The sequence below is a fragment of the Polyodon spathula genome, chromosome 23, assembly GCF_017654505.1.
Source record: "Polyodon spathula isolate WHYD16114869_AA chromosome 23, ASM1765450v1, whole genome shotgun sequence".
Taxonomy (NCBI): Eukaryota; Metazoa; Chordata; class Actinopteri; order Acipenseriformes; family Polyodontidae; genus Polyodon; species Polyodon spathula.
In genome coordinates this window covers 24,231,437-24,375,615 of record NC_054556.1, presented here as the reverse complement: position 1 = coordinate 24,375,615, position 144,179 = coordinate 24,231,437, and the positions used below count along the sequence as shown (strand labels likewise).

General features: G+C 37.9%; 7 protein-coding genes across 10 annotated transcripts in view; 3 read left to right on the top strand and 4 right to left on the bottom strand.

The window, feature by feature from the left end:
- Positions 1 to 15,632: 15,632 nt before the first annotated feature.
- Positions 15,633 to 19,674, top strand: LOC121298286 (TLD domain-containing protein 2-like). Its single transcript, XM_041225329.1, has 6 exons — positions 15,633 to 15,762; positions 17,219 to 17,431; positions 17,651 to 17,803; positions 17,883 to 17,977; positions 18,297 to 18,371; positions 18,820 to 19,674. The coding sequence occupies exons 1-6, from the start codon at positions 15,733 to 15,735 to the stop codon at positions 18,953 to 18,955; spliced, it is 702 nt and encodes a 233-aa protein (XP_041081263.1). The 5' UTR covers positions 15,633 to 15,732; the 3' UTR covers positions 18,956 to 19,674.
- A 2,436-nt stretch (positions 19,675 to 22,110) lies between these two features.
- On the bottom strand, positions 22,111 to 24,894 carry LOC121298300 (potassium channel subfamily K member 15-like). Its single transcript, XM_041225352.1, has 2 exons — positions 24,258 to 24,894; positions 22,111 to 23,089 (listed from the first exon to the last, which is right to left on the bottom strand). The coding sequence occupies exons 1-2, from the start codon at positions 24,538 to 24,540 to the stop codon at positions 22,185 to 22,187; spliced, it is 1,188 nt and encodes a 395-aa protein (XP_041081286.1). The 5' UTR covers positions 24,541 to 24,894; the 3' UTR covers positions 22,111 to 22,184.
- A 20,637-nt stretch (positions 24,895 to 45,531) lies between these two features.
- On the top strand, positions 45,532 to 51,265 carry LOC121297745 (opioid growth factor receptor-like protein 1). Its single transcript, XM_041224218.1, has 7 exons — positions 45,532 to 45,834; positions 46,874 to 46,945; positions 47,102 to 47,186; positions 47,733 to 47,811; positions 47,985 to 48,051; positions 49,089 to 49,237; positions 49,592 to 51,265. The coding sequence occupies exons 1-7, from the start codon at positions 45,691 to 45,693 to the stop codon at positions 50,880 to 50,882; spliced, it is 1,887 nt and encodes a 628-aa protein (XP_041080152.1). The 5' UTR covers positions 45,532 to 45,690; the 3' UTR covers positions 50,883 to 51,265.
- A 984-nt stretch (positions 51,266 to 52,249) lies between these two features.
- LOC121298305 (collagen alpha-3(IX) chain-like) lies at positions 52,250 to 80,239 on the top strand. The gene is made up of 32 exons (XM_041225358.1): positions 52,250 to 52,501; positions 54,200 to 54,268; positions 56,383 to 56,418; positions 57,297 to 57,368; positions 58,306 to 58,359; positions 60,452 to 60,487; positions 60,884 to 60,907; positions 61,191 to 61,244; positions 61,643 to 61,696; positions 63,639 to 63,680; positions 65,141 to 65,197; positions 65,612 to 65,665; positions 65,779 to 65,832; positions 66,286 to 66,339; positions 66,763 to 66,816; positions 67,370 to 67,423; positions 67,893 to 67,946; positions 68,308 to 68,361; positions 68,495 to 68,548; positions 69,967 to 70,011; positions 70,156 to 70,209; positions 71,266 to 71,319; positions 72,850 to 72,903; positions 73,245 to 73,316; positions 74,604 to 74,639; positions 75,163 to 75,207; positions 75,655 to 75,687; positions 77,172 to 77,318; positions 77,859 to 77,913; positions 78,372 to 78,554; positions 78,789 to 78,866; positions 79,045 to 80,239. The coding sequence occupies exons 1-32, from the start codon at positions 52,436 to 52,438 to the stop codon at positions 79,227 to 79,229; spliced, it is 2,037 nt and encodes a 678-aa protein (XP_041081292.1). The 5' UTR covers positions 52,250 to 52,435; the 3' UTR covers positions 79,230 to 80,239.
- A 1,040-nt stretch (positions 80,240 to 81,279) lies between these two features.
- Positions 81,280 to 85,369, bottom strand: LOC121298450 (transcription factor-like 5 protein). Its single transcript, XM_041225572.1, has 6 exons — positions 84,663 to 85,369; positions 83,888 to 84,074; positions 83,528 to 83,690; positions 82,445 to 82,733; positions 82,149 to 82,290; positions 81,280 to 81,407 (listed from the first exon to the last, which is right to left on the bottom strand). Exons 1-6 carry the CDS (start codon positions 85,367 to 85,369, stop codon positions 81,285 to 81,287), a joined length of 1,611 nt encoding a protein of 536 aa, XP_041081506.1. The 3' UTR covers positions 81,280 to 81,284.
- Positions 85,370 to 87,066: 1,697 nt separating this feature from the next.
- LOC121297750 (death-inducer obliterator 1-like) lies at positions 87,067 to 120,707 on the bottom strand. 2 transcript variants are annotated; one of them, XM_041224223.1, is made up of 18 exons: positions 120,617 to 120,707; positions 113,555 to 113,733; positions 110,825 to 110,938; positions 108,806 to 109,574; positions 108,295 to 108,453; positions 107,771 to 108,086; positions 107,153 to 107,359; positions 105,915 to 106,116; positions 99,075 to 99,561; positions 98,554 to 98,713; positions 97,998 to 98,114; positions 97,588 to 97,698; positions 97,126 to 97,258; positions 96,439 to 97,000; positions 96,169 to 96,322; positions 95,824 to 95,913; positions 95,374 to 95,569; positions 87,067 to 91,983 (listed from the first exon to the last, which is right to left on the bottom strand). In XM_041224223.1, the coding sequence occupies exons 3-18, from the start codon at positions 110,913 to 110,915 to the stop codon at positions 88,316 to 88,318; spliced, it is 7,422 nt and encodes a 2,473-aa protein (XP_041080157.1). In that variant the 5' UTR covers positions 110,916 to 110,938; positions 113,555 to 113,733; positions 120,617 to 120,707; the 3' UTR covers positions 87,067 to 88,315. The 2 variants fall into 2 exon arrangements, with proteins under 2 accessions (XP_041080157.1, XP_041080158.1); XM_041224224.1 differs by lacking the exon at positions 108,295 to 108,453.
- Positions 120,708 to 123,433: 2,726 nt separating this feature from the next.
- LOC121298040 (protein kinase C-binding protein 1-like) overlaps positions 123,434 to 144,179 on the bottom strand; it is a 22,089-nt gene continuing 1,343 nt past the window's right edge. Inside the window, exons 2-24 of one of the 3 annotated variants that reach the window (XM_041224778.1) lie at positions 142,846 to 143,073; positions 138,200 to 138,270; positions 137,604 to 137,758; positions 136,229 to 136,447; positions 135,633 to 135,746; positions 134,371 to 134,433; positions 134,113 to 134,205; positions 133,832 to 133,919; positions 133,657 to 133,712; positions 133,485 to 133,562; positions 133,208 to 133,323; positions 132,593 to 133,083; positions 131,935 to 132,063; positions 131,452 to 131,604; positions 130,772 to 131,275; positions 129,847 to 130,356; positions 129,192 to 129,382; positions 128,991 to 129,071; positions 128,532 to 128,610; positions 127,932 to 128,171; positions 126,911 to 127,068; positions 125,772 to 125,861; positions 123,434 to 124,815 (exon numbers count right to left, since the gene is read on the bottom strand). In XM_041224778.1, the coding sequence (XP_041080712.1) occupies positions 124,714 to 124,815; positions 125,772 to 125,861; positions 126,911 to 127,068; positions 127,932 to 128,171; positions 128,532 to 128,610; positions 128,991 to 129,071; positions 129,192 to 129,382; positions 129,847 to 130,356; positions 130,772 to 131,275; positions 131,452 to 131,604; positions 131,935 to 132,063; positions 132,593 to 133,083; positions 133,208 to 133,323; positions 133,485 to 133,562; positions 133,657 to 133,712; positions 133,832 to 133,919; positions 134,113 to 134,205; positions 134,371 to 134,433; positions 135,633 to 135,746; positions 136,229 to 136,447; positions 137,604 to 137,758; positions 138,200 to 138,270; positions 142,846 to 142,859 (3,795 nt within the window). In that variant the 5' untranslated portion in view covers positions 142,860 to 143,073 and the 3' untranslated portion in view covers positions 123,434 to 124,713. Of the gene's footprint in view, positions 124,816 to 125,771; positions 125,862 to 126,910; positions 127,069 to 127,931; positions 128,172 to 128,531; positions 128,611 to 128,990; positions 129,072 to 129,191; positions 129,383 to 129,846; positions 130,357 to 130,771; positions 131,276 to 131,451; positions 131,605 to 131,934; positions 132,064 to 132,592; positions 133,084 to 133,207; positions 133,324 to 133,484; positions 133,563 to 133,656; positions 133,713 to 133,831; positions 133,920 to 134,112; positions 134,206 to 134,370; positions 134,434 to 135,632; positions 135,747 to 136,228; positions 136,448 to 137,603; positions 137,759 to 138,199; positions 138,271 to 140,550; positions 140,840 to 142,845; positions 143,074 to 144,179 lie in introns of those variants that run through there. The other 2 variants (XM_041224780.1, XM_041224781.1) reach the window with 2 other exon arrangements.

Here is a 144,179-nt window from a genome sequence, read left to right as displayed (position 1 = left end):
TCTACCCATCTGTGAAGATGAGTGTTGTCTTATGCAAATAACGGCAAAGAATGATTAGCAGTAAATGACATGCCTTTTCAAAGTGATCATGATTTCCTCTAATTCCGTAGCTCAGTGGTGTTTCATACATCGTGTTCTATGACCCATTACATTATCGCTAGATCAGAAATTACCTGTTTTAATGATGCTATGTGTTTTAATTTGCCTTTACATGCATTTCCAATTACTCACAGTAATCACAATTGCTTACAGTAAATGTTCACATTTAATGAACAGGATCCCAGGGTTCGGAGAGCGGCAGCTTCTGAAATAATTGTTTTCAACGTTGTTCTCTCCCCAGTATATATGTGTGTGTGTGTGTATATATATATATATATATATATATATATATATATATATATATATATATATATATATATATATATATATATATATATATATATATATATATATATATATTTTAACACAGTTGTTTTTATTTAAAAAAGCACATTCGGCAGTTTAGAATGCTAAACCTCCTGATGTTAACAAAACCTCTGCACCCCATTAAAACATTTCTAAGCTCAACAGCACAAAACGTGGAATTGCTGTTGTAACGATTAAATGAGGTAGAAATGATCTGAACAGAAAACCTTCTGGGGTGTAAAGCATTACAACACTGAGCAGAGTCATTTCTAAAAGCAAAACAAAAGAGAATGCCCTAATATTATTTAAATGTGCCTCTCCCGTTTGAATGTTGAAAATCCAATACATCATTTAGTAAGTCTTGATCATAACCACTGCAATGAGGCAGAGTCGTTTGGAAGGTAAAATAAATTAACTCATAGAAGTCACCTGATTACAGTGATATATACCTCCCTATAAAGGCCAGTCTAGAAACCAACAAAATGTGGCCTGAACCACAGTCTTACAACTCAAGTACTCTTCTATTATACTGATTTGAACAGGATCAACTACTAAAGAATTTACAACAAAAAGTTAAAACTTTATGGCTAAAATCACTTTCCCTTTAACTATATCTGCATGTACCTGTACTTTTAATGGTATAGTGCCATCTGGTGACTGAATATTGTAATTCATTTGAGTGTGCTTCTTGAATGTGAATGTGGATGAACCCTATGACTGCAAAATTAGTTGCTGCTAATGGTCTTTGTGTGAAAAGATTATTATTATTTTTTTTAAGTGTCTGTTAAAATCACAGCTTGCTCAATGTATTCCATTCTCATGCGGCAGTGCTTTACACATTATAAAAAAAATAAAAATCTAAATTGTCCTCATGGCAACTTCCATCAACTTTCTCGAAGACAGGTAATTGCCAGAATCATTATCCACTCTTCTTTATTCATCCTGTTTAAAATGGCTCTGAAGAACAGTGCCTCAAAGCTAAACAATGACACGCTTTCTGTTTTAAATTCCACTGCACGGTAGCAGTAGGACTGTGCCATAAACCAAGCTGGCTGTAATAGAAGAGAAACTAAACACGACCCTGCATTATTCTACACAGAATAAATGTCACTTCCACATTTAGATAGATTAAAGAAAACTTGAACACTATCCAGGTGTCATCTTTTTTATTGTTTTCTTTGAGTTGAAAAACGGAATAATTCCCTTTTTCATATTTTCAACTACAGCCGCTCTTTATGTGGTCCTTTTCTCATGAAAAAAGAAAGATATAAAGAAAAAATGTATTTATTATCTCTGGTGTGAATGGTTTAGGTTTAATGAATTGTATTTCTAACAGCAAGGTTTATCTTTCCCATTCAAATTCTGGCACAGCTGCAGTTTTAAAATAGGATTACTAATATATGGTTTCTCAAAGATCCATTTTAAAAGAGCTCAAAACAATATTATATACCTACAAATCATATCAAAGAGTACTAGCAGACAATATTCAAGCAAAAAAGCATGTGCTTTTGTAAACTGTACTTACCTGTAATTCAAAAGTTAAAGTACAAAATTTAAAGCTGCGGGATAATTTTTGGAGGTCTGTTTCCTAAATACCTGCTATAGAATGCAGAGGATGCTGGCAGTCCAGTTTGTTTAGTCACAACTGTAATTTTAGCTATAGGGACACAAGCGATCCTCCCTGTCACACACTCAAGCTCTGTTATTGCTCAGAATAATGACAGCAAGTAAACTTTACTGCTATAAACATATAAGGTAAAGTTCTTAAGTGTGTGAATAGATCATATATATATATATATATATATATATATATATATATATATATATATATATATATATATATATATATACACACACACACACACACACACACACACACACACACACACACACACATATATTGCAATGATCAGGCACAGCGTTGTCTGTAAAAAATACAGAACACTGTTCTTGTCACCTTTAAGATGTTCTCGGGTGTATATCTTTGACTAAACCTACTAATATTTAAAAAAAAACTAAAGTTTATATTCCTTTTTTTGTTACGAGGCATGTGTAATGTGCACCTGACTACTACTTTGCAATTGGCTGTTAAAACTGATATTATAAGTGTACCATGTGCTGTAACTGTATTGGTTAAAATGATCTGGAAAGTTACATGGAGGAAGGTGAGGCAGACATGTGAGGCACTGAAATGAGGCAGAGCAGCTCACACATGTGTTCAAATATCTTTTGCTCTAATAAAGAAAACGTTTATTTTTGTAAACGCCTCTCGACTGTTCTGTTCTTTGGATACCACAAATGTAGCACTAATTGTCACATAAGGTAACATTACCTAGTCCAGGATTAGTGCAAATAGGGGTCTATGAAACCAGCCACTGATATATTTGACCAAAACTCAGGTTGGTAACGTTGTATTTTCTTGGGGAAAATGGAATTTATTTAAAACACATGTCATCTTGCAATCTCATATAAAAGCAACTTTTCCTAAAGGCGTCCTCCTACCCCCTGCTCCTAAAAAGAACAGAGGGCAACTGGATCTCACAAAACCAGTTCAGCAGTTCAGGACAAAACACCAATCACAAAATAATTAGATTTAAACTATTTATTGAAGAAATGCGAGGTATGCGATATATGTGGAAGAAATAACAATACATGTCTTCCGTAGATATGTTAATTTGGCATCAAACCTAACTTGGTTTGAGGACTCAGGCCTGGCCGCAAAGATGAGGCAGAGACCCCCAGTAGGAGATGAATCTAATTTTAAGAGGTGGAGATGGGGAAGGTGGATTATGAATGCCTCAAAAGGCATATGAGGGGTAAGTGGAGAGGGTATTAATAATGCTTGCAGGAATTAATTGCTGACGTGTAAATTGAGCAAATCAATTGGTGACGTGGAGATTGGTTCATGCCCCCATCCTCCCAAGCTTTCTTACTAATTACAGTCTCAAAGAAAAAGCAAGCTGTGTCCTAATTTAATTTACTTTCCCATACCCTCAAACCACTGGCTTTTGCCAAGTAGCAACCCCATAATGATGACCAGGAGCAATATCGATACATTAATAAATTAGTTAGATCGTTTGTGACAGCCACGCTCCAAGCCCCTTAGATTTCTTTTTATTTATTTTTTTTTATTTTGTCCCCCCTGCCCCCAACGCAAAATATTTGTACTCTGTTCAGGATATCTGCATCAAAAAATAAAACAAGTATGTAAATAAATAAATCATTCCATATTGTGAAAGCGTAGTAGAGCAGTGAAAAGCAACAGATCTCGCAGAGAAGCTGACTTCAGCAGTACAGCGTGTCTGCTGAGGTTACCTCAATCACACAACAAACTCTTCCATAAAAACTCTCTCTCCTTCCAGCCTGTTAACGCTCCTCGAGAGAAAATGAAACAGTTCAGAAGACCAGATGGTATGCCTTAGCCTTCATCGGTTTTGCAGGGAAGATTGATAAGTAGTGCTTGAAGTGTAAATGCAAGGTGCCACGTGCCTACAGACTGTGGTTCTGCTGGTCCGAGTCTTGTGTATCGATTCTTGCATAGACAAGACGCATCTTAAAAACATATTTTAAAAAAAAAATACAGGAGAGACTGCTTAGCAATAGCATTACCCTTTAAAACGACTAACCTACTGCAGTCAAGAAGACCTATTTCCTATTTATATTGTAATTCTCAACTGCCCCATCTCAGGTGAAGCTTTTTCCAGCATTCTGGCTGCATAAAAATAGAATTATTCTTTTACAAAGCTTTAAAGTGCCTCCCAAGTAAGGGATTTCACTCCATTGTGCTATTCATTCACGAAACAAATGCACCCCCTGGCTTCAAATTATTCTGAATACCTCAAAGAATGGATATCATCTTCTCGAGCTTTCTTTTGATTTAATTATGTTATGGGGCTGAACAATTCACCATGTTGTTTACAGTGCTTCCTGTTGTATTTTAAACCACATTACGGTTTCATTTTAAAACAGCACTCATGTTCTTATAAAGTTCCAGCATACAAGTGATTATTAATTAGGAGCAAATGCTTTCATTATCTTTGGGACCGAGCCTAGTCCTGCTGTCTCTTTATTGTTCTGCTGGTAGATAATATGCTTTCTTACACAGTGTATCTGGTTTGTTTGAATCAGTGGGTTCATGGTTAGATTACTACATATACTGTCTTTCACAGTGGACCACTATCACAAAGCTCTTTACAAAATAAAAGACTAGGGTGTGTGAGCTATGCATCAGCTGCAGAGTCGCTCACAACGTCTCACCTGAAAGACGGAGCACAAGGAGGTTAAGAGACTTGCTCACGGTCACACAACGTGTCAGTGGCTGAGCTGGGATTTGAACCTCCTGGTTACAAGCCAGTTTCTTTAACCATTGGACCACACAGCCTCCTATCATGCATTGCTATGTGCATTGATATTTTTTAAGTGATTGTGTACTGCTACAGATTTTGAATGTGCCTTTTCTCAGTCCTTGAAGGACACAGTGTACATCTCAGTTAACATGCACAAGCTCAGATACAATTGCATTTCTATGTCTGCTGTGTTTTTATTGTTTCTGCATTGCTAGTGCAGTGTCTTTAAAATCCAATGAATATGAACAGTTAACACGAACCGTGCTGTTCAAAGAGATTTCATGCTAAGCTGGATCATACATTTGCAATAAGCACCAAAGGATTCAATCTGTTGTATGACATTTTAGAAGCAACTAGCAGCATAACTGAATGTTTTGTAGTTTTTGATATAAATAATTCCTAAGCCTAAGTGGTATGACTGGGACTGACAGAAGAATCACTAAACTAAACCTTAGTCTGAAGCGATTTTTTAAAACATATTATTAAATCTTTTAATGGGGTAAAACTCATTGACATTCAGGTGTTTTGTTTTTCTCTCTTACTGTAAGGTTTTAGTGACAATGACAAATGAAGGCTGGGAAAATTACAAATGACATAACTGAGAAAACCGAGTGAATTTAATAAGGAGTGCATTGGTCAAGAACCCATCTTGGTCACATTTTAGCTTAAGAATCCCTTTAAAAATACCTCACTGATTATTAGAAATATGTTTTGATCGATTACAGTACCAACAAAACTATACAACAGATTTTTTTTTTTTCTTTCAATAGCATTTTAAATGACACTTGAAAGCAGAAAGCTTTGTGCTAGAATAAAGGTTTCTTAGCTACTGTTCTTACTGGACTGTGTTGCTATGGCTTGTTATTATTAGTAACTGCCTAAAAACATGTATAAAGAGATTATTATTATTATTATTATTATTATTATTATTATTATTATTATTATTATTATTATTATTATTATTATTTATTCATGGGCATCAATTAAACTGGTGGTTTTAGTTTATTCAGTGTTATTCATAGGGAATACAGTAGTATATATACACACATAACATATCCATAGCACTGTTGCTATAGTTACAACAAACCTAGAAAAGAACAAACACATTAGCTTACCGTCCTTAGGATATTTGAAGTCCACGAGTTAAAAACACACAGCACACAGACATAATATTTGTTATCGTTTTTCATTCAAAATAAAGGAGGGAAAAAAAAAACACACTTCAAAAGACCACCCATAATCTTGAATATTAAACCCTAATTAAGTCTTCAGAAGTCTGTTACTTGTTTTATAACATTATAGTTTGATTTTACTTTCACTGAGACAGTTGCAAATTGCATGTACTGCTTTTGGTTAAATATAAATAAATAAATAAAAATACCTTCACAAAGCTGGCCCAATGTGGATAAAAATTCTAGTGTTATAATTATTTGTCAAGAGGTCAAGAATTGCTTGTGTTTATCCTAAATTATATTTAACAGCGTCAAACTGTAAGAGTCTAACCTCATTTAAATCAAGTTGGTTGCCTCTCTGCATATCATGAATATACAAAATGTGCTCCAGGTCTCAAAGCACACCAATGGGGAGTGCTGATTTAGATTTCTAAATGGTTGATCAACTTGGGTATTCAGAATTGAATCCTTCGTCTCTAATGAAGCACCTCGTGTTAAGCACAGATACTGCAGATCTCACATGTTCTGCTTCTTCCAGTCAGCGTGTCAACAGGCCCTGGATGAAGTCTCCTAGGTTCCAGCTGACAAAGCCATTACTAAGGTCATGCATTCTATTAGATTTGCTCACTCGTTTGCGATGAAAAATCAGCTTGAATGATTTATTTTATGGATTTAAATATATATTTTACTCTTTTTTTTTATCTAGCACTTAATTGTGGTGGACTGGAAAGATCGATTTTTGAATGCCAGGAAGATGCCAGAAATACTTACAATTTCCATTTCATCATCATCCTTAGATAAGAAACCTCTTTACACGACAATGGCTGGATCAGATTCCTCTGTGCTGTTTAGACAAAAGAATCGATGAACGTTTTGCAAGTCATCTTTTGTATTTCTCACCACCTTCAGTCTGACGTGGAATTTGAGAGTTTACAAACTATTCCCTCCTCAAGATTTGAGACGGAAATGTGGTCTGGAGAATTGAGAACAATAATTCCAGCTCAATATCTTGATAATATCTAGAGTCACGAGTAGTACAAAGAATATCGGTTACCTTTTGATGCAGGAGGTGCCCCTCAGGTCAAGAACAGAGATTTAACAAATATCAACCTTAAACATTTCAGACACCTATGACAGAACAGCTTTTCTTTGTTCAGAGTAAATAAATAAATAAATAAATAAATAACCCTTTTCAAGCTACTTCTCAAACAGCATTTTCTTTTTCCCCCAGACCAAAGCTTTCAAGATAAAACAGTATGGCTTTAAAACATGTGTACTCTTACAAATGCACCCATGATAAAAGCATAGTATAGTGAAGCAAAGCAAAAGTAAGTAAGTTCAAATATGTATTAATATGATAAGTGCATAGTACAGTTTACACAGCAGAACTGCAGATAGATGATAGTATCACACTGGTCCTTGACAAACTTCTGTAATACTTTTAAAAACAAACCGGTTTAAAAGTTCAAATGACTAGTTATATGGTTGACTTTTTATATTTTCAAGAAAAACAGGTAGGTAAAAATGTGGCTTTAATTTAAGCCTGTTTTAGGAACACCATACACTGATGTCAGCAATGAAACATAGAATTGGAACCTCTATTATGAAACCAATGGGCAGGACCCTGTTAATGTTAAGATTAAAACATAATTAATTCAACCCAGTATGTAATCTTTAGATCAGTATAAGGTTTAATTAAAGTTTCAAACCATAACCTCTGAAGTGACTGCCTGTCCTAGAACAAGAAGTGAAAGTGCTTGGAGAAGATGCAATGCTTTTGTTACAGCTGGTCAATACCTTCCTTGTGGTTTAAGCTTAATTATTGGTTATCATCCTAGAACTATGTCAGGCTGGTTTTCAAAAGAATCACTTCTTTATTACTCATGGGTTGCCAGCTCCCCAAGTCCATTTCATTCTCAAAATAACATCCCAGTGTTTCAAAACAAACCCCAGTTTACATCGTTTAAAACAGATGAGCAGTATCAGAGGGAGAAGCTAAGGGAGTGGGGGATACATAAATCAGTACTTGACAAATAAAGATGCTTTTAAGATATCTGTAAATAGACCTTCATGTTTCATGGCGTGTAGTTTCAGCTAGTTTTCTTTCATTTTTTTGTCTGTCGGAATTGTGTGTCTGTGTGCATCTCATGCTCTGACATAGATAAAGTCGGTATATTTCTAGGTCAACTGTATTCTTTTAACACATTTAGATTAAAGTTCTTATAGTAACTTGTGAAATATCCTTTACCCAACACAATGCAGACAATGCAAAATGAGACTTTAGAATTTACAAATTATATAGCTTTATAGTCAGTATTGTGGTGGATTTACTGGTACATAGAGGGCAGAATGAGATCCAGGGCAATATCAAATTATGTTAAGGTCAGTCGGGCAACACTGAGTAATATAATATAATATGCCTGGCCACTTTATTAGGACATGTACCTAACATGAGGTTGGGCAAGCGTTTGGCTTGATCTCAACATTGACACAACATGGCAAAGACTTCACAAGGTGCTGGAAGGTGTCTAGATGTGAATCCATTCAGTCGTTACTATTTCACTCAATTGGTACAGAGAGATCATGATGACAAATGCATTGTTCAATCAGACTTCAATCCGGGCATTGTGATGGCCATGGGAGGTGTCTTTGTCATGGTCTGGTAGGGTGGATGGGTGCATTACCATCTTGAAAGTAGCTGTTCTGGTAATAGTACTGCATGGCTGAGTGGACTTGATCTGCAACAATGTTTAACACCATTCATTTGACCATCCAGCGTAATCAAAAGGATATACCATGCATAACTGAACTCTCACTCACCCTTGATAAACACACACGCGCATTCTCTTCTGGAGACAGCATGCAAGGCGTCGGTACTGTTTCTTAATTATCTTCTGGGCTAAACTCGACATGTGTATTCAGTTTTATTGTCAGCACACCAGATCACAGTAAGCCAACTCATTTAGCACAGGCTTATAATCAACCCCCTGATTGTACAGTACACATGGCCACTTGTACTGAGATGTTGTTTAATCCAGCTGGTTAAATGCAAATTTGTCCAGAGCCACAAGGATCCAAGCCAGCATCAGAGCCCTTATTATAGTTTGAACACTTGTTAAAAGCCGTGTTTCGTGAACTCATTCTCTTACAGTGGGTTCCACTAAAACTGATCCAATAGCAATACCAAGGCAGGTTATAGGTTTTTAAAAAATGAAGTTATAAGATTTACAAAACCCAACATAAATGGGGAATTATTGGCAAAGCTGGCATTTGGTACAGACCTCTCAATAATTTGCTCAGAATATTATTGTTGTTGTTTTTGTAGGTCGATGAATATATGGAATGTGGATTTTTTTTTTCAGCAGCATTGTAGATTTGGCATCCATCCACTAGAGGGAAGCCTTTGTGTTGTATAGTTTCCTATTGAGTAGTAGACTTTAATTCATAACAAGGCTTCTAGAACAACTGTAAACAAATTACATTTCCAGTTTCCAAGCTGTTGAGAAGGATTATTCTGGTTTGGTAACCAGGCCCACCCTACATCACGAACACAGCTAATGGTGGTCTTGTCTAAATAATACTGAACTATTTTTATCTCTTACGAATTAAGTAGTTATTTACTGGATAGAACACATTTTACAATACATACAGTGCATTACAAACTGGGTAATTAACAAAGCTGTCGGACGGGAGCGATAAGTAAAATGTGCACTTTCATTGTATGTTATAAACAGCTTTAAAATGTGATTCTTTCTCATATATATATATATATATATATATATATATATATATATATATATATATATATATATATATATATATATATACATTCGAAAGTAAAACTACTGTAGATGTGTGTTTAAATAAATATAACCAAAGTTGTTTGCAGGTCATTTAGATTAATGCCAAGTAAGAAAGGTTGAGTTGTAAACTGCATTAAAGCAATCGAGCAGCTATTATGCATGTTGTACATTAGAAATCATTGTTTTTGTTGCAAGTTAATTGTGCATTGAATCCTGCTAAGCTGCCTTTTAGTTTAGTCTAGTACTAAAATCACATCAAGCAGTCACAGGCCACAGATCCTTAATGACTTGAGAACTAAATATGGTCATTAATGAAGGCAACAGTATAAGAAAGCCCTTTATCACAGCATTACCCATTTTGTAATTTCTCATGACTCTCGTGTTGCTGCTAAAAGAAAGCATCTCTTTCAATAAAAATGTTCAAAGTACTGCCAGTACTGTTTAACCACGTTTCCACTCCTGCTTGCTCCAACGCCTTTCAAATGGGCAGAACTCTAGCGCCATCTGCTGGCTATTTGTTGTCATTACGAAAGAAATAAGAGAAGAAACTTGATCAATTAAACCACAATGACTTTCTTAATGTCATTACTCAAGGACATACAAAGAGTACAGTACTTTGTTGAAGGTGTGTAGGCTTTGCACATCAACAATTGTTGTATGAGAAAACATTAACAAATCTTGCAAATGTACAGCATCTACTTCCCAGGCCTATGAAAAATATATAATATGCAGTATGAATCAACCCATTATTACAGCAACAGAGCAGCCTAAATGTTATAGCTTCCCTTGGCTTTCTGCGGATAGAGACTGCTGTTATTGCCAAGTAAAGCACGTCTTCAAATAAAAAATAAATCTGAAAGAGAAGATCCATCCATATTTTACAGCAAGGCATCACTAGCACGCTTCAAGGCCGTGTTTTATAATGAGGCCATACATGTAAATCCTCAAGTCAGGTGCATATACTATACAAACCTTGATTAGCTCATTGTATTCCTAAAACCTGGTGGAGCACTTCAATGCAAATGTAAGGGCTGTTGTTTTGTTTTTTTTATCCCACTGCAAAGACCCATATACTAATTTTTGAAAAACTACAAATTGAATTTCAGTTCAACTAAGTTGTTTCTTAATATTTTTTGTAATATTAGCAGACGGGCATGGAAGCTCTCCCAGACCACTCCAAAGTTTCTTCGGTTTTAACTTGCAGTTTTAAGCAAGTGCAAAGGCCAAGGGTAATCACTTTGGTGCCACTGTATTTGCACAGTGACAGAAAGGGTCACTTCAACAGGGAGGATATCAGACGTGGGGTGCGTGATCATCCATAACTTTAAACACTCAATCAAAAAAAGATTGTATTCAAATGAAAAGGAAGTAAGCAAACCGTAGCTTGCATTTAGCAAACCGTATCCAAGCTGGGGAAAGGTTTGAGACTTTCACTGGAGAATGTAGCACACAGCTATGGCCCTCAGTTTTCCATTACCTACAATTTTCAGATGGAGACATATTTTTAAAAATGATTTAACATCATGTAATCAAAAGAAATTACAAAATGATATTGCAAAAATCTACTGGAAACCATAACAGCAGTACGTTATTTCATGTTAGGTTTCGAAATGTCAATTTTTTTCCATCAATATTAAATTTAATTGTTGTTATGTATGTGGAAAACTACAAAGCGGTGTGAAATATGTTAGCATAACATCATTCACCAGGTTTCACTCAACTTTATGATCAAAATTAGTTAATTCTATAGGGCGATGCATAACTTTTGGCCACAGCTGTGATATACAGTAAATGTATGAGAACCTTTTTAAGCGTGCCAGAACAAAAACATTGTTACACATACATTGTAATAGAGTATATGCTCCCCCTTTATACTGTGCATGGGGTTCAACAAAGAAGCTAAAATCCATTAAGCATTTCCTCATGGGGAAAATGTTTTAACGAAATGCCTCCAGATACTATAATAGACACCTACATGCAGTCACTGATTGGACTGCATTTGAAGAAGCTAATCAGCTGTGCTAAAATGCCAGTTTTTAATGATGTTGTAACTCAAACACCCATTAAGGTTTGGAAGGCTAAAACCTTATGTGTGATCATTTTACCATTAAGTACCAATCGATGTGAATTAGTGCAAGGATTAGGGCTGAATGAGAGTTTGTGTGGAGCACTCGGAGGTACTCATTAGATCCCCTTCATGCGTGCACTCAAATGGCAAATGCAATCCGTGTGTAATTTGTAGTGCTTACCGCTGTCTTTCAGCGGAAGGGAGGCGGTCATTACTGTACAGCACTTACTCCCCTTAAGCCATTGGCCAAGGTCAAACTGTAATGGGAAGGTCACTGTTTGCTTTCAAGGTTCCAGAATGCTTCATCTGAACACATCCACCCACCACTGGGTCACAGAGGTCTGGCAGCCCATAACATCATTTGTGACACGCAGTTACACGAAAATCATTGGGTCCACAAAGACTGCGAGGAAATAAACCTGACATTACATAATTACCACGCCAAGGCTGAAAGACTGAGTTTAACAGAAGTGAACATAATGCTATGACCTGTCAACGAAGCAAAAAGTGAAAAACACAGTTTAAGAAATATATTATTATTGCTGTTGCTTTTTGTTATTATTATTATTATTATTATTATTATTATTATTATTATTATTATTATTATTATTATTAATAAAGTATAAATGCCAGTCTCATTCAGCAATATTAATGACAGTCTGTGTCTGTGTCAGGGGATGCTGAACAGAGAAAGAGATATGCTGTTATATTGTAGGTTGTATGGGTTAATATAGTAGAGAATCCTGGTTCTTCATCACCCCTTAAGAAAGGATGACTCCCTGGGTGTTTTAAACAGTGATTTGAATGTGTTGAACATATTGTCTGACTTTACAGAGGACAATGCAGGCTTAAAAAATGCAGTCTTAGCACTGAGCTCAGCACGTCTCCATTCGACAGCAGGCTGTTTCTTCTTCTTTCTGTTGGAATCATCAGCATTAATGACGGTGATAACAGCTTAAATCCACATTGTATTGGAGAGTGCCAGATTTAGGGGTGCTGAGTTATAGAAAATGAAATGCATATTTAAATAATCTATTTGCCTGCAGCTTCATGGTTTATAACGCTGAGCCACACTGCCTTAAATCTACAGACTGGTACCCAACAGAAAAGGCTTAGAAATATAAAGTGTGTAACCTACAAAAGCAAGAAATAATTTGTGCTGCTCCACATTGGCAATACATATTGTGGTCTAAATGGTTGCGTATGGGAGATATTATTAATACCGTTTAACAAAACTGAAAGTGTCCGAGAACATATTTAACAAACAGCACAGGCTCATGCGTGCCGAATCGCTGGAATGTTGAGGACAAAGAATAAGAAAGCAATACTAAATAAGATGCATATACAGCTCTGAAAAAAATTAAGAGACCACTGCAAAATTATCAGTTTCTCTGGTTTTACTATTTATACGTATGTGTTTGGGTAAAATGAACATTTTTGTTTTATTCAATAAACCACTGGCAACATTTTTCCCAAATTCCAAATAAAAATATTGTCATTTAGAGCATTTATTTGCAGAAAATGACAACTGGTCAAAATAACAAAAAAGATGCATTGTTGTCAGACCTCGGATAATGCAAAGAAAATAAGTTCAGATTCATTTTTAAACACAATACTAATGTTTTAACTTAGGAAGAATTCAGAAATCAATATTTGGTGGAATAAATCTGATTTTCAAGCACAGCTTTCATGCGTCTTGTCATGCTCTCCACCAGTCTTTTACATTGATGTTGGGTGACTTTATGCCACTCCTGGCGCAAAAATTCAAGCAGCTCAGCTTTGTTTGATGGCTTGTGACCATCCATCTTCCTCTTGATCACATTCCAGCCTTGCTGAAGCACCCCCAGATGAGTCCAATTTTCAGCTTTGCCCAACACCTGGTCATCTAATGGTTAGACGGAGACCTGGAGAGGCCTACAAGCCGCAGTGTCTCGCACCCACTGTGAAATGTGGTGGAGGATCGGTGATGATCTGGGGGTGCTTCAGCAAGGCTGGAATCGGGCAGCTTTGGCATGAATCAAGCCAAGTACAAGGTTGTCCTGGAAGAAAACCTGCTATGTTATAACAGAATAGGCTAGATTTGTAACAATCAAATTCAATATGCACTTAGGACTACAGAATGCTCTATAAACACAAGGAGACATCTGAAATCATTCAACAGTTCAGGCAGTGTAATTGCAAAATGCTACACAGCAATGGGAACAAATGGCAGTGCCATATAAATAGGGGGGAAAAGTTACACTCGAATAGTTTGTTGTTTTCATTTGGTCCGCCTGCGGTTGACCAGTTATCCAAGGGGGAGGCACAATTAGTTTCCACTGAATGATCGCACACAGCTATCAAGTGTAAGGTGATTCTTACAGACTCTGCTGCAATACCACTGCTGAATGGGTTTCAGTTGAACACTTTTGATTTATTTGCGAGATGTATTTAGAGGTGCAGACTAGCGCCACGTTATGCTTTCAGCGGTTTTTCTGAAGCCCTGCATGTGGAGAGTGATTGGATTACTGGTGAACAGTAAAGGGGCTCTCTTGTTCCAGTCTCTCCGCTGTTCCCAAGCCCACATGCCCTCAGATGAAAAGACAGAACCGCCTGGCTTCTCTTCCTCACAGAACCCTCTTTTTTCAAATTGAACACAAAGCATGTGTTTGTTGGGCAGCAATTGAAATGCATTCCAAGACGCTAGCAGTTCTGTTTCACTAACCCATTGCCACAGCAAAAAAGCATATGTATCAATAAAAAATAAATCAAAACACTAGATTACCTAATCACCACACAATACATGGTAAAAAAAATTATGAAGTTTGAGAAAAATGAGCATGTCTTAGATTAGCAGTACGTATGTAGCATTTACATGCACCACTATTTTAATAATAATCGATTTATATACGTAGTCTAATTATCATAAGTACATAGAACATAAACTAACCCACAAAACCTAAACTAATTAACATGTATTAATTAATTAAACCTCCATCCAAACCACAAAGCAGATGACCACATTATACCTGTTAAACCAGGGTGTAGAATACTCTCTCCCTGGGAAATGCACATGATACAAGTTAAATGTTTTATTGGTTTTATAAATGCTTGATTAACATTAATTCGATTTAGCGTGTTTCGGCCCACGTACCAGTGCATGTGTAAATTGGACGGACCAGCCCTCAACGACCCATGAGAGAACGTTTGTTTGTTTGTTTGTTTGTTTGTTTGCAACGGTTTGTGTTCTGCAGTAGAATGCGTTGTTTCGCGATACCTAAATAGATTTTGCTTTGGAATCTACAGCACTACAAGTCTGCCTGAAAAGACTTCTGCATGATACCCCTCTGCTGGTATGCAACGGTGATATACTGAATTTGCTTTTGGGGTTTAAATTACTGTAAGATTTATTAGGAGCTACTTATTTATTTATTTACTTATTTATTTATTTTTTTACAGCTGTCAAATGTACCATGACAAGAATTGTATTCGTGGAAGCAGTTGAACTTTTACTGCATTTTTACTTGTAGGAGCCTAACAACAAGCCCAAAATCAATCACACACTCTTGCTGTTTATTGGGCTACTAACCTGTTTTTGGTTAAGAAGGTGTTTATCTGGTGAAACCCGTGCTCGGCTTCTTCAAGCAGTCGCAGGTAGATAATTCAATACCCCTCTGTCCTTAACCAACCAACCTGCATGACAGACAGACAGACAGACAGACAGCAGCGCCTGACAAGGCAGAGTAAATGTCGACTCAGGCCAGGCCCAGTAGCCGCATACAAGCGTTGTACGGAGGGAAGGGGGCGCTGATTACCCGTAGTGTTTATGTGGGTGTGTTTATTAACAAGACCTCGCACACAGGGGGGCACCGCTGGGACAGCAGTGTTGGCGGCGAGAAGTCAATTTTCTTTTCTATACAATCCAGAAAATACTATATTTCTTCGGTAACAAAGAAAAGATGCTCAGAGCGATGCATTACTCCCCGTTGGTGAGTACCATAAACTTGTTTTAAGTTTCAAACAAAATTATTTATTATCATTATTATTAATTATTATTAGTAGTAGTATTATTAGTATAGTATTAATAATAATAATAATAATAATAATAATAATAATAATAATAATAATAATAATAATAATAATAAATCTAGATATACATACAGGTATGCTGTTGCTGACAGATTGCATTAATTATGACAATTGTAAATATATTGTCTTGCCTATTCTATATAATTCAACGTAATGTAATAGTACTGCCAGTCCTGTCTGAAGCTATGGGTGCAGCTCTACTGCAGATATTCTACTCTGTCTTGGACAGGATTTCAACACTTCTGTGTTCTCCAAAGATACCTTAGACTTTAAAAAAAAAAAAAAAAAAAATACTGTAGCATTGCTTTCCTCGGCAAGCATTAAAAAATGTTACTTTTTTTTGTTTACGGGTGTTTCTTTCCATCCCATAACCTGTAATACAATTTAAATGACTTGGCAGAATTGTCCTGTTTTTAAAATGTGTTTTTTTTGTTTTGTTTTTTTTTGAGGGAGGGGGGAGGTTTTAAAGGGTCATTGAGACATTTGTACAATTGTCATTGAAACGGCACACTGTATGCACAAGCCTTCTCCCATATATAATTAATTTTTGAGCACATATTGTTTGGACTGGATTGCATTCTTTATCGCCTGTACAGTAAATATCCCTAAAGAGATCTATTGTTCAAACAACAGATTTCAACTGCACATATTATCTATTGACTTCCAATGCAGAATGACAGGGTGGCACATTTTGTTCTTCATTTAATCTCCCAAAAATGAGTCTATGCAACATGAGTCTCCTACCAGATAAGATAACATTTGTATGTGCTTCGCAAGCATTCAATTAATATGAGAATTGCAGCATCTGCACTGAACAAATATATAATGCTTCATCTCATGTGATTTGGTTGTAATGAAAACTGATGCTGTTCTTTTAAAGTTGCAGTTGATTACACCACCAGCACTGAAAACAGAAACACACTTCTGTTTACTAAACACTGGTTACACACCTGTCCATGTTATGTCTATTTAAACAATAGCATGAGGTGAAGTGTGGTGGCAATATGCATACTGTATACATTTTGGAGAACACCTGATCTTTCTGAATTTGTCTGTGGTGTTGTAGACTATACAACTCCTTTAATATTTGCATTTATGGTTCAGTAAATTAAATTAGTGAAATTTCTATTATCCATCAAACTAGATCGTTTTGATTACAGATGAGGGGCCCTATTCACAAAACTGAAAGGACTGTTTTAAGGGTTTTTGTATTTAATTTTTTGTGTGTGTTCAGGGTTTTCTGATGAGTGTTTTATAAACATTTAAAGCTACACTAAAAATGGAAATTCAAACCTGCTCTAAAACAGGCGTTTTTAAAAAATGGAAATGGCAAAAATCTAGTGTGCTTTAATTCAGGTCAACCACCTCAGTGTTGCCCCAGTGTCTGAAGAGGATGAGGATGATAAAGAATGTGAAACCTGTAGGTCAACGGGAGCCGGTGAGAACTCTTCTGATAGCAGCCTCGGTGCTGAGAACATGTCCCGACCCCCAGGCATCAGCAACGAGGATTTCTGTGAGCCGATACTAACCGAGGAGAGCAAGGTGCTGCCAGGGAAGCAGATTAAACAGGTACGTGCGAGGCATGAGCTCTGGAACAAGCTGCTGGCACTAGCCTGCTTTAGACTAACAAGACTGCTTATCTGCTGGCAGGTTTAGCAGCAAATGTATTCAGAAACAGCCACCCTGGAAATGTAAGCTTGTGGGTATACAGTACCCAGAATTGTTATATTTCTATACTTTGTTCTGATCAGATTTTAAAACCGTGTGCACCATACAATTTTCTGCCAGATCTCCATGCACTTTCCTCCAAGACTCGCAGCATGCACTTGGACCCTGGCGTACAGCACTATGAATCATGGAACCAGCCTGAGGACCCTGTACAGATCCATGCATGGGCTGGATTGCTCCACATTTATAGTCATTAAAGGTACCGATGACCAGGTAATCTGCAGCATTATTATCGCTGTAAAAGAAAGTTAACCTGAGTTAATCATGATATCAAGCTCTGCTTCTGTCCTAGGTGTTTGTTGCCTTATGTTCCAGTCCATTGAGGGTCAGTGACTGTTTCTATGGCACGGGGGAGACTTTACTTTTCTCTCTCTCGCCAGAACTTCAGGGTGGTGATCGTGATTATTATTGTATTATAAGTTGTTTTTCCCAGTGTAACCACCTTGCACTATTTATTTCTAATGGTTCTCATTTATAATGTTAATTCCAAATGTTTGACATTGCTTCCAAGTGCATAATACTAATCTGGAATTTCAAATTACACCATAGCAGCCATGTCCTGCTGTAAAGTGTGATATAGACAGTAACAGCAGACTATGTCCTCTGCTATTAAGATAATAATGAATTTTGTCATGTAAGAGTCCCCAAAGCCATCTATCATCATGTGTTATAAAGTAAAGATTATTAATCCCATAAATTCTTGTCGGGTATTTAAATGGACAAGTGAAAACTCCTTCTTTGCCAAAGGGAATCTAGAATCGTTTGCTTTTGGGCGAGGGAGGTAGGTATTCATTTATATTTTCATTGTGTGCTCTGTTGTCTTTTTAATTATACACAAACAGTAAAAGCTGGGTTGTGCTGTAACCTGCTTGCGTTGATGTCAATTGGGAGTAGAAAGCCTCTTTTTTTATGTTTGCAGTCTTTCTGAGCTTATTGCAACTACTGTAATTAGACAAAATGTCTTTAGTGTAGTAAGAGCCAGCGCCATCTAGTGAATAACTACTGTGAATCAAAACTTCCTTTTTGTATTGCTTGACCTGCCCACCGTCTGTATCAAAAAGTAAACAAAACCCACTATTCGATTAGTTGCAGTAAGAAACAGCACTGTGGCTTGTAGCTGCTACCATTAGGTTTATATGCAATGTAATACCAATCTTAGCATATCTTCGTACAGGGCAGATTTTGAACAATGGGTCTGTATGCTAGAGCTTGTCTGTCTTTTCCTACAGGGGTCTTTTTGGATTATGGCTGGATGGAGACATCTATCATGGAAGAAGCCATGCATGTGATACTTTTAACAATGACATTTTGTCTAAAACAGAAGATTTCTTTGTGCACGTCTTGGAAGTCTGGGCTCTTAAGTGACGAAGTGTGATACAACAGAAACGGAGTCACAGGATCAGTTTTGTTCCATGGAAGCCAGCACTGAATACAACGCTTACTGTACTTGCAGAGAGGTAAAAGCAGGATTTGAAATTGTGACAATTCCACGAGAAGACGGTGCAACAGGTGTTATTGTACTTTTTATAAACAGTAACACAGTATGAGCCAAAATACGTACAATAAGTTTCTGATCTAAAGTTATATGCTTCACTGAAGAGGGGAAGACAGCAATACAATAACCGCACAACCACTTATTCAATGCTGTAACACTCTCCATGCAAATTGCCATTCAAAGGGCTTGTTCAAGAACGGTAGCAATCAACCTTGCAAATTCAATGCTTATAAGCGAATGTGGCAGAAAAGAAGTTCTTTGCAGCTTGTGTTTTTCTGGTTATTCTTATGGTAATATAAAAATGCAATTTGTTCAATTGGAATTGATTTACAATTGAAATGCAGGGCATTATTGGCTTTAATGTGCAAAAAATTTGCTTGCAGTTTTGCTTTATAAATTGCTCTACATAGCTTGGGCCTCCTAAGCTGTCTAATAGTGTGCTTAATAATTATAGATCACTGCCATAGAGGGCTGCATGGAAAGCTGTTGAGCACCACTAGCACTGTAAATGATTAACAGATTTCTGTTTTTATCAAAGAGCAGTAGAACCTGTCTTTCGTGCTCAAAAATAAACACATTAAATATTTTACCTGGATCTTTGTGTCTATTTTACTTGTGTCTTGTTTGTTTTATATAGAAAACGTTTGTTATTTTAGAAAATCGCTTACTAGGAGGAACTTCTGTAATGCCCACAATGTGTTCAAGGTCAGAAAGTGCCAGTATTTAAAGATCTATACAATTAGACTTCACGGTGGAACCGAATATTCACTTAAAGAATCTGAAAGCAGGGACAGCTTTGTTTCTAATACCAAAAGACCAAGCAATCCTTTATTGTGGCATTTTTAAGTGTTGGGGAAATTGCAAAAAACACTATCACCACTAGAGGGAGCTCATGCTGTAAAAATACATCATTATCACATACATTATTAAAAGAAGAGGTGTCCCACAATCCCCCTCTGTGCAGTGCTAAGAGGTTATAAAGGACCTCTTACCATTGCACATAGCTCAGTAAGCACAACAGAAATGACAGTAAGAAAGTGGTGTATTTTTGCACATGGTAATACAACAAGCACCAACAATATCTCCTGAATGGTACTCTGGCTTACTAGTGTTAATTTCCACCTCGCGTAGAGTCCAGCTATTTTTTTATACTGTATCTCAACAGGCTAAGGATGTTTGTGGTGCCTACAGACCGCTACAGCCTGTTAGACACAGAAATGGAATAAAATATAAATAAACAAACCAATAGTATAGCACTTCCCTGCCATTTACAAATGTATTGATTAGTGCAACCAGTTTGAAATATTGAGTTAGGTGATGGCGCCAAGAGACTAGCATATTAAAGCTGCTATAACGAATTAAGCGTGTTCCTTCTTGCGTCTTCTATACCCACAACAGATGGTGTGCAATTCAAATTTACCGTTTAAAATTCTATCGCTTTATCAGTTTACCATTTATATGTAAAGAAATATTTTTATTGGACATCAGTTGTGTTCTGGAAAAAAAAATAATTATTCTGTATATAATTAGTTTTATATTATAATGTTTAATACGTGTATAACCGTCCAGCAAGTATTGGGAGAATATTGGAGCATGGGGGTATATTAATTGTGTGTATATGAAGATGGCGGCCCTCACATTCTGTAATATAAAAAACCTGCATTTCTCTGTTAATGGATCGGTTTTAGTTACAATGGGCAAGACAGCCGTTCTGACAGACTTTGACAGCGCGAGGACAGTTTGCCATTGTGTAGAACAGACTACAGCAGACGCTTACGGAATAGCACGCTGACAGTGTTATGGCAGGTGTTTCGTAACATATCTTGGGCATTGAGAAGTGCTTTGAGTTTTACAAGGTTGTTCCCCTGCTGGCAGGTAAAGGACGGCTGGCAGGAATATTAATCTTCCAAAGTGTTTCGCTGCTTTGTTCTATATTTAGCTTCTTTAATTGGCTACTGACTGAAAACAAGTGGTTTACTGTTTTTTTTTTTTTTTTTTTCATGTATTGAATTATTTCAAAATAAGAGTCTGCATAACACTGCAAATTCGTTGCATTGCTCATGTATTCCACTTGTCATTCTGAGTACATGGTGTGATAGATATTGGAACACAGGCAAAGCTGCTGTTGTAACACACCAGTGCAGATATGCAGTAAAAATGTTAAACTACAGGTACATTTATCTTCGATTGCAGTCTACTGTATGGTTTTGTACAGTTAAACTGCAGTCTGAAGTATGGCTGTTGGACTTTTAAACCATTAACCATTATACTGGATTTCGATCTGCTGCTTGTGTATGAAAAGAATGTCATTACTAGGTTTCTATTGATAACCATATCATGCAGTTTAAAGTAGACTAAAAGGAGAGGTGTTTGCATATAGTACAGGGTGGCAGAGCAGGGTGGTGCTAAACTGGATCTGGAGCCCTCATACGGAGGTGCCTCATTTCAGCTGTGGCTAGCTAGTTTACCATGTTCATAACGTTCAATATGCAATGCAGTGCCTTCAAAAGCAATGAGCTTCAATCTAAAATATTTCATGAGAAATATGGTACATTTAGATGTCTTACAAATAAAAAGTACTGTATTCACATTCCCTATCAAAATTTATTGTAAATGTACAATTCTACAAACAGTATATTTTTGTAGTTGTTGTTGTTTTTGTTTTTTTTTCACAATAAAGGTTGCATTCCATTTATAACGACAAATTGAAAGAACAGGAAGTCTTTAAAAAAAGAAACAAAAAACAGCATGCTTCACATAATTGATTGCACAATCCTAATCAACACAAGGGTAGAGGCTGCAGTTGTGTTTGTTGTAATTGTGAATTATACTGGTTGTTTGAAGAGAACCAGCGCTGCCTGTTACATACTGTCACGACATGATCCTGTCAAGTGTCATGCACAAGCATACAGTATATACAGTTAGGAAAAACCAATGAAGTTAAGAATAAGCAATATATATATATATATATATATATATATATATATATATATATATGATTCACACACTGTTCTTCAAGGTTCTGGTTATGCCTTACAATTTGACATTATAAAAAATGTTATCAAATGTGTACAAATGCTGTGCTCAGGTCTTTCTAATCTATACAGACTTTCTTCTGGTTCTCAGGTACTCCCTCACGCTGCAGCGGCTGGGGGACAGTCTGCTTCCCGGGGAGGACAAGGCTGTGTTGTCTCGTGTACTCAGAGAAATGCCATCGACCTTGTACGAAATGGAGTTGAAGTACACTGAGCTGTGCTCATGGTGTGATGGGGCAGGGCTGTCGCAGTTTTGAGAGCGGTAACACATGCAGGACCACAACGAGCCGATCCGGGGCTCGGCTTTGGAAGGATGCTGCCTCTGCATGTCTTCCTGGTCATCCATGGCCAGCGGGATTAGGTTGGTGCGGCTCGTCCCTTCTTCCATGGGCAAGAAGAGTGTGCTTTGGCTCCTGCCGTCTTCCCCCATGCTGAGGGTGATCATGCCCCGCTCTCTTTTCACTGACGCCCGCTCCTCTGCATCCCTCCTCTCGTCTTCCGAGTTCATGGTCAGAAAACGGAGAACCACCAAGTTCAGGAAGGCCCCGATGACAGTCAGCCCCACTAGGATGTACATGAAGCTGAAAGCCACGTAGGGTGTCTTTTCCTGGAGGTCTTCTTTCTTCTGAAGGGCCACAAAGTCCCCGAAGCCGATGGTGGTGAGGGTGATGAAGCAGTAGTAATAGGCGTGGAAGAAGGTCCACCCTTCGAAGTGAGAGAACGCGGCTGCTCCAATGCACAGGGTGCCGATGCAGGACAGAAAGCCAACCAGCACCATGTTCTCCATGGACACCTCTTTCTTTCTCATGCCGAGGCACTCTTTGATTTTCCACAGCAAGTATCGAACAAAAGTGTTCATTCTTTCACCCAGACTCTGGAACATGACCAGGGTTAGAGGGATGCCCAGGACCGCATAGAACATGCAGAACACTTTCCCAGCATCCGTGCCAGGTGCAGCATGACCATAACCTTAAAAACAGAAACAACAAAACACAGTGTAATCCTTGCAATTCCTGTATAGAACCAGAGCCTTCAAAAGCTAAAAACTAAATATTTTCACTACAGGGAAAAAAGGATCAATTTGACCAATATAATATACCCATTCTCCCCCTTCTTCTCCCATACTTTTCTCTACAGTTGCTTAAGATAAATAGGAATATCTATCTATCTCTCTCTATCTATCTATCTATAGAGAGAGAGAGATAGATAGATAGATAGATAGATAGATAGATAGATAGATAGATGTTCAGTGTGCAAATGTGTATGTTTAAATTATATCTCTAAAATGAAAAAAGGTGGCCAAATCTTAAAACTACTAAAAAAAAACAAATATTGGAAGACCATTTTTTCCCCAATGTTAGTAATATTTCAGCGAGTTTGTTATGCCCTGCTAGTGCTCTATAAACCTTATGAAAAGCTAATGAATTGCAGACATTAGAAATAAATCAAGGCATAATTTTTGAAGTGTGGCGAGATACATATTGACGTTTTACACTGCAACAGTAATATCTTAGCTTATCGAAACAATTAGCCAAGAAACAACACATATGCACACAACATAAATTAACTACTACAAACTTAAGATGATATGGTTGAAAAAGGTGAACATTATTGTATATAAAACAGGTATTCTAACAATGTCAGTCCCATTAGATTGCAAAGCTGAACCAACAACTGATCATTATAAAGAAGCAAAGCTACACAACTAAATGGATGTTTCAAAATGAAAATGTACAATTACATTTAATCAACAACCTGTTGTGTCAATATACTGCATAATAAACGTGTGACTAATAATATACTTCTGAGTGGTTTCATAACTCAAAGTTTCTTAATGTTAAATTATGTGAACTGTAAAAATTAACGTGGGTTAAAACATTAATGAATTGTGGTCTTATAAAATAATGATTCCGTTGAATTGCAAGTGTGTTTGTGAAGGTGTTTTTTGTTTTGTTTGTTTTAACTTTGCATTCTTAATATTCAGTTGTATGATATTGTATTGTATCTAAAAATATTATTATTATTATTATTATTATTATTATTATTATTATTATTATTATTATTATTATTGTTGTTGTTGTTGTTGTTATTGTTATTAAATAAATAAATAAATGTATTAATTAATAGAAGTACTTACCTATAGTGGTGATAACTGTAATTGCAAAGTAAAATGAGCCAGCGAATTTCCATTGCCTCCCAGCTCGATGGGGTTCAGTTTGTAAAACCACTCTCTCGATCTCTCGATAATCTTCGTCTGTGAATCGGTACCTCTTCTTCATCTCGTTGCGTTTCTGCTCCAGGATCCTTTTCCTCGCGCTCTCGGATTCAGATTCCAGGGCATCGAACACAGCTGCCCCCACGAGCAGGTATGAAAACATACAAAGGATCAAAGAGAGCGTTCTCACATTCTGCTTCTTCATCTTCAGAATGTGAGAAACTGGACTCAGAGAGAGGAGGATGCGAGGGTGTCGAAATAACTGGTGCAGTGCTCCGTATCACTGCTCTACCGTGACAAGACGACGAAACTTAATGGCAATATTCGAGTGACACAGTTTAATATGCTGCACGTATTTCGGTATTTTTTAACGTGCTATTTCCTTCGAAGCGATGGTGTTTATCTTCTTTCTGCACTAGACTGCCCAGATGCAGCTGCTAAATTATGTTTTAAAACTCATTGATCAATTGCAAATACATACAGTACAAAGTAACACCTTCCCTGGATGTATCGCATTTATTTAAAATCGATTTATTACTTCTTCAAACAATAGGCTGTTCGTTGCGTATACGAATGCATACATATAAACAGACTTACATGCATGGGTACTTGTGTGCATACATGCATTCATTTCATGCCATTTCCCCAGCATCATCAGGGCATTACCTATTACAGGAAGTAGTAGCGGCTACTTGCCAGGTCGATGAATGACAGAAGACGAACGGTACAAACCTACACTGTCAATATCCCATTTTGGTGGTGCGAGGAAGACGTTTTATAACAACCTGGGGTTGAAACCAATAAATTATTATAGCTTGAACAAAATTAATGACTGTGTGTCGATCTCTCTAGCTGCTCGCTGTGTGTTTGTGAAAGGTGCTGGCCGTGGTCCTGAAAGTGTTCATACGCGCACCACCAAACCTTTTAAAGTATCATAGCTTTTTTGTAGCATAGGTTTATCCACACACACGCGCGGTCTTCTGGATATTTGACATATACTCCGCTGCTGTGGTCATGTAACACTTATTTATGTCATGGTGATGCACAAGGAAAGGTAGTTATGTTATAAAATTAACACTGTAGGTTGTTTGAATTTGTCAGGACGCAGGCGTGTTCAGCGTTCTCCTCAGTTCTGTTATTACAATTATATAATGCTAGTAAGACGTAATAAACCGTTAACAATTGACTAGAAATCTGCAAATATATATATATATATATATATATATATATATATATATATATATATATATATATATATATAGATAGATAGATAGATAGATAGATAGATAGATAGATAGATAGATAGATAGATAGATTACAGAGTGTAAAATGATCTGGGCTTCTCATTGTGGAAAGGTCTTAATTTTTCCCATCTCCATCACAGAACTAAGTAAATCATTTCATCATTCCTCACAGGTCTGATTAGGTATCTAATGAAACACAGTACAAGCAGTATGCAATTCTGAAAAAGAACCACTCTTTGAAATCTCTCATTAAATATTGCATTGTTAAATAATGACCTGGGACCTATTTCCGAGCAGTGTCGGTGGGGATGAATCTTTAACATCTTACTCTGTGGATTTCTGAGAAAACTTCAATCTAATGCTGCTCATCTGAAAAGAAATGATTGTGGAGGGAGGAAATATATGTATAATGTCTTAATCCTGCAATCTAAGAACCCTTGATGAATAACTTTATATACCAGAGCTAAAAAAAAAATAGTTCTGAGAATCAAAAAGGTATTGCATGATAACAAAACAGAAGTCATTCAAATATTTTCAGATCTGCCTTTGCAACATGTTCCTGTGTTATTCATCAGTTATGTATCAGTTGTTATCCAGGTATCTGTTCTGAGGTAGTTTGTGTTCTGTGTTTATTTACAGCACTGCAGCTGCGGTTTATCCTTCTCAAGAACTCATGCCCTCAGTTCTACTTTTACTGTTCATTCCATCACATTGAAAGACCTTACCTTGCTTATCAAATGGGGTGGCATTGTTCAAGCAATGCAGAGTTTAATATCTGAGTTTTGCTTTTTTCATTGCATAGGTTTGCTCCTTGATTGTGCTTCTTCTTTGTGAATTCGACACGACTAAACAAGCGTTTAAGCATAAACATTACGACTTGAGAATATAGCAATCAGTCAGACTACCACATGGGGGGTGGCACCCTTCAAACCTGTAGTTCTTTTAGCCTTGCATTGAATTGCACTGTATAAACATACCCATGAAGATAAAATGGTGTCATAATTCCCACAAGAACCATTGTAGTTATAAACAAAACTCCAGCATTTGTTTCGGGAAACATTTGGAAACAGCTGTCATTCTCATATTTCCAATGAAACACTCAGGACTAGAAATGCCACAAACAGGAAAAGGGTGAAAGAAACAGTTTGAGATATGGAACTAAATAAATAGGTTTTAAACAATCTAGCTTCAAATCAGAAGGGTTCAGGGTGGCAATAGACCAGTTTACGAGGCCAGATTATGACCAGAATCAAATTTTCATTGCAAAATTCTACAGCCACTTGTCTTGGCAATTGTCTGCAGCGTTAATGTAATGAATCTGCACTAGATGAGTATCCAAGAAAAACGCCAGAAAATACTGCAGATCAACCACAAACCATTGCTGGCATTGCCTGAGGCTGTGTCCTACTACAGAGCTGATATGTGGTTCTTTTGAAGAATTCAGGAAGCTGTGGAGTGTTGCCGGAGTGTTGTTGCTATGGAAACATAAGTAGCTGAAGAAGTTTGAGCTCATCAGCATGTTGGTTCCCTTCAGCTCATAGTGTAAAAACATCACTTCATGATTAATAAGCCTTGCTTAATGTAACTTAGAAAGGTCAGCCTGCAGTCGAGGGTATAGCTGAGTAGAGCTGTCCTATTCCAGTCTGCTAACTGGATGTTTCTGTTTGCAGATTGCATGATGTTTATGCTTTCTCTTCATTTGTTCTGCTATCTTATCATTTAATTCCTGCCCGTGTACTGTCGCTACCATTTATCAGATTGTAAACTTTCAATCTGTACTCTGCTCTGACCAGAGTCTGTGAAAATCAATTATACCCCAGCTTCAGATTTTAGTCTGGATGAGGGCCAAGTGCGCAGCGGAATATCTTGCATCAATTTTCCACAAAAACATAAGGGGGGAGTTCAAAAATAGACTGAAAAAAATTTGTCTGTCGCAATAGTCTGTCAGTGGTAGTCAGAGATCAAAGTGCAATGTACTGAAACAGGTTCCGTGCGCAATGGAATAGCACAGCCTCCAGCTATAATGTTTGTTTTGCAGCTCTTTAAATGTCATAAGGATCAATAACCCGGTGGCACACTGAGTTTTCTGTTGAATAATCATCCTTGGAAAGAGAGAGTTTGGCTAATAAAGCACTCAATGGTTTAATGCTTGCTCTCCATTACTGAGAAGTGTTTCTTGTTGCTAGCCAGCACTTCATTGGTGGCAAGAGGTGGAGCAGCATTTGACTTCCCAGCAATCAGACCAAGCCAGCTGTACCTGCTGCTTGTCTGTTTGCCAAGTTGTCCACTTTTTCAACTGTCCAACACATGTTATCAGGTGGCAGATTGTTGGACAACATCTCTCTCAACTAGTACCATAGTTAAACTACATCTTTACCTAGCTGTGAAGACTTGTACAGCAAAAGAATACCAACTGATACTCTTTGTTTTCACCCTCATAACCTGAAAGGTCTGATCACTTTCAACAGTCAGATTTCAGCGCAAGACATGATTCGTCTCAGGGGCGTACTTTTCTTTGTACATGTGAAGAGCCTGACAATGCTGTGTCTTGATTGATGTAAAGTAAATGTTAAGTGATTGCGGAGTATTTGATTATAATTAGTTTGCATGATTTGACCACGAGAGCCCAATGAAAATTACAGGTGTGTTAGCTCGTTTGGTGGCTATTCTATTGTGTACAAAGGAAGGTGTCTAGAAGATAAAACATTGAACTACGAGAGTCTCAATTATGTTTACAGTCAATAATAAGGCTGGCTTAATGTAGCTTGAAAAGGCCAGTGTTCTCTATGCAGCCTCCAATCAAGGGTACAGCAATCAAGGCTATCTGCAGTCAGTATGTGAACTTACTTTGTCAGTATGGCACTTATAGGCCATAATTAAGCAATAATGACTGTATTTCTATACTGTACATTACCTATACCTTAATAACATAGCTATTACTATTAACTGGTGAAATGTTTAGGGTTTTTTTATTTATAGAGAGGAAACAAACTTTACACTGAGAGATGCACAGATTGAATTTAGTACTTTTCTTCAAGGCTAGCAAAATATGAACAGAAGTAACAGCCCAACTAATGGCTGGCAGCCCCTTTGAAATCAGTTCCATGAAATTGAACCTATGGGTTATCTGCAAGCTTCAGACACTTTAATGAGTCTGAGTTTGCCTTTGTTGTTGTTTCCTAAAGCTTTGCCAAAAGCTCTTATTGTAATTTTTCTAGACTGGTGGTCTAAACTACAGGACAAGAAAAACATTAAACAGAACTACACCATGTTAGCTGCATTCATTGCATTCCCCATTTGAACTATCTAGACTATGGCATCTGTGTGCATTTACTAATGGGGTGTTTTGTGTGTAATACCCCTAAGGGAAAATGAAAAGTGAACTGGAAGCATGGGTATTACAGTGTTGTATTTTTCATATATTTAGGCTGGAATAGGTAACAATTATCAATCTTTCTTTTTGGTGGAAGGGGGTGTAAGGCATACACTCAAAGCACCATGCTAACAGGAAAGTTGAATTAAATGGTTTTTTTTTTCTATAAGTATGCATGTGGACGACAGACCAAAGAACGGTATACATTTTTATCCTGCTTTAAAGTATGAAAAGCAGAATCAAAAGCTCGTCAGTGCAAGAAATGGGGGACCAGTAATAATGCTGCTCATTCTGGCTATTTCACCAAATACTTGACAAGTGGTGGCATAACATATTGCAGTCAGCACTTAATTACATGACATCAAGTGCCTGGCATGGAATCTGTGTTCAATCCCTTCAGAACCAGAGCCAGTGCCAGGGAAGCACTTGCACATGCATGAAGCAGCAGAATCACGATTCATACTGAATCAGAAGTAGATGGGAAGGATTAAAAGGTTTAAATGATCTGCAGCTACCTAATAACCATAATATGTAAGTACAGTTTCCACCACAACCTCTTTACAGTTACCGTACAGTTAGATGGGCGATTTAGTTAAATGTTAGACGTTACATTACAGTATTATTCTAAACTCATCTTCACCCTCACATTATCCATAAACACAAGTGCAAGTTCTGCACAACACCTGCCTCTACAGAAAAATACCCACTCATTGAGCTCAAGAGATCTCTTTCATTGGAGCAGATTGGACACTAGAGCAAGATCTTAGCAAATTAGGCCCTTACGAGCATTCCGGTCCTCTGAGATCCAGGCACATTTGACATAGAAGAGTTCCCAGTGCAAGATATGACTGCAGTGGTCTGTTCTGAGTCACTGCTTGTAATTATTATCCTGATATAAAGTGCAGGGCTGTGCATCACACAGGAAAGCAAGGGAGACTTTCAGAGTTAGAGTTTGGCTCCAGTCCCATTCTCATCTTTTTCAGATTGACCTGAAATATGTTTCAATGAACTGTAGCATATTATAGTGTTGGTTAACTTAATATCATATTATAAACTTCAACAGTGGGAGAGAGAAGCTGAGGCAGAAGGAGAAAATTGGTGGCCAGCTAACATTTTGGCTACTCTCCAGATATTCCATGTTCATTGGCAGAGACAAGTATATATGTATATGTGTGTGTGTGTGTGTGTGTGTGTGTGTGTGTGTGTGTGTGTGTGTGTGTGTGTGTGTATATATATATATATATATATATATATATATATATATATATATATATATATATATATATATATATATATATATATAAAGAGCAGGGCTTACTTAGTCTTTAAAGACAAAAATGTCTTTTGAGATATCACGGTTCACAGCTAAAGAAAAAGCTTTATTTGAAGGTCATACTCCACTACAAAGAGACCAGTCTCCTTTTATCCAGAAATGAAACATGGATACTGACAAATACCATTCATACTGTGCATAGCATCGCAGAGTCATGACCTGGATAGGCTTTCAGCAACATGTAGCTTTTCAACTGCAAGAAAAGCATCCCATTCCAACCAAATTTCTGCTCATCGAGGTTGCAAGGGGTACATGTAGCTAGAACACATCAAGGACTTAGGCCTGTGACATGAGAACCATTGATGAGGCTGTATACACTGTACTACTATAGAACAGAATAGAAGAGAATGGAACAGAATGGAACAGAATAGAATATAATGGAACAGGATAGAATAGAATGGAACAGAATATAATATAATGGAACAGAATAGAATATAATGGAACAGGATAGAATTGAATGGAACAGAATACAATAGAATGAAACAGAATACAATATAATGGAAGATAATAAAATAGAATAAAATAAAATAGAATAGAATAGAATACTGGACAATATAGATTATATAAATAGCATCACTGACATGTATTCTATAATAAAAAATGTACCTCCCTGTGCCAAGTCAGTTTCAGTCACAATAGGCAAGACAGCTGACCAAATTTATAGCACAGCTATGGACACAAGTTTTGCATCACCAAGGATTTTAGGATTGAGACATCATTTTCAACAAAATAAAAACCTATATAAATATAATTTAGATATTGTATTTAGTATTATACTATCAAAAAAACTACAAAATAATATTGCAAAAGTCTACTGGAAGCCATAATAGTAGCACAGTAATTCATGTTAAATTTTGAAATATCACATTTTGTCAGTTTTTCATTAAGTATAAGGAAAACTACAAAGTGGTATGTAATTCCATAAATTAATGTAACATTATTCAGCAGGTTTCATTAGACTTTATGGATCAAAAGGTATTAATTCTATAGGGTGATGCTAAACTTTTGTCCCTAGCTGTAGGTGATCGGATGGCAGGTGCAATACTTACTGGTCTTTCATAAGGATCAACTAATGATAACTCAACTCTCAAAATATATTGTTCTAGAAAAATGTAAACAGCTTACATCGAACAAAATCTGTTGAGAATGCCCAGATGGTGTCCGAACGCCCCCATTGGCAACTTAACGGCATTAGGGTTTCTAATCTTTTGTCCAGTAACCTGTAGCTTCCAGCATGTTATTATAACACATGGGAGCAAGAGGAACAGGGATCCATTCTGAGAAAGTAATATAACAGAACTATACAACATGTATTGCAGCTGTCCGTCTGTGCTTTATATAAAGCACCTGACAGTAACAATGAAAGTAATACTTCTAAACTAATCAGACTCATCAGTGTTTTTACTCCCAGATAATTACACACTAATTCAGACCAACATGCTCCTTTTAATGTCTTTCCTTTTCATCTCTGGGGCCTTTGATTCCTGGCGAAGCAGAAAGTGATTGAATATTATCCTGATCTGACTGCTGATAGAAATGCAGCCCGCCTGGGTAAAAATAAAAGCTTGAATGCTGTGAAGAACCACTCATTTTCACACACAGCAATGACAGTACCAGTGTTAAGAATGTGTTTATTGTACTACCCATCCTTGTAAAACACAACTGCATGTGCTTGTGGCCTGAGTCAGTTGAACCCAGGCTTCCAGAGGTTTCTGACTTGACCCGCTGTGCCACTTGCTTTTCCCCTAACAGTTTAAACGGGCTGTTCTATTTGCTGGGTTTGATCTAGAAATGTAAACCCTAGAAATGCTGACCTGGTGAAGCGCTCTCATTCCTGTTTGGGATTTGTTATATATCTTGGCTGGGGGCCCAGAGGACCTGTGGGCTCCTACGGGCAGGGAAAAGAAATTCAGCCATCTCTCTAGCGACCCCTTCTGGTTGAGTGCTGCCAGAGAGCAGACAGGTTGGGCTCTTATACCCAGGGTTCAGCTCTTTGTTGGTTTTCTGGGGTGGAAAGAGGTTTGGGAGGAGAGGGCATTGATCTACAGGCCTGATCGATACAGTAAGTGGGACGCAGCAGTGAGGGGCCTTTCAAATTCATAAAAGATTATCCAAAAATAAAAACAGAAATGGGTGGATGGCGTGTGGGACAAGATAGCAAACTAATGTGTGTGTGAGCAGTAAAGCAATACCCTGTTTTGAGGAGGATGCCTTTTAGGTAATTCTCAATCCGCTTTTACTTCATACTAATCATAAATGCTGCAAAGTAATGTAGAAATAAGCATGTTAAAAAGTCAACCAAAGACAAAACAATAAGAGTCATGATATTATTATTTTTTATTATTATTATTTTAGCCAGACAATCTCACCTGGCTGTCTACACTGTCTTATCATTACGGCTCCAACTAAAACATTCTATGAGCCATAATTCAAACTTTGTGAGGAACATTTGTTCTTCCTGGAAGACAAGAACGGACTACTGTTGAGGGCTGGCTCTTCATAAACCAAATGAATCAATCATAAAAGGTCTGGCTGAACACATTTTGGTGCCCAAATGGCAGATAAATGTGTCAATGAATCACAGCACTGGAGCTTTCCCTGTAGAGCTCCTAAACTGAGCTGGGATTTACCGTCGTGGCTGCCAATGCCTAGACAATATATCTGGGGTATTATATAAGGGAAGAAGTGCTGGAGTGAGTAAAAAGATTAGTGTGCTGGGTTAATGCATGGGATTTTGGATCAGTGTGTGTGTGTGTGTGTGTGTGTGTGTGTGTGTGTGTGTGTGTGTGTGTGTGTGTGTGTGTGTGTGTGTGTGTGAGTTTACTGCAATCTCTCCTTATCATAAAAGCCTAGCAAAATGTAGTAAAACACAGTCAAAATCATTCATGTTTAGCAGACTTTGAGTTGAATATAGAATCAATTTTAAAATGTTCTATTCCAACTTCTCTATTCCAAGTTGCTGGTCCATGGAGAAGTCCACATACTGGAAATAATCCTGATTTGATCTGATAAAAAGAAAACTGCTGCCCACTGGAAACTGCAGCATGGCAGATGCAAATCAGTGTTTCTATAATAATAATGTCACAACTCTTTCCTCCTTGTTGACTTAACTGTGCTCCACGCCTACACTGAACGGGCAATTAGGTAAGATCCGTTCCCTCGTAGCTACAGCTGAAGGTCAAAGATATTTATTGACACAAAAGAAACAGAGCTGTGCCCAGTTTTCTGTATTTAATTCAAGAAATTAGGATAATTTGGTAGCTATCAGTTTGCATAAGATTCAGATCAGAGCACACCGAAGGTGGCCTGGCAGGGAAAATAAGTTGTTCTTCTGAACACTGTTCTGTAGTATTTCAAGGGAGGTCATATAAAAGCTGATTTTAAAATGTTCAGCAAGCTGTTTGAAGATGTCTTCATGATAACCCTTTCATTTAATTTCCGCTCACCATTAAACCAATTAAGCACTGTAAATTGCTAGAATTATTTGAATAAACCTCCTTTCTGTTTCAACACGTACAGTATTTGTAGGAGGCAAAAAAAGATCAGGAGTTCCCACAAGTTGGTGCTGTGAAACAAAGGAAAGAACTCTGATTGGCTGACACATTTTACATCATGCTGAGTCACTATCGGCATGAGATGGGACGTTGGTGTGGTTCAGTTGTGCGGACCATGTGGAAGATTTCTGGGGGTGCGCTTGGTTGACAACATTTTGTTTGGTTGTTTGCATTGTGTTGGATTCTGTCTCCTCTGGTACAGTATAGCTGTGGTTGAAAAAACCACTGCAGTGTGAAAATAAGTATTTGCCAATAATTGTTTACCTTACAGAATATAAGTGTTGTTTTATTTCTCCACTGCAGTTGCAGTCAGCATATTATGGGCCAAGAGATAGCCGCTCGGTGCTGTCATGGCAACAAGATTTTTTTTTTTTCCCCCAGCAGTAAATGACATGACCTTTAAGTCAGAAGCAGTGATACAAAAAAAAAAAAAAAAACCTGCAACAGAAAAAAATATTTTTTTTCTGATAGTTAATAAGGGTGTGAGGGGAGAATATGATTAATCAGCACCATTTACTGCACTGTTGTATATTGCTGGCAATACCACAGAAAACATGACCCAAAGTAGACCATCACTCAGGCACCAGCTTGTGTTGCCTATATCTGTGCCAGGCAACCAGAACTGAACTGAACTGCTAAACTCAGGAGACACCACCCTAACAAACAGTGGCTAAAGTGAGTGATTGCGATAAATAAATACAGCTCTGAATAATTGCCATCTTCAAAAAGAAACAGAGCAGTAGATACTAAAAATTAGATCAATACTGCTATAAAAAAAGTATTTTTCTTACATTACATTTGATGGTATTTAAACCTGAAGCAGTTCAGAAGAAATCATGAAAGCAGGGTCCAGTTTAATGACTGAAGTGGCACTCAGGAATTTTTTTTTTGCAAACTCGCTTGTGGCCATAGAAATCGTGACACTTTAATTCATGATTCACTTTCTATTTCAACTTCAATGAATTACCGTTCATCAGCGCCCCGTTCCCGTCGGCAGAGACCCTTGAATAATGCTACCCCTGGCAGCCTCTCTCAGCTATCTAACAAGAAAAAGGGCTCTATTTTTATCATTTTATTCTTCCACCACACTTAATAATGTTGACTGTGCAATTTTGTTCACATTTATGTGGGAGCAGTAAGCCTCTGCTATCAATACCTGCTCTATGGCTGTTTATTAATATCAGCTAGAAGCTAGAAATCACTGTTGTTAAAAAAAAACATCTAAAAAGCCTGGTAGATATATTGCCAGTGTGAAAGAAATGGAAAAGGAAAGCACAAGGACTGTCATGTGTCATTGAGTCCTTATAATAAGCTTCTACAGTCAGAGAGATGGATGTAGCCACACAGCCTATTTACAGAGACTAGTTTTGCATCACCCTATAGAATGAGCTTATTCTGCTTCATAAAGGGGAATGAAACCTGCTGAATAATGTTACGTTAATATATTGAATCACATACCGCTCTGTAATTTTCCATATACTTAATGAAAAAACTGACAACATTTTTCATGGACATTTCGAAATGTAACATGAAATACCTTACTGCTATTATGGCTTCCAGTATCATTATGCGATATTATTTTGTGGTTTCTTTGATTACATGATGTGAAATAAAAGATCTAAATTATGTTCATATATATATATATATATATATATATATATATATATATATATATATATATATATATATATATATATATATATATTTATTTATTTATTTGTAATTATGTCTCAATCCTAAAATTTGATGTGATGTAAAACTTCTGGCCACAGCTGTAGCAGACGAAGTTGGAGGGTGACATTTATAACTGTTTGCAGTACACAAGCTGGAACTGGTGTAGACATTTTTACAGATTGACAAGCATGGAGAATAAACAGCGCCACTGAGGGGAGAATCACAGGCCTTAAACAGCAGCTGTGTTTGACACGGGTCTGGCTAACTAGCAAGAAGCAGGAGTGCATGACATTACACTTCATTCAAGGAGGTGCAAAAAATACATCTTTAACTATATTGAGTCCTCTATCATTTCTGGATTTGTTTAATTGCAAAAGGAAATAATAATAAACCTAAATAATTTGGGATTTCAAGGTAGATTTTTTTGCATTCTTTTTTCAGTAAGATGAGGATTATTAATTAATTTTATATCATTACTCTTTACATTTACATGGTGAATGTCAAAATAATTCTGTTTGAATGCACAAATTAAAGATATCTTGTATGAATACCTTTAATTTCTTAATGACCTTTAACAGTGAACATTATAGAATCAAATATCACAGTGATTGCAATGACTCTATAAACTCTTTTAGCTAAAGCCGGTTGACTTATTTACAAACAGCATAAACACACATAAAACTGTTCACTTCTAAGTTGACCACTGAGGCCAAACTCCATCTCATAGTACAGGACTTCAACTGTCTCACAATGAAATTGGTCAAATGTGATTGAAGACATTTATCAAATGCTTACAAACCTCTGCTGAGTGCTCAGCTGGGTTGTTCAAGCGTGTAAAAGATTATATATCTAGTCTGGTCAAGGAACGGCACAAAAGCAAACTAATCATAAACTACATTTTAAATTGCATCGATGAAAGTTTGATGTTAAACTGCATTTGAAATGTAACTACTGCATCATGCTATGCTGTTCCCTGTGCAATGTAGTTATAATGCGGTTCATTTTCACTCTTCCTCAGAGCGGCAGGAGCAATCTGACACCTTTCTTACATCGCCCCTTGAACATTGGACTCCCCTATGCTTCTGTGCCTAACCCCCACTTTCATGGAAGGTTCTCAGCTCAATATTGTGTTTCCAAATACTCTGCTGTGGGAGCATTATTATTTTTTTCTTAATTACTAAATTATCTACTGTGGCTTCAATGTACATTTTTCGGCAATTACTTTTTTCTTTTTTTTTTAGTTCTATTAATATAAGGAATCTTTATTAACCAAAAGCAATTCATGATTCATTCAACATTTGTTTTTAATTGCCTACAAAAAAACAAATCCCATACAAGATACTTCTAATTAAAAAAAAAACCTACTTCTAATACTTCACTCTTTAGCTGGGGGCGTTTGTTGAAGCACAGCACACATAACTAATTCTGTGTCTCTTGAGATGCTTTTAAGAAATCCCTGGTCTTTCATTTATATAAGGAAATCTACATGTTATTCTCATATTTTTTCCCATTTTGTCTTGAAACTCTCAATTCAATATTTTCTGGCTACTCTATTAAAGTTATTATTTTAATACACACACACACACACACACACAAACACACACACAAAAACCACATACATATAGCAGGCATCTGAGAGCATCTGTCACTGCATTAAATCTGACTTGGACAATGCTGAATTTATAGCTCTGAATCTTCTCAGTTGAGTCCACTGGCTCTCTAAAACCACAAGGTGATACGATAGACAGTCCCGTCCATAAGCCACAGGTTAATCCCATGCTGAAAATCTTGAAATGTAAAGCACAACATTATTTCACTGTTCCTGTTACCAGCAGCCATTGAATTGTGTCTATGTTTGCTGCATTATAGAAACAGTGCTCTATAATCTTCTGAATATCATTCAATTGATGTGTGCTTTTATTACTCTGCTTCAGGAAAGTATGAAATCTAATAAAAACCCACTGCTTTTACTGAGGCATCAATTCACTATATAAATATTACATTATTAGTATGGCATTTGGAGTTTTTTTTTTGTTTTTTTTTTATTGACTGGGAAATATTAATTATCAAACAGCATTATTGTCATTGACACAATGGGCCCTAAATGATGCTGCAAAAACACTTTCTGTTATAGAAACGATTTTTTCTTCTCCCCTTCAATGACATGTATTTTCATATAGCATGTGTTCTTTAAATCAGGATATTCACTTAAACGAAGCAAGGTTTCCAACTTAATAAGTGCACAAATACCAGAGCAGTGGATCTGGGACACGGTTTCAAGTGTGGGTCATAAGTAATTTTATTAATTATAAAAAAAATACAATATTTGAAAGAAAAGTCATATTGTGCGTTAACAGAGTGAAGCTTGAACTGTGCTTACTTTGAACGACATGTTTTATATATATAGAATATATGAGCAAGCTCTGCAATTGATCCGAAGGCATTCTTTTACAATGTAAAATCCTGTCTCTTGTTGTTGCCGCCATGTGAAGGTTGCAAGTATACCCAGTTAAGACAGGTAACAATAGCGGTCAGAATATTTCCATTTCCTGTCCTTTCAATCAGGTCTTGGGCTGAACAATGCAAACCAACTAGCCACTACGACATCATTCTCCCTCCCTATGAATGACTCTCTCAGTATAATCATGTTCCCAACAGGCAAGACAAAAACGAATAAGATTAAAAAAAAAAAAAAAAACATATATTATTTTATATAATAGATGCATCCATCGCATTTTCTTTATAAAGGTGCCTCAGATAAAAAATAATTTCGGCTGTCATTCTGTAGAATAAATAAACATCCCCATTCTGAACATTACTGAACTGTAAATAGATATAGAACTGTATTTATTTGAAATGTTTTACAGCCAGTAGTCCTCTGTGGGGAACAATCTCATTAGGTTGTTGACGGCAGCAGAAATATGTTTATTAATAAGTGGTTTACTAATCCGTCTGCAATGGACTTGTTTACTCATTAAAGTCACATGAAATTAAATGAATGTGTACTGTGCTCGTTGTTTTACGTTGTTCTGGAAGTTCACAATGACATCATAGCACAACCTTTACAGAATACATCGGATCCAATTATGCTGCATGACGTGGAGCACATTGTGTCTTCATAACCACGGTTAACCTTTGCAGTGTTAAGAGTCGGACCCCTGCTATTTTAAAGCTATCATATCATATATCAATGTGGCTCCTAAGTAAGGATTCTTTCTCATATGCAATGTCCTTGCGTCATCTACGCAAAATACTGCATAATAAACTGGAGTTCAGCAAAAGATCCAGTAGGTTATGGCAGAATGTCAGATTAAAGCAAGCGGGTTAAACGCAAGAAGCCACTTCCTTAGGCAAGACAGAGTGAATTAACACGCACTGCACTGATGGCTTCAAATTGTGTGATAATAGACACAATACGGGTGCTGCATGTAACCTAATCATGTGTTAGGGGTTACTTTTATTTCATATATTATTAAATATTATCATTGTCCTCAGCTGGATTAATAAAGAGTTAAAGAGAGTAATAAGATGCCTGTATGCCACTGGTTAGATGACTAAATTCTGTATTTAAATGTATAAAAGAAAACAGTGTGACTATACAAAGAATGAAAGCATAAGCAAATGCACACGCACAGTTTATACAGACAGGGTTAATTAGGTTGGAGCATTAGCAGTACAAAGTATGCTTTTCCTCCAGCAGCACTTTAGAAGCTGAAGGCAGAAAACAGTATGTGAAATTGTCAGTGTGCTTTGTTCTCACTCATCTCTGAATTAAATTATGCCCCAGATTGGTGTTGTGGCTAGTTCTATGAGTCATACAATAATTTGATGTAAAAAATAAAAAACAAACCTCCTATTATGCATTTTTGTAAGACAATAGCCAAGTCAACGACGAAATAAATGTAAATGAGACATGATTTTGCACAGTAGGAAAAATATAATTATATTGCAAATTTATTTATCTTTTTTTTATTTTTTTTTGCGGTATATATAGAGCATCTTGCAAAAAATGTTACCCGTCAGCCAAGTTTAAAAAGAACCTGATAGCTGTTTATATATAAAAAGAATGGTACATATGTGTGTGTGTGTGTGTGTGTGTGTGTGTGTGTATATATATATATATATATATATATATATATATATATATATATATATATAGATAGATAGATAGATAGATAGATAGATATATATATATAGATAGATATATATAGATATATATATATATATATATATCTATATATATGTCAATTATGTATATACATGTTTGTACGTCACCTGGAACATTATCAGTGGTTCACTTATTCAGTCATTATAGGGTGGGGAAGGTGGGGTAGAATCCATAAAGACACTATAGTTTAATAGAAAGTGGTTTTGCAGACACAAATATAAAATGGTACCTAATTGTTGCTACATAAAATATGGTAACATTAATAAGATTCATTTTTATAAGGATTTCCTTCAGCTGTTGCAAGTCCAGGCTAAAACGATTATTCTTTATTTATTTATTTATTTTTAAATGAATTTTTTTTTTTTTTTTTTTTTGCACTGCTGCCAAATGTGGAACACAAATCACTAAAGCATTAATCCTTTTCTGTCACCCTGAAATAATAAATGCATGCCATTTGTACCCATCTTGTTAATGTATAAACATTTGACCAATCCATCTATTTCATTAATGCATTTAAAAAACATGAGCGTGACATGATGTAATTATTTATAAAAAGTAGATGTTAAAACTTCATACTGATTTGAACTCAGCTCATGCCAAGATAAGCACAAACTAAGATGTAGCTTTACAGTAAACTAATGTGATCCATCTGCATCTCCATCCATTTGCATTTCTTTCCATCTGATGATATAGATATCCTTCTGCTTGGTGTTGATGGCTGAGGTGTAATGTTGGCTCCCGGGATCAGCTTATTTTGCCTTCCAAGCGCATCAGCACACACAACGGCTGTGATGCTGGCTCCAGGGATCAACTATAGTGCAGCACATCAGCATGATAAACGTCTGGATTGAGCTAAGTAGGGTACATCTCTGGGGTCTTAAAGTGGGCACCTTCCATCCTCTGTGTTTTGTCGACTAGCCCACAACACCTCAAAAGGGCTTGACAGTGATTCTGGCATCCCAGCATCACCCCTCTCCGCCCCCCACTCAACTTAGCCTAGCTTACTTACCCGTACTTCAGCATTGCTTTCTTCGGATTGTGCTTCAGATCCCCAGCCAGAATATTTTCATCTCAACTATAGTCAGTTGCTGCTCCTTTTTCAGAAGTTCTTCACTATGCAACGCAGCTCTTGGCCACTGAACCCGACATCTCTGAGAACTGCTGGCAACTTATTGGTAAACCGCCCTTGGCTAAGACCCACCTTACATCCTGTCAAAATGTGCCTTAAAGTTGCAGGTGATGAACACAAAGGACATGAGGGATCCTCACCCACCCAGAGGTTTAGGTTCTGTGATGATGGGAGAACATCATATATTGATCTGATGAGGAAACTGATCCTGCTCTGTTCCACTGTCCATAGGTCTTGCGTTGTAAATAAAAGGCACAATAAAGCATATTGAACAACTGTAACATGTGAGTGGGCCAAGTCAACATTTGTTTTTTTAATCACTGTGGCTAAATTCTAGTCAAATGGATATTATCATTCTGAAATGTATCTTCAGAAATTTGGATTTCTTTCCAATTAGAAAATATATATATATATGTTGATTCAGGCAGCGGCGAAATTACAGGCATTAATCATCGGATCTGAAACCACTGAACTCCACATCTTCGTCATCTGAACCTTCACCATTGATGATGGAAGCAACTGCCTCAATCATTAATGCAGACAGCAACTACTTCCAGGCAGTTTTTTTCTATTCACGGGAGCTGCGATATTTCCCCTCAGACATTATTTGCGCATGCTTATTAAAAAGAGGAAATTAATGGTGAAAATGTTACTTTCAGCTAAAACCTGGCGATCGTTCAAACCGGGGCGTTGATTCAGCAGAATCCGGTGTAACAGTTAAATCCCAGCTGTGACAGTAAAATCAGCCCTTATTGCACAGGGCTTGAACATCTCTCCGTTTCCATGGTAACTAAGATTAAAATAGAACTTCAAATCCAGAGAAAGGAGGGGGGTAATTTAAGATCACACTGGAACATGCCGGATCTGATTTACTGATAACCTTTTTAAAGCTGCAGTTACACTTACAGAAACAGACCTGTCGCCTAGAGGTGTGTCAGGGGCTTCGGACAGGTTAGAATCAGAGACACAGAAATGCTGGGTCCTGCTTTTTTTTAATGGTATTTAAGCAGCATGGACGTTTCCCACCGGCTCTAATGTGTCTTGCGTAACTTGGTCATTTTCTTGATCACATCTTGATCAAGGAGCTTCAAATAACTTTATTTTTGTATCTGCGGCAAAGTACTATAAGCTGACTTCAGGAATTGCTTGTCAGTTCTAGTTGCCTTCTATAGACAAATCTAACATAGACTAGAGCAGACAAAGTGTTTTCTAGAAGAGCCAGAGCCATCTAGCGATTATCTGTTTATTGCATCTTGCTGCAAAGCTGGCAATATGCACAGCTGATGGTACTCTGGCTTCCTAATATAAACACTGTTTGTGTGATCTAGCAGTATAAGATATGGACGGCAAACAGAACACAAGAGCAGCTACAGGACCCATTGAATTCAAGCCATGTGACAGTTTGACCATTCAGCATTGCCAGCACCACTTACTCTCTGTCTGTAAAGTTGTAGAGCTCTCTACTCTAGGCGGGGCTGTAAGGGTTAAAAGGTCACATTGTCACATGACTTTGAATGGATTGCATATATCACAGCAATAGCAAGGGAAATGTAAACAAAAATTTAAAAAAAAAACAATTAAAACGACATTACAACCACCAGGAGCCTGTATTTTATTTTTAAAGCCAATTATCTTCAAGTATTAAATAACATTGTAGCCGTGACGAGTTTAATTGGGTAAACTTTTTTTTTTTTTTTAAAACAATTACAGTGCACAGAACTTGCCTATGGAGTTTACAGCGTGCTGTTATTTTAAGAAATCATTATCTTGTCATGCCTGACCACCCATTTTCTCAGTAGGTTTAATTGATGCCTTGTTTTTCCCTTTCTAAAGCAACTGGAAATGTTTGATCTCTTTTAAAAGGCTATCAAAAAAAGAGGAGTTCTTGTATAATTTTGGTTCAAAAGTCCACCCTACTTTTGCATCAATAGATTTGAACCCTTTGCTGCCCAGTGTCCAATATATTTGACATTGAGAAAATTGGCATTAAACGGGTATGGAAACATACCCTGGGCAGTAACGAGTTCATTTTAAACATGCTGGTGTTACCAATCTATCTAGTTGCAAGTCGAATCTAAGACAAAAGGGTTAAACACTATCACTGGGTGTTAAGATAATCTGTGGATACAAAGTGCTATTTTATTGAATGTTACTCACTTTGGTGAAATGACACTGACAAGAAAAAAGGAAGACTATCAGGAACCATTACCAGTCGAAAGTGCGCGTTTGAATGAATGCTATACCGCTCCCAAAGCCATGCAATTAGCTGCAATAAGTAATGGTGATGATTCTGTTGCTTTGCTGTTTTCAAAGCAATCAACAAGGAGCTGGCTGATCATTGTTAACAAGCCTCTTTGACAAGCTGCCCGCTTCACTGACTCAATCTGGAAGATCGTACACAATATGGCTTTTTCTTAATGCTTGTAACAACCTACATGGGTCACCTTTCTATTTTAATACCAACTGGGTTTTCAGCGAAAGAACACCAATTAAAAATAGACTGTCTCTGCAAGCTGCAGTTTAATTATCTTCCTTACGTCTAATTTTCTTCTTGTTACTGATTTGCAGAGGTCCATTGCTCTGTCACACCAACCGTCAAATGCATAGGGGAAAAAATTATAATCGCTGTTCATGTTTAAATCACATATTCAAGTTTTATAGTCCAATGACTTTTTGGTGTTCCATGTATTATTTTGTAAAGGTGTCTGATCACACTGTACAAAGATAAAGAGGCAACACTGCTAGCTCTGTCTTGAGAACGGCTTATCCACTTGAAAAGAAATTTGGAAGGAAGTAAACAGGAGAACCAAGTAACCAGTAACAACTGACAGGAGCCATAATTAAAAGAGGAATGACTGTGGTTTGGAGATATTTCAAAATGAGGTTGGACAGAACTGTTGGAGTGTATGGAGTGTTTAAGACTGTGACACACAATGCTCTGCACACCCCATCATTCTAGATGCAGAACGCTGGCTCATACAGCCAGCAGCCAAGGGAGATAGAGTCCTGTACCAGCATTCTCATTTCTGATAACACCAGTGGCTAGCACTTTGTACCAAGATCCTTTCAATTACACTGACACAAAACCCAATTTGTTGTGATACTTGAGAATCTAAACGATCTGTGAGTCCACTACCATGGGAAGCACTACTTGAACACAGTCCCTTGCGGTCTTCTTTGGGAGAAGGGCTTGGAAAGCGTAATGGCAAATACTGCTTAGTGCACCGTTCATGTATTATTTGCACTGAGAAATATGGATACTTCCCATTAAAAGGAATTTGCTTTCCTACATTTTCCCAGAATTGAGCCATTTGTCTGCATTTCTTGCTCCTGCAGCTCTGCAGCAGTGTCTCCCACTAGGGGGCACTGATTCTCACCACCTCACACTGGGGGTGTCTCACTGCTGGATAATAATAATAATAATAATAATAATAATAATAATAATAATAATAATAATAATTGTGATACCTGACACAATTATATTTGATATCTAACAGTTGACCCACTATAATGCCCACTAAATACCCGCCCTTGGTTTCATAATCAGTTATAAACAGACACAGCACGATAAAGATAATCTTGCGCAATGATTTAATCCCAATCCAGTTCTGAAGAGATGGAAAAAGAAAGCATACTAGTGTATAATACTCCCCTTCTGTGAATCTACAACAGAAAGATACCGCAACTGACGCTTGTAGTTCCACCGAAGGATGTGCTGGAAATTCCACGTGCCCTGCTTGTTTAAATGTGTTAGTATTCAGCAGTGGCGTCACAATTATTAAAATACATATAGAGTAAAACTCACTCATAAAAATAATTAGGAAATTCAATACCTTACATTTATTCTGCCCTGCATGACCAATTTAGTCATGTTTGTTACATGCAAAAGTATTTTTACATTTTAAACGTCTTTAAAAGTATTACAGGAAGGGGGCCTTTTAGACTGCTGCACAACACTGTGGAAGCAATCACGTATGAAAATTACATAGTATAATGCATTTGCATGAAACAAACAGTAACATGTTGCAAATGTATACAGGGTAGCATTATTTATGTATAAACATTACTGGGAAGACAATGCAGGGCAAAAGATTTCTGGCATACTTATTGTTTTGCTATTGTCCACGCTGTGGTGGGTTCTCATAAAATTGAATTAAGAATCATGCGAGACCTATTACTGGTTGCATAAGTACTGTAATAGATGTGGCCATTTCACACTGGATTGAGGCAGAGTCTGGCTGCTGTTTGCTGACATCAATTTTATGAACGAGACATTATCCTGCGCAGAATTGCAACTTGTGAATCCTAATAAAAAGCATCACATACTGCATTTATATGAGTCACCTAAAATAATGTGAAGTCTACAATACTTTCTTTTCTTTTAACCCTACATTACACTCTATGATTTTTTATTTTATTTTTATTATTAATTAATGTATGCATTATTTTGTGCCTACTTAATTTCGCTATACAATATCAATAACCCTTACGAATTAAGATCCTAGGGTCTCTGTACCGTATGGAACTGTACTTTTAAGTATTGTTCGATTTAAGTAAATACATTAATTTAATTAAAATATTATTACATTTATGAAAATTTAACCAGACGTAATAATGCAAGTGCTTAAACTACAGCGCCGGTTGTTACGGACAAATGAACTGGAAACAGGCGGTTTGGTTGCGGCCACCGCTTGAGAGCTCTTTGCGAATGGAACTTTCGCTTTCTGCTCTGTTGAAGCCGGGTGCTCGTTCCTTCCTGTTTGGAACAAGGCTGTCAAAAATTGCGTCGGCTGTGTTATTTTTTTTTCCCCCAAGTTGATGTATTTGTCTATGTGCATGTACAGTGCTTACCTTCAGTGTCTCTTAATTTTCGCTTAGTTATGCCTTCTGAAGACGATTTGGATTGTGCGTATGATTCGACCTGGGAGTCACTGAGTGAGGAGGAGGACGATTCATCTGATTATGGAGATCAGTGTGGCGCTACGGGTAGACCCCAGAAATATTTTTGGAACTACAAATGCGCTGTATGACATTTTTATTTCACAATTCTACAGCAATATCAATAGGCGTAACGTACCAGTGGTTATCTCATGTACCAAAACAGTGTGTGTTTTACATTCCGATAGCAGGCCTAGTGCTTTAGTTTTGCAGTGCTGAATAACAGGGGTTAGTATTTCATAATTTTGTCTGACAAAAAAAAAAATGCAATGCGATTCATATGGAATCTTCAGCAAACGTTTTTACCCTGATGTAGTACCGCAATATGCTATTAAAACTATCGGAGCGTTATTTGAAATTAAATACAGTACTGTGGCACTAGCATACCTCTGGACAGTAAAACATTTGGTCTGTTTATACTACGTTATTTTCTCGAATAGTAAGTTTCCAGGTACACAGTTTAATAAATAAAAGTGCATAGTCATCATCGAATTAATAGTGTACCTTTAAATTCACTGAGGAACATTTGTTTGGAGCTTTGTGATTTGTGGGGGACTCTTTCGAGAGCCAAGCATTGAGAGGAATCCCTTTGACCTACAGCTCGGCCAACAGTTTGGCATCACCTAGAATTTTAGGACTGAGATGTCATTTAAAAAAATAAATAAAACTGTGGACATAATTTAGCTCTTTTCTTTAACATGTAATCAAATAAACTACAAAATTATATTGTAAAAGTCTACCGGAAGCCATAATAGTAGTACAGTATTTCATGTTGGATTTAGAAATGTCACATTTTTACATTAGTCAGTTTTTCGTTCAGTACAATATATGGAAAACTACATAGCACTATGTAGTTTAATAAGTTACCATAACATTATTCAGCAGTGTTCATTCGACTTTATGAAGCAAAATGTGTTTATTCTATAGGGTGATGCAAAACCTTGAGCCATAGCTTTGTACATAAAAGGGTAATTAACAAAACCCATTCTCTTTTACTTTCTTTAGTTTTACTCCAGTGAAAACCACAAAAAACAAATGTTTTCAATGCAAACACACATTGACAAAATGCTTTTCTGTTCGATTGAGAGGTTTTAGTTTGACTTCTGTTTTTATGTTGTTTTGCAGAGCTTCGGGTTCCAATCTACGCGAAATCTGCGTGCTGCTAAAGACATGCAGGTTTATCGGCACGGATATCCAGTAAGTATTGTGTCTGTGATTTAATTTTAAACTTTATCTCATTAAAATAGGCAGTGCATTATTCTGTTTCACAAGGATGGAACAGAGACCTGTGGAATTTGATTTTAATTCAAGTTTGTTTGTTTTTTGTTTTTTTCACCTGTCTTTGTCCAACAGAATCTGCAAGAAAATGAAGCGAATACAAATAAGGAAATGTGTAATTTGTTGTTTTACCAGAATACATTTCCTTCTGAGCCTGACGGTAAGTGATAATCGCGTACAGACTAGCAACAACTGTGCATATGTGATTACAGTGAGTTCTCAATGGAAAATCTAATTCAGAATGTTTTATGTGCAAAGCAGTGCTGACAAACAATGAGCATTTAAGACCTGGACCCCAAACCGTTCTTACTTCAAGGAACTCTTTGCGTAGTTGGACTTGAGAGCCAAGGATTGAGAGGAATCCCTTTGACCTACAGCTTGGCCAAAAGTTTAGCATCACAGGGAATTTTAGGATTGAGACATAATAGTAGCACAGTAGTATTTCACGTTATGTTTAAAAATGTCACAGTTTTGAATTTGTCAGTTTTTCTTTAAGTATATGGGAAAACTACAAAGCGGTACGTAATTCAATATGTTAACATAACATTATTCAGGAGGTTTCATTCAGCTTTAATAGTGCAGTATGTCAGTATTTTATAGGGTGAATGTTAGTCATGTATTATTATTATTATTATGATGATGATGATTATTATTATTATTATGAACATTATTTTCATGGAAACTCTTATTATGTTTGCTTGTCTAGGGGTAACGATAGAGGAATTTCACTCTGATTGGAAGACAAACTATAGAAAACTGGAAAGAATTCACTCCTACATTCAGTGGTAAGAAGATTTCTTCAAAGTAGGGATGAGCATTGCAGCATGGCAAAGCACAGACAACTGGGGGCAGTAATCAGTAAGTGAGGTAAAGAGTTTGGTAAAACTACGGTAAAGCACAGTAATTGAAGGGGAAACAGTTCCGCTGTGTCTTAATATTTAATCATTCATGCTTTTAGGTTGTTTCCTTTGCGGGAGCCAGGAATGAACTACAGGGCCTATGAACTCACCAAGAAGGAAATGAAGGTTTGTGAACAAATGAAAACCCACAGGAGGTTCAGCACGCATGAGCTGAGACAGATAGTGTCCATGTTTCTATCAAGCTGTGAGGCGAGAGTGTATTAAATGGAATGTCCAGACAGTAATTTATGTGTACAGAAAGAAAATAATTTATTTTTATTTTCTATACACAACAAAAGGATTAAATAACAAACAAAAAACAAAATGGTGTGAGGGAAGGAGTGCAGGGGTGGAATCCAAAACAAACTGTGATGACTCGTCTTTAATTTGTCTTCGTGGTGACCCATACATAAACAAAAAAAAAAGACAAAAGAAATGTTAGTGTTTCAAAAATCCCGCTGCACAAAACCAGACTCTCCCTCCACCCGTTACTCCTCCTACTTTACTTTCGGACCAACCCCGAACACAGTAGGACGTTCCCTTTAGTATGTAATGTCCCGCCTCTGTAGTCAGTGGAACACCAATCCCCAGCTGACACGTGTCCTTCTCCTTCACTTGACTCCAGTGGCTGGAAGTTACATACTCGTACTTCCGCCCCTCACCAAGGTGCCGCCCCTCAAAAGATGACTTTTGCCATGGTCACGAGATCTTGGTAAGGGAAGTCCCGAGTTGGTTTGATGCCATCTACTGTCAGGAGGCTGAATCACAGACCGAAAACCCTTTGACTCATCACACAAGCCTTTTGAAATCAGTGTGTCAGACACGTTTAAAAGGGCAGTATACCATAGTGGTACAGTATGATTGTAAGACAGACACTGATTTGTGTAGTGATGCACTTCGTAATCACCAGCTATTCAGGAAATCTAAACTCAAGCTGGGGCTGCTGATACATTTGTAACTTTTTTTTTTTTTTTTTTGTAAATGTTTTCCAAATTTAGAATATACGCCGTTGTACAACATGTTCATGTTCCCTGATATCTGGTCCGCTGACATACAGCAAAAAGTTCTCAAAGCTGCATTCAAGAGCTGCAATAAGTAGATACAGAGACTGACACAATCCCCTCCTTCTCATGCTGGCTGTGTGCAATGTCATGATTTCTCAGGCATTTCAGCAATGTGAGGAAGCAAAACGGAGGCTAGTCGAGTCGTACAAACTCATGCTGGGGTTCTATGGTATAGAGCTGGTGGATGAGGGGACTGGAGAAGTGAGACGAGCAAACAACTGGGAGGACAGATTCAGCAACCTGAACCGGTCAGTGCTGACAGCCTCTAATTCAGTGCAGAAATGCATTATCTTTGAACATCACCGCTTGCTCACCTAGCTCAGATACAAGCATAGATGTGACTCCTTAAGCGTTTGTGTCTGACTCAAACAGCTGTCCAAACGTCCAAATGCAAGACGTTCTCGAGAAGGCTGTCGTCAAATACATCAGCCTCTGCTGTACTCACAGTATTAATTCCTTGCCTTCACTTATCAAGCTATAAATAAATGAAGTAGTTACATGTCTTTTATATCCTGCAAGGACCAAGTGAAAATGTATACACAGAATACTCTTATACAAGTTTATTTTTACTAAATCTCTGCCTTTTGTCTTTGTTAATGCAGAAACATGCACAATAACCTCCGCATATCACGCATCCTCAAGTGCCTGGGAGAGCTTGGGTTTGAACACTACCAGGCCCCACTCGTGAAGTTTTTCCTGACTGAGACCCTGGTGAACAAGGAACTGGGCAGCGTCAAGCGCAGTGCTCTGGACTACTTCCTGTTCTCAATCAGAGACAAAAAGAAACGCAGGGAACTGATTGAATATGCCTACCATCACTATGAATCCAAGGAACCGTTCGTTTGGTGTCCACGGAAAATTCAGAAGCGATTCAAAACACGAAACGCGCCTGGGGAGAAAAGTAAGGAGAAAGGCAGCGGTGGCAGTCTTTCCACATGCAAAGTTAATCAGTGTGAAGCAGCTCGTCCGGTGCTAGAAAAGAGAAAAGAAACGCAGCAAGATGCAGAGCCAGAGAAAGAGAAGAAAGATGAAACCACAGAAGACCTGGCAGAGAGAGTAGACCCAGAAAGGAAAGGCAAAGGCAGCTCTCTTGAAGAGGGGTCATCGATTGATAATGAGCTTGATAACCCACAAAGATGCCAAGATAATAATGTACAGCCAGCCAAGGGTACGAGTCATGCTTCCGTGAAAGGGGACGGCAACAGCAAGGAATTCAAAGATGAAGGACTCGACGAGGACAGCAGAAGAAGCAATTTAAAGCCAAATGAATATTCAGCAAATTCAGGGTTACCAGAGGCAGGTAATAATGGGGAGACATTTACAGATGATACTGGCTTGAAAAATAGCGAGCCAGTTGATCAGGCAGATATAACTGATAACCAGGGAACTGGAACAGGAAGTTCTGACATGCTTGAAACGACAGCACCCAAAGACAATGAGAGCGGTGTGCAAACGGATGCTTGTGTAAGCGAAGGAACCAATGAAGATCCAGATTGTGAGCAAAAGAGCTCTGAGACTGTGGAGAGCAACTGTGATGATACCCAAGAAAGCACAGGAAGTGTGTCGCAGGCTCAGCTGAGTGAGGATCAGACAGCAAGAATGAATGAATTACCAAATCAGACTGCCAACCCTGGCAACGAGGACATGGCTGAACAAGAAGAGCTGGTTGAAGACACGAACGCAGAAGTCCAGGGCTCACACACGCACATAGGACAGAGCATTGGTTGCACAAGTGAAGATGTTGAGATGAGCCATGGTGACGATGGTGCTACCAATGGAAAGGTTGAAACTCCAAGCCCAATGGAATCTCAGTCCATCGCAATAAACAATGAAGGACCTGCTGAAGACTCCGACTTGGAATGTGAAATGTTTCAAACTGGATTACCAAATTAATGTTGTTTGAATGTATAGTGCACAGTTTGATTGGCTGCTTCTCCTGTTTCAGTCTAAATTAGTGCACTGTATTATATGTATATTCTGTTACAGTTTAAACATTGTATATGCTTTTGAACAGTGTGTTTGTGGCTGTCAGGATTCACACTGAGACCAGTGGGAATTTCAGAAATTAAATCCTAGAGCTGCCTTTCTGTGGTGGTTTTGGGAACAATATGTTTGAAATATTGAACAACCATCTCATTTAATAAGTTCAAGATAAACAGTTTGGTTTTAAAGTTATGGGTGTCAGCGTAAAAGGTTTTAAATGAAAATAAAATAAAACAAAATTTAAGGGGTACTGTGTTAGCAAAAATTAGTAATACCTCCATTACAATATTTTTTCAGTTGAAATTGAAAAACTCAAATGAAACAAAAAATAAGAATATATTTTTCATGTTTTGAAAACGTTTTTGTTATTACTTTTATGACATTCTTATTTTTATCATTTGATGGAGATTCCTTAAAATAAAAAAAGTTGTGAATTTGCTTAGATTGTGTGTGTATGTGTGCGTGCGTGCATGTGTATGTGTCAGTGTGTGCGTGCATGCGTGTGTTTTATTTTTGTAGTTGAATAAGTTACTTGCTATTACTAGTAGTAGTTTGGAAAGCAAGGTACTGTCGTTAATTGATTAAGCACATAATCACAATAATAATAATAATAATAATAATAATAATAATAATAATAATAGTAATAATAATAATAAGGCAGTAAGGTTTGCTGTGCCTACATTATTCATTTACCAAGCTTGATTCTACCCTTGGTTTGCCCTGCTTGCTTGTGCATTGTCAAGCTGTCATTGTGTTTGTACTGTACAATGCCTGTTCTGCTATTTACAACAGTATGATTTTTTATACCACAGTAAAGTTGACAACATTGGGCATGTTTTCTGTACATTTGTTTATAACAAGAAATAAATTCAAGTTGGTTCTTTGGTGATTGGATATACCCTATTGACACCCTCGTCATGTGAAGATTGTTCGTGAGTTCACAGAGACATACCGTTTCCAGAGATGTACTGCCACTTTATAGAGATTCTGGAATCCTTAAAAGAACCCTGTAAATATTACGCAGGTATGCTTTTTATCAACCCAATTCATTCATATTCATTTTATGATTCAGTGGGTAAAATATTGCGCCACTCCCATTTCGACTCTTGTTGGTCCTGGTTTTCCAGGCGCAGTTCTATTCGGTAGTCAGAAGTACGGATTGTGTTAGCCAGAGGCTGAATATCTTTGTGCCCTTCAGAAAGTTCAGCCCACTTTGAGAGTCCCCCTTCTGTCCCAGTGCTCTGCCCCCACTCCCTCCCCTCTTTCTGGGTCTGGCTTGAGCTCAGCCCCTTCAGCTGGAGACTCGGGTTTATCTGGATCCAAAGTAAACGCATTCAGGCGGTCTGAGCTGCAAGGTGACGGAACTGTCCGTCTAAAACCGGGAGGAGAGAGAGAGAGAGCGAGAAGGAAAGAAAGGGAGAGCCGTTTTTTAAGTTAAAATCAGTGCTGAGAGGACAGGAGCCATGGCTACTTTCTCGGCTCTAGGGCTGCTCTTTCTTTGTCAGATGTTGACCCCTTCGTTAGCTCAGGTAAGTGCTGGATAGCCACACAGGGTCTAAATGGAGACTTGCACCCTAAGCGCACCAGACGCAATATACTCCTGACAACTTTTTTGAAGGACATTGTGAATTTGTCGGTCATTAATGTCTTGATTTTTTTTTTTTTTTTTTTTGCCTAAAGAGAATGTATTTGGGAAAGACTTGATTTTTAACGTATTTCGTTTCTTGATGGAATGCAACGTTTTTTCAGCATAAAGAAAGCTGCGTCTGTTCAGCTTGCCACAAAGCGATGTTTGGCACAAGTTACGCTTTTGAAACTCACCAAGGTGTTTAGCAAGCGTATAGCAGTCAAATTATGGGACTGGATTAAAGTTTTTGGTGATACGGCTTACGTGTGTAGCAACGCTTTATACCTTTAAGTGGTGGACTCCAGCAGCAGCGAGCTCCATTGTAATTGCTGTCCTTGTCGTTTTCTAAATAAACTGAGAAACTACAGGATGGGTAGTCTTATCCAAGTTCTCATTTACGTATATCTATCTATCTATCTATCTATCTATCTATCTATCTATCTATCTATCTATCTATCTATCTATCTATCTATATATATATATATATATATATATATATATATATATATATATATATATGTGTGTGTGTGTGTGTGTGTGTGTGTGTGTGTGTGTGTGTGTGTGTGTGTGTATATATATATATATATATATATATATATATATATATATAATGATATATATCTATATATTAGCTATATATATATATATTTATAGTAAAGAACATGCAAAGCCTATACAGACAGGTCTTTGTAATGGTACACCTTTTTTATATACTATTCTAACATTCGAAGTGAAGGAATGTTTTGCATCCACGTTCAGGACTCTGGAACGCACCTCTCCTGGAGAGACCAGTAGCCACGCTACAATAACACCTTTGTTCATTCAGCTTGACGGCTGGGTAGTTTAAACCCATAGTGATCACAGAAGCTCCATTTTCCTATGCCTTGTTTGTTTTATACTTTCTGTCTCCTCGGCAATGTTATTTAAAGTGCCTGTATATAGACCTCTTTACTGTTGATTTTCACATAATGGTTGCAAATTCTGCACTGCGAGATATTTACATTCTACTATTAACCAAATACTACTTTATGTAATATTTGGTTTATGTTGTAATATCCGTTGTTAACAGGCAGTAAAATTGCTCAGCTTGTTGGACTTTTCGTGAAAATCTCCGTGTCGCCTTTTATTTTGCGTTAGGGCAACACACAAGTATTAAACACTGCAGAATATGGTGTGTTTTTATGCTACTAATGCTGCTGTATAAAGTTTGGTTTTATATTAATAATGGTGTTTGGTATATATTGTGCTGCTATATTTTATTATATTATATTAAAACAAATGTAGTTTGTCGATTTAGTTAAATTAAGTAGCTTGCTATTACTAACAAGCGTTAATTTTAGTCGCCTATGAGCGATGATGGCAATTAACAGCAATACAGTGTGTAGCTATGCAATTTAAAGATTATACAACACGTTGTATCCTAACATAATAACAAAGTAAAGGCTACGTTAGCCATACACAGGCTTCTCGACGCGCTTACCAATCTGTATGGGTATCAATTAAAATAACCATTTTTAGATTGATTCAGTTCTAATCAGAATATCCCGATCGATGTGAAGCACGTCACTGATTGTATCGGTTCTGTATTTATCTGCCACAGGCACCCGGCCCTCGAGGACCCGTCGGCCTGCCAGGACCACCGGGACCCCCGGGGAAGGATGGCATTGATGTGAGTGTTCAGTGTGTGAGAGAGAAGGAGCGCGTCACTGGCTCGGCTTGAGAAGGAGGAGGGGGGTGGAGAGACGAGGGTACTAGCGTATTTATTATTACTATAGCGGTTACTAGTCCCGACTCCTCAGTGCTTCTGTTTCATTATGGATATTATTAGTACTGTTACCTAATTACAAAATATAAAAAGCACAGTTCGCATATTACCTAGTATTGTATTATTATTATTATTATTATTATTATTATTATTATTATTATTATTATTTATTATTATTATTATTATTTAATTAGTCATTGGCATGTGACCTAGTATTTCCTTCCTGTACTTTTATCCATAATTTCTGCATCTCGGCTTATTGCTGAATCCTTATCTCATAGCCCTCACAAAGCCTCAGTGGTAATAATACACATATAGAATATAGAGCTTATACTGTTATATCAACTGACTGGCCAATAAAAGGGTGCTATGCAAATAGAGTCCAGCTTCCACTTCCAAGCCTCATTTTGTGTCACCTGTATTAGTTCAACATCTGTATATTCTTTTAGGCGTACAGACAAAATATATCATACAGTACAATGCAATGCAATCTGATCCAATACAATCCAATACAATGCAATAAAATATAAGATTGCTTTATATAGTGCCTTTCATATTGGAATTATATTGTGTTAATGTATAGAACTGTGAAATATACTGGACAAGGCAGTTGCTGCTTTTCATATGTTTATGGATATTGTTTATTATGGACGGTTGTGTCTTCTTCAGGCTATACAAATCTATTTACATCTATGTATCTATTTAATAAGGTGTCACAAATAATCATATTGATTTTGATATGTTTTGGGGTACTTGCATTATGATACCATCACCCGTATGTGCTGCATTACAGGACTGGGACAGGACTGTTAATATGTAGCATCATCCTTTGCAATGCTGTCCCGGAGGGGGGACACATATACAGTGCATCATTAACAGCAGGCTGTTATAGTAAAGTAGAAGGACTCTTTTATCAGAATGTGTTAAACACGTGGTATTTCAGCTCTAAAATGTAAAAATCACTATACACATTTCAACTTGCATTTTTTATATCCAATAACTAATTATCACAGAAAAAAATGGTTTACCAAATTATTATTATTATTATTATTATTATTATTATTATTATTATTATTATTATTATTATTATTATTATTGTATTGCAAAGGACAGTAGAATCATTTTGGTCAATTTCATATTTGCTTAAACATTTAGTTTGGAATGAAAGGTCAAGTAACCATTGCACAGTAGGGAGACTCATCAGGCTGTCTGAGAGTATTATTGCAACATGACCTCCACAGAAGTTATTTGTCTTTGTTTTTTAAATAAGTCGGGAAATCTGCTCCCATTCTCGATCCATTAGGCAACTGAGCAGTTTGTCACAGGCTGTTGCTTAGGCACTGCCCAGGAAAATGGGTGACAAGTTACGAACCAATGCCCGCCTGCACCAGAAAGGAATATCCACTAGAAACTGTCTTCAGGGCATTAGATGATTCAAGGGCATTTGCCAAGCACTCCCACCTTTCACTTCCTGAGTTCTACACCTCTCCAACATCAACCCACCCTGACTATAATCCAACCCCAACCCTAATCTTAACCAACCCCAGCCCTAAAACCTAACCCTATCCAGATCCCTGACCCTAACCCTAACCTGTTAGCATCATCTGATGCCCTGAAGACAGTGTTTCTAGTGGATCATCTGCTGCCCGACCCACACACACTATATTGAAACCCAAAAGTCTGTTCAGACAATCAGCATGGAGAGTCGTATATGCAAATAGCATAAGGCAGTATTTAAGACCCCACCCTCCGCTAGCACTCCGAATTCCTGAGTTTTGGCCTGGCTGTTTGTCTTGACTCAGTAGATCATTGTGTTAGAGGGTATACTCCCCCCTACTGATCTGCCCCATTAGAACAAGTGGATGAAACTAAAATATCTGCTGTCTAGTCAAATGCCTGTCCTGTTGTAACAATTGCATTTTCAATTCTAAATACAGTGCAGGTAACACTTACAGTCAAGACTATTGCATTGCTCTTTCTAATTTATTTATTCATTCATTTATTTGCTTCTTTTACAGGGAAAACCTGGTCCTCCTGGTCTCCCTGGCCCAGCAGTAAGTATTTTAAAAAGTGTTCACTTAAAAGATAGGTTTTCCAGTGTAACCTGTTGTGTTTCTGGATTGACATTGACCTAGCTGTTGTTTAGGGTCAGGGTTCAGAACTCCTTTGCTTCCATAGAGGCTGTCAACCCCTAGAAATGCTCTGTTATCATTTTCTTCTGATCTCAAAATACTCAAAATCAAACCAAACAGACTCCCGACAGGATCACTTGTTGATAATTTATGGGTTTGTTATTGATGCTAGACAAATTGTTGGCATCTAAATGTTTTCCGTGTAGATTTTCAAGACTAAAGCAGTTCTAATATCAGTATTTTAAAACAAATTTAAAAACCCATGACTTTATTGCTTTGAATAGGGCCCTGTGTCGTAAACACCACCAGCAGCAAGGTTTGTCATATTTTAGCGCTTGCATGTTGACCTTACCAAAATGTCTGCCAGGAATGCTGCTTTTCCCCTGGCAGCCATTGTGGTGTGGTCCAATTAAAATGCAAATGCAAACAATCAGAAGCTTGTGTGATTATTTTGAAGGGTTGTTGCCCCATGTTTTAAAAATAAAATCTCTTAATTTGTATTAATTTGTATCTTACGATTTTATGGGGTGTGTGGACAAACTACAGTGAAAAAAGCAGACGCTGCTGTTTAGCAACCTTGTGTGTGTTCAAGTTTGGAATACTTTGATTTACCTCCGAGAGGCTGTATCATGATTTTTCTTGTCAGCCCCTAAACCTTTGAAAGCACCCACCTGTTGACTGAGAAAAAAGAAACTATATGTACAGTTGCAAAAATATCAGTCCCTTACAGTATTCTACAAATCAGTAAGATTAGTGATGACTGTACGTGTGAACAGATGTGATTCTGTGATGTGTTTTAGGGACCTAAAGGAAAAGCCAGTACTGCAGGAGGAGCAGGACAGCCTGGGTTACCTGGTCTTCCAGGCGTCGACGTGAGTACTCCACTTTTTTGGGGTTTAATTCTGCTGCTGCTGTCAGTACAGCTGGGTTGCAACTGAGACTTGCAACAAGCACTGTGCATTATCAACAGGCCCTTTAGCATTTGTTAGATATGACAACCAGTATACTATCTGTGTCCTGCATGTGTAGAACATTAATTTGTCCATCGGATGGCCCTGTATGCTATGCAAAAAAAAAAAAAAAAAAAAAAAAGATAAAAGATAAATAAAAACATGTTAAAAGGTCAGTGGTTTTAGCTACAATTCTAATATTTTGTCATGTAGCAAATGTGTGTTTGGTTTTAAAAAAAAAAAAAAACTAAAACATTACTGAACACATCTTTCGACACTAGGGGATTGCTAAAAATAAATTTTAATCAAACCATTCAGCTCCATTTGTATCTTAATAACCTTAAAAACAGGTGTTATGTGTAAACACTTGAGTAATGGGGAGTGGCATGACTGGGAGCAATCCTAATGTATTCTTTTAAGAGAGCTCCCTGTCAAGCTATGTGTTTCTATAGACCAGTGAACCCATGGTGCACCAGATAGAGGTTTTCATATTTATTAAAGCAGCACTGTGTGTCGCCAGTCTTTAATATGAAGATATATTCTCCACTTTCTTTGTGCATGAAAATCGTTGCAGATGTCAACATGTTCAACCTGAACAGACATGTGCATCACAAAGAAATACAGCTAGGCTATAGGAATTCAACATCCCAATTATACATCTAATGATGGAGGTTATAGTTTAAATATATTCTAAAGATAAACAAATCCCTACATTTATTAAGGATTCATGTACATGATCCATTCCAGAATATGTGACTGCTGAAGTTATTAAAACATAATCGAATGTGTTTGCTGTAAACTTCAGAGGTGTTTCTTTTCCTCCAGATGGTTGATGTCTGCTCTCTCTCTCTCTCTGTAGGGTTTAACAGGCCAGGATGGCATTGCAGGTAAAGACGGACCCCCTGGACCCAGGGTAAGTACTTTCACATAAAGCTAGAGCCATCATTAACAGACAAGCCCATCACCATGACCTGCATCCATTGTATACACAGGAAGAACTGACATGCAGACAGGTGAGCAGATTCCTCCAATTACCCCCAGGTTCTGACAGGCAACTAGAAGGAATGTCCCAACCAAGTTGCACAATTAAATAAACTTTTTGAAGCTTTAAATTCCATAATCAGTGGATTAGCAGTTCCCCAGATAAATGTACAAATGTTAGTGTGACACACATGCAGGTTGTCAGACTGATAGACAGGCAGTCTCCATACACCCCCATATTGTGAGAAGTAATTATCCACAAGGAATCCACGGAAGTTACTAATGGTGATATAAATGCATTTGAAAGGTAATTTATTGCTGTAATGTATCATAGATGAGTGTTTGAAACAAACCCGCTATTAGATTTTAAAGCCCTGGGGCAATCTATGAGGTTTATAACTATAGATATTAACATTAATAAGTTTCTCTTCTTAAAAATTATGCTTTGCAAAAAAAATAGATAAGTCTGTCTTGTGAATGGAGTTACAACACAGGAACTTGTATAACATTTATTTGACATGTTTAATTAAGAAGGTTGTGACAAAAGAATGGTTAGCAGTCAGAGAACTCCTTCACCACATGTTAGGTGCTGGTATGTTTGTGCAGGACTATCAGGACGGATTTGTCAAGCTGCCGTTAGCTCTTAGCTGGATTCTTTTTTAATGAGGGCCACTTTCAATTGCATTTGCCTTCATAAAGTGAAGGGCTTCTTAAGCCTGTCTGGAATGTGCAGGCTTACTGCTAAAGTCTGGAAATCTCACAGTTTTAACACTTTTGCTTTAAGACAGATGTTCATTCCACAATGCAAACGCCTTCTCTTATTATCGTTACTTTAGAATTGTTTTTTTGTATAGGTAAGAATTGAATGGAACAAAACTTTTTCTGAACTGCACTGTACCGTGATCCCTTGTTATTTCAGGTTTCTAGTCATGGCTGCTAGACCATGTTGACACGATGCATGTACATGGACTATACTACTGTATGTAAGGGCCATTGGGAATTTTGGTTGATTCCATTCTCTGTCCGCTGAAGGTAGTTTAACAAGTGTGCATTTGATTTGTGGTGATATTGTAATACGGCCAGTAGATGGATATAGAGAGCCCTGTTCACAAAATTATAAGGGTTTTAAGGGATGTTTTTAAGGCCTGTTTTAATGACTGAGGTTAACAGTCCTTTGAAAACTGCAAATAACTCTCTAAACTTCATTGTAGCAGTTTTAAAAAGTTGTGTGAATTGCAAAACTGATTTAAGTAATCATAATGGGCTTTACAAAAAAAATCCTTAATATAACATTCTTTCAAACTGTCCTTAAAGTTTTGTGCATTTTTTTAACCCTTTCTTTTCTGGATACCTGTTATACAACTGTACAAACAGAGACGAGATTAAAACAATTACCCTTTTATCATAAAATACCACCTATACCAAAGTAGGGTTAACCCTTACTGTATTCTAATAATACAGATAGGTACAATGTATTTCTCCTGGGAAATTCAAGTTGTTTAAAACATGAAATGAGGAAAGATTGTTAAGAAACAATCTGTTTTCACTATTTTAAAAGGGCTGTTCCACACCGAAATCATTTTTATTGTTGATCTAAACTATTAAGATCTGCCACTGTTCAAATCCTTAAACTAGACCCCAGTGTCTTTCCAGTGCCTTTTCTTTGAACTCTTGGGTCATTCTTTAAAAGGAGCACTGATGACCCGATACATGGGTGTTAACACATTGAGGAATTTCTCATGAGCCCCCCCCCCCCCCCCCCTCCCCCCCCCCCCCCCCCCCCCCCCCCGAGAAAAAACAACAAGCTTTTGTTGTACAGAGCCCTGCAGTTCGCTGTCACTATCACTGCTGCCGTGCTGTCCACACCAGAGCGGTTTTCACAAGCAAATGAAAGAGGACCATGTGGACTGAGTGATCCATTTCAGTGACACCAATAATAACCTGTGTACCCTTCACCTTTATTAGTAGCTTTTATTTGTATTTACTTATTGGTACTAATGCTGTGCTCTCTGTTTCTTTCAAAGGGAGAAGAAGGACCTGCAGGGCCCGGAGGACCACCTGTAAGCATTATTATTATTATTATTATTATTATTATTATTATTATTATTAGTAGTAGTAGTAGTAGTAGTAGTAGTAGTAGTAGTAGTAGTACTAGTAGTAGTAGTTATAGTAGTAGTATTGTATTATTGTATCATTGTGTGGGTCACATTATAGCTGTCATTAACTACCGAATTTGCTTTTCACTTAAAAATCTGTTGTCCTCTGTTGGACACATCTGTTTGGAGTTGATTGGTTCTAAGGTTTAATTTGGTTTAAATGTCCAGTGAAGGATAGCACACATGTGTCTAGGACGGAACTCGCTGTCAACAAACACATGCCTGAAGCACTCCGGTACTTAATGTCAGAGTGTATAAAAAACGAAATCGGAATTAAAGCTGACATTTCCTTTTTGACAGGGAAGGGGGAGACCAGGACCTCCAGTGAGTTGTTTTTGTTTCTTGGGTTTTTTTTTGCATGCCAGCAGTTGAATTTATTTTCAGGTCTATACGATGTTATGATTCTGTATTTGTTTTTTTTGCTGATTCTCTAAACTTATGCTATTGAGAATTGAGCCAGTAATTCTATGGCGGTAACCATGCCCTGATCTTTGACCTGCATCTATTTTAGTGTCATTAAAATGTGTAAACAAAAACAATGAACCGGTCTCTACATTCTACAAAAAAAGCGTTCAATTATGTATTTACTTATTTATTAACTCTTTAGGGTCCAGCTGGGGCAAGTGGACTTCCAGGCGGGTTGGGGCCACAGGGGCCCACGGTGAGTTCTGTTTAAACAGTTCAATATTATATATATATATATATAATTATATATATATATATATATATAGATATATATATATTTATATATATATTATATATATATATATATATATATCTTGAATATTGAAATCACATAAGACGTATAACGGTGTACGTAGAGGACATGTAAAACATTTTTATTTTTTGTAAAACAAATGTTTGTTACGTCATTCTAGTAGATCATCAAAATATATTAGTCACTGATTTATTTAGGTAATACGAATACAGTAGACCCCCCCCCCCCCCCCCCCCCCCCCCCACCCCCCCACCCCCATTATAGTTATATGAAAACTGGAGACATCACATGCATTCAGAGGGCTATGATCACAGCAACTGATCCTTCTTTTTTTCTTGCAGGGACCTGAAGGACCTCCTGGCCTTTCTGGCCCCCCTGGCCCTCCTGGACCTCCAGTAAGTTTTATTACATTTTAAAAAGTTTTTGCATTATAAAGATGTAGAACATGTTCACTTCTCACTAAGAACTGGCCACGCAATCAACTCACTGCACCTCAAACACAGGTTCATTTGCAAGCAGAGCAGCAGTGGATGTACAGTCCGGTATACCTCAAGTCTAAAACACCTGTGTAGCAGCCGGTAACATAAGTGAGAACAGGCAGGCAGACTTCTTACCAGCAGCCAGAGTGAGAAAGACAGAGAGCGCCCCAAGCTGGGGATTAATTAAATAACACTGGAAAGAGAAATGAAGTGGGAAGAACGTTGGCCTGTTCCCCAAAACAGAATGGGGAGACCAGTCATGGGTGTTACAAAATCCAAGATAAAGAGTAGATACAGAACTTCACCATGAGATAAGTGCCATGTGACAGTGAAAGTCCACGCACTGGTTACTCACAACACAGACTACAGTGTTACAAAGGCTTAGTATATACCATACACCAATGCCACCTGCTGGACATTTAAAAGGTTGCAGAAAAAAAAAAATTACTCAAACAACAAACCACATACCAGAGTGCACCAAAACAGTCACGCGATCCAGCTTATTTACTGTGCAATAAAACTATACCTTTTAATAATAACATCAATTAAGTCACAGCAATACTTGTGGTTTGCAAAGGCAGCTCCTAAGATATCTCCCAACTACTGTTGAACCATTCCCTGTGTCTCCTATTAACCTGAAACCATGCAGGCAAAGCTATTTAAGGGTTTCCTGTTACTATAGGATATTACTTTCACAAAGTGTCACATTCTGTCATAACAAAGAATCGGAGATAAGCATAGCACATTGAACTCAAGATAAAGATTATAGTATCACTAAAGGAATTTATTAGTCCTTTATTACATCTCATGTTGGTAGTGGACATACCTTGGAAAGAGGAGAGCTTAGACACTCATCACAAAGTAATACCTGCAGATAAACAGCAGTGAAAGATTAGTACACAGACCACATGCAGCACTGTCTCTGCAGGCCAAGCGGTATTTTATTATCTTTATCCATTTCAATGTATTTGCAGGCATTTATACTTGGATAATATCTACCAGGCACTGCTGAGTTTTTGCAGGAAAACAACTGCTGGCATATGAAAGTGGCTGCATATTAATTACATTGCAAATACACAGCCTGTCTAAAAACAGTCAAATCACAAAACAAATGTTGAATTCATTAACAAATATAGATATAATTGTTTAATAACCACACAGCCATAGGCATGAGTTCTTTGTTATCTGTATAATTAAGTGTAATTGAGAGTCACTTAACTTAAAATCACACAGAATCACCATATTATCTAAAGTGTTACACCAGATTTCATTAACATTTTAAGTTTTATAATTTAACTCATTTGTGTGTGTTTGCAGATGAGGACCGATTTACCAAAATAAATTCATATCCAGTTAAGTTGTGACTGCCAAGTTACTGGGGACAGTATGTTAGATTGGATCATTACCATAGAAACCAATTAGCTGATGTATCTTAATGAGATCAGCAAGCTGTTCCCTGCAACTCGTCCACAAAACTAGCAATACTCTCTGAGTTATTTTCCTTCAAGGAAATCTGTTATACTTGCACTTCCTGGATCCTCCCACCTCAGCACTGTGTTGGGTCGAAGCATCTTACGGGCTGCAAAGCCTGTCAGTCCTTAGGGGAAGGAGCTGGTTGGTTGCTAACAGGAAAGGTGGCTCTGAAAGGGACAGTTTCACTCTCCAGGTGAAATAACCATGAAGAAGGTTCCATAGTATCAAGTTTTAAACGAAAAGACAGGTTTGATTAAGCATAGATATCTGTCACAGCTGGGATGGAAGGACTGGTAAAGTATGCCTGAGAAAGGTTGTTGTGCTGTGCCACTGCACAGGGATCTCCATGGCTCTGGAGGTGCTGATCTATCTTCTGTGCTTTTAGGGCCTCCCTGGAGCTTTTCCTGATGGCAGCGGAGATGCTCTGGTAAGCATTTATTATTATTGTGCAAAATGGAAGTGTAAAACCTTCACAGTAGTGTAATGCATTTATTTATTTAATTTATTTTATATTTGGGGGGGTCTACAAACATTACATCATGTGGGAAGGTAATCTTTCTGGTCTAATGGGATTACAATCACTGAAAAGCAATGATGGCATTGCATTTGAGTAAACTAGACTGTAACTTTGTCTTCCTATGCATTAAGCAGGCAGCATAGTTCCAGAGTTAATAAACAGCAACACTTTTGTTAATAGTAGTTCTTAGTTTTTTATGATCCAGTATAAGAAATAATTGTACACAGTTTGAGCAGACAGAATCCAAACTGTGCCAGGTGACCTTCTAGTGCAGGACAGGGGCCCAACTTCCACTAAAGGGAAGGTGTCAGTATACAGGAATAGGGGTCATTTCTGTAAACTACAAAACATGGAAACGTTACCAGTGAAAGCGTTTCATTTTTAAATGCCCTTATAAAAGTTTTCCATAGTAAAAGCATTGGAAAGTGTAATAAAGCATAGCGAAAGCATGGTAAAGCCCAGACAGGTAACATACAGTAAAGCATATTAAAAACCTTGGCAAACCATGGTAAACTATGGTAAACGCATTGTGTAACACTATGGAGAAGCTCTCTCATCAAGTATGGACCCATGCTTACTTTCCTGGATAGACAGAGGTGTCTGTTCAGTTGATCTAAACCAGCAGTGTCCAAAGCTGTGTCTTCAATTCCTGGTCTTTGTTCCAACCCTGTTCTGAATCTTTTTATTGAACCACTTAAACCTGCATGCCAACCCTGAAGTAGTTCATTGTGTACCTATTAAACCTGGAGTGGAATGGCCTTCCAGGACCGGGACTGGAAACCCATGATTTTAGCAGTGATGGTTGGTACTACCACCATAATTTAAAGCAATAGAAAAAAAGGAATGTATATTTCCATACAGAAATGACCAATGAGACGCATGCAGTGTTAAATGTTTGATTTTCATAGCTCTGGTGCACATGTATAATGTCTCAGCAGCAGTAATTCGACCCACTGCTGTTTAGATCAATGGAATAGACACCTGAGTCCCCGGCAATGCTGAACTCCAGCAAGCAAACTCTGTACAGTCCTTCTTAACTGGGCCCCCTAAACAGGTCAACTAAGGCCCCTAGCACAGAATGCATTGTGGGACTGCCGGTACCTGCAGACCGGCTGAGGAGAGTTACGTCCGAGGAGAGCTGCATCTAAGGAGAGCTGCTCTATAGTGTTCCATCTTTCAAGAAGTTTCAAAGTTAGGAAAGTTAGGGAACGTCACCCTGAACATTCTCAAGGTGTTTGTTTCTTTATGTTTTAAATAAACTGGTGCTACATTAGCTGTGCAGCTAATGCTTAGGGATTTGTATTTTGCTTGATAACCCGTAAGGACAGCGATTCTATTTCTTGACTTTATTGTGTGGTCTCTTTCTGCAGTGCCCTGCTATCTGTCCTCCAGGCCCCTCTGGACTTCCAGGGATGCCAGGATTTAAGGTAATGAACAGGCTGCTTGCTTTCCTTCATATTGACATCAGATCATTTACAAAACTTAGAAACACATTTTAAAAAATAAGGATCCTGGAATGGAGCTGAGTGAATTGGTTGACAAAGCCTCGGGGTTATTAATTCCCCTGAAAATGCCCTAGTGTGAGGTTGTTTTTTGTAAACCATATCATTTCTTTTAAATCTTCTTTTTTTTTTTTTATTCATAGCAAGTGTATTTTTCAAGGATTTTAAAGATTCCTTAAAATCTTAACTAAATCTTTAGAAAGAAGACTACAGAACCTCGTTAAAAAAATAATCCACCCCAATCAGACAGGATTTATTAAAGGTCGATCCTCCACAGTAAATATAACACATCTAATGGCTTATGTTTCTAAGTTCACATGTACCTCCTTTGTGTTACAGGGTCACACAGGTCACAAAGGTGACAAAGGAGAACTTGGAAAGGATGGATCAAAGGTAAAGATAACAACACTGCAGTCAATGGAGTTGATAAGCTTAAGTGAGGGTGGGTGTGTCGTTTTGTACAGGGCAGTATCAAGGCTCAGTACTCCTGATTTCTTTCATTACAGGGCGACCCAGGTCCCCCAGGTCCACCTGGCATCCCAGGAACTGTTGGCTTGCAGGTTTGTTTGTCCTTTTTCATTTTGATTGCAGCTCTTGCAGAGCCAAAATGCTTCAATGACCCCCACAGAAGCACGAAGAACCAGCAAACTGAGAGATTCCAGTGATTCTGAATCTCTGTCAAATGATGAGCGAGGCAAGGATAAGTGTTATGTCAAACTCGCAATTTCTGTTTCAATCAGAGAGTGGCATTGCTGTAATGTGTCGGATAAACCCCTTCTATTTAGTCTAGTTTAAGTTGCACTAGTGGATGTGCTGTCTTTTGAATGAGTCTGACTGTCTCCTGGCAATAAAGATGTTGGCGCTCAATGTTTGAGAGTGGCAGGTGTGTAAACTCTTATGCGATGGTGGGGATGGTGGGCATCCTTAGAAAATAAAATCTGTGCTGTGTTTTTACAGATAAACTGAAATATGTGGCAAATTAGTTGAAGTAATGTTTGTTTGTTATTCTTTAGGGGTCTCGAGGGTTAAGAGGACTGATGGGCCCAATGGGTGCAGTCGGCGACCGGGTAAGTAAACCTTGACTGTAAACTCAAAGGAATATGCATCTGTCGTTTGCAATGGTTTTTTTTTATAATATTGAAGGGCCACCTGTCTCTAGCAGGGGTGTCCTGTTAGATAATAAATTACTTCATGGTCTGGAAGCAGGTGGAAATGGTTCAATTAAACAGTTTAGAACAGGGTTGGAACAAAGAGCAGGACTGGACGGCCCAGCTTTGACCAAACCTGGTCTATAGTGATGATTCCCGTGTGTTTTCTCCTTTTTATTTGATCGCCAGTTGATAAAGACCTGTTTGATACAGTATTGTTTTTTTTATTGATTTTCTGTGAAATGTATTGTTGCTATTGTTATATATTAGGACAGTGTTACAGTCAGTGTGCAGTAGGGTTTGCTTCCTGTTAATAAGACAGGTATTGTGTCTTTCATTCAGGGTCGCCCTGGTTTCCGTGGTAATCCTGGCAATGCTGGAGTCATTGGGACAACAGTAAGTGTGTTTTTATAAACAGTGTCAAAACAGTGGGCAAAGAAAAGGAAGAGGTTTTTAACTGTAACCCGGCCTCACCCCAGAATAGCTATGAAAAGATGAATAAAGAAGGAACGAAATAGAATTAGTGAGGTCTAAGTCTGGTGCCTGGGCTTTGGAATGGACTGGGTGTAGTGATGCAAGGGTCACAATATAATGTGCGTCAATTTTCTTTTTTTTTTAAGGAAAGCCCTTGTAAATGTTTTAAAAATCATAACAAGTACAAAACGAAAATTGAGGTCCAGATAAACTTTTTTTTATCACCTTAAGACACTTTCTCAGCGCTTTTCTGGCGTGCACACAACACCTGCCCACCTGCCCATTTTCTCAGTCTCAAGCGGTTTCTGTGTTTATGTAGAGAGAAAGTCAGGAATAAGGCCCTGTTGGATGGATTGCTTTTGGCAGAGTGGTGCTGCTATGGTGAGGTGCTGTATACCCTACAGCAGTACCCTGGGATGTACTGTATTCTATGGTGATCCCCATCATTCCATTGTTTTCTTTTTAACAATTCCAGGGTGATGCAGGAGAGAAAGGACCAGAAGGATATAAAGGCCCAAAGGGTGATATTGTGAGTAAAATGATCGTGGGGAACATCTTCTGAAGTCACAAATCATCTGACTCTGATCAAAACAAAATGAAAGTTCAAATATTTAAAGTCATTTAAAAGTCAACAAAAAGTACATATCATCAGTTTCATCACAATTTCAGTAAAGACCACATTGTTAAAAATAATAATTCACATAAAAGAGCAAATAAATATGTTGTCTTACACACCTGAAAACACCAAGCCAGAGTGACGTGTTCTCTTGCAGTCTGGGGCATTTTACCTGTTTATTTTAAGATGTTAACTTATAAACACTATAATATAGTAATACAAAAACAAGAATTATAATATCTTATTATTCAGCAATATTGTAGTTGAATAATATTTACTCCCCTATCAGAGTTAGTACCCACTTCCTAGTACTGTCATTATGGATGGAATGCCACTCTAATAGTCACACAGTCATTCACACTGTGCTTTTTTTATTTTCCAGGGAAAGCCTGGAGCGAAGGGAATGCCAGGAAGAGCTGGAAGTAAAGGAGAGCCTGTGAGTTGCAACAGGAACGATGCCTGTCACTGTACGGCTGTTTAGTCGGTAGTAGTGTGAATACGCAATCATTATGGTTGTCCCCTATGTGAGTAACAATGGGCTTCGTAGTGATATTTTTTTAACAGGCTGTTCACAGATCTTGAAATCAAAAAGATGTTACCAGCTATTAAATAAACCCAATGGCAAAAAACCCTGTCCTCTACATGCTAGAACACGTGGCGACGTGTGTCTTGGGTGTAGACGTTCAACCTCATGGCTCGCCTGAGTGGAGAGAAGAGGGGTAACTCCGTATCTCCCAGTAGCACAATGACAATCCGATAGACAGCATGTTCATCTTAGTTTGTTCTTTACTTTGAAGGGTATTCCTGGACGGGATGGAAAAGACGGGACACCAGGCACTGACGGAGGCAAGGTTGGTAACTTTTTTTCAAACAAATAGACAGGAATATGATTTCCTGATCATGTGTGCATTATATATGAATACACATGGATTGATGTAAGCGTGTTCTGGTTTTATTAGTAACAGTGTTTCTCTCCGTCACCAGGGGGATTCTGGACGCTCAGGTGTCCCTGGGGAAAGGGGACCCAATGGCCTTCCTGTAAGTGTGTCTGGTAGAGTTCACTGATGTAAAGGGCAGATACAGAGATTGGGAACATTAGAACTATGGGTTGGGTCCTGGATAAAATGTTTTATGATTCCATCAGGTGCAGCAGGATTTTTCTTCAGGATATAAGATTTCAAAGGAACAGTGAGACAATACTGGACTCATTTAGAACACTTCAGTCATGTAATATCCAACTTCATTTTTCCTCTTCTTGTTAACCTATGAAAAAGATATGCATCTTCTCTTTTCCCTCTTCTGTAACAGCATTATATATTTCCACTTCCTGTCACATGACTGTATTACTATCTCAATTACCGCCATTTTGGTGCTTCCATAATCTAATCTAATATAAACAGCGATGTGTAACTCTGTGAATACCAATGGTGTCACGCAAATCCTTTCTGTAAACCTCCATAACACAGAGCCAAAACTTATCAACTTTCAAAAGTAAGGTTATATACAGTATTTGAAATTAAGTGATACTGAAGTACACTGGGGCGGGGGGGCTTTTACTGGGAGCACTTGTGGAATTGGTGTCAAGAAAGGGGTTCTGATCAGCTGGCATGATTATTGAGATACAATCATTAATGTGGCAATCCAGTTGAAACGACCTCTGTGAATCTAATGCTTGATTAAGGCTGGTGCTCATGTGCTGGAACACAGACACACAGACCTGACCTGAAGAACAGGCTTGTACGTGCCAGATGAATGGTAATGGTGCATCATCCAATGGAAATACAACACAGATTAAAGAGTGACAGATATAATGGCAAAATAACAAGCTTCTTCTTCAGCAAATGACACTGCACTCTGCAACTGTGGAATAATTGATGTCAACCAATTGGAATTCATTGGATTTCCCACCCATGGACACATATGTTCAAGACTGGCAGGATTACAGCACAAGCACTTTTGTGAAGTGGTTCCTTCAAGACATCAATGGTTTACCGGACTAGGAAAGAGCATCAACAGGCCTCTCACATGGACCCCACAGTGTCCAGATTGACAGTGCTTAACAGCCTTGTTGGGATGAACTGGAGCAATGGTTCCGGGATTCACAGCTGACCCCAGGGTGTTTCCTAGGCAAGAAGATACCACAAAGCAGCATTCCAAAAACGGGTTGATTTTGTGTTCAGACCATTGTAATGCAAATGGTTGCCCTAAAACCTATTGACTACACTGAACCCAAACAAGTGTTCCTATATTTTAAAATCCAACCCATTTATTTAGTCAAAATACATGATAAATAAAGCTGCACGTTTTAGGTTATGTAGTCCTAGTTAGGTCTGTGAAGAAGGTTAGCCAAAACATTGCTTCTACTTCGCTTAGTATAGCTTTACTGCACAGTGGATAATTGGCTACTGAAGATGCTGTACAACCTCTATATAATCTTCATTTTCTTTTTATTTCAGGGGTTACAAGGAAAGGCTGGATCCAAAGGCTCTAAAGGAGAGAGTGTAAGTAACACAAAGGGTGTGTCTCTTTAATCATCTTTGAAACGTCTTAGATCAGTTGTTGTGGCATGGAATGAACCGTAATTTGTGCTCAGCGTGGTTTGGTTTTATTTGAACTGTTATCTGGTTTTGTGTTCTTTTATTTAGGGTGATCAAGGAGTGACGGGAGACACTGGTCCATCTGGAGAGCCAGGTATTCCTGTATGTATCTGACCACTAGCACTTCATAGTCATAGGGGCTGGGGATAGCCATTGAGGGACTTGATCAGAATAACTGACCAAGTGAAATGTAGTCTCTCTGAGGTTAGTGGCGAGATCTCTAAAAGAACCATGATAAATGTGTGTGCTGTTAGTGGGAGAGGACACTGACCACTGCAAAGGGAAGCTCAGGGTTCAAAAACCGTAGTACTGTGCATCCATCTACCAAACTCCACATGGTGCCTGGGAACGTTGGAAAGGGCATTGGCGTTAACTGCCAGTGTTTCATGAGAAATCCACTTAACAAACACCATACCCACCTAATGAACATCATATCTACGTAAAACAAAACATAAATGGGGCTCCAAAGTAGCACATCCAGTAAAAGCGCTCCACACGGATGTGCCCTATAGCCTGGAGATCGCAAGTTGAAATTCAGGCTATGTCACTGCCGACTGTGACCCGGAGTTCCTAGGGGTGGTGTACAATTGGTCGAGCACCACCCAGGGGGAGGGAGGACTAGGTCGACCAGCCTGTCCTCAGCTCACACGCGCCAGCGACTCCTGTGGTCTGGCCGGGTGCCTGCAAGCTTGCCTGTGTGCTGCCCAGGGCTGCGTTGTCCTCCGACGCTGTAGCTCTGAAGTGGCTGCATGGTTAGTCTGCAGTGTGTAAAGAAGCAGTCGGCCAACAGCACAAGCTTCGGAGGACAACATGTGTTCATCTTCGCCGCTCACAAGTCAGCGAAGGGGTGGTAGCAGTAAAAAAAAAACTAACAAACAAAAAAAAAACATAAATACTGTGATACAAACCTACTAAGGTTGTGGCTGTTTTTTTGTTATTCCAGTAGTGGTGTGGTTATCTCAACGTTATCTCCTGATCAAGGTTTTTAAATAGCTCCTATGATATGTGTTCTTGAGTGATTTCATTTCTGAATGGTCGTGGGTATATATCATAAAACACACTAGCATCTTGGGATCTAGTAAAAATAATTTCTGGAAGCATTGTTACTGGACTCTTTATTCAAATGACTCATTTGGTTATTTGTTTGTCTTTATTCAGGGAGAAATAGGTATTCCTGGAGAAAGGGGTGAGGCTGGACCTAGAGGAATAGCAGTAAGTAAGCACATCAGAGCTCCATAATAGCATGTTACCTGTTCATAGGGACAGTATCTGACATCTGTGTGGTCGAGAGGTCAGAGCAGAGATCAGACACTACTGACTCTCCAAATGGGACCTAGAGAGTGTAGCCCACTAGTGAGATCTGCCAGCTTGGAGCCCTGCCTTCAAATCCCATCTCCACTCTAGAGGATACGGGTGAGAGATGGTTACTGGGTGCCAGTTGTTTGGTAAACCAGATCCACTTTTGTGAACCAGCATTTCAGGCAACATTTTATTTTTGTTTCAAATGTACTGTTACAGAAAGAAAATACTGTAACAGGTTCCATCGTGGAAGTTTCTGATTACCTTGTAATGTGTAGCTGTATGGTGTAAAGTGAAGCTGTTACCTGAAAAAAATACACTTTAGTCAATATAAGGTCCCCAGTGGGTGAGTCATGCAAGCAGGGTTCGAATCCTGTTGGCGCCGAGTTAGCGATCTTGGCTGGGGGCACACTGGGAGAGCTGCATTGGCACCTGTGCAGCTGCTGGTCTGGGCGAAAGTTGGCTGAAGATTGTTCACCACACTTCAGTGACCCTTCAGTTAGTGAACCCCACCAATCCAGCTGGAGACCTCCGAAATTACATGGAAATTTGAGAAACTGTAACATGATTCGGAAACATTGCCAGTTTGTTTAGCACAATCCAAGATGGTCTGTTGATTGTTGAGGCTTTACAAATATCAGGATGCAAAACTTGTGACAGATAGTTGAGATGAGAAGTAATTCAGCAAGGAATGTGGAAATGCTCCGTTCCACTGTGTTTTCAGTGGCTCTACTTACAGTTGAGTCATTGTCCAGAGTCCAGGGGGAATGCCAGGACATTTAAGATCTTCCATCGGCTATGGGGATTCCAGGAATGGTTAGACTGACTGTTAACTGAACCCTGCATGGAAATCGAATAAAACACTGCGCCACGTTGGGACCACTCTCCAAAGTGGATTTTATAAAACCTGACACATATAATGTGAATCATCAAATAGATAGATTTGAAAATGGGGATCTCTCTGCTGTTGGGATTACAGATCCTCTTTTCCTGTGATATGGAGACAGTATAGCCGAGGCAGCCTGTCCTCAAGCTGAGTGACTGAGTCCAATCAATTCAAGCTGACTTTTTATCATTAAAACCAGCATCTTATAACAATGAAAGCACTTGTCATACACAGCAATAGCTGTATTTCGAGGTTGCGTCGAGTGTACATGGAGACTGTGTTTCAACTCTGTAGACATCTTTCAATTAAAGTACCCAGAAAAAATTATTTTGCTGCATGGCAAGAGAAGCGAACCTGCCCAATCCCTTCATGTGTATGTATTATTAGTATCTGTACCTCTAGAAATAATCTGTTTCCATGACAGCACATTGGTCTCCTGTTGCTAATGCATACCTTGGTCTTGTGTGCACAGCATGGCAGGGTTACGCGAGTGATGGCATTGTTTTTGTTCAGGAGTTCTGCTCTTCACTGGATTGTGCTGTGTGTTTTTTCCTCAGGGTGGGATCGGCGCTCAAGGAGACCTCGGACCTCCTGGTGTGAAGGGTTTCCAGGTCGGTCAAGCTTTGTTTGTGACACACTGAATTTTAGAGCAGGGTTTTTACTGTCCCATTAAACAGACCTAGCAGATACAGATGCTGTCAAAAACATATAATTCCAACACAAGGTGGTGATATACCAGCATTATTATCCCCTTTACAAACCACAAGGTAAACACTAACACCTGACAAGGGAGGTAAAGAGGGTTGGCTTAAAGCAGCCGTGAAAATAATTTCATTTAGATGAAACTTTCACAAAGTCTAACAGCTTTTAATGGCGTGATTCATAAACAGGATTGCTAATAATATATTAATATATCTGATACAGTTCTAGATTGTTTTCTATGTGTTTTCAGGGAATTAAAGGTGGACTTGGGGACCCAGGTTTGCCTGGACCGACTGGAATCCGAGGAGATTTTGGTGAGAGGGTGAGTCAGACACTGCACTTTCTATTAACCCTGCGCTCCCCTCCCATACAGAAAACACTACAGCATTGACACAAGCCTGTCAGAAAGTACAGCGATCTCTCTATCATCTTCATTTCAATATATATATATATATATATATATATATATATATATATATATATATATATATATATATAAACAGAAACAGTTATTTGTTGTCTTGTGCCTCCTTCCATGTCTTACAAGTTTTATCGTTGGATTCTGATTGGCCAGTTGGATGTTATAGCTATCGTTAAACAATCAGCTGAATATGACCTGGAAGGAGGTAATATTGGTTCAAATAATCAATGTTGTGTTCGGCTGGGACGTAGGCCAGAGGCACACCAGCACTCTAGTTTGCTTGCGCTTTTTTAAAATCCTATTAAAAACTCATTTTGTTGCTCGTATTTTGCTTAAATAAGCTGTTTACCTTCTCACAGGGCAGTCGAGGTCAATGGTACACGATGTCTGGAGCTCCCCCTGCTGCCTAAATTAATTGATTGAAAAATGTATTGTCATTCAAGGACAAAATGTTAAATGTTCATAAGTAACAACGACATCATTACAAAAACATTTTGAACCCTCTTCTAAGTATTGAGACAGATTTGCGACGCAATAGAACAGTTTAAATTTTTGGTTAGGAATACAACACAATTTTTTTTTTTTTTTTTAATTTAATTGGTATGAGCCATTATTGTCCGCAAGACCTGAAACGACCCTATATAAGGAAAACTTGCGTGATTAAAAGGTCTTTTTTTAGCTCATCTTATAAAGAGCCCTGGGATGCTTGTAAATATGAACTATGCATTGGTATGGTAGAGTACAACCTATCCATTAAACAAAAATATCCAAGAATAAAAGGGTCTGCTTAGAGAAAATAAAAGATTATTCCTATACATTGTGAAAGGGTATTTCTAAGTTCCAGTAATATACATCAGTACGATGAGAAATCTTCTAGCTTATGTAAATAGACCGAACACCACGGAATACCTCGCTGCCTAGCTGCCTTCCTGTACACTGTAAGTTTTTAATGGGGGGAAGGGGGTATCATGGCATGCGCTCTGACTCTGAATGTGAGAACAAAGTGAGTCTTTATATCAGGCTCTCCCTCTCCCTCTCCCTCTCCCTCTCCCTCTCTGAGGGTTTAGTCAGCTGCGCAAAAGAAGCAGCATGGCCTCAGCCCCAAGAAGCCAGTCACATGCTGCTGGGTTCCTGAATGTGATTCTAACAGATCTGTGATTGTTCGTTTTCTCTCTCCCTCTCTTCCAGGGTCCAGTTGGAGCATCAGGCCCCAAAGGTGACATGGTAAGAAAACTTTGAGTTGGTGACCTCACTCACCTTTTGCCAGTTTAACTCCTTTATGACAAGTGGCTAGTTACTCTCTTCTCATGATTTTTTTGGTTTTAAATAACCACTTTGTGGCACAGTGCTTCTGTTCTGATAAAGTGTTGCTGTACTGTAGGTGAAGGGGAAAAGTTCAATCTTAAAATAAAAACAGTGGTTCATTAAGAATGGTGAATACAGGCCTACTGGTTCTGTTCTTGTTCACTGAAACATACCTCTAACTGAGATGTCAGTATTTGTACATTTAGATCCACCCAGAACTCAAAATAGGATTGTCGTAAAACCATTTGGCAATCCTTAATAAAACTGTCCCACAGCCAAATGGCATAGCCAGTTACAATGACCACCAATAAACACGCTCTTCATAATATATCTGATCAATGTACACCCATCAAATATTGAATGATACTGATCTGTTAGGCTAAAAACGTCACATGCTAAGAAGATATATAATATTTATCTCCTGATTTATTACCCCTTTTAGGGTATTGCTGGCAGTGATGGACTCCCGGGAGATAAAGGTGAACCGGTATGTAAAGTAACTTACTGTTATTGTAATTGTTACAAAAAAGTTTACTCTTTAAGCCTTATAGGTGTTAGTAAGCTGATTGTGAACATGGTTTCACCAGCAATTGGCTGTATTCGCGAGTTAGTAAATGTATTGTCGTCCTATGCATTATGAATATGTCATTATTACAGTGGCTTATTAATCCCCTGGTGTTGTGGATCACTGGCTTTTGGAGAAGTATAATATAAGTGTAACTGTTAACATGGCGGACAGTTAACTCAGACTTGGGTTTCAGCAATACAAGGAGTGGTAATATGCATTCACAGCATTTGTAGTTATATTATAGGGTGACGTGTAAGGCTAATTACAAATACAGTGCCAGTGAAATTAATTTTCCGACACAAAATGACTATTTTTCACTTGTTAATATGTTTATCGGTAATCAGCATTTTTGTATTCTTTTCACAGGGTCCTACTGGTCCAGTTGGTCAGAAAGGAGAGGTATGTTTTTATTTAAATTTGTACTGGTCTGTAAACACCTTGTTCGAAAGAAAAGAAAACATGTCTTATGAAACAGTGAAAACTACTTTGGAAATCAGATTTCTAGTATAGTGAAACTATTTGGTATTCCTTAGAAATTATTAGGTACAGACATTGACTTATCTTTAACTTTACTACAATGTTATCACATTTTATAATATAATGTCAGGCGGGAAATGCGTCCCCGTGTACAGTAGGATAGAAAGTATGAACTGTATGCCAAGCAAGCACTGAATGAAGCATTAGTGTCTCCCTGCTGCCCTCTTGTGGTGCAGAGGTAGAAAGCAGAATAGCAATTATTGAAGAAATTACACAAGGCTCCACAGCAAATTCCAGGTTTAACTCGATGAATTGCTGTAATGAATTGGTGTTTCAGCTTTATTAATGTGTGTTCCAAGTCTCAGTGGGAAATAAATTACAATTAATGCTGCAAAGCTGAAGTGCAACCCAATTAAAGTAATTACTTCAAGCACACTGATGTGTCATACTGCTGTGCTTCACATATTTGATTAGAGTTTAAATGATCCTCATTAAAAAGAACAAACACAACTTATTAGGAAAAATGTTTCTTTAAAATATAGGAACGAGAAAAAACACGCTTGATTTTATGAATGCCCTTAAAGCTGTAACACTTTAAAAAATCGTCCGCACCAAAACCAGCCTGTTTGTAACGTTTGTTGTTTTCACGGAGCTCAATAAAAATGAAAGCCCGATTTTAGACTAAATATTATAATTGTAAAAATGTTATATTTGATAGCTGTGTGAACTACAATCCATAGTTCATTACAAATAATATGTTGAAGTCATGTTCAGGGACATATGCATGAGTGGTTAAACAAGCATGCACACACTGCCGAATGTGTTTTGGTCACTTTTAGATCTCTCTGGGGGTGTTCCGTCTTCTGTACACTGAGGCGATTGACACTCGCAAAAGTCTTTAACACGGCAAAAAGATAGGCTCAATGTTGTTCTCAAATGAGCTAACACATAAATACTTTAGGGGTAAAAAAAATATTCTCAATGTAGTGTGTGTGGGTGTTCAGATGAGTCAGCATCGTCATTCTCCGGTTCATACCACTTGATTTCTGATGTTTGTACTCCTGCGCAGATCAAGTGAATACGATTCTCCGTCAAATACACAAGTCTGTGTGTTAGCAAACCACTGTAGTCACTACAGAAATTGAGAATTGAGAACCAAATTAATATTGGCCGTCAACCAGGACTGGAATACGGTTGTGGCTGTTAACATAAAGAAAAGTAACATTTTGTGATTCCTTCAAAAGAAAACACAGCTTACTTTTTAAATACTTGTAAATGCTTTTTGATTAGTGTTATATAAAGTGCTTTATTTAAATGAAATCAGTTAGCCACCACTATCCATTTCCATAGTTCCACCAGCATTGATACACTTGTCTAGTTTCTGATTTTGTTTTGTCATTTTACAGTCTGGGAAACTTGGCGAGTTGGGACCAAAAGGCTTTACCGGCCCTCAGGGGTCTATTGGAGCAAGAGGGGCCCCTGGCAAACCCGGCGTCATGGGCTTCCAGGGCGAGCAAGGTCTTAGCGGCATTGCAGGGAAAACTGGGGTTCCTGTGAGTAAACAACCCGAAACATCTCTATACCAGGGGGCTAGCACTCCCTTCTTTGAAGGGAGTCTCCCTTATTCTGATATGCATGGATGGGGGTGGTAGGAATGTTTTAAATGGAAAAAGAGCAACTATGTCCAATTAGAGATCGCTGACAAGATACTGTGTGAAACAAACGATAAAATTTCATCAGTATACCAGTATCTTACATTATAGAAACAATGCATGTTGCAGTTAGTGTGATGCAACTGTTTTTATTCTGCATCAAAATCTAGTAATAAAACTGGTAAATCATGGCATCTTCAGCTCAGTGAACACACAGAGATACAGGTTAGTAAACCACTTTTATTTATATCCCCGAAGCTGTATATATGGGTGTATTAAGGAGCATGGATTGGAATATCGACAAATGTCAGTAAATGGTTTTGTATGAAAACAAGCTTTTAGATACCTAAATAAGTAGCATAACAATTATTAGTTTCTAGCAAAGTAATAATAATAATAATAATAATAATAATAATAACAATAATCCTTTTTCCTTTCTAGGGCAAAGTGGCAAGTGAACAGCACATCAGGGAGTTATGTGGCGAAATGGTCAATGGTGAGAATGAATGCAATGTTTCTCAGTATTTTATACACTAGTGTTTCGTTTAAACTGCTTACCAATGGCTGCATGAACATCACGAGCCACAAAGGTACAGCATAGATGTTCTGATAATTCTCATTTGCCCATTTCTTCTTTGGTATGTGAAACAAAACTGCAGTATTGCGTATATTACATTTCATGTCACTTCTGCAACATTGCTGTGCATGTGAAAGTCTGTGTGACAATTTCCAATAATACTGACTGTACTTAATAATAGCTTTATTAACCTATTGGTCATGGGCAATCCAAGGTAATCTGTGCTAAAAGAAAAAAGATAAAGCAATCGACATTGAATGACACACATTTCTTGAAAGTTTTGACAATATAAAAGCAGGTAACCTCTGGGTTACATTGTTACTACATATAAATGTCTGGTATAAATTCCAATGCCTTTGTTTTCCATTCAATTTCAGATCAGATTGCCCAGTTGGCTGCTAACTTAAGGAGACCACTGGCTCCTGGCATGGTGGGTCGCCCGGGTCCTGCTGGGCCCCCAGGACAGACTGGCGTTACTGGTTCAATAGGGCATCCCGGATCCCGCGGACCCCCAGGATATAGAGGACCTCCAGGGGAGCTGGGAGACCCTGGCCCCAGAGGTAAGAAAGATAGGGGCAGGAGGGAAGTGGTACAACTCTATAGAAATAGCACAGGAGGTATCTTCCAATAATCAGGTTTATCCAGGCTTACTGCACATAGCAAACAATGAATAAGTAAACACACAGTAAAGCATGGTGAATTGAAATTACTGTATAAATGTATCCTATTACAAGTTCCATGGGAAATGCTGATTTGTTTCTACCCCCCCCCCCCCCCCCCCCCCAACACACAAGGTGACCTTGGTAACAAAGGAGACAAAGGATATATTGGCAAAGGTATTGATGGACCTGACGGAGACCAAGGGCCTCAAGGTAGGTGGAAAGCAACAAATAATGTTTTATTTATCTGTAGATATAAAAAAAAAATCTTTGCACTGTTATAATGGTCTGAACTAAAAAAATTAATAAAATAAATAAGTATGGTGTGCAGGGTGTCAGTGAGATAGTCCTGTCTGTCCCAGTTGTAAACCATGTTTTCTTGTGCTCAAAGGGGTTCCTGGTGTAGCTGGAGTTAGTAAAGATGGTCGTGATGGTGCTTATGGTGACCCAGGCTTGCCTGGCGAGCCTGGAAGAGTCGGCTCAACCGGGGCGCAGGGAACACCTGGAATCTGTGATACATCAGCCTGCCAGGGACCTGTCGCAGCTGGGAAATCAACCAACCCCAAAAATCATTAAACTGGGGGAAATCAGACAGAAAAAGGAGGGAAGTGACTATTTAATAACAAAAGACAGTGGGAAGAAAGGAAGAATTTAAGGCTCCTCCACAAGGCAAGTGGAGAGAAGTGAAAATATTAAGAGCAGATGAACAACATTTCAGGTCGCTTAGCCACCAAATAAGTCACCTATGAATTCTCTACTGAAAAGGTGCTAAAAAGACAATTCTTAAGGGCTTTTTTTTTGTTTACAATATTTTTCAAGCTTTTGTATATTTTTTGGTGTAATAAACTACCATCCCTCTCATGAAACGGAAGCCCTGCTACCTTCAATTCTCTCTGAACGTCTTCGCAATAGTATTAGACCTTGCATTTGGTGTTACCTGTTTGTGGAATCCTCATCTCTTCTTAGGATTTGTGAAAGCTTACCTCAAAAAAGAATCCCAAAAAACTAATTTGTAATACTAATTCCATACAGAGCTTTAACTCTGTGAAGGGGCTTTGTGTGTGTGTGTGTGTGTGTATATATATATATATATATATATACATATATATATATATATATATATATATATATATATATATATATATATATATATATATATATAAAGAAGGTACAAGTATTTTGTATAGTTCCTAAGTGTATCTAAAATAACATCACTTTCTAGACACTGTGACCGTTTTTTTTTTTCAACAACCTGATGTTTTTATTTTTCATTTATTTGTTTAATACTGCAACAAATCTCCCTTTTAAACGTGTAAAGAAATAAAAACATTAAAAATGTCTGTGTGGATGCTGCAACAAATTTTACTATTCATTTTTTTATGTGTTAATTTGTTTAATCTTCCTTTAGTGTTATTCATCTAGGCAAATTAAACTCCACATCCATGAGGTAATGGTTCTGTAACTATTAAATATACATGATTTTAAATAGTATTTATTATCTGTGGGTGACTGTATGTACAGTAAAGCTCTATAGCATCATATGTTGTAAGAAATAATGAATAAAGCCACTTTTCAGTAAAACATTACTCTGTTCTAAACATCACTAAAAGTCAATGAATGTGCAAGTCATAAGTGGAATTTCCAGTGTAACACTTACGCTTAACAAGCAAACAGGAAAACAGCTGTGTTGGGTTTTTATTTTATTTTTCAATGTAAATATGGTTAAATGAAAAGCATGTAACATTAAAATAAACATTCTAGTATGAGAATGAAGCATAATACTGTTTGTGCTGCCACAATATTGATAGTTTAAAACAAAAAACAAAAACAAAGAAAGACAAATCCAAAACACATTTTATCCCACACTGAACTAAGGTACATGTAATGACTTTTTAATTTAAATCACTACACACAATATAGTAAAAATTAACCAAATGAATGTGGCTTCTTCTTTGCACTGGATTTGTTTCTACCAATAAACTATACACTGTAGATTAAAGGAGTAAGTTGCATATATATTTTTGAAGCCATCTACTTATTTTCAGAAATCCATGTTGTATATTCCATGTAAAAACCCAGCATTTAATTTTATTTTGAATAGGCAAAGTTAAACAGTTTTTGTCTCTTTTGATCAGTCTCACCAAATTGTGAATGAGAAACAGGTTTAATAAATACAGGACATCCTCTTCCATTTATGGAAGGGCATGTACACATTTTAGATTTGAGTTATTAAGGTTAGTGCCACTGTTTTACCACAATAGAAAAAATTAATAAAAACGGACTACGCTGTGTACAACTTAAAGCAAGAAATTTGTCTTTGATAAACGTTTAAAAGTAAAAAAAGTATAAAGATAATTCATTTGTGCTACTTTCTTGTGGCTGTATACAATTTATATAAGGGATGTGGGAATAAATGATTTCTTCTACAATTTTTAAAACCACTTAGTGGCCCAGCAAACACGCTATAACAGACGCCTAAAAGTTCAAACTATGTGGTTCAGAATAGACTAGTCTCGGGACAGCCTCCACATGAAGCATAAAAGGAAGGAGATATGTTGCCTTATGTTAATTTTACTATTTTGTTTCAAAAATCATATATTCACATATATGGTGTATATATTTATAGATGTATCATTTTTGCTCTATAGCTGCATTGCTCAGTGAATTCCCTTGTTCTCCATAAGTCACAAATTGTTCAGCTCTACCAAGCTTCATGCGCTTCCCAGTCTTCCCACAAAAAACACCCTCAAACTCCTAAAAAAATAAATAAAATAAGTGTCAAGACAGATAAGAACACACAACTCTGAAAGTGACACAATTTCTCAATGCATAGCAGGAATTAATTATACCACAGTATTAAACATGAAATAATATAGGGTTTTTCGCTATGTTCCTCTTATTTTATTGGTATCTTGTTGAAACATTGCTTGTCGCTGACAAAGACTACTAGGAGTTCCCAGGTCCATCTCCCAGCAGCCTTTGAGTCATGGGACTATGTGACACTGCCACGGTTCCAGCAAGCAGTAAATTGTGCAAGCTGAACAATGCATCATGTAAAGGTGTTGATTTTTAATCACTGGTTACTACTGCAAAATATTGCTTATATTAACTGGTTTTAAAGTAAGATTTAGGTTTTAAGTAATTCAATACAAAAAAGCTCAGAAAGCCACAAATACAACATCTACTTGATAAGTTTGATCTAGTCAAAAGGAAAACTAACCACTGGCAGCTGTACCATAGATCTCTTAGTCGTTTGCCTCTACAAGATGCTAACATTTTATGCTATTCTTGTCCACCGCTTCACTTCATTACTTATCTGTAATCATACCAACTCAAGGGCTCCAATCTATATTGCTCACTGATAAAACATTACAACTGACTGCAGTGCAGTTATAATGCTGAGCCTTTATTACATGTTCACGAAAGGGTTTTATTCCATAACTGGAAAACCAACGTGTTTCATACAAAAAACATAATTGTATTACAAACACTTACCCTTTTGAGACTGTCTCCGTGTATTTCATGAATGTACTTGAGAAATGCTGTTGTCCACTGCAGTGTTGTAGCTTTGTCAGTCTCAGAGGTGCAAAATGGAAGCAGCATATTGAGTTCATCACAGCAAATGCGAATTCTCCGTCTGCAAGCACACAAAGCACAATAACTATTTAAAAAGTAGAAACCGTGTTCTTGTTGGGTTTTTTATTCTTGTAATTGTCATTTTCAGAAACCTTGAGAATCTGATGATAGGTGCTGTAGAAAATCATCAAAAAGAACTTCCAGCCCTGTCTTACCTCCTGTCTCGCTCCATGCAATTGTGTCTCTCTCTGCGCTGTGAATTCTCTCCCTCCTGGATGCTTTTCTTCTGAGTGCTGGTGGCCGCTCTGGTAGGCTGACTGGCTGGTATATTTTGAATATCATGGAGAGCTCTCCGCTCTGTGTTTGCCTGACGTCCTCTGGTTCTGGTGCATTTGTTTGCTGTATGTTTATGTGAAGTTTCTTCATTGCAAGACAAAATGGATTGAAAACATGTGTCATTACTATATTCCCCACTATATGTAACTGTCTTCTGTCTGAGGAATTCTCAAGTTTAATGTGTCCTTAAAATTAATCACAAAGGACTTATTTAATTTTCAACCACTTCTGATGTTAGCTGTTAAAATAAAATAAAATGTGTCTGGCATATAAAATAATTCAGGATAAAAGTGCACAAGTGTTCAATTGATTAGGTTAAAGTATACTACACAACAACTGTGTTACGACAGAAATCCGTCACATATCTGCCCTAACCATTTATCCGCCATAATCAAGCTCTTCAGCACAGTGTGTGTTTGCGGGCCTGCGTGTATATGTAAGTGAGGGAGTGAGAGAGAACCAGAACCAGAGCTGAATACCGAAGAGTGAGTAAGGAAGTCAAAACCATCGACAGCCGGGTGGGTAGTCAGTTTGTTTATTATTAAACAGAGAAGATTAGTTCATAGATTGTAGATCCCACCAAAGTTTTCATACAGTGTTGTATGTACTCCATGTGCTACCATTGTGGTAGTGTCACATGAGCTGTTTAGTGTGTTGAGATGTAAATAAATCCTGTTCACCTGCAGGGGGCGTATTAACTTCAACCTCCGTCTCGATCTCCTGCCTTTCAGCGAATGCACACACCCACACGGCAGACGGCTACCCTGTCACAAGCATTAATACCCTGTATCCTTCTAAACAAGGGACTTAGGGGAGCTCCCTAATTAAAGCTGAATCTCAAAACAATAATTGTGTGAATATACTATTGCTGTGTATAATGGTACTTAAAACAGGATTCATTTATCTGACTTTTTATCTATCCACCCTTACTCTGGTCCCACCGCAGTGACGGACTACTGTACCTTCTAGCTTAACCCAAATGTGCTCAAGGACTTGGTGGGTTTGATTTGCCACTGGTTTTTTTGCAGGTTCTGTTTCTTGCTGATAACTGAAAGTGAAGTTTCTGGGAATAACAAACTCATGGTGTTTAGCAGACTCCAACATCTGAGACAGACTTCCAATGTTCTGAAACAACATCAAGATTTAAGATATTAAGAATTGCAATCTAGACCCTTGATGATCTTGTCTTACAACAGTAAATTACAGACCTACCCAAAATATGTTCCTAGTTTTTAAGCTGCAAGATTCAGTATACAAATAAACCAAGAAGGTAAAAAAACATCGACATATAACAAGAAGCTTTCTATGTTCCACCCTCTTACCTGTGCATTTGTGTCATTAAAGCTGCCAACTGAATTACACATATTAGCACCAAACAGTGGGTGACTAAATTCTACAGTGGCAGAAGTTGGATCTGTCTTGTGCTTTGACATTGTGTAGCATTTGTCTGGCTGTGACTGAAGAGATACCCCAATCAGCTCCGAAGGTTGATGAAGCAATGTTAAAAAACTAAAATGACAAATAAACACATCTAGTCAGTGATAACATTATATGGTGGAAAATAAATGGAAGCAACTTGTTTTTTTTAAGTACAGAACTTGGAGTGGAAATTATTTTATCAGATTTCAGCACACACTGCAGGCCCGATTTTCTACAGCATATATTTACTTTGGAATAGGCTATGTATCTGCTATTTTCGTCCAGTGCAATAATACAGACCACATAGTGACCATGCCTGCACACAGATCAACATGATCATATAAATTCAAAATTCTTAGAGCCCCCACCCTCCACATTTTTTTTTAACCCATTTGAATCATAAGTGTGCATAAGAGTTGATCCCCTAGAGAGCCCAGAGGGACATGCACCAAAACCAGTGAGATGCAGAACATAATGAACATTCATTTTAATCATTTGGTTAGATACATTTAGTATACATTAGTAATAACCATGCCAGTTCAAAAACATGTTGTTACCTCATTAGGACAACTTTTTTTGCAAGACACACTCTGAAATAAAACCTTATACCTTGTATTGTGTTTTGATTCACACAAAAATGCAAGCAGAAAAGGTCTAGGGGTAATTATAAAAACATACTTGCTTAAGGCTGCAGATGATTCCTGAGGCTCTTGGTGTCTGGAAACTTCAGGAATGCAATTAAATATCTTCTCCAGTTGAACTCGGGCTGCAGGATTAGGTCTCGATTCAGCGGTTGCTTTCGCGTTTTCAATTGGAAAATCTATATGTTCTATACACATATCTTCAGCATGCCTTGCTTTAGCTAAAGTGGTCCCTGGTGCTTCTCCACAGTTAGCAGGGGTCTTTTCTGTTAATACAGCATTATTGAGTGATGGATCACTCATCAAAATCATTTTAAATTCTTGAAAGTCAACATGTCCGTGATTTGAATTGGCAGTGATAAAGCGGGCATCCGAAGCCAGGTCTGGCTGGCTGATGCTAGTGCAATATACTGAGGGATTCGCAGGGTTTGTTGGATACTCCAAATTTTGTGGGTTGGGGGGTTGGCAGACAGTTTGGCTTGAGAGACTGCTTGTTGTATAAACGCCGGGGTTTAACCTCGATTCAACAGCTCCCTCCTGCTCAGCCTGTGCCTCCATTTGTGAACAGATAATGTGCTGAAGTTGAGTATATTCCACCTCAGTCATCTCCACCAGATTGAGGTCTGTGCTAAATGTCAGTCCTTGCTCTCTCGTCAAGGCAGACTCGCTGTGAGCAACAGTTTCTTGATCGAGATCTGAGGAACAGTTCTCGGAGGGAGGCGTCTCTGGCTGTATTTTACACATTACGGACATGGTCACCAAAGAGTGTATTGTCAGAAACACAGATTTAACTCTCCTCTCTAGATAAAGATCACTACATTAAAATTTTAAATTATAACTAAACATCTTTTTGTAACCTCTACTTATCCGACATGTATAAAAAGAATACAGTGCGTCTCACTTAACAGGTAACGGTAATCCCGATCGTTCAGTTATGAATTACTCACTTTGTACAAATGGTACATAATAATTTTAAATTAACAAATTCGTTTCAAATAAATGCTATTATATATCAGACAATTGTCTAATGACATATGTTTGGCAACTGGTAACATATTACAGGAATATAGTAATCATTTAGCAAAATTAATTTGTCAATTTTGTTTGTTACCAGTTGCTCTCGAGCCCTCAGGATTTCGCGCTCTGTTCGTCCTGCTCTACCCAAACACAACGGCATGTACTCACACCAATCTCCCGTCCTTTTGTAAATTAAACCATCCCATTAATGAGCTAATTAATGAGTTTTTATTCCGCCTGACATGTATCCCGAAAATATCTTGATATACCTTCCAGCGAGCAATATTCGCTGTCACTCTAGCTTTCTCTCTTCCGTTACAAAACAAAGCAAGTCAGTGGCTGAAATCAGTTATTTCAACTCTCGCTGCGACGGGTTACACGTGTTTACAAATAAATAAAATATTTTAGAACACGAATTCAAAACTTTTCTCCAATAGTCCCCTCTTCAGCAAGACCCTCAAATTATCCAACTGTCACCAGCGGCGCTCCAGACGTCATGACGCGTAATTAAGCTCACAAACCGACGTTCAAGTGAAGGGGCGGGGTATACGAGTATTAAAAAACTACGGAATTTGTACATTAAAAAATTATATTATGATAATAAATCCACCTTTTATGTGCCCTCCACTGCAATAACCAGATTTGTCCTGCGAACTGACACAATGCTATGTGAGATAATGCCAGCCAGTGCTGAGTCTGCTCATAGCTGTGCAGCACACTGTAACGAAATTGCATTTGTAGCAATTCCTACTTAAAAATAAAAATAAAGAACACGTGCGAGGCGTCAAGAATTACATAATAATAATAATAATAATAATAATAATAATAATAATAATAATAATAATAATAAAGGTGAAAAACAATGGCAAGGGAGATCTCGGTTCAATTCTTAAAGTAATTTTGTCAGCTCCACGCTGCAGATCCAACTCGCACCTGTCTCAGAAAGCAACTTTCTTTGTTCCCCAGCACAACCAGCTAGCTATTGGTCAAGCTCATGTTTTAAACCTGCATGAACGCTGTCTCATAGTCCTCTTGACAGATCTATGATTACCATTATGTATTCCCACAATGGAATCTCCTGGGGTGTTTTCAAGTAGCTTTAGCAGGCTGTTTGACCTGACTTGAACCGATTCGTGCGTGGGAATTAGTTATGACAGTAAGCTTACCCATATTAAACCTCTCTATATCTATATATATATATATATATATAATATATATATATATATATATATATATATATATATAAAAGCAGCCTCTCACAAACTGTAATGTAGCAGGAGAAAATATCTGTTAAGGCAATTCATGTTCATCTTGGTTACCTGAAGTTGTATTTTTCTACAGATACCTGAAACACGTGTTTACAATGATGGAAGCTTCTGAAACGAAGCTTTACAAACAAGCAAGGAAAGGCAACACGATATATAAACAGTAATACGTTTTAATTAAAAAATACAATTTAACAAGTGTCTGAACACAGGATTCTGGGACCTTGCAGAGCATCTTCAGCAGTCCATAGAGTCAATCTATTTTGAACCAAAAAGTGAAATCAATTTCAACATTATATTTTATCATCATCTTCTCCGTTTTGTTCAGTATAATGGTTCTTTCAAAGTAAAGAGAACCTTTGAATCCAGACTAACTAACTAAGATTGCGTGTTTGGAAAATTTAAATTTTGTGGTTACCTTAATAATGGGGCGTGTGGGTAATTGTTTTGAAACAATAGTAGATAACTGGTTATATCTGCCAAAAGATTCTCAGAAGCTGTTATTTCTTGAGCAGCGTTATAAAAGATGTTGACACCTGGCCAATAAGGACCTCTTCAGTTCAGCAATGTGAAACAGTGATGGGGTTTCGACTACAATCAAGACGATGGAAGAATGAACTGCAAAAAGTAATAATGTGAGTGCTTTCTTAGGTGCACTAGAAATAAATGCAACTCACATTTTTTATTTTTTTTAAGAATCAGAATTACATTTTCTAAGATTTCACAACACAATGCATATAGTTTACAAAAAAAAAAACCGCACATTTTAGAAAACAAAATTTAAAAATGACATATGATTCGACTAAATAAAGTGGTTACCACTTTAAAGGGATCTGACAAAGTCAAATTGTGCTTAGTGAGAAACTGAATAAAACTGTACGGCTTAGGAAAATATGCTCATATAAAACAAAAACACGCAATAATATCAGACTTATCTGGTTTTCTTCTTATCCATCACTTCCACCTGTGAATCCTACTGACCTACAGCAATTCAACTGGAGCAAGCACTTTTGAAACAACATTCTAACAAGTTCTGTAGTAAAGAAATCTATACTGTAAGAAAACAATAAAACAAAACACAAAAGACTGAATTGCAGTCCAGCAACATCTTGAACTGGCTTGAACAGCTTTACATAATCCAAGATTAGTGCTAATCGGGGGTCTGTGAAACCAGCCAGAAAAAGTTTTTATTTTTTTTTTTGTTGTCGTTGTGAAACTTTAGAACACAGTCCTGAACAATGTCTGTTTGTGGCTTAAGAAAAGTATTTACAGGTTATGAAACAGCTTTAAAAAAAAAGAGACCAAAGTTAGATTGTTATGTTTTAATATTTCATTGTCAGTGGAAGATAAAAGTATTATAGAGCCAACCACATATCATCCCTTGGAGTCACCTTTAACCCTGGGGAAGTCAGGATGATGTTTTCTTTTCAGCAGCAGTTTCTGGTTCCAGAGTTTTCTCACTCTCATTTTTTGCTTCCAGTCTGGTATCTTTCCCCTTTTCTTTACTCTTGCTTCTATCTTTTCGTTCTCTGTCTCTCCTGCTGTCCCTGTCCCGATCTCTATCTCTTGTTCGGTCGTGGTCCCGGTCTCTGTCCCTGTCCCGGTCTCGTCCACGCTCCCTATCCCTACTTCTTGACCGGTCACGGTCTCTTCTTCTGTGAGAGTCTCTGTCGTGATCCCGGTCCCGTTCTCTGTCTCTGTTCCTCGTTCTGTCCCGTTCATGGTCTCTCCTGTCCGATTCTCTATCTCTGCCTCTGCCTCGAGTCTGGTCTCGTTCTCTGTTCCTGTCCACTTCCTGTTCTGGAGCTTGGTCTCTGTCTCTGTGTCTCTCGCAATCCCTGCCTCTGTTCCTGTCAGAATCTCTGTCTCTCTCTCTGTTTCTGTCCCATTCTCGCTCTCTGCTCCACGGTTTACCCTGGTTTCTCTCCCATGGCCTGCCGTGAGCTCCATCCCGATCTCTTCTCCTCTCTTCTGATAATCGATTCTGCCTTTCATCTGATTGCCGAACAGGACCTTGGGGGTTCGCTCTTTCACGGGAGCCTGCATCAAATCTATCCCTTTGCCTCTCCCCATTGTTCCTAGGCTCAGAATTGTCTCTGCCTCTGTCTCTCCCCCTCATATCAGGAGACTGCCAATGCTCACCAGGTTCGGACTCAGGGTCACGTTCAAAACGGTTCTGTCTGTGACCTTTATTCCAGCCTTCCTGAGGCTGTTCTGGGGGATTAGGAAGCAGAGGTCTAGGGTGATGAGCTGTTCTGCCATCTTGAGGATGAGGCGGACCTTCATAATGGAATCGAGGACGCCCACCTTTATCTGGAAACTGAGAAGGTCCAGGACCACGCGAACCTCCAAACTGGGGTTGTGGGGGACCCCGCTGGCCTTGGAACTGTTGAGGAGGAGGACCTCTGTATTCTTCAAAATGCTGGGGTGGAGGGCCCCTGGGCTGAGGTGAAGGTACCCGCTGACCTTGCTGAAGATGGGGTGGAGGACCTCTTGAACCTCCAAACTGGTTTGGAGGTGGGAATCTATGCCCTCCCATATCCCCCGGTGGTGTTGGGCGATGGCCTCTCGGACCATCAAACTGGTTTGGAGCAGGGCCCCTTGGACCATCGAACTGGTTTGGAGAGGGGCCCCTCTGCCCATCAAACTGGTTTAGAGCAGGGCCCCTCGGACCTTCAAACTGGTTTGGAGCGGAGACCCTTGGCCCATCGAAATGGTTTGGAGGGGCGCCCCTCAGACCATCAAACTGGGTTAGCGAGGGCCCTCTTTGTCCCATCAAGGGAGATGGCGAAGATGTCCTATTATTATTGTCTCTTAACATATGAGGCGGTGGCTGTGCTCTGTGATGTTCCATCCCCTGTGGATAAGTGTTGCTATTGTCATATTGCTTTTCTTCATGTCCTCTTTGTGGATCCATAAAAGACTGTGGGGGTCCCTGCTCCCCGAATTGGTGTAGGGGTGGTTGTCCTTGAAAGTGAGATGGTGGGGGGCCTCTGTTTTCAAACTGACCAGGTGCTGGTCCCATGAAAGGTGGGTGGGGGCCCCTCGGTCCAGGAAAATGAGGTCCTCCTGGTGCTCCAAACCTGGGCTGTGGATGTTCATTTTGTCCATGTGAAGGTCCATGGCTCTCTTGAAACTGCCCCAACTGTTGGGGAGGTGGGGGACCCCTGGGGCCTGCAAATCTTGACAGGGGTGGTCCCATTGGCTGGAATGGGACAGGTGCTCCCTGTTCCATCATGTGAGGAGGAGGAAGTCCTCTCGGCCCATCAAACTGCTGTGGGGACCCTCCCCACTGCTCCTGGAACAGATATGATTGTCTCTCATCTCTGAACTGGGACTGATCAGTCTGTCCCTCAAAATGTGGAGGACCAGACTGAGACTGGAAATGACCTTTTTGCACCTCTTGCTGGTTCATGAACTCTGGGTTTGGCATTCCCGTCTGTGACATGTGCACAGCATCTTGCATGGAAACGGCTGGGTGCGTGCTTTCAGACTGCGAGGATAAAACAGGAGACACACTGTCACTTCGAGGTGGATACTTTGGAGGCTGAGATGGCGTTGGCAGTAAAACTTTGCGTGTGGGCCGCACTGGACCACTTGAAAAGTCTCCAGGGCTTTGGTGACTTGAAGGATCTGACCAAGACATAAAAGAACTGCTTGCAGCTTCAGAAAATGCAGCACCTGCTGACTGTCCAGATGGTGAAGCAGAACTTTCAATCTGCTTGACGTCAACAGTTTCAGAAGTATCTGGATAGGGTTCTATTTTCTCCCCCAGTAGTGGTATGGACAATTCCATACTTTCAGGCTCAACATTTGGGGCAGGTTGATTCAGCGCCTCCACTGGCTGTGATGGAGAAACAGAAACTTCACCAGCGACTGCTGTGGTCACCTCTTCTTTCTCAGATGGCCTCCTAGTCGCTGCCTGCCTGGGATCCCTGCTCTGCCTAGGATCTTTGCTTTGCCTTGGGTCTCTTCGCTGATTTATTACTTGGGCAGGCTTTGGTAAAAATGGAGGTTTTACTATTGCCTCTGCTTTCTTGCCCAACTGTAAAGAGTCACTGTTTGCTACTAATGATTTTGGAGGAGGTGACATCAAAGCATCAGACACAGAGAAGTGAGCCATGGAGACCCCAACTGCAGCTCTCTGCTGTCTAAGAGCCTCCTCTTGCTCTTCCAGTTGTCTTTTTTGCTCATCGATCTGTTTATTTAACTCTTCTAACATCTTCTGTTGTTCTGTCAGTGAAGATGAATCATTTATGGATGCTACGTAATTAGCAGGCCGGTCTTTGCTCTTTACACCCAGCACACGGCTTGGGAAATCACTGACTACAACTTTTGCTTCTTCGAATATGGTTTCATCTTCGGGGTCATAGGCCTCTTCGTCAGCATCAGGGGCCTCAGACACCTTTTTTGTCTGAAAGAGTTTGTCCTTATTGACAGGCGCATCTGTTCCATAGAGCTTTTCTGGGTCATATTCCTCCTCAGGATCATAAGGTCTATCATAATCATCCTCATCCAGAGTTTTATCTTGGGATATCTGACCAAACTGTTGCACTATCGGGTCAATAACAGGAGCAGAAGATACTGTGTGTTCAACTGTACTCTGTTCTGGTGTAGACTGGGACGAATCTGTAGACCCACTGGGCTTCTTTTTGCCAAACAGAGTGTTTAGGATATGCTGCAGAGGTGTTGAGCTGGCTGTGGCAGAACTGCCTGATGGCGGAGTTTCGCCACCACCTGCTGTTTGTTTGGCAGTAGCAGCTTTAACAGAGGACAGGAGAGAGAACACAGACGGGGTCGTGAATGAACTTGAGGACGATTCAGATGGGGGAGACCCAGGAGGAGTAGTGCTAATGGGCATCTCAGGATTATAAAGCAAGGGTTTCTCAGATTTACTTTCAGGTTTGGAAAGCGTTGGTGCTTTTGAAAGAGAAGAATCATCATCATCATCTTCTTGAACCTGAACTTTAAGTTTCTTCTCTTCACCCTTTTCCAAATCAGAAGGGGCTCCTGAACGCTTGAGTTTCTGACAGATTACCAGACCAAGGAGAAGATTGGGACGGGAGGACTCCAATCCTACAATAAAAGAGATACATAAAACATGAAAAACATCAGCCTCCAGCAGAAACACAGACAGTCTGAATTAAGTTCATATTACCAATTACTCAGCTCCTTTAGTGGTTATAATAGAGATTACTGGGTTTGTATTAAGGCTTTAACTTCAGTGAAGGCTGAATCCATCTCAATTTAGCAAGTATGACTGCACTGATTATTTACCAACTTCCCCTAACCTGGTTGTATTCCACTCAGCAAACCAGTAACTGGAGTTCCAATCTACTGCAATCAGACTTTCCTTTCCAAGTGTTACAAAACAACATGGAACACTTTCATTAATGCATAAAATAAGCTCATAGTGGCATGAGCACATAACAGGTGGGCATGTTCATTTTCACCTTGACTAAGTTTGCCTCTATGACATTTCTCAGTATAGTAGGTCAGTGTAACTTGTCCATTCGTTACAGTATACAGTTTAACAGCGGACAGGCAAATGACCATTATAAATCAAGAAACTGCTGCCCTGCAGCTAAATGCCTGAAGAGGCACGTCTACTACCAGCACTGTCTATTAGCATTTAATGCAGGAAACAGAAGATTTGAATACAATTGTTTTATTTATATTTTCAATTTGACTCATAATATCAGACAGAAGATGTGCCAATATCGTGCTTCCCCCGCGACTAATTGACAGTTGTTAAGGAGGGTATCATGATTGTGTGTGTGTGTATATATATATATATATATACACACACACATACACATACATAGTATATATAAAATATACATTATTTTGCATCGTCTACTTGAAAATATTACTTCTGTACATAATTAAGATGAACACCAGAATATATCATTTAAGACTAGCATTAAGGGATATTTAAGTAGATGATACAATCGGAAGGACACTTCCAAGTGGAAGTAATCCATCTGTTTTTCAGTTTCAGAGTGCCAAAGCATGCCTTCTTACTGCAGAGGCTCTCCTGCCTGGCTTCACTGACCTGATCATCTTGTTAAGGTACGGTAGTCCGAAATATGGATTATCAGGGTGGAGAGGTAATGTTGCTGCTACTTAGCATGAAGTGGTTCAAAAATGTGTTCAAGGAGAAGTTCAACTAAACAATGAAGGAGAGCTGTGAAATTGGGCACTAGCGTAACCTGTGTTTGATTAAGCTGTCCCTTTGTTTTATTCTGTTCTAAACATTAGTGTATCTGCAAGTCTTATTTTCTAATTGATGGTGTGTTGCCCTCTGTGCTTAATACCCCATCCCCAGTGTAAATGATAGTTAAGTGTGTAAAGGGCATATCTTCCAGGAATGCCACAAATGCATTTGTATGTGCCTTTCTGAAATATTATGTCACTATATTTACATTGACTTAAACAAGTTTTAAAAGGATGTCCCTAGAGTTGTTTTTTGTTAATGTTTTGCATATGCTGACAAAGCAGATTGCAGTGTTTCAAGACACAAGGGACAAATGCAAAGTCCAACTTCCTGAAAGGAATAAGATAACTGTGTAATACCAAGATGAAACAATTCAGGGTTTGCACTGATAAAATTGCTTTATTAAACTCTGAAAATATTCCTCTGCCCTTGCACTCAGTTATTATTCCACCGAGTATTAAAGGTTAATTCATTCCTAATATCTGTGTGTTAATGTTTGTGTGTCTGGACTACAGTTGTACCATTTTCATGCCATGTTGATAGATCCGAATGCTGAGGTTCGTTCACTCTGTTGTTACAGAATCAGATAGTAAGCTGAACACCCCGAAGCCCTGCTCAACATACTTTTCTTCTTTGTTCCTAATTATTGAAAATGTATATAAAAACATAACCTCAGAAGATGCACTTCCAGCACGATTCCTGGCAACAGTAGCACAGTAATGAGTGTAATGTTAGCGAATGCTTATCCCTGAAGTACGAGGAAATCTGGAGCACATTTCTCTGAATGATCACAGAGGCATCCAGTGGGGGGGGGAAAAAGGCAGGCAGTCATAATTCAGTGAAATCATGTCACACTGTACAATACTTCATAACAGTTTGAACTTCTCCAGCCTTTACTAGAAGACAGCTCTCTGGGGTGTATGATTTGTTCTTATTAAGCTAACAGCAGAACCTGGCAATTGCTCCAAGTCCTACATTATGAGAGTCACACATGTGTACCATGTAAAACCAAACAGACTGAATCCAGGTATTGTCTTCCTTCAGTGTGTTTGGACATGTTGTCCACCCAGTTCAGGATCTGTGTCTTTCTTCCACCTTGATGGCAGGCTAGGTCCAGCTTGGTATCTGTCCTGACTGGGCTGGTAAGGTCTGACTTGGACTTTGAGAAAGCATGTGTAAAATGTACATGCTGCAATACCAACTGAAGGCCAGCCAGCAATCTTGATGCTTAGCCTATAACAGATTTCTTCTTCATGTCCACTCCCCTGCCCCCCCCCATCCTACTATGTGACATTGAACAAACTATCATACTGCAAGCTTATTCCCACAAATACTGTGCAGAAATATCCCCCTGAACCAAGCATTAAAAAGGAACTGAGAATGTTCTAATTCCAAACTTACAGGTAACACTCGAATTATTTAAACCAATATCATAGCATTGAATAAGGAACAGACATTAATTCTGCTAAATCAACTGTTCCATAGCAGTGGTGCACTGCTAGACTAGCTAAATATTCTTACATTTCTTTTCAATAAAAAAGAAAAAGAAAAAGCTTTTGCTTTATTTTTTGTTGCTATGTTACATGTGTGCTCAATGCAGAAGCGAGTCAGGACAGTAGCATGGGTAGAACTTGCCTCTTACTGTACTTTTAAACCAAAGAGTGTATTTAACCAAAACAATTTCTTTATTGTTGGGGTTACCTACTAATGTGGTATGGTGCATGCACGAAATGACATTTAGATTCTGGTGTAGATAAATATTGTGGCAAGCCTATATGTACACCAGTTTTTTTGTCCCTCAAAAAAGTTTCTGTAGTGGTCACCAAAAAAAAAAAAAAAAAATCATATACATCATGTGTGATAAAAACAAGAGCAGTGACATCTAACACTGTACCACTAAAGGATGCATATCATTCTTTATTTATTAAAGCCATGTACAATATAGAAAGTACATAATACAACAAAAAGATAAGATAGAAAAGCAGGAAGATAGTATTGTCTGATGGAAGAAAAGGAGATGGAAGAGCTCTAAGTTTAATCGGTAACACGTTATAACGTAACCAATAGCTTGAACACACATTGTGGAGGGCGCTGCGATAAGGGTTGCTCGTACTTACCTGCTAAAGTGTGAATAAAGAAATTAATTATTTGAAAAATGTTTGTGCAAAACAACATAAATGCATTTTGTTCTTTCTTTTGTATTTCGAAGAGGTGCAGTGAATTTCTCATCCTACAGAACTGATGCTTACCTGGCCCATCAAAAGGTAAAAGTTTGGATGGGATAGAGTCCTTGGCGCTTAGAGGGATGAGATAGAGGTCTTTAATGCGTCGGTTATTATTGGCTACCACGCCAAAGCGCCCACGACTGCTGAAATAGGAGAAGAGAGAGATGTACGCGACCTCCTCCTCTTCAGTTGCAGGGTGGAAGCGGATTAAGCACAGCTCCTGTAGAGAAACACAAGTAGCAGAACACATCACACTATTTGTGGTTAAACTACTGTGCCAAAATGCAATTCAACAGGTCAACCTCACACCATCCCACCCACCCACCACCCTCTGAAAATACAAAAAAAAAAAATCCACAATTAACTGTCAGTGCAGTACAAAAGCATTTAAGATTTCCAAGTGCTACTTTTTCACTTACTTTAGTGCCACTGTCCATCCAATAAATAGAACTAGCTTCATAATAGTATCTTTACCTTAGATAGAGATGATTTTAGTTTCCCCACATAATCCCAGACTGTGTGTGGGGAAATGCGACCACCGATGTGGACTGTATCTGGTAAATCCTAAACAACAAGGAACAATGCTTATTTTTCAAATGATCAGATTACTGTATTACAAACATTAGCAGAAGTGCATGCATCTGTAGTGGAATAATATATATATATATATATATATATATATATATATATATATATATATATATATATATATATATATTTTTTTTTTTTTTTTTTTTTTTTTTTCTTTACATGAATCCTTTGAATCCTTTACATTTTAAGACTACATTATAAAACAGTGGATTTAAGGTTTGTTCTAACCTCTGCAAGAAAGTCACTAGACCCGGAAACCAGATAAGCTTTAGTGACAAACTTTGCCACAGTGTGCATGTTGATAAATCCTTTCCAAGCAATCTCCTGTTTAGCTAGGAATACTGTGGTTTCTCCATCCTGAGGGGACCGGGACTCAGCAATGCTGCAACAAAACATAAGTTTGCTGATTAGAAACACAATACAAAATCTTGAAAAATGACAATGTCAAAAAGTTCGAATGCCTAGCATTTTCTAAACAAACTGAAGCTGATCAGGCACCTGACACTAGATGAAGATGTGGAAAAGTATCTGGTATCCGGAGAAGAAACAGGTTTCAGCAGTATTGACTTGGGAACAGCTGGCAGAGGGGGAGGCATTGCAGGTTTGGTAATCTCGGTTTTCGATCCTGCTGCAGTGGTGCTAGCAGCTGCTGCCTCAGTGGATACGATCAGCGGCGCAGGAGTCACTGTAACAGAAGGACGGTACCCTGCTGTCCTGGGATCTCTGTGCATGATGGTTACTGAAGACACTGCTGGGATAGGGATGGGAGTGAAAGAGGAGGACGTGCTAATAGGACTGCTAGGTTGTTCAGGCGATGCTGGCGAGTCAGTAATTGACTGATGGACTTCAGTCTTCCACTTAGGTTCAGGGGTGCTCTCTGCGGTTGTGCTGCCTGGGGCACACTGCAATTTCCCATCACCTGTTTTTGGTGATGCCCCAGAATCGGACAGCATTGTGGGTCTGGCCTCTTGTTTTATTTGAAGGTCTGGCTTTTTCACAGTAGTAGTTACTGATATCTTTGGTTTTTTTGGCACCTGTTCCTCTTCTGCAGACATCTGGCCTGTAAAGCAAAGTAATAAATAGAAAAAAAAGGTTATTGCACTAGACAATTCTGATCAGATATGTGGAAATACACGCATTTAAAACAGCAGCCTTGCTTCTGTGTGAGGATCGTTTGTTTTTAACCTGTGCAGATCTTGCAGTTCAGATCAAAGAGGTGGGCACGGTGTTCACTCGTGGTGTCTTTCAACATGCTGCTGAAGATGTCAGGAACTGGAAGAGTGCTTTTTGGAGGGGCAGGTTTAGGCTCCTCTTGTTCCTTAAATAATGCAAACCATTCTAGTTAAATTCTGCAAATATTTCTAATGATACATTATGCATTAGATGAAAACTAAACTATGCATAAAAAATACTCACCACAAACTTGCTAAACCACATCTAACTTGTATTTATTATAGCAAAAATAGCAAGTTGCTACATTGTATTTAGTATTTCAACTTTAATTACAAAAAAAAACAAGCTGTTTTATGTGCAAGTCCCCACTGACGAGACAGGAAGTCAACATAAATCCTTCTTTGCAACAGTGCCCAGATGATAGTGGCATGCAGTTTGATCAGGGGGAAGAGCTAGGTTGTGGAAAATACATACATCTCCATCAGACATTGGTGGAGATTCCTCCATATCCACATCAGGCATGTTTTCTTGCTTCAGCCCGTACTTTTGAGGGTCACGTTGAGACTTCTGGTTTGATTCTTGGGCCTAAAAAAGGTAATAACCAAAAAAAAAAAAGTAATGATGTCAGTGTTTGTTTTTACAGAAAAAAAGCAACTCGTTTGGTTTGGAAGTATTTTTTTGCAACAAATAGCAGGCTTAAATAATTTAAATAAAGGATCTGGAATAAACTCATGGAATAAACATGTTACGGCTTTAGTCAGTTGACTGTGCATTTAAACCTTTAATCTTTCTTAAATGTACTAAGGTTTGGTGCAACAGATGCATGCTGCATTGCAGATAACATTTTACTGAAGAGTATGTGAAAAGTTAAAAGCTGAACTCACCTCACTGGTTTCCCTTTCCTTCCATTCAGACACCTCCCTGCACAGCAACTCTTCCGGGTTTAACCTCACCAGCTTATAGGGAGAAATCTCAGCCCCGATCACACGATAAAACAGACCCTGAAAACAACCGCACACAGGGTTAAAAACTATTTATTTATACATGTAAGAGTATAACTGTTTTTAACTGGTAAATCTGGATGTATGATTTTTCTATACATTGATCTAAGCAACTTCATTTACTTGTATATTGCAAGTTTTTGTAGCATTATTGGAATGTTTTCATGTATTTTTTTATTGTTCTGTCGAATATTTAAAAAACCGAATACAAATTATATTAAAAAAAAAAAAAACAGATTTAATAACGCAGACTGATAAAGAAAAGAAAAACCTGTATTATGTAAAAAAAAAAACTGCTATTTAATTACAGTATTTACCATTTAAGCATAACAACTAAACAACAACCAGTAACTTAGAAAAGAGCAGCTTGCCTGTGATGCCAGTTTGTAATCACAGTCACTTTCTTTATTCACTTGAATTGATCTTTGTGGCAACTCACCTTGTTTTTAGGATCCTTGAGATTAAACATGATGCTCCGATATTTATTCTTGTATTTATTGTCTGTGTTCAGGAACATGCTAAACATTTCTTTCTCAATGTTGAAAGCAATCTTGCCAACCTCATTCTCCGATATATCTAGGTCATCGCTGTCGCTCACCCTTAAAAGAAATGCGCATGGGTTAGCATTTCATCTTTACGGAGGAAGACTAGCCCTTGGCTTTGCTGAAACAAACTTAGCATTTGAAAAGGTAATTTTAGGTTAAAATCTACCTAAGTGACTCAATAAATTAAAGAGACTTTATTACACTATATTGGTATCTGTTTTTAAGCCTGTCATCGTCAAGTCTACAACACCTGTTAACATTTGATGTTACACCCCATCACCATGACCAAGCGCCTGGTTATGCTCCCCCCCATAAAATACAACAAAAACTAATGACCTTTTAAAAAAGACACTTCCCAAAGGAATATCCTCTAACGAACCCCACTCCCCTCCCCCAAGTATACAGACAGCCTCACCTTTTATAGAGAATCTCAGTGAGCGAACGGCGGATGTTATGCCTGATTTGGTTGTTGGGTTGAGGCTGGGAAGCGCTGGGCGGGGCTGGTTTGGACGGAGCGGCAGGGGCAGCGGTTACCGACGACCCTGAAGGCTGTCTCGCTGCAGGGGAAGCACCGGAAGTGGACGGAAGTTTCTTGGGTATTGTGTATGAAGTCTTGGTGATACTCAGAGCCCCAGTGGCGTGGTGTTTAGAGGCAGATAGGCCTGCACTAGGAACAGGGCTGAGGCTCTTAAGATTCTTTGCTTTGTTCAAAGATTGTGGAGTCTTCTTCGAAGCCAAACTGCTGGCAGCAGACTGAGGAGGGTGCTTCTTTGCTTTAGCAGGAGCCCCACCAGAAACATGATGTTGTTTGGCTGCTGGGGGGGTTGAGGATGGCCCAGAAGGCTGTTTGCTTGTTGTAGTCGACTCCATTTTGCTGCCATCTCCTTCCATCTCCTTTGCAGCTGTTGAAAGCACAAATCTCCGACAGTCAAACAAGCAGCATGCAAAAATATGGTCTGTTATTACATACAGTATAAAAGATTTAAGTACAGAAACCACTCACATGGTGAACCCCAATGTGCCAATGCATATCACCTGTTCTTAATAAGCCATATTTAAATACTCATTAAACCTGGAGGAGTCCTTCGTGATCGCCAAAGCATGTATCAAGAAAGGTAAACTTCAGCTGTAATTGAGTCCTCATAAAAAGGTGTATTTTGTCAGTCAGAGCTAGTAAGATTGATCACACGATTGTTAAGGCCCCCGATTTACAAAGATTACCAACACAGCAATAATCACATCATTTTTGTGAAAAAGCTGTGGGAACACATTATCATTTATTTTCTAACTTAGTTCATATTAACACACACTTGTAACCTATGACTTGCACTTATTCGATTTCCACAGTAGTTTAGCACCTGGCTTACCTTGAGAACTCAGGAAATCTGCTTTACAAAAGCTGTGCTGTTTTTTTTTTTTTTTTTTTTTTTACTTCTAGTTGGTTTGTATCAACAAGGTTTAGCCAGTAAGTTTTCAAAGATTATAAATATAAATATACAGTATTTCAGAGGTGGTAACCTGCAAAGTTACATAGGTTAGGGTTCTCAGAGTTTTGCAAATATATAATTTGCTCACACCACCATATCCTGCCAGGTCAGTAACATTAACTTGTACTCAATGAAAAAATGATCCAAGTGCTAACCTGGATCTTTTGGTTCATATTTCATACTTAACATTGTGGTTTGCATTTCACCATATAGAAGTTAGAATGGTGTGTAAGCCAGTATAATTCAATGTAACCTCTCACTGAACCCTTTCAATTGGGGGGGGGGGGGTGCCAGTATTGAACACCCAATTTGCATACATACAGTGTACAGGGCCAAGTATAAAAATCCATTCTTTACTTCTTTCACTATATAAACTGGGCACAAATAGACATACTAGGTTATCTTTCTTATTCTTTATTTGGAATACTTGCTCACATGAGCAATAAGCATTTATAACCTAACGTGTACAACAGACCATCTTCTTCAGTAATTAACTGCATTTCTCAGTGTTGAGAAGCTTTTAAAGACACTGTTGCTCTTGTTTACTCTTTCATCTTGGATGAGTTCTGCTGGTACTGTTGGCAACGGTTAACAAAGACTTTTGGCTCAGGTTAAAAACTTCTACATCTCCAGCAGGGGGTATGTGTGAGAGGTCTGTTCTTCAGCAGAGGGAGGTCAAGGAGGAGTCCATGGCATGGTTAAAGAAGTGTATTGGGTATACTGGTACTATTTTGGAGAACGATTGAGACAGCTGCTAGTACTTTCATTTTGTCTGCATGGATAGCTTTGAGAGATGATTCATATGGAACTCTTTCCAGCCTAAAAATGTATAAAATTTCATTCCTAACAACTCGTTCTTGAGGTGAAATCCCAAATATAAAAGCGCAAATGATGCTCCAATATACAGCATAAAATACCAGTAACCATTGTATGACATTAAGCATCTAGATGGACATACAAATATTGTGTTCCTTCATTTAATGTAGTTTTGCTTTGATTTAGATTGCTTCCTTAAAATACTGTGCTAACCCATGAAACAAGTAAAGCAGAATGTGTTTTATTTGATGTTAAAATTAGACTTGCATGATAAAAAGCCTGAGGTATATTACATGTGCTGCAAACAATCTAACACACCAGCCGTTCCTTTCAGACCTTGTACACTCTTCAACAACAAACGCATTGCATAAGAAAGTAAAAGTAATACACCAGATTCTGGGTACAATGCAACTGTTATTTTTGTATGAGCTTTATAAAGTATCCATTTAATTTCGCACAGCAGCTGTTGTGTTGGCTGTATAAAGCATCAATTTCTTAACACCACGGTCACTTCATTCCAATGGGTCCCGCTTACCAGGTCTGTTGAAGCCAGACCCAGAGCTGTCCGTTCTTACCCTAGAGGAAGGGAAAGCTATCTGTGGCGCACACAATTCTACACCAGACCATTCATAGATACAGATCTACAAGGCTGCATTTCAAAGAACTTTGTCTAACCCAGAGCATACACCATGCAGAGCACAACAGTGCACGCCACATTGGAAATGGGTAATGCCCATCCACACTTCAGAGAAATATAGACACGCCCCCATTTTAACCTGATTTACCATTTACAACAGAGGAATGTCACAAGTCGATATTGCCCATCAGTTCCACACTCAGGCATTTGACAGACTAAGGTGCTACAAAAAAAATAAAATCCTAATACTATTGTGAACGCTCAGTTTTGGTGGAGTGCTATAAAAAATTGTAACTATTTGCGTATCAGCTGTACGTGATGACGTTTGGGCGCCATGCTGTTAGTGGCTTGAACACTTGTGTCACACCATCCACTGGGAATGAATCCTATGCAATAAAACAGGCCTGTGTTTGTTTCTACCCATGAAGAAACTGTCTGCCAGTCTGATCTTTGAGAGAATACTACACCAACTGGAAACATTCCCAAGCAATCTTATAGAGCTTACTGTGTTCACAGTATCTATTGTTCTTGATCTGTTGTATCCAATAATCAATGTCCATCTAATCTTCTATACCTAATCACCCAAGAAATTTGTTGTTTTTAGGACCCTCTTGAGAAGATGGGTCATCTCAAATTATTTTTTTTATGCGATATACAGGATATACAATACTGTTTGTGGTTGTCCATTTTCACCTCGAGTCCTAATATACTACTTTAGGAAATAAATGATGCCAGTTGTATTCCCTTAACTAACAGTACCGCAAACCTAAAAATGATAAGTTGGTATTACTAAACAAAACAATCGAGTTCCAGTAAACATACACGTTCTAGAATTGTAAAAGAATGGATGCTACATAACAGAAAAGGTAGGAATTGCCTACACAAAGCTTTTATATTAGAAACTAGCTTCATCTGATATTTAATTAACTTAAACTGCTTTTAAACAGTTGTGGATATTGCTTGTATATGACTTCAGAGAATGTGACGGAATTGCCAAAAGGCAATTCCATCACATAAAAATTAAACAAAGTCCATGAAATGTACACAATTCATCCAGAACTAGGATTATCTCCCCAATAATGTTATTAAAATACAAACCAGACCTGCAACAAAATCTATTGAATTAATGTATATTTATGTTCCACCACTAGAGGTACCAAAAGTACAATTTCTTCATTTCTTGTTTTCATATCCTATCTGGTTTATGGTAAACCGTACAACTGTGTAGTAATAGCTGATATTACCATCACACTGCGACATTCTATATTTTCAATATGGTGGATATAAAATGTCTATTTTACAATAGAAATATTAGTCTGTATTTCATGTCCCCTCTCCTATATATTATTTTTTTCATTGTTTAATGCATTACTGTTCATGCTACACTCCAATAAATGAAGTAACTGACTAGTAAAATTCCCTTTATAACATAGCTTATAGCCATGGACCTTTATATATAACAAATTAATTATATATATATATATATATATATATATATATATATATATATTTATATATATATATATATATATATATATACACACACACACACACACACACATATATACATATATATATATATATATATATATATATATATACACACACACATACACACACACACATATATGTAGAGAGCACAAGTCTGAGTTATATATACTGTTGTAAGTTTACACCAATCATTGCAGGTTTCTTGTGTTGTGATAGAGAATGCAACTGCACTTCACACAGAATACTACTTTTAAACTGCTACTGTTCAGTTGAAGTGTACAAATGCCTTTTTCTTTTTTGTAAGAATGTGGTGCTGTCCTTAAAATGGATAGCCGCAGATCTAAATAAACCTCAAAACAACCCCTGGCTTTAGAACTCCAGTTTGGGTCATTTTTGTTGTTTCTCGATTTGCAGTTCTTGCCTCTCTTTTGGATGTTAAACCCCTTCCCCAGAGGAAAAAAAAAAACCTTTAGGGATTAAGATTCACGGCTGCCTCCCTTGTAACAGAAAGACGACGGGTCCTTGAAGAACTCATCTTCAGTTTCTGCTGTTATCCATCAGACTTTAACAGGTCTTGAATGGACCACTCGGCAGTGCGATCATTGCATCCTCTTATATTACTAATCAAGTGATGGGGTGTATGTGTTACGAGCTTTGGAATTTGAAAACAAAGAATTCCTTTACCTTCTAATGTCATGAGACGTAAATCAGCAATTGTCAGCATGTTTCATACTGACTTGTGCGAGACCTTTGCAGGCTTAATAAATAACTAACACTTCACTCCTAGTCCAAGTATACTTGACTAAAACTACTGTAAATACATCAATACATATTAATCTGCTGCTAAAATTACTTCAAAAAGCAGACACTGCTCTATTTTTTAAATATGGTTATCTGTAAAATATATCCTAGCTGATGTATATGTATACTGATTATGAATATTTCATCGAATCAATATGTAAATGTCTTCCAGACTGATCCCCGAACACATCTTGGAGCAGAATCCTTGTTTAGACTGTTCAGGTCCTCTTGGTAAGTTCTCTGTAGCCATTCCAGAAGACTTCAGCAGTGAAAGGGTGGAAAGAAGTCTGCAGAAATGTGTGCTGCAGCCAAATCCAAATTCTATTTCACCCATACACAGCTTTACCCATTTTGAAACCACGTGTTATGCAAACTTAACCATTACACAATATTAACCTACACGTTTTTAGTTGCAAAAAAATACTTTTATAATGCACGTAGTGGATCGGTTTTATAGTTACTGAATGTAAGTGACAGTTTGGGACCAGTTCTGTCATTGATGAATTAAAGAAATAAAATAAACTGCATACATATCTGTGACATCTGTCTTTATTTTAGCAGCACGTGGATGCGCAATATGAAAAATCAGTATATCAGTATCATGCAAAAAAATAAAAAGTAACACGTTACAGTAGAAAGCAACTGTCATTGCTTTAAACAAATATCCATCCACAATACTGGTTTACACCATGTGTGGAGGTCTGAGGTAGTGTTACATTGGGATTTTAGTTAACACATTTAATCTGCACTGCATGTCCTAGTGCATAGATTATATTAAAGTGGAACTGTTAAGATTTATAGTAACAATTGCGTGTTTACTTGTCTGCATTTTTTCACTGGTACAATGTGCTTTTATACAAAAATGAGGACCCAAATCACTACCTACCTGTGTAATAGGGGCAGTCATCACCTGGGGCAGTGCAGGAAATGAAACAAGTTTTCCATAATGGGTGGGACAAACTTGAAAATGAATTAGTTACTCTAACTTCAAGCCAACCATAAAAAATCCATGTGGAATTTTACAAGGCAATGCCAAAAGATGAGCACGCCACCCCCCCCCCCCCACCCCACCATTCAAATAAATATCTGGCATGGATATATATATTTTTAGCACAAACAGTTGACCGTATTTTTAAACTTGCTTATCAAAAGACGATTAAGAAATATTTGGTTTAATAATCAAAATGTGCCAGAGCAAACAATAGGTCCACTAGTGACATTCAAAGCCACGTCTATGATGAACGCGTAGGTATTAAGCAAAGGTTTCTGATTGCATTCTGTCTGCCTCTAAAGCAGGTAAAAGTACAATGGCATTCAAGATGGAAGATTACCATAATAGTCTCAAACTAAATGCTGCAGCTCCAAAGCAGAGCTCATCTTCATAATGACATTCTTTGTTCACAGGTAGTTCATGGAGAAGCTTGCAAGTAATTTATGTGCAGAAGTTAAGCACTGGCTGCTGTTTGCCTTTATAACTACTAAGTGTAGTGAAATGCTGTTTAGAACAAAACGAATCTTCAGGAGTCAGTTCACTTGGTTAAATTCTGAATCTTGTTAGAGTAGTTAGAAGTTCTGATATAATGAAAGAGAATTAGGCTCTAAATAACCATTTCAATACTTACCTTGTATTCTTCCAAAACCTGCACACCATCATGCCAACCTGTTTACAATGTTTGTGAAACATTCCACTATAGCTATTACTCGTTTGTTTTTTTCCTCTTGCATGAACTATTTTATGAGACAATGCAGTACAATACATACCCCTGGCCCTCTTCTCCATGCTATTCTCATGTTTAGATCTAGTGTCACTATTTAAAACTTACCTGTCCAGAAGGGGAATGATCATGATAATTATCTGAGGGAGATCTGGTCACTACTGAGTTGCGCATCCAACATTTGAAACTAGCTTTCAAAAACCTTTCCTGCTATTAGGCAGAAATCCCTTACTGGCTATTGGGAGTCACCATGTGGTAAGGCTGTAAACTAAATACAAAAATGTTGAAAACCCCTGGGAGATACATACACGATTTGTAAAACACAGATGATGAAATGGCTGCAGTCTTTTCTGTCTGTACTGCATTGTAATTATGATCGCTGGACCAGGACGGCGTGTGACTTTCCTGTCCGGATTGGTCCGTCTCTGGTTCCGAGGTTCCTGTTGGCTGACTAACCATTACCGTGGTCTTCTTCACAACCTTCCGGTCAGGACCAACTCTCTTTTGACCCTGTAAAAAGAAAAAAATATATATTTTATATATATAGACACACACACACGATTTGGAAATCTAAAGCACAACTAGCCGGGTTTGTGCATGTGTCCCAGATCCTACAACTGTCCATTAAAACCCACATTTAACCGCAATACTTGAACATCTCTTATCTTACAATATGGTATATTTATTTTCGAGTCACCATAACCAGTTGCCATGTGGGCTGCACTTATTGGTGAAAGATTGTTATAACATTGCCTTCTAAATAGGAGGGGAATTGCAGAGCTTTGCATCTCCTCTTAGTGAAAAACTAAGATTTGCATCTTTGCAAATGAAAAAAAGCAAGCCACAGATACTTACAAATGGACTGCACTTTTAATTCAAAAAGCCATTACACGAAACACATGCATGGCAGTTAAACTAGGCACCCTCACAAGATGATCACTTCAAGCATACTGTAGTAAAACAGGAGTAAACATAATTGTGGTCATATAACAAGTTGCTTATCCACATGGACTTGTTCTGATGCATGTATTTGTCCTCAGTGACTGAGCACCATTGACATCTGTATACTGTATTTAAACTGCTGATGCATGGAGGGAGGCATGCTTTTGCAAATTGCAATATTATATTAAAAAAAAAAATCGGTCCGCTTTTAAGAATAAACCGCTTAAAAAGAATCAAATCATTAGGGACGGATGTGATTCTTATAAATGGAGTGCACTGTATTTAATACAGCTGTTTAACCTCTTTGTTTAAGACAGAGACACTGATGTGCATGGTAAAACAAACGATTACAGAACACACTACCAGTATTGTTCTGCTGATCAAATGTTTAATAAAATTACTCAATTGTTCAACCACCACCAAAAATCCATATTCTGTAATTACTAAAAGCAGCACCCATTGGACAACCCAGACGAAAAAAAAAAAGTGTGACTAACTTGTCTATTCATTGACAAAGATACGAACTTCATATAAATGGTTTTCTATACACTCAAAGCAATTACTCTTCATAGATTTTAACAGATACCACAAAACGGAAGGTTACCTTGGGTGGGGTTTTCAAAGGTGATTTTCTCTGAACTTTCAGTTTAGGTTTTTCTTTTGGTTTTGGTTCTTTGACCTCCGTTAGAGATTTCATTGCAGCAGCAGCATGTCTGAGAATGCAATCGTTACCGCAGTAAACAGAGTCTGGCAAGGCATGGTTAGAGCACCCTGAACCAATACACTTTGGGAGTGTACTGGTCTCAACAACCTGGAAATAAACTCAGATAGGTTAGAACATCCACAGAAACAACTTACCCAGATATCTGGGAGTGTATGAAATAGACCCCTGTTCCTGGGATTACATGGGCAGAAACAACAATGCATTCACACATATTAGCATCTTTGTTTGCCCTAAACATGCCAAAACTGAGGGTATATTAAGTTGGAAAGCACCACTTCCAAATGGTAATCAGAGGGGTCTCTAGTGGGAAAATGGACATTGTGGGGTTATGTCTCAACTGACACAGAGCCTTTAAGTTTTTTAGGTGCTACGCTAGTGATACGCATTGCAATGCAATACTGTCTGAACTGTACAGCCCAACAACTACTAAGCTGAATTCAATTAAACTTAAAGCACGATTATAAACCCCAGTTGCCAAGACTGAATTTGACTACATACCGGGTGGAATAGTTTAATTTTCTTTTTGCCACTGGGATTTGTGGCTTTTTCTATCCTGCCTTTTATTCCCTGATCCTCGCTTGGCTTCTCTGCATCGGTAGGTGCAGTAGTTTGGTCTTCAGAGGTCTTCCCTGACTTGAGTTCTGGCTGCTCCTCCCCTGTGATGGGAGTTCTGTCTCCCTGGCTTTGCAAGCGAGTGCAGTTTGGGCAAATGTAATCCTCTCCGTTCCTCTCCAGCAAGCGTCCACGGGCTTCTGTGATGCCGACACAGTTCCCGTGGAACCATTCTTCACAGCGATCGCAGCATATCATAAATCTGGTTAGACAAACACAAGAAAATTTCAACTTCTTGCTTGTGTTTAACCATCACATCAACACTGAATGGGACAGTAAGTGCCTGCTAGATGCAATTATTTATAAAATAAGCATTTCGGGGGGGGGGGGGGGGGGGGGGGGGAGTTAAGGTTCCAGGCAAATAAGGTGGCTGCTAACCCTAATAACTGTATACTTTATTCTTTGGTTACCCTGCTACTGTTGACTTTATCTCCTTTCTCTCTTGTCCTGTGCCCCTCTCATCTCTGTCTGCCAACTGCCTGTCAGCTCTACTTTCTGTCATTGACACCCCAGCTGCGGTCCTCAATGGGACCACACTGCTGCAACTCTCAAGGCACCCGTCACTGGGGCTGGAGGAAAGTGCAGGAGAAAAACTACATTGTTATAAACAATTATAGGTACGTGTCTTCCAACAGCCAATATGGACCTCATCATCATACTACTTTGTGGTCTTTTATATGAACACATGCGCCTATCTCTGTCTTTCCTACTAGCAGCACTCCACTTTAACACACCTGAGCTATTCATCTCATTTAACCCCTTAAAGACTCGTAGTACTCATCGCCCAAGTTAGAGAATTTGAATGATTTTACACAAGGATCTACACTTCGGGTATGAGGTGCTGGCCACTAGTTCTTCAGCCACTTTTGTATTTCTACTGACAGCATTAAATTTAAATTTTAAAAACCAAAGTATAAATACCTGTTGTTGTGCTTCTGCCGACAGATACAATACAGTGCATTGGGATCATAACCCTCAGCGTCCGATTTGATGGTTGAAGGTCCCTCACGTCCAGCATCTTTGCTGCCTTTCTGTCCTGGTTTGGACTCTGCATCGTTAACTGCACTCTCTTTTGCACCTCCTCTCCCTGGGCTGCCTGTCTCACCCACAGGCTTTTCTGGACTTTCAACCTCTTCCACCCCCTCTCCCTCAGCCCCTGGGGCACCTGCCACCCGTTTCTTCCTTAGCTGATTTTGCAGCTCTTTCAGCGTCAGTTCATCACTGTCGCTAGCCTCACTGTTGTCCTCACTGGCGGAGGCAGTGTCCGGTTCATTCTTACCTCCATCATCGTCAGGGGTTGATTTCAGGTCCAGACTTTCAATGCTGGCCTGGCTGGGGGTCTTGGTCTCTGAATTTCCATCAAAACTGGCTTCAGAGGCCGTTTCTGTGTCTGTGGGGTCGAAGCTCTCTAGGTTAGCCGGTGCGCTCCTCCTCCCACGGCGCTTCGACGTAGACAGAAATTCCTCCATCTTATCCGTTCTCTTCGACTGACGGCCACTGCGGCGCAGGGGTGCATTCAACGGATCATTAAGGTCCACCTCTCCGGGCAGCTCTCGTTTTGCAATGGTGGTTCTACGGAAACCCCATGTCTTCTTAAATTCCTTACTGGTCGGCTGGACAACTTTTCCTGAGTCATCCTCTATATTTTCAGTGTCATCATTGCTTTTCTGTTTTTCATCCATGGTTGATACTACAAAAAGAGAAATCAGGTCACAATGCAACAGATAACAGACACTGTTCACTTGATTATTTGGATGTACTGTTCGTTTATGACTAATTTATACAAAAACCCCAGTCCTAAAATGTGACTGTGTATACAGCTGCACTGACTCAACATTGTACCAATACTGCAGCAAAATAAAGAAAAAGACAAACTTGCTTTTTAAAACAAAGGGGGTAATGGGGTGCATATGAGTATTCCTTTTTTCACCCAAATTGGACATGCAAAAACATAACTTCTTATATGCAATATACTTCATATTTTCTGGACTAATTATTTTCTGTATTTCCATATACTTCCAGATTTGTACACTCTCAATAGATCTATTTAAGAATGTTCTTACTAAGTTTCGTCACAACAGAATAAATATTTTCACTCGTAGAAATTTATATTGCTCCCCACAGCCATTTCCTCAATGGGGCTAAATGAGATATTCCCAACCTGTGGTCAGTAAGATATCCCAACACGATGTTTTTCAATGCAAATATTTATAAGCAAAATGTATAGGCCCTACACAAATACATTATAAACAAGGGGTGCACTGATAAAGACTTTCATGGCAGATACCAATAGCAGATATCGTTCACTTGTTGTATTTGATAAAAATGAACAGGCATTTCTACTAATCAAAACACTTCTGTAGAAAAAAAAATCAACTACAACTTGTTTTACATTGTTGTTTTAAGCATACACTGCTCAAAAATGCAGCACAACTTTAACTGTTCACATAAAAAAAAAGTAAAGTAAAAATTTTCGGTTAAAATTGAATTTGTTAATCACAAAATGCAGCAGAATACACCTGCAATCAATGCAGATTAAGCAAGATAAACAAATTAAAAAGGCCGCTTTGAAGTACACTGGTTAACATTAATAATAACCAGGGTCAAATACACAGTGCTTCGGTCTCAATCTAGTGAAACTACTCAGTTGTCCAATACATATGAAAAGTACAAACAGGTCGTAACTAACTCGTAACTGACCAAGTTAAGGAATATAAAAGGCACGCCTGTGAACTGTTTTGGCATAGAAGAACATGCTTCGTCCCCGAGCTTTAAGACTTTGATAAGAGCATAAAAAAATTGCTCCACAGCATCTGAACTATGTTAAGGACACTAGTACATTCCAGCAGTTGCTCACACAACTACAGCACATTTTCTTCAGATTACAGACATGCAATACCCTCTTACTACTCAAATGGGTATTACAGTGAACGCTCGTACCTCGAGAGCCGATATCCATGACATCCTGGCTCTGCTCTGATTCCGGGACTTGGGAGAGCTCAGAGCTTACAGTGTCCTCCATGGTTGACATGTCACTATGTTCAAACAGAATACCTATAGTAAACCAATGAGGAAAAATATTACATTCTGGATCAAGCATTATAACACTTTGGAGCAACAGTGAAACACCAACCATTTTCACCACACGCAGGTTTTCAAAAAGTGTCCTCCTCGCGTCAGAAGATGCTTCACCACATATCCCCAAAAACTACATGTTTTTGCTTACTGTGTCAGTACCATGGTAGAACTTCCGTGTTTCTTAACCACGTGCCCGCTGATATTGTAGCAGAAGGCAATACCACCATCCTTTTGAAATAAGGCACCTGTAGTAAGTTATTTCTGAATTGCAGTAAGCATGTATCATTAAGTTTAGGTTTATACTAGATCAGTCATTGTTCCCATCTATTCTCTATCTGCTCTGTTTGTAAACCCAAACGTACTTAGCAAACAAAAAGAAAATCGTGCAGATCATTAGAAATATGTACTAAACAAAACACATCTCAAAAGTTCTGTCAGATGTACAGAAACATTACTGGCCAATAGCATTGAAGTTGCTTATTGAGAAAATGTTTTGAAAAAAATGAAATAATCATTTGTGCATATTGAACTATTGTTCAGGATTACCAATATTCAACCAAAAACATGTGCCCAACTTGTGCACCCAAAAAAAAAAAAAAAAAAAAAAAAGTGTGATTACAAAATTAAAACTAAACCGAGCAACAATGTGCAAACCAACCCTGTGACAATCCACACACAACTTTACAATTTACTGCCTTTACGGTTTTAAAGTGAAATCCCTTGATGTAACCCTAAGAAACCTTCCCTCTGGCCTGGGGCCTTTACCTGAAGCTTTGCTGAAGCCTTGGCTGGGTGACCCCTGCAGGTCTAACTGAAAGGGAGCACTAGATGAGGGCAGGAGGGGATCTGTGTCACTCAACATAGTCACCAAAACATCAGACGACTCAGCATTAGGAACATAAAGGTCAAATAGTGGGAACCGAATGCCTGACTCCTGAAGCCCTACAAACAGACGCTCATGCTGTACGATCGCCTAAAGAAATTAAACAAAATAAAGACAGTAGATACGAATATCTGGTTTCGCTTACAAAACACACACAGATAGATACACACATTTCTATATATACACACATACATCATATATATACATATATATATATATATATATATATACACACAGTATATATATATATATATATATATATATATATATATATATATATATATATATATATATATATATATATATATATATGCACATACATATACACACACACACACACACACACACAAATCAATAAGTGCTGCGACGAACACAAGATTTTAATGTTGAAATATTCACTCAATTTAAACATTCCTTAGTTTTCAAAAAGTAATAAAAGCCATTATATTGCTCCGAACGCAGCAGGGACAGCACAGCAGCAGGGACAGGGGGGGAGTGGCCCCTGTGTGTGTGCCTTTATTTTACAGAAAGACCTTAAAATATGTAACATGTTAAAGTAGAAAAATATCCCAGGAGTAAAGAATACATTGTGCAGGGCTTACTTTACCCTTGCAAATTAACTACAAACGAACGCCAAGCAGTTCAAGTTAAACATCGTTTTGTTTATTCCCGAAATATAATACATAAAGATCACACCGCATTTTACTTATATTTTGCTTTATTTTCATTCCTTGCCATTGCCGTTTCTTCGCAGTAAACAGTGGCCATAGACACATTTTCATAAGGTAATAACATGGTTTACTTGTGACTTTTTGTAGCTGAACAAGCAAACAAACTGAAATTTTACTTTAAACACTTCAAATAAAAACAAACAAGGAAATGGCAGTGTTAAACTAAAAGGGAAAGAAACTCATTGTTTTGGTTCTCATTTATTACATTCCACAACAAAGTCGCAACAAAAAATAAATATATAAAATCTATAGAAAAAAATCACTACACATTTCCAACAAGTTGGACACTTTTTAAGCGAGGCATTTCAGAATGACGTGTTTGCCTCAAACTTAAGAGTTTCAAGAGCTGCTGTGTTATATATAACTTTTTTTTCCTCACATCCCACAGAGCTCTTTTCCATTTGCAATTTTTGAAACCGGTCACACAACTTCTGGTGAGGTGGTAAATAAGTGCAAGACATGTCATTTCTTGCAAATACGAACATCAGATTTTTGTATCCGAAAACATTGCAAAAAACGTTCGCTCGAATATTTGTCCCAGCGGTAAAATATATATGTTATACACACACATCAAAATGAGTTAGGGGTGCTGTAGTTACAGGCAAGCAGCAACTTGCTGGGTAACAAGGCTATGCAAATACCATACCAGAACATTTCAGGTTTCCTAAACTCTGTTTATCAGTTATTTCATAACATTCACCAAAATATTTTCCCCAAAGAGCTGCCAGAACCGATTTGGATTGAGACCTCAACACGAAGCAGGTGCTGACGGCCAGACCACGGTGTTGATAAAGCCAATTTATAATCTATCTGCACAGCTATATCCTGTATGAAATACCACCAGAGCTAAATCTCTTCACTGGGTTCAACTTTACTTGCTCCTTCATGGTATATTACAGAAGGGAAACAACACTGGGCTTACAATGAACTAATCACAATATTAGTCAAAACCAGTATACAAAACACTTTAATGCATACCTCATTTAGTTCACTGGCTGCACCATGAACAGCTTGTGATTCCCAAAGGGGAAGAGTGGATGCGACTGGAAGAGATCGGGGTATCTGGAAGCTTCCTCCCTGGATGGTCTGGCGAGACAGCCGCTCAATCTCTTCATTCAGAAGGTCCAGCTCATCACACATCACTGGCTATGCGTTTTCTAAAATGGAACAGAAGAACCTCATTAGGACAGTTGACAAGAGAATCATATAAGACAACTGTGTACCAAATGCGAAGAAAACCTCTGTGTGCCACCTGTCCAGCAGACAAACCACGTGACCTGAAATCAGGCAATCACATCAGGTCAAAAGTCAAAGTGAAGGTTACTGCCAACAATGAGTTCACTTCCTTTTCTTTCTTGACAGTGTTACTACTGTGTATTTAGCATGGACACCAGTAACTCGATGTTTGGTCTTTGTAATTAAAACATCACAAAGTCATGTTAGGCCACAGGTAATGATGCAAGAGGTCCTGAATCTTTGACTATCTTGTCTATTTGTTTAGTTTAGCAATATAAACCACAAACCAATTACCCACACTATATGTTTGTATGTAGTGGAAATCACCACCATTCAAGTCTCACCTCACTAAATTATGCATAAGCATACAACCATTTAATCTGCAGAAGTTTAACAGTATGTATTTAGTTATCGCTTATTGAATTTAAAAGTACAGATGCAGGAGTTGCGTCCCTGAAACAATTCACTGCCAAAACCATCAAGATTCACATCACATCCAGGGTTCTCCTCAGGAATCTGTATAGCTGGGTGGCAGAGCATTATATCTGGGAACACTTAACTGAATTGCATTTGAATAGTAATTCACCCTAATTCATACCCAGGCTACACTGCTCCATTCACCCCGATCCTTTGCAATCTATTTTTGTGTTTCTGGCAGAGCTTGCACATTTTATCGCACTGGCCCCTCTTGCAGTTCTTCCAATTTTCTTTCTACAAGTTGCTCTTCGTTGACTATATCAGGTTGCTCTTTTTCATGTCTACATTTCTTTTTTTCTTTCAGTAGCATCTGTTAAAGGCCTGGGGAGAACCCTGACACCCTTAATTTTGGTCTGTTTTTAAAACCCCATATATCATTAAATAAAAAAAATAAAGATGATGTTTGAAACCTATGGATGTAAATAACACATTAGGCACCGATTTTTCAAAACTTCTAAAATCGGGATCAAAACAATCCAGATTTGGACATTCTATTTATTCAAAACAAGGATACTTTATCTGGATCATTTATATCCGTTTTCTCAGAAAATGCCATTGCAGAATCAAATTCATACAGGTATAAAAACTGTTTTAGCCATTGCAGTACATTAATTGAATACCTGGTTTACATATTTAATCAATAATATTTACTAAATATAAGCCATTTCAGGCCAAACAAACATTGATTTGTTTTTATTATAAAACAATTGACAGAAGAATTATTTTGCACAACATCGTTCGCAACATCCACCTCAGGCAGGAGCCCATGGTGCTTGACTTGCTGCATGTGCAACAAGGGGGCTTTGTGAATAACTCCTTCCAAATCTCAGAATTACAGTTTTAATATAAATTTACCCCATGTTATCTGCACTTCTATTTTAATATATTGCAAAACATATATAACAACAGTTGCACCAAGTTACAAGTCCCTATCAATAGCAGAATATGTTGCAAATTAAAACATGCTCCAATATGTATTCTACAAGTAACTGAAGAGCAGTAACATTGAATTGTTGTTAAATTGCAAAGGTGTTCTCAAGTCAAAAAAAGTGATAGGGTATGCATATCAAAATGTTTCAGTTATGCCTGAAATGTATAAAAAAAATAAAAATAAAACACACAGAGACACAGTTAAGAAAGATTAATACCATAACACAAGCAATAGTCCCAAGCCATTTAAATAAATAATGGCTAAAAAGTATCAGTAAATGACAGTAATCTATCCAAATCAGAAACCATGCTTCACAGTAGCAAGCAGGTTCACATAGCACTGATTGTACACTGCTTTTCACCAAGAATTCTTTGTCAATTCAGTCCTTGGTTTTTAGTCCAATACAAAAAAGTTAGTTTCAGTTCTGCCAGACATTAGTTCATAGCAGACTATCTGTTGCCTCGAGCTTACTATACCATCAAAGGCATTTGGACTCAAAATCTCTACCAAAAGAAAAATACCTTTATAATCAAAAAGCAAATATCCCCACAATCCATGGCAGTACTGCAGTAAACACAGAAAAAGACTGTTCAGCCTTACTGTTTGGATGAGAGTGACAGTCAGCAACTGGTTCATTTGACACAATGACTTTAGCTAAACACGATTACAGTGTAGTGTAATTAGTGTAGCCCTGGAACATAATGCTGTTCATTACTGTATGCAGAATAACAAACTGTGTACCAGCTGGTACACAGTCTCAAGTGTGTGGTCTGTATCACTGACATGGCCAATGGTTCATTTTTACATGTAAGTGTGGCTGTGAAACAATACATCTTTACCATATTTTGTATGCTTCCTTTGACACTGCCGGCTGTAGCTCTGTAAAATTATTACCAAAGTTGTTGTTTTTTTCTTCTACTCCACTCTTCCACCAGATTATACTCTCAATTACTTGTGCTAAAAAACACCCTAATCAAGTTTCATTGCAATCGGAGAAGCGCTTCTACAGAAACAACACTTTAGCTAGTTTCAATACAACTGGGTGAGCTACTCTCGAGATAAAATATGAAACTCTAAAATGGGACATACCTGTACGCACATATGTACACCTACAATCGTAGTCATGTGGCATACATGTTCGCATCATCGCATCAATTGCAACTCCTTTTGTCAACGCATTTGGTGAGCGCAATGTTTTTCAAATTCACCAGTCTTTTTACAATCAAGGTTTTGTCAGGATGTATCACCATCGTGGTATCTGTACTTCTGAGCATGTTAAAAAGCAAGCCTGATATGCAGCAGGTATTTTATATATATATATATATATATATATATATATATATATATATATAGATATATATAGTCGTATAAATCAGCTATTCTGACACACTAACTTGTGCAAAAGGATGTCTGAAATAACTAAATGTATTTAAATAAATGCTTCCCTTGTCAAGTGTGACAAACACAGGGACTGAACTCCATCTGTCTTTAGCAAATTTCATCACAAATGGATAGAGTTCCCTATGTAACATGACTTGCCATCAGAAAGTTCAAGAAGTGAATCGAAAGAGTCCACTCACAGTAGTACAGCACAGGTTTACTTGTAATTAACCTCAGTATTGAAACTGGTACAGGTTTATTTATCTTAACTCAAAGCTTTCAGAGGAAATTATGGGCAAACCTTAGAAAGATATCATGTATACTACAAGTCACTATGAACCAGACTGAGAAGCTGTGTTCTGAACGTTTGTTGACCTAGATCCTGATTCCCTTAAGTACACTGTACTAGCAGATCCAGCTATGCTCTGGTAAATGGTAAATGTTTCCCCCTATGAGCACGGGTTACTTTCATTGCATTGTATATGAAGTGGCCACTTCTATCACCACAGCAACTAAACCAATGTCACCCTGATACTACAAAATGTTTTTATTTAATCTAAAATGCATTCATTATTTCTTACTTAGAAATGACAGTTTGACTTCTACAAGGCAAACATTTATTTTAAACTGAACACAGAACACAAACCTAGCAGTAAAATGTAAGCAGCACAGAATTAATAAATGGAGGTTAAACAAAGACAAATGTAGGCTGCAGGCTGGTTGATCGATATAAAATGAAATGTTTCTCTACAGACTAAACAACTTTGCATCTAAAATTCACCTTATAAAACAAGCACGTCTGTGACGTTCATCTTCCACCACACCTATACATTAGAACTGAAAGCCTCAGTAATATGGCCAGTAAGCACATGTAAAGTTTGACATACATAGATATGCACAGATGCCATCAGATCCTCAGGATTCTGCTCCTCAGTAGCTTATGCTAAAGTCAAGAGCAAGTTTCTCCAAAGTTTATGTACAGTGTGACTGAAGGAGAAACAAACATGGTGCCTCCAATTATCCTGAAGTTCTCATGCTCTTAATAAAAGAAAGACCCTTTAGCAGGTTTAGTCTGAATAAGCAGTTCTCTAGATACAGTACATGCAAAACTGAAAAACAGTAACAGAATGACAGTGTACAAATACCCTGAGAAAACAAAGGTTTATCACACTAGGTCACGCTGTTCCCCCACACAAGATTAAAATTAAGTGTAAAAATCATATATTCTTACAGCTGGCTAATAAAATCATGAACTGTAGCAACTTATATTGTGTATAAATGTGTTAAATCAATACAGGGATACAACATTCTTTAAAATGAATGTCATAGACCACATTTATAAGCAAATTGAGAAACACACAGCAACAAATGCATTTGTCAGATATTTTGTTAAAGATTTCAGTGCACCAGCAATATGTAACAATGAACAATAGGCTTATTTCAACTTACAAATACAGTGTGTTAATTGACAACAGCAAATGTGTGCGTGCGTCGGTGGGGGCGATCTCATTTCACTTGGATGAAAACCCTTCCAGCAGCAGAAGAAAATTCTAAATTAAATAGAGTACTAGTCTGGAACTCTGCGGTAACCATCATTCATTTGAGTTCTACCACAATTTAACGGATGTCATCCAACCAAATTGAAAATGATGAATTGACCCTTGAATTGATATGCACTAGACATGTAGATTTACTTCATTCAGATTAAATAAGTTACAAAAAACATTTCACAGCAGAGCATTTACAACAGCCTTAGTAAATCAAAATAATCAATATTAACTTCTGATTGACTGGGTATTCTACCTTTTAAATGAGCAACAACTGAAACCTTTTATCTTGGACAGCTGTAATGAGCAACCACCTGAAAAAATGCTTTTTCTTTTCAGCAAAGTCAGCAGGTTTTCTTTAACAGGTTTTGGACTTTACAGTTTCAGCTGAATCCCTAAGAAACAGCGAAAATAAATACTGAAACATGTCAGTATGATTTAAAACAACTGAAAGTGTAAAAACATATGGATGCTGCAGTAAAACTTTCAGGAAGAGTGAATTAAGTCACATATATGCAGTTTAAATCAAAACTCCAAGTCAAAATTAAAGACACCAAGCAGAATCCAAACTAACCCTTGATTTTCATCAGTGCGGACCTGACCACCTGTGCAAATGACAAACTGCACAAGATAATCTGATCTGTGTTGAAAAATAACCAATTACTTAATTCTGCACTAACATTAAATGGATAACATTGCAGTGGTCTTGCTGACTGAATCATAGGCATATATGAGCACATGATTTAGCTTCAGTATTAAAGGACACCAAGAAATGTGAGATGTCTTGCTCCTTATTACAATTTGCATATATCTGAATAAGGAATCTGCCCAATTGGTACAATTACTTTAATGCTCAAATGATTAAAACAAATCAACACGCAAAACATTTTAAAAGCAAAAAATATATATATTTTACATGTGAAACCAATATAAATAAATAAAAAAAAAAGCTTAAGGCAAAACGTCTATTAGAGCTGTTTAAACTTTGTAAGGGTATACCATTGCTAAATTGAGGAAAATTATACTCTTATCGCAATTTGAAGCTCGGTGTCAGTAAACAAAAAAGCTTGTTGTGGATAAACATTTCGTTTGCAAAACTGATGTATCGTTCTACAAATCTGTGAAGCAGCTTCACACAAACAATTGCCACAACATGTCAAAACACGCAGTGATGTGACATGGCCTTGGCATCAAACAATGATTAAATTACAAGGTCACTTAACCCGAAAGCGATCGATTTCCATTTGTAATAAAAAGGTAAATTAATTCAGTTCGCAGCACAACAGGAAGCCGGCTGGTTTTCTACGCGCATGTCCCGCCCCCTTCACCGGAAAAGCCATGACATGCTGTCAGGGGATAATTTATCCCTAGACTCCTCCTAGTTAATACAAAGCAACAAAAATACATTGACCTTTGCACATAACACATCTCTACCCTTAGCCACGAAGCTATAAACGCAGTTCACAGTTGGTCCATGCCATCTAAATAATTACTGAAGTAAACCCTTTACATGTGCTTAGTTGTGTCACTACTCACATTCGACCTTGTGTTCTCCAAATCTAAAACGCGCCCGTCTCCCCAGTTTTGGCACTATTCACAACACTGCATAATGTGGTATTACAGCAATATCTTTGGAGTGGGATTTAACATTTAAAATCCAGTGCAGTGCAAAGTGCTAGATACGTACATGAACACACACACAATTACATGAATGCTATTCGTCATCATGCTTATGTAAGTATCGCTTTACACTGCGATTAAGTGCCAAGGAAACATGGAGTAAATAATAAAAATACTGTAACGTTACATTTACGAATGTCGTGGTGAAAAAAGAAATCTACGGCGTTTGAAATATTTTAGGTGCAAATGTGTCAAACATGATAACACAGCAAATAAACCTCGTTGTTGAAATAAACCTGTAACACTGTTCTTGTACGTTATTCCCACACGAGACTGTGTTTACACATGTATATTTTGTACAGTACTTGGTCGTAGTCTAAGACCTTCTAAATCTACAATACACTTTCATTAACACAATACAAATATACAGTTTAAAAAAATATATCAGGGATTACAATTCTATTTGAACAATTGCAAAACCTGGTCAATCTCAAAATCACAGGCCCAAAATGTAGACAACAAAACGGACTCTCCTAGTTACGCACACACCTCGTTGGCACACGGGGGAAAACGCAACGACTCTCCGTCAAACAATTCGTGTACCAATATCTTTGTTTTTAGTTTGTGCTAGTTTCTAAAAATGCTAAAATGTGAAACTGGCCCATGGTTCGCTCTTGCGTCCGCGTCATGAGCCCGCCACACCAACCACGCCACCGACATACAAAATGGGTTCGCCAAATTTCAAGCTTATTTTAAATCACAAACGCACATTCCCTGGCGCAATTTAGACATCACAACTAGATTTTTAAGTTTTTTCGGAAACACCGAGCGAAATCAAACGTTACTTACTTTTTAGTTTATGTATATTTCGGTCTTTTTTACTACGTCCTGCTCAGTCCTCCATTTTCTCTGCGCTTGTAGCTACACAACAACTCGATACACGAAGTGGGAAGGGGAGGTGAAACAGCGACGCCCACATTGACACAAGTTGGCCATAAAAGGCAATTGCAAGCAAGATCGACGTTACAGCGACACCTATAGGACAGGAGTTCATCCTTCCCTAGAACGTACATTAGTAGGCAGAATCCATTATTCATCAGTGCATATTTAAACGCTATTTTAATACTGAAACGACAAATACTGTATCCACTTGAGTCCAGCCTCAGTGTGAATAAGAATGGTTTGACAACATGAAATCATAAAATGGAAATATCATCAACTTGTATTTTTCTGTTTAAAAAAAAACAAGTTTGTAAGATTAGGGATCTCAACAGTGTGCTTTTAAATATATAAACTATCCTTTTTTAAATATATAAATACACACACATTTTATTATGCATTTCTGGTGATAAACAGAAGAACACAGCTGTCTATATTTAGTCAAGTAACTATAGTGGTTGCATCGATCATAAAATTAACAATGAATCATTTTTAGCAATGATCTATTAACCCTGTAGAATGTTTAAAGTCAACAGCTGGAACCTTTTAATCTAGCAACACAGTCGAAAATCTTGGTGTACACACACACACACTGCACACTCACAGAATGTCAGAATGTACATGCATTAAATGATGCTGATGTGTCAATTGCCCATTTGTTCAGAATCATACAGCAATTCACATGCCAACCTCCAGCCCCTATTTTATTTTATGACAACTATATTTCTGTAGAATAGAACCACTAGCAGAAAGCACACATGTGTATTTTACAATTTATATGTTTTAATATCAATGGACCATGTTACACATGATATTTGAACACAAAGGTTGTTGACGTATTTCCTTCGGTTCTCACTAGATCTGGTGGACTCGCCCTAAAGGTGATTCTGTCAGGTAATGCGTGTCCCACACAGTAAATAAGAGAATCAAAGTGCATTTGAAATGTTTCTAAAACCCTGTTACTCAGCCAATATTGCAATTCAAATTAGGGTTAAAAAAAAACAAAAACAACATTGACTGCCCAGCTGACGACTGATCACAGAATATTGTTTTCTCTACACTGGATAGCTGTGTATTTTGTTTCTTGTTCAGCTACACAGCACGTTTGTTTTGCCATTGCAAACATGTACACAAGTTTAATAGAAAATGAGCCATGCAAGCCGGGGGATAACCAAGAGATCCAATTACTGTGATACCTATTTAGCCCATGGTGCAATCTGCATGACATGAGTTTTACAAAGCTACTGAGATACAGCCTGTATGGTTCATTTAAATATGCAACCTAAGTGTTTCATAATGTTTTATACTATTATTGGGATGCTTTACTTCCACAAAATAAAAAAAAAAACAATGCCAATACTACATTGAGTAAAAAGCTCTGACAGATGAGGGCCTTAGTGTCAATTAGCAAGTGCCTGCTAGAACAAATTATTGGAGAAATGCATGGACATTATAGAAACATTTTTTAATAGTTTCTTGTAATCAAAAGGAGACATTGTACTAAGTTAACCAAACCAGACAGGAAATGTGGACGTTTCCATCTGCGCACCCAACTACAAAAAAAGTTTTGAAATGAAGCCCTATGAAAAATAAGTTACCTCAGATCATTCATTTCTCCAATAACAAAACACATAATGTACTCTAGTTTCTGATCATTATTTGAATGCATGACAAATTCTTCAGAAGATGCAGCTCTTGAGTATAACCTCTTCAGTTTCAGCACAGGCATGTGTCACAGGTTTAATTTGTTTTACCATGCTAGCGTTTTTTTCCATTGTTTCATGTTTATTTTCCTTGAATTTATGTAGGCTTGGTGGTACAGTGGTTTAGAAAAGGGATTGTTACCAGGAGGTTCCTAGTTCAATCCCAGCTCAGCCATCGACTCCCTGTGCAAGTCACTTAACCTCCTTATGCACAGTCCTTCAGATGAGATGTAAAACCAAGGCCCTAGTGTAAGTGACTCTACAGCAGCAGTTGTGATGCATAGTTCTGCATGTCACTTTGGATAAAAGCATCTGCTAAATGACTAATAAATAATATTTGAATGGAAAACAATCTCTCCTAAAGCACTTAAGGTGTTCCTTATAGTACCTTCACTGTCAAAATCACACCTGAATGAAGAGATGTCATTTTGTCCAGTTGATTACTGAGATCCTTGGTTTGTTGAATCTACAGACTCACAATAATGCAGAAATACCAGAAAAATTACAATTACATAATTATGAAAAACATAATTTACATTTATTCTTGGTCACGTTTAAAACAATATACCAGTGTGCTGAAAGAGGTTAAAGAGTTGGCTGCCCTTGCTTGGGCAGATGGCATATGAAGGCACAATGAATAGGGTTTATGTCACAGTACACCACAAGTTATTGGAGTGCACTAAGGACTGGAGACCACAAGTCTAAATGTCACTTCAATCACTCGAACCCTGGATGATCAATGGATTCCGAGATGACTAGGGTGACAACTGTAAGCCTTTTATTAATTTGTAATATTTACACAGGCAATACCCTAGTTTTTAGAGTCGGTCTTCCACTTTGTGGCATATAAAGAATGATTGATTGAATAAGGTTTTGAATACTGAATGTATTCTGTGCATAATGTGGGGGAAGACAATGGAATGAGTTCCAGGACATGTGTGTTGTAAGAGATTCTTTCACGCAATCCATTTTGTGTTTTATATATACAAGTCTAATTTCTTTATACCTTTAGTATGACAATCAGTGCCAATAAAAACAAATCAATTTTAATATAAACTTTGTACAAATAAAAATATGCAAGCAAATTTCACAAGTTAGGCCTGCAGAATAACTGGACACTTTTCTTCGTTAAAATGATACCTTTTAACACTTTACACTAACAATCTTATATATACAAATTGCTTCTTTTATAAACAATGGAAGTGGCCAGAAAGTCAAAAAAAAAAGTACAACAAACTGAAATTTTACATTAGCTGGACTCATATACATAAACAATGCGTTTATCATTAACATACATTTACAGACAGTTCTGCAAAAAAAAAGTAACAGTATTTCAAACATTTTCATTCTGCTTTATACATTTGGTTAGTATAATCTGGCCAATTATTTTCCCCATTAATACAATATGTTCACATGGGACTGCTTGCTAAGAAAGCTAAAGTAAGGCCTCCATTTTAGAATGAATATTTTCAGCACAGTTGTATTTCATGGGCTTGTGTTTGTGTCACTGGGGTCTCTATTAATAATCTAAGCCATGCTGAATCTGAATACCACCATCCTTTGACCTTTAACAGTATAAACATTACTACATACAATAAAAATACAGTCAAATGAGGTCCACGAAAAATCAGGGATATAAATTGTAGGCAGACAGTATTAAGATATGCACCATTTGCACAAACTCTGGGGCTCCATAATAACACCTGTTTTGTGTATTTCCAATATATAATAATCACTTTAAGCTTCCACAAATGGAGTGATACATCTTTCCATAAGTTTTGGGGCTTGTGGTCTATTTTACCGCACGATTGTCAGGTGCATTGCAGAACTGAGGCATCCAGGGGCTTCCATGGTATTGAAATTTTCAAAAAGAATAAACCATTTTACATTTGTTAAAAACGCCCTCATATTCTGGCTCAGATTTTCTATTAAATTTAACCAAATCTTTTTTAACCAATACTGTCTAGCATTCCAATAGTGACAAAAAAAAAAAAGAAACCGAAAAAAATAAAAGATGGATCTATAAGAATAAGATGTTTAAGACATCCAAAAATGGAAGCGTATTTACAAAAGAAGCACATACCAATAGGTAAAAAAGGGTGTTAATGCTATACAATAGTGTAGTGTAGCCAATGGGTTTTGTTTTTTTTCATTATTTACACAAATACAATTTTCCCATCGTATCAAGGTCAGTACACAGAAGTGCAGTTTCACATTTTTACACAATTCACAAATTTTTTTTTTCTCTCTCTCACACACACACAGAGTGTTTTCAGTCTTTTCTCCTGTGTACTTTGTGAAGCATTAAACTCTGCGTACTTGAACTGGCATTGTAGCCTGGACATACTGGACTCCTGTTCGCATGGCTACTGTCCCAGAACTGGGGCCGACAACTACTGGGATCGTCTGTGGATAAAAAGGTTTCTTTTTTTAATTGGAAATTTTAAAAGAAAAAATAAATACAAATAAATGAGAAGCAATTCCCAATCATATTTTTTTTGTTACAATAAATTAAAAAAAACAATAGAAGAAAAAAATAAGGTACATCTTGTTAGAGAAGCAAATCTAGTAATGGCAATGTTGCTGTACAGGAAAGTGCCACCATCCCAAAACATTAAAACCAGGAGAAAAACTGTACAGTGTTCAGTAAATTAATGAATAGCAGCAACTTTTTAATCACTGTGCACCTTAATGTATGTGACCAAATACAATATGTAGTATGTGTTACTCTCAAGTCCAGTGGTAAATGTACAGTGTTTTCTAAGACTTGTTGGTGCTGTAAAGCTTATGGCAAAGTTACAAGATTAGCTTGCTTATATCTTAACTCATGTAAAGTCACAGGTAAGAATGTACCTGTTTCAGCACTATCAAATATTAATTAGAAATCCATCTGTTCTACAAGTGTTTTCACGGTTTTAGAAGGTGGCTAAAGAATAGGTTGTAGCTGATGAAATACACCAGGATTGCTTACAGTCGTTCTTGATGAATATAAAACTAACAATGCAATGATAGCTAATGGCTGTCTCTTAGCAGGCCTGTATTCAATGTGGTGCAGTTCAGAAACACCTCTGTATCTCTCATGAAACAACACTGGGTAGTTACGAAGCAATGGAATTCCAAACAAAGTAAATGCATCTTTAAAAGGCAAATAGAATGATAACGTGTAAATGGGTCTTTTGTTAGTCACGTAACAATGACACTAAGATGTCACTATACTAAATAAAATAAAGCTTAACTAAACAATGCAAATAAGAAAAATAGAACAAAAAAAAGAGAGAATTAAAAGCGCTATTAAGAAGAAACATGCTTTTAAAAAACAACAACTATACAGCACTAGAAGTGGGAATAAGTTCTGTACTTACTATTGTGGGTTGAGAATTTGGGATATAGGTAGTAGTCTGTGGTACCTGGACCAATTTAATTGGCTGGCTGCTCTTCACGCCTGTTGCTATCTGCAGAGACAGCACAGGGATTTTCAATTCATTTCTACAAACGCGAAATCTGGTACTACAACTTTCTTTTAATGTTGGCAACTCTTTATATAAAGTTATACTTCCCTGTAAATGATTTGTTTCAGATAAAAGTACTTGCATTTTTATTCACGTGGACTTTTCACAGATTTTACAGATTTTGTTTAAATAAGCTAAGAACAAAATGTGACGGTGGCTCCCCCACTCTATTGTAATTTCTACACTGGAAATAAAGTTTGTTTGTGGGGGAAACAAACTCTGTTCAATGCACAGGAATTGGAAAGTTAAAAGAGATCCACCATAGTGTATTTTGCGGTGTTACACATTTAAACAAAATACATGGAAGTTACTAGAAATGTTAACAGGAATAACAAGATAAGTATTTTATTTAAAAATATGTAATTTATAAGGAAGTTCATATTTAATATGATAATACCATAGCCAGTACTACTCGTTATCAGCGACCCCTTTCCATTTGCATGTGTAGAGCTTGAACTAACCAGCACAGCTGAGATTTCAACTACAAAAAATAAAGAAATTCATGTACAGAAGACAATTGAATGGAGCCACTTACTGACAACACATTTCCTTTGCAAGTGAACTAAAATGAGTATTTGTGTTTCCATTTCATATTAGCCAGAGGGCTTCAGAAGGTTTGTGTTTCAGAGAATCGTACAAATGAGTGTTCTCCACCCACTGTAGCAGATCACAACAAATTCAACTCTTGGACAATAGAGTTAGAAATGAGAACTGACATGAATACAGTGTGATAGTAACCAGTTATAACCGAGTCGCCTACTAAAACCAAAGGCAGCTCCACTAACAATAATTAGGTAAGACTGGTGTTACTAGTTTGTTTGCAATAGTGGTCTGCTTTCTAATCTATTTCTGGCTGGGATGATGCTGAACGTAGAAAGGACTGGAATAAAAAAATCCTATCAGTCTTTTTCTGAACAAGAGCTTGACATTGAATGCATGTAAGATTAAATGTTGTGATGTAGTCAAAAAAAAAAATGTTAAGATACACTAACAGTGTCATTGTCTTTGCTTTTTTCTACACTGGAGTCCTTTTCATGTGGGGCAGCTGTAGTCTCTGTTGCCGGTGGCTGAACACTGGCGGATTGTTGGGAGGTTTTGCTTGAAGCACCTGTATTCGTTTCTGTCTCAGCCTCTTGCTGAGATGCAGTGGCTGTAAAGACAAATGAAACACAATTTAAATTTAAAAGGCATGTTAACAGAATAAAACACTCTAGTTTCCCTAATCCCCATGTCACTTAAATGCCAATTTTCCTTAACTACAGAATATGAAATCGCTAGTATTTAAAAACAGGATCCTACTAGAGCTTTGTTCCCTATATTCCTGCACACCTCTATCCTCTCAATGAACTGGTGCAGGCCAATCCCTACCTTGCTTGTGCTTCCGATAAGATCTGGAATTCTAAAGTTAGACTCATATTATTATGGCCGTAATACATAATTAATGAACAGAATCAATTCCAAACAGTATACTATTTATGTAACTGAAAAAATGCAGTAATATATATATTTTGTGTAGTCGTGTACAGCATCTTGACACATTGTACACAAACAGTACTTTAATACTGTATATGAAAATACTACAAATATTAGGTCAAGTGCACTTTTTTATTGAAAATATGGTTTAAACCATAAACAACCACTTGCACAAGATAGAAATCTATTATGTTGTTTTGATTAATCTATTTAAATTTATATCAAATCTGTACTTCTACAGATGAGGCCATGGGCCATATCTATTTAATAAATTACATGAAATGTATTTTTATGTCTGGGTGTTTTCCCTTCACAATAGCCTGTCATATCAAGTTCCATTAGCAACAGTCATTTAAAATGTAATGCTAAGGTTTTCAAACATTTTGTTTCAGCTCTTGAACAACAACGATTTTGAAAATGGTGTACATAAAAAAAAATAATAATGAAATGGTTCATTAATTTAATTTATAACATGACTGAAAACATTAGTCTTTTGCTTCCAATAGACAAAAGTGCTAATAAAAGTGTGTGTTCCCTTACCGGACTGCGTGCAGGACTTCATGTGCTCAGGCCAGTGAGCCTGCTGGCATGGGTAGTCACAGTAGCTGGTGTTCCAGCAGCAGTAGAAGATGGCTTCTTTCTTGCAGTTGGCGCACCACTGTTTCTTCTTGGTCTCATCCACAGACTGTTGTTTCTCAAGCTCCGTCTGTTTCTTAACCTCTGCCATCAGCCGATCTCGCTCCTGCTCTAAGCTCTGACGCATCTCTGCCATCGTCAGCTCTGAAATGTACAAGACAGGATATGCCAGCCCTGTGAATATTACGCCATATACTGTAGCCCTGTAGGTTCCCAGTCACATTTTTTGAAGTGTTACTGTAGACACATGCATACTTGATATAATTAATCAAAATTGTCTTTAATGTAATATTGCTTAAAAAGATAACATTTGAAATGCATGTAATTATACAAGTTGTTTAACTAACCAAGAGTAACTGAACATATAAGACATATATAACATATACATCTTAGCCTTTGATTAGCCATTTGTTAAGGATAATACAAAATGTACAAATTAAACCGTTATAGTAAATAGCACCCCAAGAACTTTTCATTATTTTTAAGGGAGCTTGAATTTATTACCAAGGTTGTGTTTCATTTCTGACAGCTCCTGCTGATGCAGCCATTGCAGCTTATCAATTTCAATTCTCAACCGTCGAATCTGTAAAAAGGAAAAGGAAAATTGAGTAATACAGCATGAAACCTGAAGGCTATATACACTGAAGATAATTAGTTATTCTACTATTAATGCGTTAGACCAGCTTACTGCAAACCAATTAAAAAAACGTCTGCTATGACTTCATGCCAACACATGTCGTTCAATTTATTATCATTTATTATTTTCATTTTTTTAGTAGAATTTCTCTTGACAAATGCACATCTCATCTTTCTTAATAACTATCGATTTTGAACAAAAATAATTATACATAGTAAAGAGAAAAGGAACAGCTCATCTATTTTATGGGGGGTGGAAATGAGAGGTCTAGGTAGCAAATGGAGCCCATCTAATGTGAACCTTGTAAATGTTTTCACCAAACATACCTCTTGTATTGTATTGCCCGAAGTACTTTTTGAGAGATCGTTGTATATTTCAGTCATTGTTCCTTTTATTGCATCCATTATCTGAAAGGTAAATTAAACATACTAGCAAACGTATCAAGTAAAGCAAGTTATACTGCCAAAAATTTTGAAGAGAGGCAATCTTGTATATTTATTTGAAAAGCACAATCATGAATTGCTTACTTTGCTGGTGTACTTGGCAATGTCTGCTGCAACATCAGCTGAAGTTGTTGCAATCTGGAAGTCAGTGTTAACTGATGTAGATGGTGTGCTGACTGTCACTGGCGTGGTTATCATCGAAACAGCTGGAGTGCTTGTAACCAGAGTAATCGAAGATGTTGATGTGCTCTGAGTGACCTCTTTCTGTTGTACAGCTAAAACAATACAGGAAAACAGATATTGTAATAACTGCAGGACTCCTTTATCGAAACCCCAAAAAAGCATTCCAAACAAACATTTCAGAATGCCAGTTTATTTACCATTTCCTTGTGACTTTGAACATAGCAGTTACTCTAAAACTTGGGTACTGTATTTTGTAGAACCTTCTATAGATGTTCTTAAAATGCACTAAAATCTGTAATTTCTGGTTGATAGAAACACAAATGACATCATAAAATGATCTCCCCCTTCTCCTGCTGTCTTTGTTGTGTTGCAAAATCTCATTAGTTATTCCTAATACAGTGCCCCCCCTTTATATGCATCCCTTTACACTGTACGCTATAGCATTATAAAGGGGGATGACTGTATATTCAATTTACTTTTCTATGTTATGGTTATACAATAAAAAAAATGACGCTGCTTCTACGATCCATTAGTTTGAAATGGGTTTGAGTAGTACCTTTAACTGCCTGTCTAGTCTGGTATCGAGTGCTTGTGGAGGGCTGTGAAGACTGCTGTGGCTGCAGTGGCTGTGCTGGCTGCTGTTGCTGCTGTGGCTGTGCTGGCTGCGGTGGTTGCGCTGGCTGTGTTTGCTTCTGTGAACTCTGTTGCTGTGTATTCTGAGGGGACGGGTTCTGCTGCTGCTGGTTTTGGCTCTGGTTCTGTTGCTGTTGCTGTCTCTGTACCTTCTGCATATGCCATTTCTGTGAGGAGGTTTGGAACTTATTTGTGGAATTCCATACAACAGCCCGCTGGACAGCTGGAGCAGTTTCTCTGGGCAGAAGCGGCCTCTGCTTTTTAACTGCTGCAGCAGCAGTGCTAGATGTTAGCGAAGTAGCTGGGATAGACACCATATTAATTGGGATTGCGATGGTGGAAGTCTGAGCAGAGTCCCTGAGGCTAGGAAGTGAAGAAGAAGCAGCTTCTCCAGCAGGCTTCAGAGCTGTGCTGGGAGATGGAGAAACCTTACCTAAAAGAAAACAATTGACATACAGATGATCTGTAATTGTTCATTTACATCAATTCAGTAACACGCTCTCAACATACAGTGAAAAGTGAGCTGCAAGTAGTTTAAATATAAACTTTATCCAACACTCCTATCAAGCGTTGCCAAAGTGGTCCATTATGAATCCCATTCATGAGATTTCTATATATCAGGTTCCTGCTAAACCTGCTCAGGCAGAAGTTATCCAATCCATAATAACTCTAGTTTGTAGGCACTTAATTGATTACCTGCTATAAGAAATTTGAGAATCTGAGCAACCAGTTACATTAAAAAAAAAAAAAAAAAAAAAAAAAAACTGTACTGAGTGTAGGGATTATCACTCCCTCAATACAGAAAGGAGCCCCAACACACAAAATGAAAAATAAAAATCTTGCAGTACCCTCTTGCTTAGCAGCGGGAATCTCTTTCGTTGCATTTGTGGAAATCTGCTCCTTCTTGCTTTTCTTCCTGTCACGGCCAGCGTGATCCTCCCCCAGGTCTATCACCAGCTCCCCATCAGAGTCTGAATCCATGTCCTGGCCCACAGGAGGGGGCCCCACCTCCTCTTTGGCTTTTAAGTTTTCCTTTGAAGAGTGCTGTGAACCCTTAAGTATTTCTGAATGCTCCTTTTCCAAGTCTGAGCTTGATCTCTCTTTTGTTGAGAGTTCAGTTTTCTCTTCGGTTGCTTTGCTTTCCTCATCAGCCTCTGTTTTTACATCACTTTGGGAAGGCAGTTTGGCTTTCTTTTTTAGGTCCCTTTCGCTTTTATCCTCATCTTGTCCATTTTTTAATTTCTGTTCATCTTCACTCATATACTCGCTGTCACTGGAATCAGACTTCTCAGAATCTTCAGAATCACTGTGTTCAACCCCTGTGTACACATTTTCAGAAATCTCATTTATTCCTGTGAAAAAAAAAAAAAAATTAACTGACTTTTTAATTTTTTTATTTGGGTGTCATAGCAGAAGCCTTGATTACTGAATTACAATAACATTTCAGCAGATATCAAAAATCCAATGACTACTGCACTGGTTTTGTTATGGTAACACAGGAAAGGCTGTAGCTAATCCCACTGCTTACCAAGCTGGGCTTTACAGCTTTCAATGGTTTTATCAAGGTTGAGTTGGAAACGGCTGCGTATTTGTCTCTTTGGTGATGTCAGCACAAGCGCTGTGGTCTGCTGCTGTACCGACTCGCTCAGTTCTTTCAGGTCCATTTCAGCTTTGCTGCGATCTGGGACAAACACAGAAATAGAAAGATGTTACAATTGCTTCTGGTCCTATGCATCTGGGATGAAAGAGACCATACAGTAAAATCGGCAAATCTGCCTGAACTGTTTTTTTACAAGCCATTAACTGCAAAAAAAAAAAAAAAATCTGTAAAAAATAACAACAATTGATTTTTTTCAATATATATATATATATATTATATATATATATATATATATATATATATATATATATTATATATATAATATATATATAATATGGTAATTAAACTTTGGTATCCAAAATCAGGCAAGGTCCTTCAAGAGAAAAAATATATGTAATTATTTAAACCAACCCAGGTTAAGGTTAAGAATGCTGCCAGTTGTTGAGGTGCGTTCTTGTTTGGGAGCAGTGGGTGTGGATGATTGAGAAGAGAAAGGTTTTGGACTCCCAGTATGTCCCATTTTTGCAGATGCTGGAGATGCTAAGGTAGGAAATAAACACATTTATAATTAGAATTACTAATACACTTATCAAAGTACAATGTTTTTAACAATGCAGTATTTACATATAAAGTACAGTACTGCCAACATAGTTCCCTGCAATTTACAAACCTGCTGTTAATTGGTACTTGAAATATCACTCTACATGAGAAGACGTTATCGTTGAACTGAATAGACAGTCGTTACTATCCTAGCTAGAACTGTCAGATTCTACTCTGTGTATGCAGACTATTTGTACAATACATGAAAAGCTTCCAGTTTAATCTAGAACACAAGTTTAGCCAGCAGACAACTGCCAGAATTTTACAATAAAAAAATACCCCTTCTGATAACATCAAGAGGAACACAACCAAATACCCCATCCATCTGATGCAGCATCAACATTAAACCCCATTTAGAAATCTGACTGCTCTGACAAGCAGCTTCAGATAAAGCACTGCTGCAGCTGTTGTTTCTCAGTAGAACTCTCAAGGGCAGGATCAGTTTTCCAGTCCCTGTCGCTGGGTGTACCTGTACTCCGATCTGTGAAGTCCATGGACTCCTCACCAGCACTGTAGTGATTGAATGGAGCCTTGACGCTCTTCTCTGAAGCATCCTGCTCGATGTCGGAGCCTGTGTGCACAGAGGAATTTGTGCTCATCGGAGACCTTGGCATGTCGGTTAAGGAGATCCTCCGTCCAGTGCTGCTGGACAGCATGGGTTTACTCAGAATGATCTTTGGGGATGCTGTCATGTCAAAACTGAACTTGATTTTCTCCTGTTTGTCTGGCCTTACAGTCCCCCCTGTCGGATTAGTGGGATCCAGCAGCATTTGAAACTGGTTGTTTGGGGTGTACGGTGTCCTGAAGGGAGCGTAATTAAAAACGGCAAACTTCTTCCCGATGTTATCCACGTAGATCTCCATCTCTTGCATGGCACTGTTAAAGATGCTTTTTGTCTTTTTCACAGAAAAAGGAATTTCTTTTGACATGAGGTAGCAGTTATTTATAGGGACCCAGGCCCTAGGACAAAAAAAGAATAATCACATATATTTAATCACACTTCTTAGCTGATGTTTTGGATTATTTAAATCAAGTTACATAAATAAAGCGTGTTCTGAAGAAAGATTACTGGAAGAAATCTTACCTATCATGCTGCCCAAAAAATCGGGCATCAACCTGCCCGTCTTTATCCCTCAGCGCTTTGGCAGGCCAGAATGGGAAGCCTTTCAGTTTTGCCCACACTAGAGGATGAGGGTTAGTCTAAAAAAAAAAAAAAAGAAAAACATAACACATTGTTTCAATTTTATTATATACCAGATCTATATTCTGTTTCCTGTGAAAGCAAAATACCAACAGTCAACACTAGATGGCAATGCAAGTTAGTGTAATCATGCATTTAAACTAGTAGATGATTTACTTACACAAGGCTCACAAAACCAGTTTTCCCTCTTTTGGCAAGCTGACAGATAGCATTCTGGACACACTTCAATTTCATTCATCTGTACAGAAAAAAAGTATATATATATATATTACTTAAATATTTATATGCACAAAACAGAGTAGAGATTTATTACGTGTTTAAATAATACTTACTTCATGTTCACATATTTTTATTATGACTTTAGCCGTCGCTGTCAACTTGTGATTTCCTAGAAAAATCAAAATATACATTTTTATATTTTCTTTCAGATTTGTTTGTAAACATTTTTTATTTATTTTTTGCATGGACAATATTTGGTCTGAACAATGCTAAAAAGCACACACTAACCTCCATTGTAAATTATGCAGTTGTGCAAAATCCACTTAACATCAGCCAGGAAAGCTTCAGTACAACCATACATTTTCTTTTTGATGTTCTGAAATTTAAACAGGAAAGCTTTATAAAGCAAAGCTCTGTTGATAACATATTACAAGCTGTAACCAACAAGCAAGGAACAACAAACTGTATTTTTGTAATATATACTGTATATGTCAATTTATCATGGTCAATCAATGAACCACACCGTTTTTGGATATTATGGTAAGAAAGAATTCCACAACATAACCTACCTTTTCTAACGTGCAAAGGTCCATCGCATGAAAAATATATTCAGCATAATCAGGGTGTTGTTCTAGTGAAACTGGCTTCTGGAACGGTTCCGTCTGTTGAAAGACAAATGCAAAATATGAGTCAATTAAAAAGCCATGTCCAGATAGACATTAGAGCTTACCACGATAGGCAGTCCTCTAGACAGTCATACTGCCAAGTATTTTCAAAGCTGCAGCTATCATTATTAGGGATATATGGTAAATATTGCTTTTTTTTACCCAATTAATAGGTTCTCTCCGATGGGCTGCTGCATGGGGAGAGAGAGGCGAGCAAGGCTGATCCTGAAAAAGAGCAAGGAGAGCTTTTCCTGACCAGAAAACAGCTTGGATTCAGCTGTCTGGACAATGTGTGTTATTACCAAACAGCACTGGCCACATAAGAATTAATTAGGCTGCTCCGACGGTCCAGCTGAGCAGAGTTTAGACTAAGAAGCAATTCAGCAAAGCTTCATTAGAGGGAGCAATTGCAAAATGATTTAAAAACCAAGCTTGCCTTTGAATTTGAGTGCATTTCATATTCATCTATTTACAAAACACAATAAGGTGAGCTTTAAGAATCGTCACTTGCTATTTTGTAAATGTTTTGTAAGTGTTGCTTTATATATTGTATGCCGGGTATTACCGATAATTTTATGTTTGTTATACAGAGATGTTAAAGTTTTGGTGGTATGAAAACTAAAAACCTATCTATTCTTTCTCAATCGTATCATAACTGGCCAGTAGTCTCTAGCAGGTATTCCATGGCTTTCTGACATAAACAAAATGTAAAACCTACCTCCAGTACATCTTTACCTACATCAAGCACAGTACTGTGTGTTTTCCTGGGGCCTGAGTGCCCTGTATGTAACTAACCACAAGAGTTTTTATCTCTGTACATCTTATTTGGATTTTTCTTGGTAATATAAAAAGGTAGGAGAACAAATCCACAAAGCCCAGATAGACAGATTTGGTATATTATCAAGTTATTTATACATTTTCTTGCAATTTACAGGACACGAACTGATGAAAAGAAAAACAGACATTAAGCTTGCAGAATGCATTTCTTCAAATGATAAAAAGATATTTCTTTACATCACACAAAGTACTGCACTACTCTTTCAATATACCTGTCCACTCAAAACTGCAGTCAGACCGTAGTAGCAAAGACAACTCCTAAAACCAACTGACCTGTACGCTAATCAAACATACCATTTTTTTTAAATTTATTTCTCAGGATATCAGATCCAAGCTACTCAATTAGTTATCCTTCTACAAAGTTATGTAGTGCTGAAAAGTTGAATAGTGACATTGTTAGTTTGCACTGCTGGTATTGAGATACTCAGACATATGCAAATATACAATAAAATGTACAAAATATGTATGTAAAGTTTTACCAGAGTATAACTTTTTTTTGTATTGCATGAGTACAATATGGTACAAACAGGTCTATGCTAAAGGCTTCAGATTTTGGTTCCAGTTTTAAGGCAGACATAATCACTTACCCCAGGTTGTTTCATCTTCTGTAGTGCAAACTTAAGAAGGTACGACAGCTGATCTATCGTTAGCATTGTCATTGCTTTGCTTTGAGTTTCTATACATTCTGCTACTGTTATTTTCTGAAAAGCAAAAAAGAAAAAGGAGGCAATTTAAAAATGTGTTCTGACAATCACAAGCTTTGAACCTGGGTCTCTTTCCCTACTCCATCCCATAAATGGCTCATAACTGTCACTGCACCAAACTCCTTTTTAAATAGGGCAGCCATTCGCTACTAAAACTGTGGGTTATAATTTTAAATCTTTCATCAACAGCTGCTTTCTGGTTTCTGTATTCCTTCCCCAGGGAAGGTATTCTACCCCCCCCCCCCCCCACCCCCCCCCCCCCCCCCCCCCCCCCCCCCTATTTACCTATACCCCCACCCCCCCCCCCCCCCCCCCCCCCCCAACATCACCAAACATGATGCATCTATGCTTGGTGCACTCTCCTTACTACTGTTTCTTTTTCTTAGACACATCTTACACAGCACTCAAGTGCAGACAGACAGCATGCTACAGTAGTTTAGTTCAGCAGTCCAAGACTGAATTGTAAGAATTGCTGGTACCTCGCATTCAGGACAGAACCAGTCCCCCTCAGGCTCAGCTGTCAGTTTCAGACACTTTGCATGGTAGACCCGTGGGCAAAGCTCACAGCAGAGGACCTGGCCCTCACGGTGACACACCCAGCAATAGAAGTCATTCCGCCCGTCCTGCGGCACAACATCAACAGGGTCTGTGGTGAGTGGCTGCTTCATATAGTAAAAGGGACCATGCCTTAGTTCTGACTGTAATGCAGACAAGAGAAACAGGTTTCAAAATACAAGAAACTGTACAGGTTAACGCATAACAGTCACATGACCACAATGAAGTTATACAAAGGGCAGACCAAAAGACATTTGACAACAATCAACTTTCAGTTCAACAGGGCACTTCACGCTCTTGTATGCATGACGTTACTATTTGATCCAGTTTAAATTTAGGAAGACAATAATATTTAGATTAGAAACAATCTGATCAAAGCTAATTACTGTGCAAAATTGTTACGCTTGTAACAATTAAGTCTCACAAGAAATCTGATACTTTGTAGCATTAAATGCCCAGATTCACAATTGTAATTGAAAACATTTTTATTGCTCAACCAACCGATGCATGAATTATTATGCAAGTGTATCCTTTGCATAATAATTATTATTCTTTGGCAGAAAGTCAATGACAAGTTAGGACTAAATTTCAAATGGTTTGTCTCTTCATTCTGTACACCAAGTTAAACAGATTTCTTTAATTATGTTTTTACAGGACTGGTAAATGCAAAACAGGTTGATTGGTTTACAGAATAGTCAGAATATATATCTTCAAACAAATTCATGTAAAGAATCAATATAATATGGGATTAGACTACAAATTACAGCATACATATTCTGGGGTATAAAAAAAAAAAAAAAAAAAAAGCTAAATGCATTAACCAACAATAGTTAGTGTTGACAAACCAACGTTAACAAACACTATATAAAAAGCTACTTAGTAACAAACATGATTAAAAAGTGCTCACTGTGTAAAACACAACTTATTGTTGTATTATTTTGTATATTAAATGTTTCCCTGAAAGGCAAAAATAAAAAATAAATAAAAAACTACAGTAACCAGTCAGACTGAATGCAGTATTATTTCTATCAGGGTTTATATGTACAGCAAACTTATAAAGCTCACAAAATCACAGTACATCATTAAGCTACAATACCCAAAACAGATAGAAGACCACACAGGTGCAGTATGTAACACTGCTAATTACTAATGTGGACAGTATTATTGCTTGATGAATGCAGGTAAAGTATAAGTTCCCCATCACAGACCAACATTTTGTAACATAGTTGCCAAAAATATGTTTCAGTTAAACGCAGTTCATGGTTTATTTCCACTAAAAGTAACTCTTGTATATTGTACCTGCTCCTTGTTGTGACTGTTCACTAAACCAGGTTTCTTTTTCTTTTTTATGGGGCTGACAGATGGCTCTGTTGGGGAGTGGCCATTGGAAGAATGTGGAGGACTAGGAATCTTTCTTTTCTGTGCTACACGTTCTGCTGGCCCAGGATCTGAAACTACAAACTGAACCAGTTAAAGAGAGTCCCAGCATAAAAAAAACAACACCACACCACAAAAAAGAAATAAAACCTGCACACAAAGAAGGGTGGTGTACAATACACAGTGCTCATTGGTTGGGTTTAAAGCAGACTGCCACTAGTGTTTATTGAAGGGCATAAAGAGGAAGTGAAATGTGATCTGTCAACTGTGCACTCCACCAACTTACTGAAGGGTTCACTGGGTTACTGAGTGGCTACATACTTGATATCCAGACCACTACTTTCAAACACAGTGACAGCAAAAAGCAGTCGTGAAACAGCTACACCACACAAGCCTGGTCCGATATTCTGAAACAGTGGTGCACTTAACTAAAGAAGATGCATTACAGTATTTTAAAGTGCAGTGTATCTCTAAACAGCAAGGGGAATGTTCACCATTTGGTTTTGTTTTTTTCTCACCTTTAGATCGTGTTGAGATGTCCATCCCCTCAACCACCTCTGGTTCTGTTTTAATTTCTTCTTCAGCCAAACTGCAACCAATGAATCAACAAGAAAAATAGCACACAACTATTACAGTATGTCCCCCCAACAGACATGCAATGGTGCTTTGAGTTTTTAAAACAGTAACAGGCATGATCACTTAACATTCAAAAGCTGAAGTCTGAACCTTTTCCGATTTTAGCCAGAAAGCTCTACTATAGTGGCTATCTATTTAGGCTTGATCAGAAGTGAAAGTAAAAATCTAGCCTATAATTTTACTGTTATGCAAAGCATTTATTTTAATTAACCTTTTATATTCAACTAAATCCAAAAACGGAACACCACTTTGCTCTTGTATCCAGTCACCTAATCAACTATGCAGTATAAAATTAAACTAAACTCCTGTTTAAAGTATAAAAATCAATGCGCAGAAGAGATTATTTCCTGCTTTGGGATGTTCTGGATTCGGCTGAAGAAACGTTGCCCAAACTCTGTACAGGCACTGTAATATTATTTTCACATTATGTGTGAAATCTTCAAAAACGTGCCAAAATGGTCCTCATTATAATTAACCTTATACCTATGAACCTTAAGAACTTACTTTTTTTAGATGGACATTTGCAATGAAGGGGTGGACAAGGCATTTAAAAGTGAGCAAAAAATAGTCACCATCATTAGTACCAAAGTGTTTCTGAACAGTCTGTAGGCTTTACACCAAAATACGCATTAGCATTGACGTGCTGTCCGTATTCCTATCTTTTTAAACATGATGGCGATTGTTTTGTTATTTGTATGTCTACAGTCATCCTGTAAATCAGTTTTGACCAGTAATTGTTGTGTAGGCGCACTTAAAATGGCATCTAACAGAACTATAATCTAAATGATTACATGTTAATTATTGTTCTATTGCTTAACGCAAAAAATATTTGTATTTGAAATATTTATTAACCTTGGGCAAGTCAAACATGTGCTACAGTTACTTATCAGCTCTAGCAGATCAGACAAATGCAAAAAATAAAAATGTGATTGCTACTGTATATTACTGTTTAAACTAACACCTCAGTAAAACTTAAAGCAGTAACTGAAGCCTTTAATTAGGCAGAAAGCACATACAGTAGTATACCCTCACACAAAAGCCATGGCCTTGAAGCAATGATAAGATGTTGGTCAGTTAATCTATATAGTAACAAATCAAACATTAATAAATACAGATGTCCCGTTTTCCTTATTTCAACCTTCCAGTGCCTTTGTCATGTTTGTAAAATGAGAATATGTTCTCAGTTATTACAATCAGCTTAAGTGGATGTAGGATACAGAACAGTCAGCAAAGATGAATACAAGACAATCAAGTTAAATCTGAAAACTGTGTAAAAATCAAGCTTCAGGCAAGAGCTCAACCCAGTCAACCTCCAAAACAATCAAGGACAACATTGTTTATCTTTAGTATTAGCTTTTGTATTACTAGTAGTAGTTGTAGTTGTATTTTAAATTAGCCGACACCATTATGATGAGATTATATAAGAAAATGAATATTTAGACACAGCTAAACTTTCTTGATCCAATAAGACCTTGAGCTGACCATACAGGTAGTTACATAGGATTGCAAAGCATCTTAATTTTCACAGCAACAAAACTTTCTGAGAAAGTCTGGGCCAAACCCACTCTGAAGCATAAATCCTGCAGGAGATGGCATGTCAGAAAGCCACTGTCCTGAATGGTGCTGTTTTTTTGTCCCCTAGACTCCTCACAGCTTGCTTTCCAGGAACTGTGCAATTTGGAATGACCACATATTATCATGGTCATGTCCCTAAAATATCTGACAAATTAAATGTTACAATAATAAAAGAGAAGTTTACTTTTTAAATACATATTTTTTCCCCAGTTTGGACTAACGGCGGGCAAACTTTATCACAGCAATTCTATTTTAGTTGACCATGACAACCTCAAACCGGGCTATAACCAATATTACTGGCTCATCAGGTCATTTATTTTTATTGCTGATGCAATAGCTTTAGCCTGAGTCACCGGGTAACCTCTCAAACTGAACCAAGAGGGCTATATTTCCTGATTCTGTGGGAGATGACATTAAAAACTCTTCCCTGTATTTTTACATTTTACAGGTTATACTGCCTTGTGTTTTCACAAGGAAGTATAGCCTCAGATAGCAGAGGTAAGGTAATACAAAGTGAGGTTCAGTGTATAAGAAATCAGTGTCTACCTGTGTCTGCCACATACCCTAAGTAACACATTTCATTCGTACTAGAAATTATAAAAATAACACATTCTCTTTGTTATTATGCAATGCAGAAAAGTGACACATAGTAGCATACCTTGTCTTATGCACAGAATATACAAGAAAATTCTTCAGCCTGGCCTTAATTTGGCTGGTTGTGATGAAACAAAGATGGTTGCAGAATTTTCCAGAAGGGCCTTGCTCTCCCTGCTGCTATACTGCAATTGTCAATCTTTAACCTAGACTGTGCCTGCGATTGGTTTGAGTGTTACATGGAGCAGCGTGATTGGGCTGCTACACTGTGGAACACAGCTCGCTGCTATCCTGTCTCAGACATTTTGCTGCAATGCAGAGATTTTTTTTTCTTTTCTAATAAAAACAGAATCATGTAATCTAAGAGAGAAATGAAATGTAACTGTATAAACAGATAGCTAAACATCTGAAAAACCATACTGCTGTATATTTATTCAAGAATACTTCTTTGTTCTCATTTTAAAATCCCTACTTGCTTCACTCTCAAAGCTTTTGGTATCCATTTTAAAACACTAGTCAGTGATATTGGCTTTCACTTTTACTATGTGTTGCCAGTTTTAAATGTTGTACATATTATTTTTGATTACAAATTACTATACTTACATTGCTTAAGGGTTATGTACTGTACATGCTAAAAGGGGCTGAAATACAGTCAAGGGTTTTTACCTGTTAATGTAAAACCTGCACTGTGTCATTTGTATAGCATGCTCAAATTAACTTCTGTGCTGAGCCAAACTGAAAGTGGAATTTATAATGCTAAAATACCCACCTACTTTGGGTTTGGGGGAGGGTGAAGGAGAGCTTCAAATGGGGGGGAAAGCACAGGCTACTGGTACTAACAATAAGCCACATGTAAACTTCCTACTGTGTTAAGAAATACCGCAGATACTGATACAAAATGCATTTGTATTACAACTGACTGGACTCCAATTTTTATTTGTTTATTTTATGTTATTTTATGTAACAAAACCCCTTTTTTTCTTGGGTTAAATGTAGCCTACATAAAAGCAAAACATGATACCATTTGCACATCTAGATTGTGTTTTTATTTGTAGTATTCTACAGTAAAAGTATATTCACAATGTTTTACCAGGTTTCCTAGCCAAATCAATCACCTGGATATCAAACCGTACACCTAACAGCAAAGCTACTTTATTTTGTACAATTTGTTAAAAGGAAGGAAACTGTCTGTTCAATTAATGTAAATTATTCTGACTCGCTTTGCAAACAGATCTGGATAGAGAATATTGCACTTTGATCATCAATTCATACATTGTATTAAAATACCTTTATATTTAACCCTCTGTACTATCAGAAGAAACTACAATGTACAGAGCTAGAACTGCTGTCAAGAGACAGGTAGCACTGTAAGCAGAAATGTAATAAATGATCAATAATTCAGAAAGAAATAACTCACACTTATTTTAAAACTGTCTTCTGTTGTCAGATGTTTGGTGTCCAGCAGTAAGAAACTGCTGATAGATGCACCTCCCTTTAAAATGCTGAAACTGTCAGCAAATGAAGTGTACTTGATGCTCAAAATGATAGCTTGGGTTTAAAATTGTGAGCTGGTTTCAATGGTAAACTATCCTGCAACAACACAGTAGACGCCCTACAATTACTTTAATTGAAACAAATTGAAAATGAAAGGCAAGTTTGCTTTAAAACTGTTTTTGGGATGCTGACCTGCTTATGAAACACGGTTAATTCTACCCCTTGCACTTCTTGTTACTCAAACTGAATTTTAATTTAAGACAAAATCTTCATTTGTGAATTTGCAAAGCAAAGTACCCTTTTAAATGGAAAACCATGTTGCAGGCAGCAAATCTGTGCGATGAGTCTCCTCATTGCAAAATGCAACAACATTTACAATTCTCTTTTTTTCAAATAGAATTAAATAGAAAATGCAGGACAGGCTCTGCAATTTCTTAAAGTAAATGTAGCCCAGTCTACAGTTCAGTTAGCCATTAGCTTCTCAAGGAATCCCCTGCAGTGCTGTGTTACAGCTGCATCTGTTTTCTAGCTTCCATTTTCTCTGAAGCAGACATGTGACACAGGCAAACAATGACTGCAGGCAATCTGCTCACAAAGAGAACTCCTATTACCAGAAAAGACACAGTAAACAGAAAAATGTTACATAGATTTGTTCAAAAAGCATTGCCCTGGTCATCTGTACAATATATTATGGCAACTGGCTAAGTAACCATGTGACCAAAGGCAACAAGAGAAACACTACTTTTGCTTCTGCCTGACTTTAGAGCTGTGATGTGTGATTTGCATGTTTATCTCAAAGAATCATACTGTATACTTGTATAATATAAAACACCACATAAAGGCAAAGGAAATAAAGCAGGCTTACCTCTGTGGATGCATGGCTAACACAGTGTTATGTCAATACTTATAAAACATGGAGGACAGTCTCAGTTCTTAGACAGAAAGGGCTTGGTACTTCAGCTTGAGCGACTCTCTGATAGAAGCTGCACCCTGAATGGCCTCCTTTGACTACCAGGATGTAAAGCTGCAGGGGATTGGCTGAAACATTTCCTGAGTAATTATCTTTGTTCAAGTCAGGCAGGCAAGAGCAATTCTGGGGACGGAGAGGGAAGAGAGAGCTAGGCCCAATTCACAAAAAGACACATTTAAAAGGCATTAAAAAGAAATAAAAAACAGATTAAGCAATGTAAAACAATATCCTCGTGATACATCATACCAATCCTGTCACTTACATAAAGTATGAGAGAATTATTTTTTTTTTTTTTTAGAAAAACAAAGAATGCTATACAGAGATATATACAGGCAAAAGAAGAAAGGGATTTTGCTATATTCTCCCTGCCTTACATAACTAAAACATTTAAGAATTTTCCAAAATGACATAATGCAGTACATAATAAAATATTCAGACATTAATGTTCAATAGGCCTAGATAGAGCACAACTTAATTTAACAGATACATTGAAAGAAAAAGCACTTTTTATAACAGACACATTTAGGCTAGATTTTTACATTTAAGAAGGCTGGATAGCCAAAAAAAAAAAAAAAGACTTTTTTTAAACCAGCATAGCAACAATGAAGTACTTTGAGGCAGAACGTTTGGTTTTAAATGCCTTATTTTAGGAGAGGTTCAAATTGACTCTTAATTCATAGGCTACGTTATTGTGCTGGCAGCCTGTATAACACCAGCAGTATTATTTATTTTAGTATACAGTATATTGGCATCCAATGCACAACTGGGAGCAGATGCAGTACATTAATGAAGCACCCCTTTGGGAAAAGATGTGCTTAGGTAGCAGTGTAATTATGTGTTCATTGTAACCAGTGTGAATGCACTATAAAATACACCCTTTGTAGAAATGTTTTGGATGACCTTGTGGATGACCTCCAATACAATAAGGCTGCCTGGCAGCCATCATGAAAGGTTTTTTATTATTATTATTATTTTTAGGAATAATGATATCTCCAAAACAAAACAAGTAAAAAAAAAAAATCATGCATTGTTTTTTTTTTCTGGGAGAATATTATCAAAACTACTGTAGAGGACTGTTCCACCTCCCCCCCCCCCATCCCTTTACACTTGTAAATTATATTAACTGCAATCACTTCAAAAAGGCATTCAATAAAGAATACATATTGCAATACAACAATACTCAGAATTTAATTAAACTTAATAAAGTAAATCAGTCCACAAAGAGTCTG

What these genes read in the sequence shown, in the direction of transcription:
- LOC121298286 (XM_041225329.1), top strand. Translation starts at nt 15,733, where the DNA reads ATGCTCAGAGCGATGCATTACTCCCCGTTG. An exon ending in CGATGCATTACTCCCCGTTG is followed by an intron (nt 15,763 to 17,218) that starts GTGAGTACCATA and finishes GCTTTAATTCAG; the next exon opens with GTCAACCACCTCAGTGTTGC. An exon ending in TCTCTCTCGCCAGAACTTCA is followed by an intron (nt 17,978 to 18,296) that starts GGGTGGTGATCG and finishes AAATTCTTGTCG; the next exon opens with GGTATTTAAATGGACAAGTG.
- LOC121298305 (XM_041225358.1), top strand. Translation starts at nt 52,436, where the DNA reads ATGGCTACTTTCTCGGCTCTAGGGCTGCTCTTTCTTTGTCAGATGTTG. An exon ending in CAGGCACTGACGGAGGCAAG is followed by an intron (nt 68,362 to 68,494) that starts GTTGGTAACTTT and finishes CTCCGTCACCAG; the next exon opens with GGGGATTCTGGACGCTCAGG. An exon ending in CGGAGACCAAGGGCCTCAAG is followed by an intron (nt 78,867 to 79,044) that starts GTAGGTGGAAAG and finishes TTGTGCTCAAAG; the next exon opens with GGGTTCCTGGTGTAGCTGGA.
- LOC121298300 (XM_041225352.1), bottom strand. Translation starts at nt 24,540, where the DNA reads ATGAAGAAGCAGAATGTGAGAACGCTCTCTTTGATCCTTTGTATGTTT. An exon ending in TACAGTTATCACCACTATAG is followed by an intron (nt 23,090 to 24,257) that starts GTAAGTACTTCT and finishes TCTGTTTTTAAG; the next exon opens with GTTATGGTCATGCTGCACCT.
- LOC121297750 (XM_041224223.1), bottom strand. Translation starts at nt 110,915, where the DNA reads ATGTCAACCATGGAGGACACTGTAAGCTCTGAGCTCTCCCAAGTCCCG. An exon ending in ATAAAGTCAACAGTAGCAGG is followed by an intron (nt 108,087 to 108,294) that starts GTAACCAAAGAA and finishes TTGTCTAACCAG; the next exon opens with ATTTATGATATGCTGCGATC. An exon ending in TAAAATCATCTCTATCTAAG is followed by an intron (nt 95,570 to 95,823) that starts GTAAAGATACTA and finishes GTTTCTCTACAG; the next exon opens with GAGCTGTGCTTAATCCGCTT.
- LOC121297745 (XM_041224218.1), top strand. Translation starts at nt 45,691, where the DNA reads ATGCCTTCTGAAGACGATTTGGATTGTGCGTATGATTCGACCTGGGAG. An exon ending in TTTGGAACTACAAATGCGCT is followed by an intron (nt 45,835 to 46,873) that starts GTATGACATTTT and finishes GTTGTTTTGCAG; the next exon opens with AGCTTCGGGTTCCAATCTAC. An exon ending in AGATTCAGCAACCTGAACCG is followed by an intron (nt 49,238 to 49,591) that starts GTCAGTGCTGAC and finishes TTGTTAATGCAG; the next exon opens with AAACATGCACAATAACCTCC.
- LOC121298450 (XM_041225572.1), bottom strand. Translation starts at nt 85,369, where the DNA reads ATGTGTAAAATACAGCCAGAGACGCCTCCCTCCGAGAACTGTTCCTCA. An exon ending in TCATCTGCAGCCTTAAGCAA is followed by an intron (nt 84,075 to 84,662) that starts GTATGTTTTTAT and finishes TTGTCATTTTAG; the next exon opens with TTTTTTAACATTGCTTCATC. An exon ending in TTAATGACACAAATGCACAG is followed by an intron (nt 83,691 to 83,887) that starts GTAAGAGGGTGG and finishes ATGTTGTTTCAG; the next exon opens with AACATTGGAAGTCTGTCTCA.